At 38.6% G+C, this 144,179-nt stretch overlaps 2 protein-coding genes across 4 annotated transcripts; both read right to left on the bottom strand.

The window, feature by feature from the left end:
- Window positions 1–36,581: 36,581 nt before the first annotated feature.
- NTN4 (netrin 4) lies at window positions 36,582–143,897 on the bottom strand. Of its 3 annotated transcripts, none has more exons than XM_065886937.1 (10): window positions 143,432–143,897; window positions 140,061–140,590; window positions 104,369–104,647; window positions 78,792–78,918; window positions 76,625–76,813; window positions 52,921–53,134; window positions 52,454–52,566; window positions 45,944–46,012; window positions 43,005–43,175; window positions 36,582–37,998 (listed from the first exon to the last, which is right to left on the bottom strand). In XM_065886937.1, exons 1-10 carry the CDS (start codon window positions 143,484–143,486, stop codon window positions 37,862–37,864), a joined length of 1,884 nt encoding a protein of 627 aa, XP_065743009.1. In that variant the 5' UTR covers window positions 143,487–143,897; the 3' UTR covers window positions 36,582–37,861. The 3 variants fall into 3 exon arrangements, with proteins under 3 accessions (XP_065743009.1, XP_065743008.1, XP_065743010.1); XM_065886936.1 differs by having other exon boundaries at window positions 37,862–37,998; window positions 52,454–52,569; window positions 143,432–143,486; XM_065886938.1 differs by lacking the exon at window positions 45,944–46,012 and having other exon boundaries at window positions 37,862–37,998; window positions 52,454–52,569; window positions 143,432–143,486.
- LOC136130660 (small ribosomal subunit protein RACK1-like) lies at window positions 101,277–103,944 on the bottom strand. Its single transcript, XM_065887213.1, is given in 4 exon segments — window positions 101,277–101,662; window positions 101,665–102,152; window positions 103,731–103,818; window positions 103,938–103,944. Coding segments are annotated over 4 exon segments (969 nt in total).
- Window positions 143,898–144,179: the final 282 nt, after the last annotated feature.

Below are 144,179 nucleotides of genomic sequence, written 5' to 3'. Positions count from 1 at the left end.
TCGAGTCAATTTCTGTTGATTGGGGAAGGTCAAGAACCCTGGTCGGTATCAGGGTCACATATTCCCTCTCATAAAGGGATGGAATTCCCTTTAGACTAGGGTTTCTTAACCTTGATACCATTGGCATTTTAGGCTGGATAATTCTTTGTTATGGGGGACTGCCCTCTGCATTGTAGGTTGTTTAGCAGCATCCCTGGCCTTTACCCACTAGAGGCCAGGAGCAATCCCCAACCAGTTGCAACAACCAGAATGTCTCTAGACATTGTCAGATGTCCCCTAGGAGGCAAAATCACCCTGAATGAGAAACACTGGTTTAGATAGTTTAGGATTACTCCAGAAGCTGAGGGAGGATCAGCTTTGTGTAAGGCAGATGGGGTCATAGGTTTGAACTCATCAGGGTCTTATCAGGAAGGTAATGGATCTGTTTAGGTAACTGACTAACAATGTCCATTATGCTTTTTGAACACAGAGGCGTGGCAGGTTCAGTGTGCAACTTAAAATGTTAGTTTTCTTCCATCTCATATGTTCTCAAAACCAATTTCTGCACAGTTTGGTGAAATTAGAAGTGAAAAAATGAATTTGTGTTAGAGGGATTGGTTATTGTCTCTTACCAGTTTCTTACAAAAGTAAAACTGCGTCAGGCCACTTTAAGTTGGAAGTTACAGAAACGCAATCCCAACTGCTTATGCAAAAGTGGAACTCACTGGTTCATAATAATAATTGTAGCCAAATTTTATCAAGTGCTTCCCCCTTAACAGGAATTGTTCTAAATGCTTTCTGTGTGTTAACAGATCTAATTCTCATAACAATTCTGTGAGATCTTTACTATTATTTCCATAAGGAAACCAAAGCACAGGGAAGTTAAGTAACCAGTAACCAGCCAGTAAATGACGACAATTTGTAAGTGCTATTTGAGCCCCAAGGAGGAACTGATTAATTCTGACGTGGATATAATAAGGTCTCATAGAGAAGGGACATTTTTACTTTGCTTGGAAGGAAGGGTAAAATATTTATATAATTAGGATGGCATTGTGCTGAAGGTGGAATAGAGAGAAGGAGAAAATGTTCCCTCCTGCTGTGTAATGCTCACTCGGGGGTGGACTTCGGCAAAAGCCCTGGATCCCGAAAGGTAGAGCTCTACTCAATTTACGAGTCCCCACCTATTTCCCTCATAGGCACACTCACAGCTCTGATGTGGCTGGTTCTGGATGGATTCTGATATTAACTGCAAAGTACTTGGAAGCAGCACTCTGACTTTCAGCTCTTCTTGGGAAGCTTGGCTCATGAGTCTAGACTCCTTCTACCTTCACAGTGAGTGTCTTCTAAAGTAGGGGTCCCTAACCCCCAGGCCACAGACTGGTACAGTCCGTGGCCTGTTAGGAACCAGGCCGCACAGCAGGAGGTGAACAACAGGCGAGTGAGCAAAGCTTCATCTGCATTTACAGCCGCTCCCCATCTCTTGCATTACCACCTGAGCTCCGCTTCCTGTCAGCATTATGGTGAGTTGTATAATTATTTCATTATATATTACAATGTAATAATAATAGAAATAAAGTACACAATAAATGTAATGTGCTTGAATCGTCCCAAAACCATCCCCCTGCCCCCGGTCTGTGGAAAAATTGTCTTCCACAAAACCAGTCCCTGGTGCCAAAAAGGTTGGAGACTGCTGTTCTAAAAGGTCTCCTTGCCCTTTCCTGTAATCTGACCTCAATCAGGATTGGGGTCATCACAAATAGCCTGGCAGTTTGTGTACTATACAATTCCAGGTGCACCACTCACAGAAAACTTTTAAATGTCTGCAAGAAACCATAAACCTATAATTTTTCATCCCCAATACAACACCTGGAGCCCACACCAGCAGGAAACAGGCTGAGAAAATGTCAAATCTCCAAGAAGGCCATAGTCTCTAATACCAGCTTCAGATGTGGCCGTGGAGGATAATGGTGAAAGAGCCCCCATATAGCAGAATCGAGGGTGATCAGAAAGGCCAACCAAGGGGCTTACTCTCAGCCAGGGCAGGGAGTCTTTGCAGTTCTTGCTCATTAGGATTTGACAGTTGCTGTGGACTAGTGATTACTATGTATTTCCCATTCTTCCCTTTTCTGACTTGGAGTTTTTACTGTGGTTAGCTAGTCTTTGTCATACCACTGCACATTGGCTGTCTTATGAGTCACTACTCCAAAAAGGAGCCACATCCAAATATGATGGAAAGGACTGCTTAGCACTCAGAGATCTCGGACTCCAATAGATGTGGTAACTGGGTGGGACGTTGGATGGGTTTCCATGGGAAGGAGGTGAATTCGTTCTTATGTATCAGAAGGGTATGTATCAATACTTGGGTAGCCAGAGGTGGTCTGTAGAAGAGCCTACTAATTGGCCTCTGATATTCATTCTGTCAGTCTTTCTCTTACTAACAGAAGTGCCAGTTTTTAGCTGGGAACATGGCTCTCAAGCTAGAAACAGCATTTTCCGGGTTCCTCAGAATGTAGGCCATAGCTAAGTTCTGGCCAAAGAAAATACCTTTACTTATCTTTCTACCCTTTCACATAAGGTGCAGTGTGGTGGTGAACCAGATTTGACCGTGCAGTAGACAACTTCATTTAGTATATTTCTTTGCAGAGGTTGGCAAATTTTCTTAAAGGGCCTGATAGGAAATATTTTGACTTATAGGCCATAGGATCTCTGTCACAACTATTCAATTTTGCTGTCACAGCAGCCATAGACAATACTTACACAATTGGGCATGGCTGTGTTCTAATAAAACTTTTTTTTTTTTTTAAATAAAAACAAGCAATCACCCTACTGACAGTAGTTTCTCTACCCCTGCTCTAGTGGGACAATAACATAGGTGAAATCTGGGTCCTTGGACGACCTCATGGAAGAAAGTCACCCTACAGTCCACATCATCTACTAGCTCAGACTTTTATGTGAAGGAGAAATAATTCTTCAATCTTACTTAAGTCACTGTTATGTTGGATTCTGTTAAGGTGTTCAAACCAATGTCTTAATGCAACTATATCTTATTGTGAGAAATCCCCAAATATTTGTAGTCATGATCCACTAGAAATATTATTACTTTATTTTAATCATTAATCTATTTCTAGAAAAAAAGAGCAATGATTTGGAAAGTAACTTTCTCAAAATCCCATGGCAAATCTGTGATGGTATTGAGAAATGCTCCCATTTCCCTTGATTTTGAAGATGTCAGGAGTAACAACTAAAGTTTTTTGTTTTTGTTTTTAACCTGAAATCATTGTGAAAGTGCTAGGGAAATGTCAAATGACCTCTGAGCCATTTATTTACTGATAAGGATATAATGAATAACATTTCATTAAATGCACATTAGTTGCAGGTTCTTACCTGCAATCCTGGTTAAACATAAATATCCTAAAGGCAGCATGCCTGTAAAGGAAATTCCAATATGTTGCATAACATTTACATTTTACCCATCATTTAAGGCCGTGTATGCACTATTAACTTCTCTGGCCATCTTCTTTATTCATAATCAATATGAAATTGAGAAGAGCTTCCTTTCATGCTGCTGATAGCCCACTGTTTTCTGAAGAGCAAGATAATGACAACAAAAGAATTGGTCACTTTGAAAAAGAAAATTTACTAAATGAAGCAGGAGGATGGAGGGAGTGGGTTATAATTTTTTCTTTTTAGAAAATTTGCATCGATTGTTCATATTAAAAAGGTCTTCAGAGTATTCTTTTTATTTGCCCTCTCTTTTTAGTGAAGACATCAGTGTGTACTCTGTTTAATGTTCTCATCTCTGTTGTAAATAGCACATTTATTCATTTACTTAATTTCATCTTTTGGCTCTATAGTTTTAGAAATGCCAAGTGATATTTATATTACCAGTTTGGATTTTTGCGGTAGTAGGTGTGGTTGCCTTATAAAAATTCTTTCGGTATAGCAAATGTCATGTTCCTTATTTGTGTGTTATTTTCTAAACATATTCAAGGCAGCACCCCCTGAGACAGCTGTGACAATAATGCCCCACCATGACAACAGAGGAACAGTGCCAAAGCTCAGCAAAACAAAATTTACTTGGCAGGGGAGAGAGAATAGAGGCTTTTCACAGCTCTTTGGAAATGCTAATAAGGTCTCAACCTTGAACCATGCTTACTTTTTATCTGGGAAACCCTTTCCAGTTACGATACCATCTGTATAAGTAGAAGGAAAGAGATTCTAAGCTGGGAGTTTATACAGCAGCAGATTTATGAGAAGGGCTAGTCCCAAATCCAGGTGCTTCCTTTTCATCTGAGATAACAGTACATTTGGGGACATTTTAAAGTCCATAGTCAACTTCTTTGGGCCCTTAAACTTGACAGTCTCCAGCTTGGCAGGCATTGCCACCCAGGGGTGGTGTTGTGTTAAAGTGGATGAAATACATTTGCAATGTGTAAACAGTTGACTCAGAGCTCAGATTTTGTTCTGATGAATAGCTCTTTTAGCTTCCCTTCTCTTTTAGCTTCTTTTTGCTAATCTTTTAGCAAAATTTTGTCCTATGTTGCATAGTTGGAGAAAAATATTACTATTATTTGATGGCTCAATTTAACGATCCACACTAAACCAACTAAACTCAACCTTCACACTCACACCCTCCCTCCAATATGTGGCATTAATCTTTTAAATAAGTGGTCAGAGGAATACCGTTTTATGGGCATGTTAAAACTGGTCATGCTGTTATGTCCCAACAACCCATGAAGCCTTGAAGCTGGGTTGTTGGGTGGAAACTTTCCCTTTCCTTTCTCTGCCACATCCTCATTGGAATGATAAGATGGATGGTGCTTTCCTTCTGTGATTTATCTGTGGTTTCAATGGTGTAAATCCCATGAAGAGATGGTCTATTAAGAATTACAAAAGCCAACACTTTTAAATATCTGTTTGAAAACTCTATTCCTTTTTTACTGTTTCTAAAAGACTGAGAACCTCGAGGAATAAGCTGTAGCTCTCTTTTTGATCATTTTTAGTGTTAGTAATTTAAAGCCCCCCAATTATATAAGCTGACATTGTTTAATATAAAGACAGATAATACATGGGAATCATGGGAAACCCAAGCTGTTTCATTGCATAGCAGAAGTCATCTATTGGTTATGATTAACTGTCTTAAAGTTTATCTTTTCCTACAGAAGAAACAATATTATTATTAGCAGGCCCCTTTGAATGCTTATTGTTATTATTCTTTAGTACTGGATATCAGGTAATATTTTTCTGTATATTATTTTCATGCATAGTTAATAAGAAAAGCAGATGAGATAAAAACAACATAGGAATATTATTTATTATGTCTGTGTAAATGAATAAGGCTTAAATATTTTATGACAATTAAATTAGTAATATGAATAATAATATGTAATCACTGAGTGGTCTCCATAATAAAATGTTGAAAGTGATATTTACACTGATTTTCAAATTAAAGTGATTTAGGGAACAAAGCATACTTCCATAATAAAATCATTTTTCAGTGTTTCAACAAACCAAAATATATGTGTATATCTGTATGTAAGTAAAAGAATGCTTGTTGTAGAAAATTTGGAAAAATTTCACCTAAAATTTTATCAGAGATAAGAATAAATACTTTGTTACATCTTTCCAGTCTTTTTTTAAAAATGCACACAACCATTTTCTCTTTTACCTAATTGATATAAAAATCTATATAAATCCAACAGTGTTTTACTATCTGCTTTTGCTCTCACGATGTGATATTTTATACATTTTACTATTTCTTTCAGTATTATTTGGTAACATGATTTTAAAGCTTAATCAGACGAACATACCACAATTTATTTAACAAAATATCTATTGTTGGACATTTAGATTGGGTTCAATTTTTCCTTTTTATAGTAACATTCAGCAGAATACCACTGAACATAAATCTTTGGATGCATCTTGATTATTTTCTTAGGATAAGTTCCTAAGTCTAACATTAGTGAGTCCAAAGTTATAGTCACCTCGACTTTAATGGGTGAATAATTTAAAAATTTATTATTTTCGGGCTTCCCTGGTGGCGCAGTGGTTGAGAGTCCGCCTGCCGATGCAGGGGACACGGGTTGGTGCCCCGGTCCGGGAAGATCCCACATGCCACGGAGCGGCTGGGCCCGTGAGCCATGGCCGCTGAGCCTGCGCATCCGGAGCCTGTGCTCCGCAACGGGAGAGGCCACAACAGTGAGAGGCCCGCGTACCGCAAAAAAAAAAAAAAAAAAAAAAATATTATTTTCAAGTCAATAGTTTCAGTTTCTATATGTGAGAAATAAATTCTCTAACAAAATAACCTTTTTTCTTTTTTTTTTTTTTTTTTTTTTTATGCGTTACGCGGGCCTCTCACTGTCGTGGCCTCTCCCGTTGCGGAGGACAGGCTCCGGACGCGCAGGCTCAGCGGCCATGGCTCACGGGCCCAGCCGCTCCGCGGCACGTGGGATCCTCCCAGACCGGGGCACGAACCCGTGTCCCCTGCATCGGCAGGCGGACTCTCAACCACTGCGCCACCAGGGAAGCCCATCTTTTTTCTTTTTTAATGGTAAAGATAGTTTTGGCCTGTCCAACGAATGAAACTTTATATCAGTGACTCTGTGTATGTGATTTTGTAAGCGTCGCAAAATGTATTTGGGGAACAAATTGCCTTGGAGACCCCTTCTGTATGAGTGCCCCATTCCTTCATTCACAGCAATCCATTTGCAGCTACAGGCTTGACATTATCACTCCTGTCATTTGGGCAGGGTTTTGGAGGGTGGAGGTAGAGACAAAGACTGGTGACCAAAGATAGATTAATACCAAATCAGGCAAGAAGGACTTAAATAAATGGTGAGAACTGAGGCTGGTCAGAATGGGTCTGAGAACCAGAGTAGATAATTTAATCTATTTTAATGAATGCTAATCAGCTGGCTTAGTGACAGTCTTGTCCTAATGTGCCAAAATACAAAGGCTTATGCAAACATTTGAGTATTGGATACAGTTTAGTTATTAAGATGTAGGCCCTGGGAACAGATTGCACAGTTGTATTCCGCTTCAATTGTTTACCTCTCCCCAACGTGCCCAAAAATGCAGCCACGTGAATCAAAATAATTATTAAAAATATTCACTTCAGAAGTGGTAGTGTTTTGAGTGCAAATGTAACCCAAAGGTCATGGACAAGCAATAATTACTTTTTTTTTTTTTTTTTTTTTTTTTTTTTTTGCGGTACGCGGGCCTCTCACTGTTGTGGCCTCTCCCGTTGCGGAGCACAGGCTCCGGACGCGCAGGCTCAGCGGCCATGGCTCACGGGCCCAGCCGCTCCGCGGCATGTGGGATCTTCCCGGACCGGGGCACGAACCCGTGTCCCCTGCATCGGCAGGCGGACTCCCAACCACTGCGCCACCAGGGAAGCCCAATAATTACTTTTTAATAAATAATTTTTATGCATTGAGCAAAGCCAAAGATTTAAAAGCTATTTTGTGGGACTTCCCTGGTGGCACAGTGGTTAAGAATCCGCCTGCCAAGGCAGGGGACACAGGTTCAATCTCTGGTCCAGGAAGAGAAAGGTTTGTTGCAGGGCCATGCAAGGAGAACAGGTGGCTTGTGCCCAAAAAAACCCCCTAACTCCTTGAAGCGTTTCAGCAAAGCATTTTTAAAGGCCAGGTGAGGGGAGGGACATCCTAGGGTATGTGCTCAGCTTTGGATAGTATAGTCATTTTCACAATGTTGATTCTTCCCATCCAAGAACATGGTATATCTCTCCATCTATTTGTATCATCTTTAATTTCTTTCATCAGTGTCTTATAGTTTTCTGCGTACAGGTCTTTTGTCTCCTTAGGTAGGTTTATTCCTAGGTATTTTATTCTTTTTGTTGCAATGGTAAATGGGAGTGTTTCCTTAATTTCTCTTTCAGATTTTTCATCATTAGTGTATAGGACTGCAAGAGATTTCTGTGCATTAATTTTGTATCCTGCTACTTTACCAAATTCATTGATTAGCTCTAGTAGTTTTCTGGTAGCATCTTTAGGATTCTCTATGTATAGTATCATGTCATCTGCAAACAGTGACTGCTTTACTTCTTCTTTTCTGATTTGGATTTCTTTTATTTCTTTTTCTTCTTTGATTGCTGTGGCTAAAACTTGCAAAACTATGTTGAATAATAGTGGTGAGAGGAGACAACCTTGTCTTGTTCCTGATCTTAGAGGAAATGGTTTCAGTTTTTCACCATTGAGAACAATGTTGGCTGTGTGTTTGTCATATACAGCCTTTATTATGTTGAGGTAAGTTTCCTCTATGCCTATTTTCTGGAGGGTTTTTATCATAAAATGGGTGTTGAATTTTGTCGAAAGCTTTTTCTGCATCTATTGAGATGATCATACGGTTTTTCTCCTTCAATTTGTTAATATGATTTATCACATTGATTGATTTGCATATATTGAAGAATCTTTGCATTCCCGGGATAAATCCCACTTGATCATGGTGTATGATCCTTTTAAAGTGCTGTTGGATTCTGTTTGCTAGTATTTTGTTGAGGATTTCTGCATCTATGTTCATCAGTGATATTGGTCTGTAGTTTTCTTTCTTTGTGACATCTTTGTCTGGTTTTGGTATCAGGGTGATGGTGGCCTCGTGGAATGAGTTTGGGAGTGTTCCTCCCTCTGCTATATTTTGGAAGAGTTTGAGAAGGATAGGTGTTAGCTCTTCTCTAAATCTTTGATAGAATTCGCCTGTGAAGCTGACTGGTCCTGGGCTTTTGTTTATTGGAAGATTTTTAATCGCAGTCTCAACTTCACTGCTTGTGATTGGTCTGTTTATATTTTCTATTTCTTCCTGGTTCAGTCTCAGAAGGTTGTGCTTTTCTAAGAATTTGTCCATTTCTTCCAGGTTGTCCATTTTATTGGCATATAGTTGCTTGTAGTAATCTCTCATGATCCTTTGTATTTCTTCAGTGTCAGTTGTTACTTCTATTTCATTTCTAATTCTATTGATTTGAATCTTCTCCCTTTTTTTCTTGATGAGTCTGGCTAATGGTTTATCAATTTTGTTTATCTTATCAAAGAACTGGCTTCTGGTTTTCTGATCTTTGCTATTGTTTTCTTTGTTTCTGTTTCATTTATTTCTGCTCTCATCTTTATGATTTCTTTCTTTCTGCTAACTTTGGGTTTTGTTTGTTCTTCTTTCTCTAGTTCCTTTAGCTGTAAGGTTAGATTGTTTTTTGAGATTTTTCTTGTTTCTTGAGGTAGGCTTGTGTTGCTATAAACGTCCCTCTTAGAACTCCTTTTGCTGCATCCCATAGGTTTTGGGTCATCGTGTTTCCATTGTCATTTGTCTCTAGGTATTTTTTGATTTCCTCTTTGATTTCTTCAGTGATCTCTTGGTTATTTAGTAACGTATTGCTTAGCCTCCATGTGTTTGTGTTTTTTACGTTTTTTTCCCTGTAATTGATTTCTAATCTCATAACATTGTGGTCAGAAAAGATGCTTGATATGATTTCAGTTTTCTTAAATTTACTGAGGCTTGATTTGTGACCCAAGATGTGATCTATCCTGGAGGATGTTCTGTGCGCACTTGAGAAGAAAGTGTGGGAATGTCCTGTAAATATCAATTAAATCTATCTGGTCTATTGTGTCATTTAAAGGTTGTGTTTCCTTATTAACTTTCTGTTTGGATGATCTGTCCATTGGTGTAAGTGAGGTGTTAAAGTCCCCCACTATTACTGTGTTACTGTCGATTTCCTCTTCTATAGCTGTTAGCGGTTGCCTTATGTATTGAGGTGCTCCTATGTTAGGTGCATATATATTTGTAATTGTTATATCTTCTTCTTGGATTGATCCCTTGATCATTATGTAGTGTCCTTCCTTGTCTCTTGTAACATTCTTTATTTTAAAGTCTATTTTGGGCTTCCCTGGTGGTGCAGTGGTTGAGAGTCCGCCTGCCGATGCAGGGGACACGGGTTCGTGCCCCGGTCTGGGAAGATCCCACATGCCGTGGAGCGGCTAGGCCCGTGAGCCATGGCTGCTGAGCCTGCGCTTCTGAAGCCTGTGCTCCACAATGGGAGAGGCCACAACAGTGAGAGGCCCACATACCACAAAAAAAGAAAAAAAAAGTCTATTTTATCTGATATGAGTATTGCTACTCCAGCTTTCTTTTGATTTCCATTTTCATGGAATATCCTTTTCCATCCCCTCACTTTCAGTCTGTATGTGTCCCTAGGTCTGAAGTGGGTCTCTTGTAGACAGTATATATATGGGTTTTGTTTTTATATCCATTCAGAGAGCCTGTGTCTTTTGGTTGGAGCATTTCATCCATTCATGTTTAAGGTGATTATCGATATGTATGTTCCTATTACTGTTTTCTTAATTGTTTTGGGTTTGTTTTTGTAGGTCCTTTTCTACTCTGTGTTTCCCACTTAGAGAAATTCCTTTAGCATTTGCTGTAGAGTTGGTTTGGTGGTGCTGAATTCTCTTAGCTTTTGCTTGTCTGTAAAGCTTTTGATTTCTCCATCGAATTTGAATGAAATCCTTGCCAGGTAGTGTAATCTTGGTTGTAGTTTCTTCCCTTTCATCACTTTAAATATGTCATGCCACTCCCTTCTAGCTTGTAGAGTTTCTGCTGAGAAATCAGCCGTTAACCTTCTGGGAGTTCCCTTGTATGTTATTTGTCCTTTTTCCCTTGCTGCTTTCAGTAATTTTTCTTTGTCTTTAATTTTTTCCAATTTGATTACTATGTGTCTTGGGATGTTTCTCCTTGGGTTTATCCTGTATGGGACTCTCTGTGCTTCCTGGATTTGGGTGGCTATTTCCTTTCCCATGTTAGGGAAGTTTTTGACTATAATCTCTTCAAATATTTTCTCGGGTCCTTTCTCTCTCTCTTCTCCTTCTGGGACCCCTATAATGCCAATGTTGTTGCATTTAGTGTTGTCCCCGAGGTCTCTTAGGCTGTCTTCATTTCTTTTCATTCTTTTTTTCTTTATTCTGTTCCGCAGCAGCAAATTCCACCATTCTGTCTTCCAGGTCACTTATCCGTTCTTCTGCCTCAGTTGTTCTGCTATTGATTCCTTCTAGTGTATTTTTCATTTCGGTTATTGTATTGTTCATTTCTGTTTGTTTGTTCTTTAATTCTTCTATGTCTTTGTTAAACATTTCTTGCGTCTTCTTGATCTTTGCCTCCATTCTTTTTCCAAGGTCCTGGATCATGCTCACTGTCATTATTCTGAATTCTTTTTCTTGGAGGTTGCCTACCTCTACTTCATTTAGTTGTTTTTCTGGGGTTTTATCATTCCTTCATCTGGTACATAGCCCTCTGCCTTTTCATCTTGTCTATCTTACTGTGAATGTGGTTTTTGTTCCACAGGCTGTGGGATTGTAGTTCTTCTTGCTTCTGCTATCTGCCCTCTCCATCCTGGCATTCTTTAATTACTATGCTTTGAAATTATCTTGTTAATCCTAAAAGTGGTAAAGGGAATCAGCAAGTGTTAGGCCAAATGGCGATCAGTGTTTGATGTCACATATCATGCTGTTTGTAAGAAGTAATTTGGAAGTTTATAAATTAAAAAAGTCTCAAACTATGTAATATTGTATAATAAAGTAGAATAATTATATGCATAAATATATACTATTTGTCAATTAGTAAAACATTTTTGTGTACGTTTAGTATACTGTTCTATTTTCATGCCCTTTTAAATACACAACTTTTCAATGCTACATTAAAGTGTAATCTTGAAATTATTTTAAGTGACATTGAGGGACCCAAATTTAAATATTTATGATAGTATGCAAGTAACTGAAAAAAAAAACGGCATTATATTGATGTTCTGTCTGAGAATTGATGGCATTTTAGAATCAAAGAATTTGGAATGTCTCTTTTCCAGGTATGGATCAAGACTCCTCTGTCTGTTACCTCTTTTTCTTGGGAAGATCTGTTGTATTCTAGTTAAGCACGATTAATCACATAGTCCAAGCCAGGACCAAGAGAACTATAGGGAGGGGATATAGGCACTATCTTTATCTTAGAAGAGAGGCGGGATTCTAAAAAGAACTGGATTGAAATTGGTGAAGTCAGCTTGGACTGTTACGCCTGAGCTCTGGTGTTATTTGGGAAGGGAATGACCCAGGCTTTTGGAAGTGTATTGAAGTGATTATCCTTGAGATTCTCAGAGTAAGACCATACCTTTGTGGTTTGGGGTGGTGATTTCCATGATGCCAGTGGAAATTTGTCATGTTGGAAACTCAGTCATCTTGAAAGAAACAGTTCCTGGGACTGGAAATAAAGCAGCACTTGGATGAGCCTTAGACAGGATGAGGGGAGAACTCTTCTTTCACTGGACCTCTTGGTGTTTTGACTGGGTTTTGCTGCATGGACATGCCAGTACACTACCAGTGGTGGGGGGGAGCCAATGTTTGCCACATGGATGCAGGTTAAAAACTAGGAGGCATGGATGTGCCTTGAGGGTTCCCCCTGTTGGTTGCTGGTCCTGTGGGCTCTGAAAGAAGCCACATCCTATAGCAGTCATAAATTACTTCCCATGCCAGTGATTCAAATGTTGGTGTGCATATATATCTTCTGGGGAGCTTGTTATGAATGCAGATATCTCAGAGCCACTTGCAGAAATTCTAATTAAGTGTGAAGTGGGGCCCTTAATCTTGTTTGTAACAAACACTTCAGATAATTCTAATGCATTTAGTTCAGAATTTAGCAGATAATCTTAGGGTCTCTTCCAGTTGGTTACTTTTGATTCTTTGTTGAAGTCTTCTTACAGGTGGTAGTCTGCTGTAATGAATTACTAGAAAGGCCTGTTGCATGCTTAAACATGTATGGCCAAGAGGAGAATGATGCTGCATCCCCAAGGCCAGAGCAGTGGGAGCAGTGGTGGTGACCCAGCTGAAGAAAGCTATGCTTAATAGAGTAACTGTCTCATCAGGGGCATTGTGAGAGGCAGCAGCCTTAGGTCGCTGGGGAGGTGACAATGTTGAAGTCTGCAAGGGTTTTTCAGGGGAAGAAATAAGAGGAAATAATTTGGAGTCAAGGATCTAGCTAATTTAGGATAAATTTAGGGCTCAAGATCACAGAGTGGTTTCCAAAAGAAGGGAAGACCACCTTTTCTCATTCCCTATTCCATCCCCAGGTATATGTAGCCAGTAAAGACTGACTTCAGTTTCCCTCAAGGTTGACAAACAGGAAGAGAAGATAGAGCCCGACACTGCTATTCTTGGGAACCATTCTCATCAGCTGGGCTTTCTTGGCAGCTCCCAATGGTACTGCTGCTCTTGGGGACTTTCTCCAGTTTATGTGTTTGGTAACTACCCCCACCCCTTCCCAAACATTCTCAAGCCACACAGTGACTGGAAACCTCAGTGTCGCCTCTAGAGGGCGCCTGGGTCTCTATCAAAGCCCTCAGTGGTCTAGCTAGTTTGGGATTCCACTTCTAAGAAATTCCTTTTTTAAGGTTACACAAGAGAGGCAGCCCTGTGGGGTCTTAATCAATGTCCTGTGCTCTCTATCTTCTTCAGTGCCATGCTCAGGGCCAGGTTTCTTCTCTCGCCCCTGGCTCAGGAAACATTTTTGAATTTTCCATTAGGTACCCTCTTCCTGGTGCTCCCCCTGCACTGCAGGGTGTTGATGGTAGAGTCTATCACTTTCTCCTGCCAGACCCATTCTCAGGAGTCTTGTGGATTTGGCAACAGCCCTAATTACCTCTTTCTGTGTTGCCCCAAGTAGAGTACAGGAGGACTACAGAGGCAGACTGGGATCAGGTACTGCTGTAGAAATGGATCACAGAGAACCTTAAGGTAGATTTGCAAACTAAACCTTGAAAATCACCCCCAGGAAGCACCAATAATATCAATTTCCAACCAAGAATAAGGGAAAAAAAGTTCTTCTCTGTCAACCCCAAAGAAAGGCCATTTTGACCTTTCGTCCTCAATAGACTTTGCCTGAAATAAGAAATGTTCACATGGAATAGCTGCCATTAATATGGGTGACCTAAAGGTTAATATAGCCCAAGGAATGCTTTTCATTGTTCTGTATTGTTTGTTTCCCTTTTGTGAAATTCTGTGGCCAGGGAACTGCATAGTTCCAGTATGTGGTCCAGTAGCACATTACTAATTGCATTCTTTAAAATACAGATTTATGTTGGTTTGTTTGGCCATACCAGGAGAGAAACCAGTGTAGGAGGTTATAAAGCATCAAGGTTATAAACTTCATGGGGCTTTCAGGCAAAGAGGAATTTTTATTAATTCTTTGAATGCAAATGTCCAGTAAAGTCTCCACTTGTCACACCCCCTGCAGCGCTCCAGTTAGGAAAGGATTGCAACCTGCTCAGTTGGGGGCCAAGTGGAGGAAAAAAACAATCTGATTATTCAGGGGCTCTGCATTGTCAAAGTGTATAGCTGAATAAAAAAGACCCTCCTTCTCCCCTGACTCCTCTCCTAAAAAACCATGTGTCAAACACAGATACAAAACAGAGGAATCCCTCTCATTTGTAGCCCCTGGCAGAACACATTTTAGAATGAAATCAGCAGGTACCTTGGCAGACACCCAAGATATCAGGTAAATTGTTAACTCTCTGACCGTTCTTTTACAACACCAAAATTGAGTGTGATGTTAAAGCAAAACCTCTTTATTTTAAACTAGTTGTTCATAGTCCTATTTTAGATGCCCCTAAATAATCCTTCATAAGAACGTTAAAAAAGTGTGCTTTTCTTTTTTTAGCTTTCGTACTATAGCAACAAAAGTCCAAACTTAGAATAACAAATCAACATGTATCAATCACCTTCATATTCCTGTCAAGGGCATATTGGGTTACCATGAAAAAGATCCTAAATCTATCTTCTTGTGACCAAGTCAGCATGGGATGAACTTTTCACACTTTAACATATTACCTGTAGCCAAGTGTTGTTCCTGACCTGTGTTTTCATTTATAATGCATACAGTAGAGATTTGATGGTTAAAGAAGGAGGAGATTGCTTTATACCAGTAGTTCTCAAACTGTGAGCTGAGGACTCCTGAGATACTGGGGAATTAGAGACAGTGTTCTCTAATCAGCATGTGAAACAGCACTGTCTGTGGATCAATAAATAACAAGTCTTGCATATATATGTACTTTAGGAAGTCAGGTGCCATATTGGTTTTTACTCATTCTTGTATCTTTAGTGCCTCACTTGGTGCCTGGGATATATTATGCATTCCATACATAAATAAATAAAGGAAATAACATGTTTTTCCTAAAATATGTGTCATAAAAATACAAATTTATTTTAAAAGCATTACTAAATTCATATTTTGCCATCATGATTTTTTTTATTGTAGTAAACTATTCACAACATAAATTTACCATTTTAACCATTTTTAAGTGGATAGTTCTGTGGCATTAGTCATCACGGTTTCTTAATAGATACTAAGAGCACAAATACTAAACCTAAAAGGGGTCCTTATACCTACAAATGTTGGAAACCACTAGTATTCAATTTTCCTGATGGGAAGTCATCCCATCTTGACTGTTTCCAGTGTCATAGATCTCACCTCTTCAAGGGGTGGCATGTTTCATGATTGGGCCAATAAAAGTGTTAAAAAGTTCTTATGAGTATTGAGTTGAAATCTGTCTCCCCATATTTTCCCATTGGTCTTACTGATTCTAGTTGGAAGAAACAGAATCAATACATTATGCTTTCTTCCAAGGAAAAGCCCTTATTAGTTGTCAGCTTTTCATTTTTTTCTTTTAAAGCAACTTATTATCAAGTTGATTAAATCCAACCAAAATTCCTCCCATTGAAATTTAAAATTAAAGACTTAAAAAAAATTTTCTGCTTTTCGTCAATTCTGAGCTTTAAGAGAGATGAATAGTAGTATAAAAAGCATACATAGGTTGGATAGGCTGGTCATGTGTTCCCCATACCCCAGAGACCAAGCCCCGGTGGGACAGTTCAGGCCTTTGCTTGCACAGGGGAGGCCTTACCCAAGAAAGAGCCTCACTTGTTCCTCTTTTTTTAGTACTGATGAAGCACATACTAGGCTATGCTTGACCTCTCCTGCTCTTCCCCACAGCCAGCCCAGCACAGAAGAGACTAGACATTTCCCCCCAATAATCCTAGGTGTGCCAACTTTTAAAAACATCTTTGTACCCAAAGTTATCACTGTAATTTCTTTTCCCACATTTCCCCCCCATCTTATATTTTCCTTTTCATCAGATATTTGCGGTATATTTTTTAAAAATGTTCTTTCTTTCTCCTATCTATGTTCTTCTCCTGTCATTCTGTTTTCTCTCCACTATTCTGCCTTGTGTCCTGTAGACCAGGTGTCCCCAACCCCTGGGCCACAGACGGTACCAGTCCATGGCCTGTAGGAGCCAGGCAGCACAGCAGGAGGTGAGTGGCGCGAGCAAAGCTTCATCTGTATTTACAGCCGCTCCCCGTCGCTCGCATTACTGCCTGAGCTCCACCTCCTGTCCGATCAGCAGTGGCATTAGATTCTCATAGGAGTGCAAACCCTACTGTGAACTGTGCACGCGAGGGATCTAGGTTGTGTGCTCCTTACGAGAATGTAATGCCTGATGATCTGAGGTGGAGCTGAGGCGGTGATGCTAGCGCTGGGGAGTGGCTGCAAATACAGATTATCATTAGCAGAGAGGTTCGACTGCACAGAGACCATAATAAAATCAATTGCTTTCAGACTCATATCAAAACCCCATCAGTGAGTGGCAAGTGAAAACAAGGTCAGGGCTCCCACTGATTCTGCATTATGCTGGCTTGTATAATTATTTCATTATATATTACAATGTAATAATAACAGAAATAAAGTGCACAGTAAATGTAATGCGTGTGAATCATCCCAAAACCATCTCCCCGCTGCCACCCCAGTCCACGGAAAAATTGTCTTCCATGAAACTGGCAGCCCTGGTGCCAAAAAGGTTGAGGACCACTGCTGTAGACCACTAATTTCCTTCTGTGATTTGTTTGCCAACAGTAATCTCTTTCTGAATGATTCATCTTAATTAAGAGTGAGTGTCAGTGTTAAACCAGACTCCTGGCTTCATGTTTTGATGAAGAATTATTATACTCAGAACACAGTGGGCCTAGTGCTAGGTCATACTCCAGTGAATGCCGAAGGAAGGTTGACTATTGAGTGAAAGACAAAATAACAGAATAAGCTAGTCGGAGCTGCCAGTCCATACTTGGCTGCCTCTTGTGTTTCCCTGATTACCAGAGCCAGAATTAGCTATGAGTGGGAGACCATGCTTTCTTTTTCCAACTCCCACCTCATGTTGACTCACATGGACATTTCAAAGGATCCCCAAGTCCAAAATAATTTGCAATGAATACAAATACTTAATTTCTAATTCTGGCCTTTAATTGAGGTCTATAAAGGAATTTTGTACTTGATGGTTAAATAAAGTGTATGGGAACCAATATCTAAATTTAAGTTTTTGACTTCCTTCCAGAAGTCAGTTCCTGGACAAGATCTTGCCAGTTTAGCTCCTCAGTAGTTATTTCTACAACTGAGCCTTTGGCAAAACTTATTCATAACATGATATGGAATCAATAGAGGCTACCTTTACCTGGTTTTCTTTCCTCCCATCTCAAAAAAATCACTTATGCTCAATCAGAATTTATCAGTAGCCCTTTAATTCTTTTGGGTCTTGCTCTAAATAATTACCTGAAAGAACTAGTGAAACCCAACTAGCTCTAGCTATGACTTCAGAGTTGAATTTAGCTAAACCAACCCAAATGCATCATCAGTTCTAAGGGCAATATAGGCCTTCCATAGTAATAACTGACCCATCCGCTTTTCACTAGGACAGGAAGTAATCTTGTCTTTTCCTACCAACGAGGAAAATTTCTGATTGCTCTTTAACATAAAACAGGAATTGTGTTGGTCATTATCCCATGGTGATCATCTGAATACATATCTAATGATAGGTTTCAGAGGATTCTAGGACTGGAAGAAAGCCCTCAGGTAATATGGTCCATTTCCACAACAGTCCTTTATGTCCATGTTAAAGAGTCTAAGTCCACTCTTGGTCATTTCCTCACCATGTTAAGTGGCATTTTCTCTACAAGAGTTGCTAGTGTCAATCTCCTCTCTTAGAAAAATAAAACTTTCCTCTTATTCTCTGAAAACATTTGGAATGTGTCTACAGTACAATATGTAGGTTTCTTATCCTTTGCATATGGAGGGGGCATTATTAACCTGCCATTAAATGAGCTTATCCTTCAAATGACAGTTTCTTCAAAAACAGACATCCTGGGGGGAAAAGAAGAAGAAGGATGTACTGTTACAGATAAAAGGAGACTTGAGGGCCATATCAGCCAACCGAAATCTGTGGGCCTGGTTGAGATCCTGATTTGAGCAAAACAACTGTAAAAAGATACTTTTGATACAACTGAGAAATTTGATCATAGAATGGGTACTAGACGATATTAAGAAATGACTGTTTTTAAAAAAGGAAATGATTGGGCTTCCCTGGTGGCGCAGTGGTTGAGAGTCTGCCTGCCGATGCAGGGGACACGGATTCGTGCCCTGGTCCGGGAAGATCCCACATGCCACGGAGTGGCTGGGCCCGTGAGCCATGGCTGCTGAGCCTGCGCGTCTGGAGCCTGTGCTCCGCAACGGGAGAGGCCACAACAGTGAGAGGCCCTCATACCGCAAAAACAAAAACAAAAACAAAACAACAAAAAAAAGAAATGATTGTTAGTTTTGTTAGATATGATCATTGTGTTGAGGTTATGTTTAAAAAAAGTTATTTCCTGTTAGGGATACAAACTGAAGTATTTATAGGTGAAATGATAATATATTTTAGTTTTAAAACATTCCAGAAAAATAAGGTGAAATAAGATTGAATAAATGCTCATTATTGACACTGTGTACATGGAGATTCGTTAGATTACTTGCTTTAATTTTGTATACATTTGGAAATTTCCCCAAATACAAAGTTGTTTTTTAAGAAGGGAGAAAGAGTACTTCCTTTGTTTTTCCCATTAATTTGTTATTGTTATTATTCTCATAGCAGAGAAGAAATATAATTTAACCTGGGGCTTGCCTGTATTATTTGTAATAATGATAAAATAATCCAAAACTTAATTACTAAGTTAAATAACTACAATGGTTAGTTATTTTTATATTTTTAGTGCTGACTACTATATTTCAGGTGCTTTATAAATATCTCATTTAATTAATAGCTCTGTAGAGTAGGTTATGTTATTCTCCTTTTGCAGTTGAGGAAACTGAGGTTCAGAGAGTTTAAATAACTAGTGTAAAGTTAATAAAGCAGCAGATGATTGAGCCTAAGGTTTGGACCCAGACCTGTCTCATTCCAAAGCCCATGTTCTTTGTACTACCATCCTACTTCTCATTCTATGTGTAGTTTGGGGCCTTACTGACTAGAGGCAGCCAAGTCAATAGGCTAATTAACAGTGATTCTCCTAAAACATAACCCAGACTATGTCATTCCTCAGATGAAAACCTCCCAAAGACTTTCCATCTCATATATAGTAAGTCCCATACCTGCGAACGAGTTCCGTTCCAAGAGCACACTCGTAGGTCCAATTTGTTCCTAAGTCCAACAAAGTTAGCCTAGGTACTCAACTAACACAATCGGCTATATAGTACTGTACTGTAATAGGTTTATGATACTTTTCACACAAATAGTACATAAAAACAAACACAAAAAATAAAGAAAACATTTTTAATCTTACAGTACAGTACCTTGAAAAGTACAGTAGTACAGCACAACAGCTGGCATACGGGGGCTGGCATCAAGTGAACAGGCAAGAAGAGTTACTGACTGGAGGAGGGAGAGGAGGTGGGAGATGGTAGAGGTGAAGGATCATCAGCAATAGGAGGTGGAGGGCAAGCTGCAATTTCACTCACACCTGACATTAATGGAACACACGTTCTCATGTTTGAAAGTTCACAACCTGAAGGTTCGTATGTAGGGGACTTACTGTAGTGAAATTCAAAACATTTACAGAATCTGCAGGGTCCTTAATGATCTTCCCTCCCTGCCACCCATTCCACCTCATCTCTTTGAACTCTCCCGTTTGTTTACTCTGCTGCAGCCACACTGGCATCTTCAGGGCTTTCCCCTAAATGTACAGAGCACCCTCCTTAGGCTCTTCACTTGATGTTCCTTCTGCCTGGAATTCTCTTTCCATGGATATCACATGGTTCACTTTCTTCTCCCTCCCTTCATTTCCTTCACTCTTTGCTCAGAGGTCTTCTTATCCGAGAGGGTTTCCCTGACCATCTAAATTGAGTAGTACCCCCACTGAAGTTTTCTCTTTTCCTCCTTAACCTTCTTCATTTTTCTTCATAGTACTTATCCCTACCTGACATTATTTTGTACGTATTTGTTTGTCAGTTTCCCCTTACTAGAATGTAAACCCAGTGGGAACAGGGACTTTGTCCATTTATTCACTGTTGTATCTCTTGCACCTAGAACAGTACCTGGCACATGGTAGTTTCTCAATAATATTTGTTATGGGCCCCATAAACACTGTGATCCGAGTCACCAGTGATATACATCATGCCCAGTAACCAGGCAATGTGTAGGACTGAAATGGAATCACTGATAAAGACCAGCAGCACCCTCTGATATCCTCTTGTATGATGTGGACGTTGTGGAAAGGTTAGCATTCCAGATCCATCATTTCCCAGCTGCCTGACAATGAGTAAATTTCTTAACTCTTTTTAGTCTTATTTCCTCATAGGTAAAATGAGATAATAATTATTAGATAATTACATGATTATTAGATACTCATGTAGAATACTGAGCAAATTGTACAGTCCAAATCTTTTTATGGTAAATCAGAGTTCCTCCTTCATCTCCAAAAACTTCCTTTCTTTCATAATTCCAGACAAATGATCAGGCAGCCAAGAGCTCTGAAAGGCCTTTGGCTAGAAACTGAGGATTTATTAAAGCTCATGTGCTCTCCCTCTTGTTTGAGCATGTAGATGACATGGAATAACCCCTCTGATTTATTGAATTAGCTTTTCCAGTGTTGTTTATGCTGCCAGATGATCACTTCCCATTTTGATAAAAATCACTTCATAATGGGGATTAGATGGTACAAAAATGACAGTGGTCTCTGCTGGATCTGTCACAATCTTTTTTTTTTTTTAACCAAAAATCTCTAGCATGCCAAAAGTTTGCAAAAAAACTTACTGTTATAATTTTCCAGGACTTAATAAATTAGCCATTGTTATGAGATAATCTCAAAACATTAAAAGATCTTGGCTAGGAGGTAAAAAAATAATAATTAAAAAATGGAGCAAAAGTATAGATGCATTGGTAAAAAAATTTTTTCAAGTTTGAGTGGAAAGTAGTGTAACCATAGGAGGGTACATTAACAAAAGCAATAAGCTAAATGACACACAAATGTTGTATTGTCTGGTTATTAATGCTTGAAGGTTATGTCTTAGTTTACAATGGCAAAGGGAATTTATTAAGGGAGGATTATTTCACAGGAATCTTTTTGTCCTACAAGTTATGTGCAGGTTAAGATAATCAACAGTTCTTTTTAATTTCTTTTTTTCTATGAGTGGAACCATAAAGAAGAGAAGTCTCTGCAACATATACTTCTTGCTTGTTATATTATGGTGTTTGGTTCACAGGCCCTTGGGAAGAGAAGAGAAGTAAAAAGAAAAGAGAAGAGGAGAGGAGAAGAGAAAACTCTCTTTGGGCATAAAGCCGGGGGTTAGTGTTCTAGTCAGTTGGCCATAGTCAGGGAGAACGAGCCTTGCGCAGGTTTCTGGGATTTAATACCTAACAGAGCAGGAAGCAAATGAGCACTGAGCCATGTGGCACCTTTTTCCTGCCATCTCTAAATAAACATAGCACAAAGGTGGGTTTGGCACACGGAACTGGGTTTCCTGGTGACTTGATCTCTGTCTTGGCATTTGGTCTATGTTTACAGTCTAAGTAACAGATATGAAGTAATGAAACAAAGGAGGGAAGTACAAAATAATGACGGTAACATAGAGGTACTCTTTACTCGGAGTCTTTTGGAGGGTACAGGAGGGATGGAGGAGTCAGCCGTACTGCGTCTGTCTTTGGCCCATCTGTGGCCCAGGCTTTTGCTCCATTCAACAGTCAACAGTTACCCAGTATTGCACCATAGCTACTGGAGGGCAGTGAGGGCTATGAAAAGCATGTGATGTAATGACGCTTTCAGAGAAAGCTGTCGGGACTAGTGATGATAGCTGGGTGCCAAGAACGTTTTGGTATTGGGCATAAACAAGGTTCTCAGTAAATATTTGAAGTGAACTGACTCTGACACAGGCTCTAGTCATAGACTCCATTCCTTTACCAGTATAACCTAGGGTGATGTATGTCTCTGTTGGGGGAACTAAGAAATAATCAAGGCTTGTTTTGCACATGCATCACTTTTTCATCTGGGGGCGGTATTAGGGCTGGTAGTCATGCAGGAAGGGCCAAGAACACACTCAAAGACATGAGCTAAAAGAGAGTCAGTGGGCCCATGTCCTGCCTCAGAGACCCAAATGATAAAGTCAAACGGCAGCTTTGAGTGTGTCTGTGGTGTGTTCCTTTAGCTTCCCCACTTTAATTATTTTTAGGGTCTTACACAAGTTCAATTCAAAAAAGCCTTTTTGGGAAGAGCTATGAGATACTATCTATGCAAGCAATATGTATATTCAGTGGAGAAACTGCTATGAACCACCCTTTGACAAAGGTATTGCAGTGTCCCTCTAACAAGTGTAACCAACTCCTGAGGCAACAAGGGGCATCAGCGTGTATAAGAGCTTTGCCACTGGGGCGAGCCATGGCTGAAGGGAGCAACAGGGAGCCTGAGACTAAAGAGACTCTGGTCCCCACCAGGCAAAAGTAATTCAGTCTGGGTATCACAAACTTTCAAGTAAATCAAATAATGAAATAGCCTGAGAGCAGGGACCAAAGTTAAAGCTGTTTTTTGAAGATGCCTGAATTAACGTGAGCACAGGAAGCTCTGAGTGGCTCTGCCATCAGGTGGGCAGCATAGTTACTCTTTGCCTTATTTTCAGGGCAAATAATGAAGGAAGAGGCAGAGACCACAAAATGATTTTGTGGCAAGGAGGTATAACTAGAACCCAGGAGTGGTGAAATCTGAGAGAGTTTCACATGTTATTGGAAATTTCCCAGTGAGCACCGCAGCCAGATGAAGTACTGTTGAGTTTAGGGAAATAAATTTTTACTAAATGGCAGTGACCAAGCAGTTAGCAGTTTCCAGCTTTGCCAAATTCAATCCTTTGTTAACAGTGTGAACCAGAATTAAAGCAGAATAGCCAGCCCTCCCTATCTGCGGTTTCTGCAACCACAGATTCAACCGAGCAAGGATCAAAAATATTTGAAAAATAAATCCCAGAAAGTTTCAAAAAGCAAAACTTAAATTTGCCGTAAACTGGCAACTGTCCGCATAGCATTTACATTGTATTTATAACTACTTACATAGCATTTACATTGTATTAGGTATGTAAGTAATCTAGAGATGATTTAAAGTATACAGGAGGATGGGAGGATGTCTGTAGGTTTTATGCAGCTCATGCCATTTTATGTAAGGGGCTTGAGCATCTGTGGATTTCGGTGTCTGTGGGGGATCCTGGAACCAGTGCCCCACATGTACCAGGGAATAACTATTTGTTTCCATATTGTCTTTTGCGATCTGAAAGCTGATGTCATTATTTCCTAATTTCGTTTTATGATTTTCTCCATATCTCACTAGGACCAGTCAGCGAAAGAATATTTAGCTAACAGACAACAGGAAAATACCACGCATAGCAACTGAAGATGTATGAACTATAGATAAACATCATGGTCCCTTAAAATCAACAAGGAAAATCCTAGCATCCATCCAATAATGACTTCTTATTTTAAATTATAGCTCATTTCAAGTAATCCTTGTGTTCCAGGAAACAACACCTGTTCTGATGGAAGCCCTGGCATGAGAATGTAGGATAAATTCTCCAAGCCAAACTACTATATAATACCAACAATAATATTTCATTATGTGAGATATTTGTTGGTGCCTTTTAGGATTCTTGGAAAATGGTGTCGATTAAGCCATGTAGTAGACAGAATGGCTGCCTTTCAGGATCATTACTTGCTCACACCCTCTCCCCACCTCACCCCTGCTAAGAGTCCCTAGAGGGGCCAAGTGGGACTTCAAGTAGGAACAGCATTTGTACAAGGTGGAAAGATGTCAAGCCAGAGATGAGGAGGACTGGTGAAGAAGGAATAGAGCCTATGCTAGCACGGTGAGGGCTATCGCCATGTTCTGAACTCCGTGAATTTTCAGTGTGCGGTGAGCAGTCTGGGAGAACAGACAGGGCTGGGACCGGGGAAGGAGAGCAGCAGGGACTGGGGGGATAAGTCTGAACAGCAGCCTGGAATTGTGAACCTGGCCTAACCACCATTCTACTCTCTATTTTTACGAGTTTGGCATTTTTTTTGATTACAGAGGTAAATGATATAAAATATTTGTCTTCATCTGGCTTATCTCACTAAGCCTAAAACTCTCAAGGTCCGTCTATGTTGTGCAAATGGCAGGATGTCCTTCTTTCTCATGGCTGAATAATATTCCACTATATATAATAAAATATTATGTATATATGTGTATGCATACATACCACATCTTTCTTTATCCATTCATTCACTGATAGACACTTAGGTTGTTTCTGCATCTTGGCTACTGTGAATACTGCTATAGTAAACATGGGAGTGCAGATATCTTTTTCACATCCTGTTTTCATTTCCTAGGACTTTCTCAAGGCCTTGCATGTTTCCTCTTGTCCTCTTGAGCCTCTGCCATTGCCTTTGCCTTTGCCTGGCTGGCCTGATGGAGGATGAGAGACGTATAGAGTAGAGCCACCTGTCTAACCCATAGACCTGCAGATAGAAGCAGAGATGCCTAGATTAAACCCCAGACAATCTACAGATGTGAGCAAAAATAAATTGTTGTTGTTTTTTGCCACTGAGTGTTGGGAATGGTTACGTGGCAATAGCAACATCTATTTACCTATGACTCCCAAATAGAAATCTTTAGGCTTTGACGTCTCTTTTTTGTGCTCCAGACTTTTATATCCAGCTGACTACTTGACATCTCCACTGATGTCTAGTGGGTATCTCAAACCAAAAAAATCCAAGATGGACTCTTTATTTTCAACCCTAAATCTCCCTTTTGCCATCTCAGTACATACCATCATCCTTCCAGTTGTTCAAGCCAAAAAAACTAGGAGTCATTCCTGAGTCTTCTTTTCTTCACTTTCCTCATTTAATCCATTAGCAAGCCCTGTGGGGTTTCCTGCAGAATACTGCATATAAATACAGCCACTTTTCTTGTCTTCATCAACATACCATTGCCTGTTCGGAAAATTTCCACAACCTTTTAATTGGCCTTTCTGCCTTCACTTGTATCCTTTCTTTAATCTATTCCCCGCATATCAGCCAGAGGGATCTTTTAAAAGAATAAATCAGATCCTGCCTCTACCCTCCAGTTGCTACTCATCATTATCTAGAATAAAATCCAAACTGTTGCAAGGTTCTCATGCTCTGGCCCCTGCCTGCCTCTTCAGACCTCATTTTATACAACTCTCTGGCCTGGCTGGCTGTTTGAACTTTGAACACTCCTGACTTGTTCTGCCCTGGGGGACACTGTACTGGCTTTTTCCTTTAATAAGAATGCTTTCTCTGCTCTATTTATGTGGCTGCCACCTCCTCACTGTATAGTTACCAGCTTAAATATTACCTCCTCAGAGAGGCCTTCCATGACCACATTTTTTAGGTAGTGAACCACCCCCACCATCATATCTGCTGGGTGGAATGCATACTGCGTTGTGCTGCCCTATCTCCCTTCGATGGCAGCAGGCAGTGTTCAGCTGTCAGCCTCTTTAGGGACTGCTTCAGCTGCAGAGAGCAAGGTCATCACCCTTCCTAGGGTAGCCTACATCCAGAGAGGTATCTAAAGGTCTGGTCACCTCAGCCCCACTCGGGACAACCCCAAAGCGTCGTTCCACTCCAGCTCTCCTTGTAGCATGGGCTGGGGCTATCGTTGGGGCTGCTTTGCAGTGCAGCTTCTTCTTCTGCCTGCTTCTGGTTCCTTTTCCTTCCTTCCACAGAGGTTGATCCCTCCTTAGTAAAATTCTTAAAATTCCACCTCAGTGTTCATTTCTCAACACCAGGAAAGTGTCATTTCCTTCACAGTGTTTAAAACTATTTGAAATGGTTTCACTGATTCTTTGTAAGTTTATTGTTTGTTTCTCCCACTAGAATGTAAGTTACACGCACACAGGGACCTGTCTGATTTCTTCACTATTGTACCTCCAGTGCCCTGAAGCTTAGAACATCCTCATCTTCTTCATCCTTGTAAACACCTACTATTTATTATATGCCAGGTGCTGTTCTAAATACTTTATCTATGTGAATTCACTTCATCCTTATAACAGCCCTGTGAGGTTGGTACTATTACTTCCCCCATTTTACAGGTTGGGAATATAAAATACAGAAGGGTTAGTTGGCTCACCCAGGGTCACACAGCTGGTAAGTGACAGAACCAGTATTTGAATCCAGGAAATCAGAGTTTAGATTCTGTGTACTTAACCACACCAATAAGCTGTTTCTTTTTGTAGCTGCTGTTCAATAAATGTTGAATCATTGAATAAATAAGGAAAAGGGAATAGTTGAATATGCTTTGGGGGATATCACCTATTTATTCATTTGACAAATATTTTCTGAGTACCTGCTATTTGCCAGGCACTTTGGTATGCATAGGGGATAAAATATGAACAAAACAGATATGATCTCTGCCCTCAAAGAGCTTGTACAACCTAATGGAAGAAAATAGACTAAGTATGAAAATGAGTAATTATCTTATTATGATGTGTTATTTTCCATCCTTCTAAGGTGGTGGTCTAGAAGTAATTATCACTATCATTGCTATCCAAGATGTTTGGTTTCATTTTTAGGCAATCAGAGTACCACCCATACCAGTTCCATAGGGTATACTGTTAGGTAATGGGGCCATGATGGCACCATTCCCTACACTCAGTGATTTTTTTAAAAAAAAGATTGTAGGGAAGTCATCATTTCCCAGGCTTAATAGGGAGAAGAGAATGGAGATGCTGAAGCTCCTACTAATGATGGTGCCTAGCTGCAGGAAGAGTTACCAGTTCATTGTCTCAGGACTCAGTTCCTGAGTTCTTCCAGCAAATGGTGCAGAGGGCCAGAAGGAAGAGAGAGATTCAGGGAGAGTCAGAGCAGTTGGCTGCCTCTGCAGACTGAGAAAGCACATGTTAAAGAAGAAGGACTACAGTATAATGACTAAGGACACAGACTCTGGGGCTCAGAACTGGGCTTGTACTCTTGCTCTATCACTTACTGCCTGTGATACAAGGGCCTAGTTGCTCACTTGGGCTTCCTCTTCCTCAAGAGTAACATGGGAATAATAATAGCACCGGCCTCATTGTTGTGAAGATAATGCATATAAAGCAGATCTCAATGACAACAGTATCTGGATTTCAGGGGAGTCAGGACATTAGAGCCATCCCAGTGAAATTCACTTTGCCTAGTGAAATTCAAAAGCACAGAAGTTGCTGTTAGACACAGCCAAATCACCTTCTCTTTAATGTCTCCAAGTATCTCTCATTCAGGGCTTCCTCAGCATACATTTTTGTGGTTCATTAATAGCACTTATCCCAGTGTGACATACTGTTGCTTGTTTGTATTATCTTCTCAATCAGATTTCTATTTGCTAGTGTTTGAATTGCATTAGTTTTCTCCCCTCTTCCACCTCTCAATTATTAGAATAAGCGCATGTGTACTCTATGTTGGAGGAACTATATACTGAATCTGTGGCTCTGTAAAGAAATGGTTTCTGGGAATTCCCTGAAGGTCCAGTGGTTAGGACTCAGCGCTTTCACTGCTCTGGCCTGGGTTCGATCCCTGGCTGGGGAACTAAGATGCTGCAAGCCATGCAGTGTGGCCAAAAAAAAAGTTTCTCTTTGCAGAGTGTAATAATTATCCCCGCTGTGTTATCAAAGTCAGTGTTTTTGACTCCTAGTAACACTAGCCTAAGTTTGTATCAGTTGAAGCTCCTTCGGGACACTTCTTAATGACGGGATAATTTTTTTTCTTTGCATTAAGAAAAACTGGAGCAACTTCTCATATTTTTCTATTATTTTTCCTCCCTTTCTTTATAGAGGAAGAAATAGCAAAGAGGAGGTAAGCAGGAAGTGAGTCTCCTAAAAAGAATTCCCTGGTGGTCAAGTGGTTAGGACTCCAGGCTTTTGCTGCAGAGGGCCCTGATTCAATCCCTAGTTGGGGAACTAACATCCCACAAGCCCTGCGGTGCCCCCCCCTCCCCCACCACCCTGCAAAAGAATCACAAGTGAGAATGAAATTTGCAGGAGAAATTCAAACAAGGGTGATTTAGAGGATACAGTTGGACCTAGAAAAGGACACAGGAGCATTTGGTTTTCAGGACCCTGAAAGGAGTGAAGACTTCTTAGAACAGCCATCAGTAGTCATAGATGTAGATTTCTGAAGCTTAAGGAATAAACTGTTCTGCAAAATTTCCAGATCATGAACAATGGCTCTGCTCTGGAATAGCAATCCTTGAAGTTGAAAATCTTCGAACCTCTGAAAAGTCATTGCTCAAAACCTGAGGATAATTCACCAAATCCCAGACTGACCTCCCTATAGAATCAGCTTGTGGTTCATGATTTAAAAAAAGGCAGGGAGAGAATTTGTAGAGTTAATTACTAGACCTCGGTCTATTAAATGTACAAAGCATACAATGATAGTGCTGAAGCTTTGACATAAGTGGAGGAACTTGAATTCTTTTGCAGCTGGAATGTGCTGGAACTTCCCAATGGCTTGAAAGAATGCTTAGAATTTCTTTTTTTATTATGATCACTGTTATTTCTCACAGAGGCAAGTGAATCTTCCCGAGCTCTCGTGACTGGAGTAGATGAGCCCCCAGCAGGTTTGTGGGGAGCAAAGCTGGCCAGTGCACCACAGCTTGGGCACATGGGATCCCTGTGATTCTCATGCATGAGTGTCAGAGCTGTTGTAAATCTTTAAAGCCAACAGGAAAATTAATGAGCACCGCACAGAGCAGGACCTTGTCAGCTCCATAATGGGTGGCGGGAGGAGAATTCTGCTGCTTCCCCCCAGGCATTTAGTGTAACTCAGAAACGCCTGCTTTGTGTTCATTAGCCAATTTTAACAGCTTTCCACTCTGAAGAATTTAGTCATTTACTGCTTTCAGTTCATCTGGGGGAAAACAGTGTTCAGTGCAATCAAGAGGATAGGGTCTATTGCATTGAATTTTCCCTTTAGTGATGAAAAAAGAATATTTCTCTTAAATCATTTAGGGCATTGGGTGCTCCATAAATAATTCCTACAGTGTGGATATAGAGCAGGGATTATTATATCTATCTTCTGAACGGACTCCCCTACTAAAATGTAAGCTCTATGAGAGTAGGAATTTTGTTTTGTTCACCACGGTATCCCCAAGACCCAGAACAATGCCCACTGCATAGGAGGATCATAAGAAATATCTGTCTTCAAAACGTTGTTCTGAGGACTAATTGAGATGAGGATCGTGATGGTGTTTGGCACTCTGAAAATGCTGGTTCTACCCCTACCTTCCATAAACCATGTTGTCTTAGTGAGAATTTACATAATAGACGACCTGCTCAATGGGAGAGTAAGCTAGGCTAGCATCTACTTACTGCCGTAAAAATAGATTTTAAAGAACTCTTCAGGTTGCAGGGTACTTATTGTTCTGTTTTTATACATGTGTTATTTTTATTTTCTACTTAAAAAATGAAAACACATTTCATAAAGATATTGAATCAGAGTCCTGAAAAATCAACTGTGGCCTACATGAGGCTTTAAAACATCACTTCTCAAATAGCTTTTACCTAGTCCAAGTAGGATGACATTTGGGGGCAAGTGAAAACTTAGAGGAATCTTTCTTAAAGTTATAGCCTTCTTTCCTGAGCCATTTGGTGAGACTTGTGAAATTCTGGAGGATGCAAATTAAGTATACTTGTAAATACTGCATTAAAAATAATGTAATCACTGCGTTTTTGCTTCAAACTGCTTAGTGCAACATTTATCAAAGGCAGAGAACACGCTGATAAAAATATCCAGTTGTGTATTCTCAATTGTTATAAAAAGCTCTCAAGGCTGCTGAAGGTCACTTCTGGGCAAGTGTCCCTGTGTAAGAGGTTGGAGCGTGTGTTTATGTATAATGAGTATTACTGAGGTTAAGGAATTCTGTTCACTGTGATGCAAGTTGTGTACATTTCCTTGGTTTTTCTCCCCATACATATCAAGGGAAATGTTATCCTAGATTTTACTTCTCATTTACAGGAATGGGAAAGCAAAATGTGAAGTCTGTGTGGATTCATATTTTATTTGTGGCTTGAATCCTTATTTCTGAGAGAGGGTAAGTTAGATGGTCCCCAATGCTTTCCTTTCCCAATGTCACTGCTTTTTACCTTTCTCCTTACTTCTTAAGCTTCTGAGTGGGGTACAGTTGAGTGTGTGAGTAGGACTGGCACTGCCTAAAGGGTAATTAGGAAGCTGCCTAAGTGTCCTGATTTATGAGGCATTGAAAGGCACAGCTGACCAAAAATATCTCCTCCACTGGCCTGCCATCAGTGCCTGAAATTCCCATGATAAGAATCACCCATTAAAAGTTTTCTGCAGACACGTATGGTTTATTTGAGTTAATAAAACATTGTGTTTGGAAAAAAGGAAAGTGGGAAAACAGAAAGTATCTCATTAGAATGACTTATTTTATCTTATCAATCTACCAATCTCTCGGTCAAGAGTAGCATCTTGACAAGTAAGTATACTGTTTAAGGCTGGAGGGAATGTTGGGAGTTCAGAGTTTTGTGTAGCATCTTCGTGTAGACTCTGAGCAGTATGAAGCCAATAGGCACTTGGGAGGAGATTGCCCAAAATGGACCAAGGAGCTAAGATATCAAAGACAAATTCAGGCATTTCGTAATTCCGTTTCAGGCCAGGTTAAGAAGTAGGGTATATAAATAGTTGGAGGAATCTCCTTTCAATTCCCTTTTTCCACCATTTTAGTTCTTGGGTAACCATAACAGGACTAATGATTCGGTTATTCATAAAATAATATGTGTGATGAAGGCCAAGTAGATTTATGACCAGAGGGAGATACATTTGTAGAAGCAGAACTAATGATAATTCTGACTTTGTTGAGACTATTCTGTAAAAGTGTCTAGAGCAGTGTTTCTCAAAGTCTTTTCTATAGACCATCTGTATCTGAGTCACCACTGGTGCTTAGTAAATTGTCCCTCCCGGATCCCCACCCAGACCTTCTGAAACAGATGTTGTGAGATAGGGGCCTGGGACTCTGCACTTTAACAAACATGTCTGTTGATTTTTATGGACATTATTTGAGAATCATTGGTTTGGAGGCTTCAGTAGATCATAGGGGTTAAAAGTATGTATTCTAAAGCTAGGAAAATCAGGGTTCAGATCTCAGCTTTTCTGCTTGTTTGGTGACCTTGGACAAGTAACCCTCTGGCCCTCAGTTTCTGTCTAATAACAGTACCAACTTCACAAGATTGTTAACTGAGGTCTGAGGTAAGTCGTATAAAATTTAGCACAGCATCTGGCACTTAATAAGGGCAAAAGTGATAATCATTATTAAGATGAGTCTTAGGCAATGCTTACTGGTATTAAATATTTTGATGACTATGTACCTTGTAAAAGGTAAATTTAAAATTCTATTTCAATATATGGTAAAACCAATTGGTTTCCTAATTTCCTAATTACTATCACCTAAGGTTTCTCTGTTGCTTTATCTTTTTTAGCTTTTCTGACTCCTCAAACATAACTGATAGCAAAAGAGTTGGATGGAAAAATTTTGTAATAAATATTTGCAGTGATCTCATATAAATCATGATATGTATGTGAAGTATCTATGAACATACTTCAGTCAACCAATGGAAGAATTGGTTGACTGAGTATGTTCTACTTTAAAATATCTTGCATATTCTTACTAGAACAGATCACCTGGCTCCTTTTCCAGCTGTTGCTTTCCTTTATTCTCTTATATCTTTACCCCTTCTTTCTTGCCTCTTGCTCTCTCTCTCCTTGGTTGACAAGTGCCTACATTCTCTATTTTTTTCCGTTTCCTTGTGTCTTTCTGATGTAATTCCTTCTCATTTATCTTGCAAGCAGAATTGCTCTACACAGCAAAATTTAGAGCTGAGAGAACTGATTGAAATGCTGTTGAATTGTATAGTAGCTTATTCAGGGACATTACTGATAAATGCAAAAGTGGACCTTATACCTAAATAGATCTCAGAAAATCAGATCAAGAGGAAAAGAGCAAAGATAAAAATGGACTCATTATCTCAACTTAGTATAAATTATGGTAAACAGTTTTACTCTAATGGCAATGTAATAATGAGAAAGATAGTAGAAAATTATGTAATCGCAAGGTGGAATAATGGAATACATTATAATCTGGAGTATAGAGAAGGAAAACTGGGAGAAATGCTGACCTTCAGTGTTCTTCCCTCAACTATGATCTAAAAGAAACAGCCATGTGGAGTCTAAAATATAACACAAATGAACTTATCTATGAAACAGAAACAGACTCACAGACACAGAGAACAGACTTGTGGTTGCCAAGGAGGAGGGGGGCGGGCGAGGGTCGGATTGGGAGTATGGGACTAGCAGATGCAAACTATTATATATAGAATGGATAAACAACAAGGTCTTATTGTATAGCACAGGGAACTATATTCAATATCCTATAATAAACCATAGGGGAAAAGAATATGAAAAAGAATGTATATATATGTATAACTGAGTCACTTCACTGTACATCAGAAACTAACACAACTTTTTAAATCAACTATACTTCAATAAATAAATAAATAATAAATAAATAAATGAAATGGCCAATGGAGAAAATGGTGCAGTTGGCATCATCTCACGTGAATTCCTTTCTGAATGCTAGGATCCCCTTTTAGTGGTTGAAATACGGACTCTGGGAATTAGAATGCTTGGGTTTAAACCCAGGTGTCACAATTATTAGCTGAGTGTCCTTGGACAATTTAGTCTCTCTGTGCCTCAGTTTCCTTATCTGGGAAATGGAGGTAATAATATGTCCTTTACGTGTGCTTAGGAGGATCAAATAAGAATAACACATGTAAAACATTTTGAAAAGTGTCTTCTTAATTATTGATTTCTACTGATATATTATCTTTCTTATTTTTTATTCACCACGTTTGAAATCCTTGACGGTACCCTGGCTGAGGAGGGGGTGTCCAGGGTGTCTCTGGGTGGACCATGTTGTTCACACTGTGAAAATTTGCTGACAGTGGTTATTTTTCTTTCTGGGAAGCAAGTTTCCCTGCCTGGCTGCCATTCCTCTCTATTCAGATAAGTGCACTATGATTTGATCATCCCCAGTAAATCTTGGAGAGCTTTGGATTTCTAAATTGACTCATTATTAATGATCACACTTTGGAACACAGCCACCCACCTGTGACTACCTAGTAAGAAACTAGAGATGTGTTCAGCATTTACTAAAACTCTCTCTTAACAGAACATGCTTCTCAATTCTGGAACTATCTATTTGGCCCCGTGCATATTTCTTTCTCTCTCACTAGTATTTTGCTTTTTTGGGTCATTCACCCTATGTGAGTTGACTAATAATAAAGCTGAGAATTTGTCATTTAAAATATTGCAGGTCTCAAACACAGTCAGTAATGCTCAAGAAGTAGAGAAATGTTTAAATGCCTTTGGCGCAAGTGTAGGAAAGCAGGAACAAGGGCATCGGTTTTCAAAAAGTATTCTCAGACAAATCATTCTCTGAGGTTTAAAAAAATCCGTCATGCAAGGCACACACCCTTTTGCTTCTATTCCATTTTATCATACCAATCTCCCTTGCAAACTTGAGGTTATTCATAAATATTTTCCTTCCAAACTGTGGGAAATAAATCGTGAGTAATTTGGCTCTTTGATAAAGTTAGGTTAGGGGACTGCTTCTCATTGAAACAATGAACACAAAGGCGATTCAGTCCTGGGGCCTCTGACAAAACTCTCAACAGCCAAGGCGGTGTTCGTGCTCCTTGTTCTCAGGCATTCCAGAGCAGTGGCAAAGGGACAGCCAGCACAAGGAATTTTCAAGGGTTTTTTTTCCCACCCTTCAGAGTAGATAAGTCTCTAATCATTTAGAAAGGGACTCGTTCTGCAAGAACCCAAAGTATCCCAAAGAACTATGTTTACCCGCAACAGGCCTTGCTCTCTGTTTAATATAGCCAGATGCACACTGCTTTTTGGACTCGCCATCATATCCCTACAGATTTGACCTCACTATTAAAAGATTATCCTGCGATTGAGAATTTCCATTGCATCAAATACCAAATATTAGTAACATTCCTCTATGGGGAAAGTGATGTAATAAGAAGGCATAGACTGGGTTGACCTCAGACAAATTATGCACATAGGTATGTGGAGATTATGCAACTAATCTGCTGGCTAATAAAGCCCCACAGTACAGAGAATAAAGCTCTGGGGGCAGAGACTTTCCCACTAGCTCGTGAAGGAAGTATTCATGTTCATCTGAAGCCATAGATGGAAGTTTTATGTGATTCTGTTGCCTTGGTACTGTGATGGTTATTTTGAAAGATGCCAAGGGTGAGAAAGTATACAGAAGTGTGGCAGAATGATGGAATGATGGAATGGGAGTGGGGTCAGGGGGCGGCTTGCTCACATTTCATTTTGTTGTTTACTTTTACAAAGAGGAACATGAGGTTCCTTCTATTTTTCTTTCTCTTTCCTTTTTTTTTCACTTTGGAAGCCAATAATGCTCATAGGAAATTAAAACTGCAGTGAAAGGGCTGCAAATGATTTAAGAATCAAAAGATTAAAAAATGATTATAACAGTGACCTATGTTTTTGGAATGTTGCCAGAAAAGGTGTTGAAACAGCACCTAATGAAGATTCTAATCAAAAAGACTGGAAAACCATATAGGGGCCCAGCAATTTGGTAAACTATCTAATTAAACTTTCAGTTATGATTTTGCTTGAACATACTTTAAAAACAGTTGATTAAATTTTAAGTGTTTAGGGCTTCCCTGGTGGTGCAGTGGTTGAGAATCCGCCTGCCAACGCAGGGGACACGGGTTCAATCCCTGGTCCGGGAAGATCCCACATGCCGCGGAGCAACTAAGCCCGTGCGCCACAACTACTGAGCCTGTGCTCTAGAGCCCGTGAGCCAGAACTACTGAAGCCCACACGCCTAGAGCAACAAGAAAAGCCACCGCGATGAGAAGCCCGCACACCGCAACGAAGAGTAGCCCCCGCTCGCTGCAACAAGAGAAAAGCCCGTGTGCAGCAGCGAAGACCCAACACAGCCAAAAATAAATAAATAAAATAAATAAATTTTTTAAAAAATTTAAGTGTTTAAAAAATAAATTACAAAAGCAGTACGTGACCAATGAAAGAAAGTCAAGCAATGCAGACATATGCAAAATACGAGGTGAGAATTCTCTTTCCCCTGCAGGGGTAAATACTGCTATAATCTATCTGTCAGAACTTTTGAGATGCTATACTATTATAAATGTGTTTTGGGGGTGGGAGCTAATACTATAAGTATTGTTCTGTCATTTTCTTTCACTGAATAGTATATTGTGGGCATCTTTCTACTCTTTTAAAAAATAGACATTATTTATATTCTTTTTAATGTGTAGTAGCTATTTTATATAAAGTGAAATGGAAAAGAAGGCAACCTGGCAATTTTGAAACTTAAGAAAATCCTATATCTGACATACTTAAAGTATTTTTCTTGGTATGATGTACTTACCACCATGTTTTATAAGTTGCTTGTAAATGATGTCTACTAGTTAGCATTCCATCTATGAGGATAAGATAGGAATAGGTAAGAAACTAAGAGATATGCTACAGATTATAAAAGCAGACTTCATAAGAGTATGTATAGTATAATTCCAATTCTATAAGAAGTATGTATATGCATACAAAGTAGTCTAGCAGCATCTACACTAAACTGCTAACAGCTATTATCATGATTGTTGAAATATAGGCATTTTTTTTTCTCATTATGGTTTTCTGTATTTTCAACAGTGAACTTTTATTACTTTTTAAATTAGTTAAAAAGTAAATGTAAGGGCTTCCCTGGTAGTGCAGTGGTTGAGAGTCCGCCTGCCGATGCAGGGGACACGGGTTCATGCCCTGGTCCGGGAAGATCCCACATTCCGGCTGGGCCCGTGAGCCATGGCCGCTGAGCCTGCGCGTCCGGAGCCTGTGCTCCGCAACGGGAGAGGCCACAACGGTGAGAGGCCCAGGTACCGCAAAAAAAAAAAAAAAAAAAGTAAATGTAATATAAAAAAATGCAATGCATCTGATGAAAAAGTTCACGTCCAACAGCTACAGAAAGTAAACCCATCTGAATTAGCTTCCACTCCATCCCCAAACCCTAGAATATAAGAGTAGAAATACCAGGTCCTTATTTGATTTTCTTAGTTTAAGGAAATAGATTTGAGTTCCCTCATTAAGAGAAGGTAATCTTTAGCATCAGTGAAAGAGTTGATCAGGAAGTGAGGCAAAAATCAGGAGATCATATTCCTTTATTACATATATGAAATATAAAAAATTAACAGAGCAATATATATATATATTTTGCAAGTCCACAGGACCTCAGGAAAAATATGTTCTGTATGTGAAGTTAATCTTATGGCACTGTGGTTCAGGTTTTATATATTCAAGTACAGAAGAAATGATATGTATAGTGGTTATGCATGAGTACAGAAGAGAAATAATAATGAAAAACTGTAATTTGGTGAACTATCACATACATTGAGTCAAAAAATGAGTGAATAGAATGACCATATACTGTTAATAAAGACAAGGAGGAAACTGTTTCCATATTCAGGTTTAAATACTAAACACAAAAATAAAACAAATTGTGTCTACAATAATTTTTGAAGTGTGTACAAGTGCATTGAAAATAAATGGGCTTTTAAAATTTAAAGTCCATTTTCTCTTTATCCAAGCATTTTCTACACGTATGACTCCTTTCTCTTAGAGTCTCTTCTTGTTCAGTTTTTTTTAAAGTTTCATCATGGCTGGTATCTGTGGAATCTAACCTCTATCCCAAAGCTGAGACTTCATGCAAACATATTCTCCTTTCAGGTTGCGTCTTCACATAGTTACTCTCAAGTGTTCAAGTTTAAAGAGTACAACTTCCACATTTTTTCCACACGTAGTGATAGTGCTTCTGTTTCAGCAGGTTTTCTTACGTGCCCTTTTCTTCTTTTTTTTTCTGTCAACGGCAGTCTCCAAACTTTCACAACACAAGTGGTAGGTAGTAAAGTGCTTTATACAATGAAATACTATATACATGTGGAGAGGTTCCATTTAACACCCCACAGACCAAAGTTCACGCACATCACACAAGAGAAGGCTCTTTTTAAGAAACACCTTTTCTGATAGTAGGGTTGGGGATTCCTTAAAATCTCATTAATTACTCCAAGTAGCACAAATATAAGTAATATATCTGAAGATGGGAGGAGTCCTTGTTACGTGCATTGCCCTTAATGGATTACTGCTAAATATCTTACTGCTATTAAAATATTCTTAATAGTTATGAATTTCAGAATGAGTCCTATAGAACATAGGTATCGGTATTGGATTTTTCATTCCACTTTATGAAACAAACTGTATTTAAACATGGGCCCAAAAGAGATAGGGTAGACAAGGGCCATGCATTGGAACATTTCTATATATTTTGGCACTAAAAAAAATTTCCAGTTTCATCTTTGAGGTCTCCTTTCCATTAAGTTTGTGTTTTGTACATAGAGAATTGCCATTATGTGCTATACACCTTTTCTGCTACTTGCACTCTCTTTTCAAAATATCCATGACTTTTCTTCCAAGAGATGGTTTCCAGTGCTGGACAAAACTTTTCATATTCACGACTAGTTTGCCTGTTCTTACATCCTCATGTCCTGCTACAAGGTACTCCAAACCTGAAAGAGAACAAAATTAGGGACTATGTAGTATCATAGTTTATTGAAGGGAGAGATGTGACTTTAGCAGTTTTATATATACATGGTTCATGGTTTTGTAAATTCATAGTTGAAATAGGGAGTCATATGCAATAATAGCTGACACTTAGTAAATATTTATTATGTGCTAAGTGCTCTAAATGTATTATCTCATTTAATCTTGAAAATAACCCTATGAAGTAGGTATTACCTTTCTTCTTTCCTTGTTTTACAAATGAGGAAACAGAGGCTTGGCAAGATTGAGAAACAGTGTTTGCCAGTAAGCAGTGCACGCTGACTCAAGTTCAGGCCTGTCTGATTGTTGAACTTTTACTCTTTCCCTCTATGGTGAAGAAGTGAGGATTCTGTGGGTACTTAACATGCTGCCACAGTTCAATATATCTTGGAGACTCACTATGTATAGTAGTGTATATTAAGGAGGACTTTATAAAAGTGAAACAATTATTTGGGAAAACGTATTGGAAGAGAGCTATGGATTATACAAAATAACACATATCTCCTATATAAAGTCAGTGTGTTTTTGGAATATAGAATGTTTGTTTGTCATACTTAAAAAAAAGATGAGACTTGACTAGTGCTGACTTTATAATTCAAAATTCTTTTCAGGCTTCAAGTAAAAATTTTGGCTAACAAACATAAAAATCCAAAAGGACAATCTCATTATCCATACATTAATAAAAAGAAATGTGATAATCTCCCTCGGTACATGTCTGTAGTAATATCAATATTAGTATTTTGAAACAATTTTCTTTAATATTATAGGGTAGAGCAAATAAGTAATTACATTTATAAAATAGAACTTTCCTATATAAGATCAAGAGACATATACTTTAAAACTCAAGTTAAGGGAAAACACAAGATGTTAAAATTCAATTGAAAATATCAATTTAAACTCATGGTTTAGTATATACAGTCTTGTTCATTCACTAAAATGGCTTTAAAAATGTCATTCCAGTGGTAATGAACACCTGTAACAAACATAACGTCTCTAATAACAGGTCTCACTAAAGACAAAACAAAACTAAACAAGGCTTCTTGAAGAAATGCTTTTTTTAGGTCCAGGGCAGGAAGATACAAGGTAAGCATGGGATTTCTTATTGTGCTAAAAAATGCAAGGAAGCTTTCAAAGCTTAATGGGAATCATTTTAAAAGGATACAGGAACCAGCAAGGGAGGGTTATAACTCGCCAAAGTTGTGATAATTTGAGCACCAAGAATGTAATAAGTGTGTGTGTGTTAATATACTGAATCAACAAAAATCCATAATTCCAAAGTGATACTCAAAAAATAGAAATCCAGAGAAAAATTAACTTGTCATCTTGAGACAGTTGTTAAAACCATTCCTTACTTTGGAAATTGAAAATTAAAGGAAAGAATTTAGCATTTATCGTGCTTTTATAATAGGAACTATATTTCATGGTAACCTAATAGCCCAGCTTGGGAGAGAAAGTCCTCTTACAGAATAATGTTAATTGATAAATGAAGGGAATTAGGTGAAATTAGAAAAACATCATTTCTCAAATTCTAATGAAATTATTCATTGAGGAAGGGATTGCCAATTGAATTGGTGATAAAATCATTAAATTGAATAGTTAATGGGGAACTGGATGTTTGCTTAGTGACTAAGTAACTCATACTCATTGTTTTCTAGTCTCAAAAGGGAACCCAATGGAGAGATCAGACTGTAATCACTCCAACCCCGGAGTCAAGTTTAGCAACCCTGACGGTGGGTCATCCAGGTACTATATATCTTGTGATGTGATTTAACGTGATGTGATTTAACATGAAGCACACAACAATATCTATGATGAATTCTAGACAAAATGTTTATCTTGAGTCTATCAAGCTTTTCTTTATGATTACAAGAAATATAGGAAGTAGAGAGACAAGCTAAATGACACCACAAAGAACCAACCAGACAAATATGGAAGGCAGGATAATCTACAGGACACCTGGCCTGGTTTCTTCAACAATAATAATTTCTTCAATACTAAAAAGAAACTCTGCATGAATAAAAGATACTTGAGGGGCTTAAAAACTAGATACAATGTGTGATTCTGGATTGAATACTGGCAAGGACAAACCACGTCTAAAGAATATTTTGGGATCAATTGGGAAATTGGAATATGATCTGAGTATTAGAGTATATGAAAATTAAAACTGAAGGGAAAGATAATAACTGAATAAAGTAGGTTGCAGAATGAAGCATATACTTATGATTTCATTTTTGTTAAAATATATACATATATATGTACGTAAGATGGATTATAAGGTATTTAAATTCTTTAAAGGGTAACCTTAGCTTCTTCATGAAAAAGAATCCCAATATTTGATTAACAGACTAGTTAAAACATAATCGTCTTAAAAAAAAAAACCCAAAACATAATCGTCTTGATATTGTTTGCATCATCTCTAAAATAATAAAATCCTCATTTAAAAATACGATAAACAATTTTTAGGAAACTTTCAGTGTTAAGTCTAGTATTTTAAATGAATTTACTTTGAAACTATAAATAGAACAAATATTATAGGAGTTTGCCATTACTTTGAAGTATAAATATAAATTAAACTAATAAAAATGATGCTGAATAAATCCATAAATTATGGAACAGCATCATGCCAAAAGTTAGCATGGAAAACAATGTTACCTGTTGTATCACTTACTAGCATTACATTTTATTTTCCTATCTCTATGCTTTTGACATCTACCTTGCTCTAAGTTTTTATTTATTTATTTATTTTTATTTTTTGGCTGCGTTGGGTCTTCGTTGCTGTGCGCAGGCTTTCTCTAGTGGTGAGTGGGGCCTACTCTTTGTTGCGGTGCGCGGGTTTCTTATTGTGGTGCCTTCTCTTTGTTGCGGAGCACAGGCTCTAGGCATGTGGGCTGCAGTAGTTGTGGCACGCAGGCTCAGTAGTTGTGGCTCACAGGCTGTAGAGCGCAGGCTCAGTAGTTGTGGCACATGGGCTTAGTTGCTCTGCGGCTTGTGGGGAATCTTCCCAGCCCAGGGCTCAAACCCATGTCCCCTGCATTGGCAGGCAGATTCTTAACCACTGCGCCACCAGGGAAGTCCCAACCTTGCTATAAGTTTGAGGGTGCAAAGTTTACTTTGTATCCATAGAGAAAGAAAATATAATACTTTAGTGCTAGCCTTGGTATTCTAAAATATATGATTGATGAATGAGTAAATGTATGTATGAATGTAGGAATGAATGAATTTGCAGGGATGCCAATTAGATTACTCCTTTTCAAAAGTAGCAAAGGAAATGTTGGCGTGTAAAGTTTCAGAGTTTTCTTATCAGCTTTCTTTGGCCTTAGCTATTGAACTTGTAAAATGGAAAAACAAAGTGAAATGAAAGAGTGTCTGGTTTTGCTTTGGCAGGTTCTAGTCTTTTCATCGAAGTGAATAAACATGTTTTCAAGAATTCTTTGAATAATTGTGCTTATGTTTTCAGTTGTGATGAACTCAGTTGATTCTTTTACTCTATTTGGCAGAAATCTGATTAGGAAGTGTAATTCACTTCCTGGAGGGTGGCTCAGATTGTCAAAGCTTTTGTTTATAATGTCTTACTAAAAAACTGAGTGGATTTCTTTCTTTGTCTTTTGCCAAGACAGTAGAAAGTGCTTATAGAAAGAGCCCCGGGAAACAGAACTTAAATTGATGACTCCTAGTCTCCGGTATTCAAAATCCAAGATTCTGATTACTTCATTTGTTCTTTGTAAACATATTTATTTTAAAATGTCTTTAAAATTTTCCTTATTAAAATTTAGATTAATTTAAATAAAATATGAAGAGGTATAAAAGGGTGTGAGAGATTAGTCAATGGTCAAAAGTCAAGAGAAGGGTGTGAGAGATTAGTCAATGGTCAAAAGTCAAGAGTTTTATATCACTGTGTAGATCGTTTAGGTTGTGGGGATAAAATAAAAATTGATAGTTTTTCTCTCTCTTTCTCTCACTCAGTTATCTATTTCTCTCAGATTTATTAACCAAAACCCATAAATGACTTCTTAACATAACTGTGGTTTCCTGGACTTAAATTTGAAAAGAATTAGATCCAGAACACAGATTATGCACCTGTTTCAGCAGTGCCATTAAGACACAGCTGGCAACTTCGTAAACAAGGAAATACAGAAGATTAAAAAATATATTATTTGTTTTACTAGAACTTACTCTGTGGGTATTTTGTTACTGTTATTTGGGTACTAATGGTAGGCCCTGGAGATAGTATGGTCAAAAATCTAAATCCCATCCTCAAATTTAATGAGGGAGACAGAAATAAGCAGCTTATGACGCAGTATGAGTGTACTTGTAGAGTGAACAGATATGAATCCCATCCTTACTTGCTTGCCTCTATGTCTGCCACAATGTTTTAAAGTGCACATTTTCTTCCACTCCAAGTTTCTCTAAGATTCTGTAGTTTTGTTGTTGTTTGTTTGTTTTTGCTGTTTCTAATTTGAAACCAAAAGGTCATTTAATGAAAAAGAAGATGATGAGAACTTGAGAGTTGTTTTCTATCCAGGAGAAACAGATGCTTCTCATGCAACAGTAAAAATGAATTCGATATTATTTGCACAGATGGAATTTTGCATTTGAACTTCCTTTTGGGAGCAAGTTCTAACCAGGGCATCATAATAGGACCTAGCTTTCCAATACAGTATTATTGGCAGATAAATTCATGAAAGTGCTTTCCTTGCTACTGACACCTGGAACCAATCTGAGACTTCTCTTTCAGGACAGAAAATACTATATTGCTGGATTTTAAAATATTTTACTTTTATAGAGCATGTGAAAGAGAAAAAAATTTTTGATGTCAGTTCAAAGAATTCCATTTGGATTTTCCCTAGATCAGATGGTGAAAAGGAGAGATACTCTTGCTGAGTTTATTTAGGTTGTGGTTCAGAGAATGTAGGACAAGCAGCAAATCAGCAGAAACATGGTAGGTAACAAGCTAGAAGAGACTAATGCTCACCAGGGTTGAGGATTGGACAAGTGCAGCCTCTGTTAGTCCATGATTCTGGATATAATGTTCGTTTTCCTCGTAAAATTTTCAATTTGGTGGATTTTAAGACTTTTTTAATCTTCACATTGACCTCAGCATGAGATCCTTTATCATGAGCTGATAAAATCTTTATTTTTAGCACTGTAACAACACAATTCCAAAAGTCAAAATGCATAGAATTTCATACTATCCTTTGAACTTTGAACAACTTAAATATGCATTTCAGAGTATAATGGAAAAGTAAACCAATGATAATGTGGAAATTTGCTTTAAAAATCATTAGGGATTAAGAGGTACAAACTACTATGTATAAAATAGATAAGCTACAAGAATATATTGTATTGTACAACACAGGGAATATAGCCAATATTTTATAATAACTGTAAATGGAATATAACCTTTAAAAACCGTGAATCGTTAGTTGTACACCTGAAACATATAATATTGTACATTAACTGTATATACCTCAATAAAAAGAAAGAAAATCATAAGGCTCATTGATTTTGCACTGACTTCATCTCATTTATCTATATTAATTCCTGTTCTTTCTTAACATTTTTCAACTGCTACTTCTGTCCATATCACTATGCTAAGAGAATATCAGCCATTTGCCTACTGCAAATAAATCTTAAACACATTCAGCTATCAAATCTAAATAGAAAAAAGATGCACAGGAAGTAGAATTGTTATCCTGGTTTTTATTTAGATTCTGACTATATTATACTCTTATAGCTAGCTTTGTGTAATGTTATGACAAAAAGCAAAATGTTACTGCCAGGACATATTTTACGTATTCTAAAGAGATTAAATAATATTATTGATTACTTAATTTTCTTCCCTGGTGTAATGCAAGCTGACTGGGATTAGGAAGCTGTCCTACGTGATGGCAGAGCTCCAGTTTTCAATATGACTCCTGATTCTATTATGTTCTTCCATCTATGAAATGGATGTGGATAGGGATCAAGTAATGGGATAAATTGGGGTGGGGAAAAACATAGACCTAAGGAACACTGAATGCAACGTTCTGTATTATTAGGAGAGTTCTTACTGGCTCATCTATATCTTGGAAGATGATGGAAGATTGTGTGTAATAAAAGAACCCTATCTTGGCTGGTACCATATCCTGAGAATATGGCTGTCAGATGGCCATGTTTTCTTTATAGAGTCACCAAATGCACCAAATTATAGATTCACCAAATTTTAGACGTCTAAGGGCTCTTAAGAGCTCATCTAGTCTTGTTTTATGTATGAGGAAGCAAGTTTTAAGTGAACTGCTCAAACCTGTATGCCTGATTGATTAGAGGTAGACTTTGGACTAGAACTCTGATAAGGTAAATGCATGCAGGGTACATATTGTAGTAGCCCCTCGCACATGGCCAATGCTCAATAAATGTTCACTATTATTTTTCTAGCTCAAAGAGAGCAGGAACCTTATCAATTCATTATTATAACTCAATAAATATTTGCTAAAAGAATAAAAATGAATCGAGTATCTTTTCTATTAAGTCAGAGAATGGGGAGGGGGAGACCATTTTTCCCCAAGTCTGTAGGTGTATTGCACTTAATAAGACCAAGATACTTCATGACATCATTAAAAGCATTCAAGTTCTCTTAAGCAGAAAATAATACAGTTGTATTAAAAGATATCAATGTGGTTGTAAATTCAGTCAAAGAGCTACTGAATCTATGTGATAATGAAAACCAGTTGATATTTCTATTGAACTGAATGACTTTGGACTAAATTGTCATATTTTTTTGCTTTTAATAGTAAATACCTTTCCCTCTAAATTGACTTTTCTTTACTGGGCACTATGCATTTCAAAAGTTTGCTTCTATTATTTAACCAAGTTGGCAGGTGAAAGGAGGGAAATATGCACATAATTTTAGATAAGATTTATGAGGTTTTTAACATTTGTGTTTTTATCTTTTATGAGAATAAATACAATGTTATCAAGAACCTAAACATTTTGCTTCAGAAATCATGACTTAAAACTTTCTCTTCATTGTAATGCATAAATAATAAATAATGCTGTATACATTATGGAATAATAAAAAGATTCAGACACTAGTCAATGATATGTTGGCAAGATAAGGCATCTTTAATATACTTAATAATAAACATAAAGCCATTTAGAATTTGAAGATAGTAACAGTCTTTACTTAGGGCAATGGCATTTTCCTTTGTCCATACACTGTATTTTCCTGGCATTTGGAAGGTAGAGGAGTCTAGAGTATATAGAGAGGGCAGGGAAGAGACTCAGGCAGAGACCTTGTCTCAAGGCCTCCCCACTATATTTCCCCTTCCTTCCCTAACACTGACTGAGCATCTAGTATGTGCAAGGTAATGTGCTGTGTGCTTTTCAAAAATCTCATTTCATGGGGAAGGTGGCGTCATCCCTATTTTACAGAGGAGGAAGTCTGGAGACATTAAGTTACCCACCCAATAAACCACAAATAAAACCCATGTAGGTCTGAGCCCAAAGCCTGAGCTTTTAGTCACTGTGAAATATACTACTTTAAACTGATTTCTGCCTAGTAGTACTACAGGATAAACTGGCTGAGAAATCATTTAAGTGGCTAGAGACTTCCCTTTTAGATTACTAATACAAGAAGCATTTATAAGAAAGGATTACGTGTCATGATTTTTTTCTTTTTCTTGTTTGCCTCTTTTCCACATAGCAGGATAACCCTGCTTTTGCTCTAAAGCCTCCTGCTCTCACCATTACATTCAACACCATCTCTATTAGGAGAATCTAGGTCAAGGCCAGACTACTATGTTTACTATTATTATATAAGACTAGTGCTTTGATTTACTGTGAATGTGATAAACCAGGCCACCCATTTCCTTAAAAACTTTTCCTACTTAGTTTGAATAGATCCTTAGAAGCATTCAAGCACTTCAAACTCACCGTATGAATATTTCATTCCACAGAATGCCTTGGAGTTTCTTAACACCTGTTCCTTACACTCACATTTACCTACAGAAAGTGAATGAACATGGTGTTAGTTATTTAGAAAAAAAGTAAAACAAAAAACAATCGCAAGTAAATTCAAGAAATCTTTGGAAGACTTTCAAAATGCCTTTGTACATAGTCTATAATAGCATTCTTATACTTATTTATGTACCTGTTTCCTCTCTAGACTGTGATCCTTGAGGACAATGGTTATGTCTTATTCATCTTTATATTCTTTTTTTTTTTTTTTTTTTTTTTTTTTTGCGGTACGCGGGCCTCTCACTGTTGTGGCCTCTCCCGTTGCAGAGCACAGGCTCCGGAGGCGCAGGCTCAGCGGCCATGGCTCACGGGCCCAGCCGCTCCACGGCATGTGGGATCTTCCCGGACCGGGGCACGAACCCGCGTCCCCTGCATCGGCAGGCGGACTCTCAACCACTGCGCCACCAGGGAAGCCCTCATCTTTATATTCTTAAAGCCCAGAATGGATACGATTTTCATTCTTTTTTTTTTTTGGCCATGCCGCTCAGCTTGTGGGATTTTAGTACCCCGACCAGGGATCAAACGCAGGCCCTCGGCAGTGAGAGCACAGAGTCCTAACCACTGGACCACCAGGGAATTCCCCAGGATTTTCATTCTTACTGATTTAACAATTAGATATAATTCTACCTCTTCCCTAACCCCTCCCCTCCTACCCTCACACATTGCATTTTATAGGCACTGAGTGGCATAACAGCAGGTAACATTTACTGGGGAGCACTTACTACATGCCAGACACTATTTTAAGTCTTTTACATTTATTTACTAAGTATTTATTTATTTATTATTTATTTATTTATTTTTATTTATTTACTATTTACAATAGTCTAAGATTCTAACAAATAGAAATTTGACAGGAATACAGAGATAAAAGGATGAGCAAAGAAATGTAAGAGAAAGAGGAGAGAGTGTTCATGGAAGAACCAGTTGTTCTGTTTATCCTGGGTACAGATTGAGTTGAGAATAATAGAAGGTATCATGGAGGACCTTGACTGACATGCAGTTAGGGCCTGAATTTAATTTGTTAGATAAAGGGGAATTTTCAAAGCTATCAGCTTAAAGAAGTTACATGAATTTAAAAATATATATATGAAAATTAATCTGGCATTACTGTATCAAAACTGTTGGAATGGAGAAAATATGAAGGCAGGGACCAGTTAGAAACTCGTGAAATTGGTAACACACAACAGTAACTAAATTGAATATCAACTATAAGCCATAAACTTTATAAGGAATTTTATCCATATGATCTTATTTAATATTTACAGTTAGGTTATGAGATAGGTACTATTAACAAATGAAAAAAGGAAGGCTCAGAGAGGTTAATTAGCTTGTTCAAGGCAGCGTATAGCTAACAAGTAGAAAAGCCAGATTTTAAGCCTGGGTTGGGGAGAATCTGAAGCCCCCAATCTTTCCATTGTACTGTCTTTCTAAGGCAGATGGGATATGGGTCTGAGAGGTGGCCATGGGTGTAGATAGTAAGAAATATCAAAGGATGCTGCAGAGTTAGGGTCTACAGGTCTACAAATCCTGTCACTGCATTGGATGAGGACAAGCATCCAATTTTATGAGGAAGCATAAAAATGTACTTGAAATTTTCAGCCAAGGTGACAGAGAGGATTGTAGTTTCGCTAACAGAAATAGGGAAGTTAGGAGAAGGAGAGCATTTTAGGAGTGTATTACGTTTTTTTTTTTTGTAGTAATCAATAGTCTAACTTAATTATTGAAAGTTTATTGAGTAGCTCATAGAAAGGAGAAAAAGCCGAAGAACCAGAACTCTGAAAGGACAAGAAACAAGAGAGCGCCAGAGATCTATTGGGCAGTCTCTTTACAGCTTTGCCATTGGAATCATGAACTCTAATCATTTTCAGAATTTGCCACTTTCAGCTCAAGATTTAAACTCTAGGGACAGAACATCTGATTGACTTCTCTAAGACTGTATTAAATGGCGGAAGAGTGGTTCCCCAAAGAAAAACTGGGTTGAGCTACCACAGAAATAGCAAGAAAGAAGGGGAAAGGGATCTGGTCAGGCAAAAAACAACAGAGGTCTAGTACGAGGAGAATATAATGAATTAGAGATGCTGACAGACATACATGTGGAAATGAGAGTGTGATTCTGGTGAGACTAGGTAGGTAGATATGGAAAATGGAAAATATTGACATATCGGCTCTAGCTAAAGTTTCTTGAGAAACCAGAACGAGATCTGCAAGTAGAAAATCACAGTGGAATTAAATAGTGAGAAAGATTAAATCAAAGATGCTTAAAATGAGCTGTTGTGATTTGTTAAGTAATATTGCTTATCATCTAAACAAAGCAGAGGACTGCTCATTCAGAAACTGTAGTAACCTGAGTGGACAGCTCATTGCCTTTGATGATTCCACCAAAGCAAGAGAGTATGGTAACTACCATGCATATCTTACTCCTCAACATAATGCTCTTCCCTTTGTCCTTGAGCCTATAAGAACATGAGTAGGGAGGGACAATACTGGGGTGGGGGAGTGGGAGGTCCAAGCTATTGGGTATAAAATAGGCTCAAGGATGTATTGTACAACATGGGGAATATAGTGAATATTTATAGTGAATATAGTAATAACTGTAAATGGAAAGTAACCCTTAAAATTGTATAAAAAGAAAAAAAAATTTAATAAAAAGAACATGAATAAGTCTGTTACTTGAAGACCTTTCCTTGGCTGCTTTCCAGTACTCCCTTTTCATATGTTAAGAAATCAGACATTAAAATTTGCTTTTGAATAAATCTTTTTTTGATTAGGCTTCAGCCCAGATGTGTTTTCTTAAAAGAAATTTGGAAGAAGAGGAAAACCTATTTAGTTATACTGGGTTGTTAGAACGTTTCAAAAAAAAGTATTGCTTACAGTTCTCTGGTACTAGTTAAAGCCAGTTTTGTTGGACAGGAAGTGAAATTTTACATCTGATGCTCTCTACCCCACAAGAAGTGGTAGAAATCAAGAGTATCTTGGTATAGTGCATTATATTCCTAGTTATGGAAACTTATGGCAGGTAAATAGGTATGTAGGCACATAGATTTGAAAATGAACCACAGTGCTTAGAAAACTGATTATCATTTTTCTGTTGAAAAAGGTGCCCAGGGGCACTATTTTATACTCATTGGGAATATTGCTGTAGCAGGAGACTGAACAGTCTCTTCCTCAATCCGGAGCTCATCCAGATGAATTTCAGAGACTCTCTGGGGACATCATAGACCTAACAGCTGTTGTGGATGTGAGAGTCTGGAGTTAGTCTGATGCCAGCACCGTTATGTGCTTCATTAGTGTGCTGCCAGCTCCCTCCCTAGTAACATGATGATTGGCTTAACGAATGTCTTATGGCACTAGAACCTTGATTTTTACAGATTTGGCTTGGCAGACAAAGTTGGAGAATTCTGAAAACGATTGTGTTAGAAAAAGAGAAGAAATCTTTCAAAAGTGGTTATTAAAGTTAACATCATAGAATTCAGACTACGTAGCATTAAGGCACAAAATTAATGGGAAAGATTTTTCCTTTTCAAATGCTAAAAAAGATAAATATGACAACTTCATATTACCTTATCTTTCCCACCTTCTTTCCTGTTGTGAATTAAAATGAAACCAATTAGGAAAACGATCATAAGATTATGTTAAGTGAAAAAAAACCCATGATATGGAATTGCAGATACCAAGTGTTTCTATAACTTGAGTTCTTGATTCTTGAAAGGTCCATAAATTCTCTATGAGAAGGTATTAAAACTGTGGTTTCTTACTCTGCTTCAGCCACACTGGCCTCCTTGCTGTTCCCTAAATAAGTCAGGCCTAGTCTCACCTCAGGGTTTCTGTAATTGCTGTATCTTCTGCCGAAACTCTCTTTCCTCTGTTATCTATATAGCTCACTCCCTTACCTTCCTCAGGTTTTTTTCTCAAAAGTCCTTTCATAGGACTTTTCTGATCACCCCATTTAAAAGTATGTCCCTCTCAAGTATTTCTTATCCCACATCCCTGCTTTATTTGTCTATTATATTAAACATCATTAAATATTTTACTTGTTTATTAGCTGTCTTCCTCTGCATGAATGTGAACTCCTTGGAGACTGAGGTTTTTGTCTGTTCAATTACTAGATTTACAGCACTGGCACGTAGTATAAGTATTCAATAAATATTTGTCAAATGAATGAGTCTATAAAGCATTCCTACAAATTAGTAAGAAAATTACAAATAGGAAATTCACAGAAAAAGAAACCTGAAAGTCCAAGAAACCATGAAAAATTACTAATCAGGAAAATGCAATTAAAATGACAAGATCCCATTTCACACCCATCAGATTGGCAAAAATTTAGAGGTTTGATAACATCAGTTTTAGAAGTCCAATAAATATTGAATGAGTTAAACTGTGCCTGAGTTAACGAGTTAGAATACTGCTTGGCCCCTTGTATGTGCTATATAGACATTTGTTAAATAAGTACAAAGTACTTATTTGTGAGGATGTGGAACAACCGGGTGTCATACTTTGCTGGTGGAATGCAAATTTATGCAACCACTTGAGAGAGCTATTTGGCAATAAATGGTAAATTTGACAATAAGCACACTGTGACCCAACAGTGTCTAGATTGTACCCCAGAACAAGGGTCAGCAAACATTTTTTATAATGTAACAGATAATAAATATTTTAGGCTTTGTGGCCATGGGGAAAAATTAAAGATTTTATGTAGGTACTTATATAACCATTTAAAATAACCATTTAAACCTTAGAGCAGGCAGCTTAGCCTGGAGAAAAGTAGATGGCAGGCCACATTTGGCCTGAGGGCTGTAGTTTGCCAGCCCCTGATCTAGTGAAACTCCTTCTCAAGTACACAATATAACACATATAAGAGAACATTCATGGTAGCATTATATATAATAGTGGAAAATTGGAAATTGGAAATAACCTAAATGGCAAACAATGGGAGAATACAGAGTGTTGTATTCATATAATAGAATGGATAAATCTAAAAAAAGTACACATTTAACTAAAAAAAAAAAAAAATTTAAAGGGTAGGTAAGTTATCATGTACATGAGATTTTTAAAACATTACATAAATATATAAATATATTATATACTATTTAATATTATATATAGTAAAAATGTGAAAGTGGATGATGAACACCAAAATTCAGGTTAGTGGTTATTCTGTGGAGTAAGGAAGGCTAGTCAACTCGTAGATTGGTACATCAGGGGCTTCAAATGCATCTGTAGAATTTAAATGAAAATATGAGGCAATTATGGCAAAATCAAGATTTGATAACACTAGAAGGTGTTCACATGGGTGTTCATATCACATTTTTGGTGTTTGTCATGTTTAATAATAAAAAATATTTTAATGTTATTTTAAGTTTTATTTGGATGATTTGGTGAGCACTTTACAACCAAATGCTGACAAGATTTCTTGTCCACATTTGTATTTGTGACATGATTTAAGTTGATGCTATATAGAACCACTTGAGTTTCTATGAGAAAAGAATAGAGATAGGATGAACACAGAAATTATGTGTTCACGCCAGTATCACAGCCTGCTCCTCAAATGACAGAACAGGTAAACATCACAGGAAAATTAAATCAGAATAAAGAGGAGTATAGACTTGATAAACTCAAGGAATCATATTTATTTAGTAAACAGTGTTTTGGCTTCAGTAAAAATCATTTTTCATATTCAATTAATGTTAACTTGAATTTTATTAGTTTTATTTGGCTTATATTTAGTTTGTAAAATTATTTTTGTTTTATAGTTGGATAAAAGCTTTAAACATGAGGAGTTCACAGCTAGCTTTTGCTTTGTACTGAGTTACATACACTAGGTCTGTAAGAATGTTTTTCCTTTAAATGAATCTGTACATTTCCATTGAGTTAGCTCTCAACTGTGTAAAACAGTATGTTTTAGAGAGGGGAAGGGACTTCCCTGGCGGTCCAGTGGTTAAGATTTTGCCTTCCAATGCAGAGGGCGTGGGTTTAATCCCTGGTCAGGGAGCTAAGATCCCACATGCATCGTGGCCAAAAAACCAAAACATAAAACCGAAGCAATATTGTAACAAATTCAATAAAGACTTTAAAAATGGTCCACAGCAAAAAAAAAGAAAAATCTTAGAGAGAGGGAAACACACCAAAGTATTAACAGTGGGATAGTGAGATTTGGGGTTTTTTTTTTTACTGTGATATTCTGCATTTTCCAAATTTTCTGTACTAATTACACGTTATTGTAACAATCAGAAAATAAACAAAAGCTTGTTAAATACCATTTAGCTATGTTTAAGAGTTTTATAATTACGGGGGTCACTACTTTGTTAACCTTAGAACTAGAGTTCCCCTTGTAAGATCCAAAATCTGTTCTCTGGTTTGTCATGAATCACTGTTACTCAAGACCAGACCCGGAAATATGACTAGACGCAGTAATATCTATTGTCTCACCTGAATGTCGAAGTGCAGAAAATCCTTGCTCATCCTCCCACTCCCAGGCTGGTTCACTCTTATTGTGCATGGAATGGAAGTTAGGAATTTCATGATGCCAGTCTATGTCTGTGCTGCTAATAAAATAGAAAATGATGAAGAACTTATTAAGGAATTTCTTAGAACTTGAATGTATTTCTAGAGATTTAAACCTTATTAGCTACCTTCCCATCCTTTCACTTTTCAGAAATAGTGTTGTAAAGGGCTTATTGTTAAAAAGAATAATTTATTTTGCGGAATGAACCAGGCCATCTCTAGAATCTTGCAAGAACAAATTACTTGACTCTGCACTTTGACAAAAATTTTTTAAAGAGATGTGCAAATACATCTTTGTCCACTAGTGGCGTGCAACGTTTTCCCAATCACTACCAGATCTTCAAAAGAATCTGAAAGACACAGAGGTGAGAACAAGAGCCATGCACATTCACCTGCTGATGCAGTCTCCTGTGAGAGGGTCGCAGCTCCCTGCACAGTCACAAGGCCTGCAGCCATAGGCTCCGAAGCCCCAGTATCCCACCATACACCTGTCGCAATGTGGCCCTGCCACCCCAGGCTTGCAAGGGCAGTCACCGTTGCTGGGGTCACAGAAGGTCACTGAGCTGAAAGGAAGGACAGCTGATCCAACTGGATGACAGGAACACACTACAACAGAGAGGACACACAAGGACCAATGAGTGACCAGATTATCTGTGGAGATTAGGCCCAGCCATCCCAAACTGGCTTCCCTTCACCACACAGCATATCTCTGAGGCTCCTCCTTTACCCACTTGGTGTATGCTCAATGAATGAAAGCTAATTAAATGACAGATAAGATATCATCAGAAAAGCACATCTGCTGCTAAACCACCTAATTTATTCTAAAATTAAAGGCATTAAATATGAATGGCTTTTGTTTGGGGTGATGAGAATGAATCAGCAAAGAAAACAAAGAAGGAGCAGTTAGTGAGAAAGGAAAAAATTCATGAGCGCATGGTGTTCTGGAAGCCAAACAAAGGAGGTGGATGACATCAACTGTGTTAAATGCTGACAGGTCCAAGAAGAGGAGGAACAGGAATGGGTCACTGTACTTGACAGCATGAAGACCACCGGTGTCCTTGGCAGGAACGGTTTCAGTGTAACAGTGAGTGGCGAACCTCACTGAAGAAAACTCAGGAGAGAATGGGAATAGAGTAATCTGAGCAAGAGAACAGACAGCTCTGTTGTGAGCTTTTCTGTAAGGGCACAGAAATGTGGTGGTAGCTAATACCGAACAGATATATGAACTGAAGTGAAGGTTTGAGTTTTTGTCTGTTTTGATTGTTTTAAGATGGGGGAAATTACAGCATGTTTGATGTTGATGGAAATGATCCAGTAGAAAGGGAAAAATGGATGAGTAGAAGAGACATGGGAGAATTTTTAAAGGGATACTTGAGTGAGGAAAAAAAGGATGGGATTTGGTGTAGAAGAGGAGGTGTTGGACTTGGGTAGGAGCATGATTAGTTCATAGTAATAGGACAGAAGGCAGAGCATATGGATACAAATGCAGGGAAGTGAATAAATGCAGTGGTGGGAGCCGGTGGGATTTTTCTTCTGATTGCTTGCATTTCTTTTTTGGCTGTGCTGGGTCTTTGTTGCTGTGCCCGGGCTTTCTCTAATTGCAGCAAGTGGGGGCTACTCTTTGTTGCGGTGTGCGGACTTCTCATTGCAGTGGCTTCTCGTTGCGGAGCACGGGCTCAGTAGTTGCAGCATGAAGGCTCTAGAGCATGCAGCCTTCAGTAGTTGTGGCACGTGGGCTCAATAGTTGCAGTGAGTGGGCTCAGTAGTTGTGGCGCACGGGCTTAGTTGCCCTGCAGCAATGTGGGATCTTCCCGGACCAGGGATTGAACCCGTGTCCCCTGCATTGGCAGGCAGATTCTTAACCACTGTACCACCAGGGAAGTCCCCTGATTGCTTGTATTTTCTGGATGAAATAGAAAGCAAGGTCATCAGGTGAGAGAGATGATGAAGAATGGGAGTGGGAGAGTGAATGAGACACTTAGGAAGTGAAGTAAAATTGCCAGCAGCATAAAGGCCACCTTTTGAGGTTAGTAGTCATCAATTTATAGTGACCCCAGATAAAATGATAGGTTGTTTCTCCAACCCTATACAAGTGGGAGAGTTCAGGGTTGGTGTAGGAAGAAAGCTTAATTTGATTTGTTGAACGTTTGTGTCCCCCTGCTTCAAATTTGTATGTCGAAGCCTAATCCCCAATGTGACGGTATTTAGAGGTGGGGGGCCTTTAGGAGGTTTGGATACAATTTGGGGGAGATGAGATTGGTGCCCTTATAAGGGAATGAAGAATGCAGAGCTCTCTTCTTTGTGAAGGATGTGAGGCAACAACAGAGGTTGGCAGTCTGCAACCCAGAAGAGAGCTCTCACCAGAACTGGACCATGCTGGCACCCTATTGCGGACTTCAACCTCCAGTTACTTCTCCAACTGTGGGAAATAAACATTTATCTTTTAAACCACTTAGTCTATGGTATTTTGTTATACCAGCCTGTATGGGCTAAGACAGCTCCTCAGACTAGAATCTATAATCAGCCACTTCTGCAAGTCCTTTCTATTAATCAAAAGTTCTTCCCCTCAGCCCTCTCCCAACTCCTGCGATTGCCTACTGCTCAGTTTTACAATCCCCAACACTTTCTTTGTTCATGGGCTAGCAAGAGTAGCTGAACAAAGTAAAAAAAAATGTGCTTGTTGGGTTTATCACAAATGTGTGTACCCTAACCTCAGTAGGGTCCCCTAACTGATGCTCATTAGCCCTATTTATTCAATTGTCCCTGCCTATTTTTTTTTAATAAAATTCCTCACAGTGAGTGTCCCAGAATTTCTCCAGGCTTTTTAATTCACCCTCACCACTTGGTCTGAAGATTCTGATTCACTGATAAGGTCCTCAGGTAATCTTTTCTCCACCTCAAAATCTCTTTATCTTCAACTTGCCACGCTTTTCTCTAAGAATCAAATGAGAAAGCTGGAAGAGATCTTGCTTTATGGCCTTGTCTCTCACAAGCTCTGTGATTTGGGGCAAAAAATTTAACTTTTGTGAATGTCGGTTTCTTCATTTGGGTATCTACATTACACGGAGATTTGATGAGGATGAAACTGTTCTAAATGAGATTACTTCAGCAAGGTGCATAGCACAGTCTGACACCTGCCGGGCCGGCTCTTCCTTCTGAATCTTCTCAATTAACTTTCTAGATCCCACTCCCTCCTTTATCCCCTTGGAAACTTACTCTATTGATTACTTTCTTTGTCATTAAAAGCTCTGTTTGGCTTCAATCTGGCTTCATATCAACTACTAACTGTGTGACTTTTGGCAAGATACCTAGCCTCTCGTTTTCTCAGTTTTCTCTTCTATAAAATGGAAAAGAGAACAATATCTACCGTCATACAGTTGTAAGGGTGAAAGGAGATCACGTATATAAAGCACTTAGTATAGTGTATAGCATATGGTTAGTTAATAGTGAGTTAAATAACTAATGAATTCATTAGATAATTCTTGTAGAAGCGTAGAGTCTATGCCTGTGTAAGTTATGGTGACTCACGGATATGAGTCAAGGAGCTCATATCCGTGTGGGGGAAACAGAGGAATAAACAAAACATTTCCATAATCTGTGATTAGCACTCTGATAGAGCTCTATAAGAGCACAGAGGAGGGGTGCACAGGCTGAGGGTCTCACATAGGATCCACAAAGGAGGGGTCATTTAGACATCTGAGTTGATCCTAAAAGATGAGTAGGAGTTTGCAAGGTGAAAAGGAGGGGAAGATAGGCAGTTGCTTATTTCAGCCTGTCTTTAGATTCTCTCCCTGTTTGCATTTCTTTTAAATAATTAAAACAAAATTTTAATTGTGGTAAAAAACACATACCATAAAATTTACCATCGTAACCATTTTTAAGTGTATGGTTCATCCTCATTGCATTTTATGTTTCTGCATTATATGTGGAAGCTCTTCCTGCTTCCTGAAAACGTGAAACTCTTTCATGCCTCAGTGCCCCTGGCTGTGCCTGCATTGCTTTTACCTTTACCCTTCCTTGTCCCACGCCTTCCAGACAATTAACCACCCTCTCTTCTATGCTGCCTCTGTTCTTTGTATGTATTTCTATTTTGTGTGTATCACAGTGCATTATTATTTATGTGCCTGTCTCCCTTATTACTGGACTCTGAACTCATTGACAGAAGGATCTTTATCTTCTTATTTTTGCTTTCTATGCCCCAGAACAGAGCCTGGTACATAGTAGATGCCCAAATAAGAATTTACGGAATTGACCTGAAGGACATTCCAGGCTGTAGGAGTCATATGTGAAAGGGCCTATTTGGGGACTGTGAGAAGGTTACTGTGTCTAGAGTGTACATTGAGTGGAAAGCAGTTGGAGCTGATGAGCCTGAAGAAAAAGCTGTAGAGTTACGTTTGGAGCCAGACTGAGGCAGGGCCTAACCCAAGAAGTTGAATTTTGTCTTATGGGTATAAAGAATCATAGGAAGTAAAATGTTAAAAAAGCAGAATTACGACATGGTTATAATTTAATTTTGACAGTTACTTTGGCATCATTGTGTGAAATAGACTGCAGTAGGGGGAGACTGATGGCAGAGAAACCAAAGAAATGAGAGAGAACAAGGAACTTGACTAAGACAGCAAATGAAGGAATGGGAGAAAAGCTTGGATGTGACAAACGTTATTTTTTTTAATAGTGAATTGATAGGGTTCAGAGGCCCTCTGGATGAGGAGGAAGAATGCATTGTTGAGGGACAAACAGAAACTGAGGAAGATTTTAAGGTTTGTAGTTTATGAAAGTGAATGACTAGAGCAGGTTGGGATAGGTGAATCCATGTTGGGGTGGAGATAGGGAAGGGAGGGAGAAGAGGGTGAGTTCAGGGTTAGACATATTAAGTTTGAGATGTCTGAAGGATGCACCAATAAGTTATAATACGCAACTGGAAATAATAATCTGAAGTGTAGGAGAAGGTTGGGGTCACAAATACAGTGTTGAGAGTTGTCAGCAGATGGGGATTGTAACTAGGAGGGCTGGATGAGATTTCCCAGGGATAGTGTATAGAGTGAGAAGGCAACCAAGGGTGGAACACTGGTCCAGGCAGTTAGAGGAGCAGTAACTTGTAAAGCAGATAAGGACCAGATAGAGAGGGAAAAGAATCAAGTAGGTGTTGTTATAGAAACCAAAGGATGAGAAAGTTTCAAGTGATTAACAATGTAAGACAACACAGAATGAGTAAGTCACGTAAGATTTATAATAGGACAGTAATGCTGTCAAACAGGAAGGTGTTGGTGACTTGTGAGAACAGGAGCTGAAGAAATGCAGGTATTGATGGTGTAGTACTCTGTTTAGATCTCTTTAATTTTGTTAAGCCTATAATCATTAGTGCAGTGGTTCCCAAACCAGCAGGAATGTGAGAAGTCTGCAAAAGTTCTTTACATCTTACATATGTGAAACACACCCTTCCTCTCCTCCCTTATGCTCTCCTTGGTTGAGAACCACTACAGTAAGGGCATGGAATATTGCCTTTTTTTTTTTAAACAAAAGGTATAAATTATCTTCTTGAGAATATTCATTTATTTGCTTACTCAACCAACATGTGTTAGTTGATAATTCTAATGTTTATGAAGCATTTGTAGTCTACAAAACACAACTGCCCCTTAATCAAACATTTAAGATCCTTCATACTATGGCCCTAGCCCACTTTTCTGGTCTTACTTTTCATTACTCTCTTGCCTATAGCCCTTATTCTAATCGAATGGGATGAATTCTTGCAGATAGCCTTTATTCTAATTAAATGAACCCCCAACCTTTCCTGTTTCTGTACCTTTATTAATTTCAATAGGGAAATCTTTTCTCCTATATCTATCTTCCAAAATTCTACACGTCCTTTAAGATCTATTCAAGTGTCACCCCTAAAGTTGTTGCTGGAAGGGTATGGTCAAAGCGATTCAACCATTTGGAGCAGTGGAAGTGCTCAAGGTAGCAGCTCTGTTTGCACCTTTCTTGTAAAGACAGAACTTCAAAACTCATATTCAGTGATATTCAGAAAAGAGATGCAGTACCCTTCCCTCTGCTACCCTCTCCCATCTCACCAAGTATGAAGCCCAAAGCAGCCATTCCAGTTACCCATCTAATGGACAAGTTTACCTTCTTTGAGAAGTCATTCCTTATTTCAGCACAGTTGAATATGATTTCATCCTTTCTTTGAAACCCTCTAGTGCTTTAAAAATAACACTTCTTCTTATAGCTCTGGTCTCTTCTACTTTGCATTTCAGACAGTCAGAGGTTTACTTTTCTCTGTCAAACCGGTATGTAAATTCCTTAAAGGTGAGCATGGGTCTCACTCACCTATCCCCTGAAGGGTTTAGTGGAGGTAGACTTGGGTTCAACTCCTAGCTAAATTTTTACCTTTATGAGCCCCGCATTTCTATTTTACCAGGTGGTACCGAGAGTTAAATGAGCCATAATGTATGTCCCTAGCACTTAACAGGCAATTAGCAGATAGCAAATTATGGCTGCTCAAAAAAAGACTGTTTTTGTTTGTTTTTATTCTTATTCCTCTTCTGTGAAGTCTGTCTTCTTGATCTTTCCCTATTTTCTATTGGATTATTGTTCTAAAACAGACTGTTTAATTGAATTAAAAGGCAGTGATAAAAGAAAACTATTTACAAAGGACAGAGGAGGAAAACACCATAATAGATTTTGTTCCAAAGGATAACAATGTGTGTGTTTGTTTAAGGCAGCATTTATTTATCTGTTCACTTACTCAACAGATATCTAATGAGCATCTACTATGTGCTAAATACTGAACAAACTCCTAGGGATAAGACAGTCTTGGCCCTTAAAGAGATTCATAATTTAGAAGAATAATTATTACAAGATTAAAAAAAAACTTACCTAACACAAGAGAGAAGTAAACATTTTGCTTCTAAAACGTTGAATTTCTCAGGAGACCAGTTTTATTTTAATTCATACAGTTACGGTGATCACTATTTCCACATTAAATCCCCAGATATTTTTTCTTTTGGTTGGGCCTCATTATGAAAACATTAGGCATTTTCTCTTAAGATAGCAAAGCACTTTTGATTTTTCATTTGTTTTTAATTAAATAATTTGGAGGTATTATATAATATGTAACATGAATGTATCAAAATGCTATGACTTTAAATTAAATCCCATAATCCAGTATAAACATTTCATCATTTTGAGGTGACTAAACCAATAGTTACTGTATGATTCAGTTAAGTCAACTTGGTTCTTGACAGCAGACAGGGAGCCAGAAGAAAGACAATGTAGGACTCTCATCTATTATTATATGGTATTCCACCACCACCACCATTATGTTTTACTCTAATAGAAGATCCAATCCTTTCTAGGATTTGACCTCTCTGTACTGCCATGTATTTTATTTTATTTATTTAATTTTTAAATAAATTTATTTATTTTATTTTTGGCTGCGTTGGGTCTTCATTGCTGCGAGCAGGCTTTCTCTAGCTGCGGTGAGCAGGGGCCACTCTTCGTTGTGGTGTGGCGGGCTTCTCATTGTGGTGGCTTCTCTTGTTGCGGAGCACAGGCTCTAGGTGCACAGGCTTCAGTAGTTGTAGCTCGCGGGTTCTAGAGCGCAGGCTCAGTAGTTGTGGCGCACGGGCTTAGTTGCTCCGTGGCATGTGGGATCTTCCTGGACCAGGGCTCGAACCCGTTTCCCCTGTGTTGGCAGGTGGATTCTCAACCACTGCGTCACAAGGGAAGCCCTGCCATATATTTTAAAACCTATACACATTTCAGGAATGGCCAGAGAAGAATGTGATTCTATCACATGTGCTAGTGGATTTCTGTCAATGTGACCTTTCACATAATTACAAGATAAAAATACCATTCGGAAACTATGCAGAACTAGCTTCAGGCAGAAGGCCCTGACACCGTTCATGGCATACTTTTTTGGACTGCACACGGAGGCTTGCCTTGCATACCTATCTCTTGAAGTTTGTATAGCAGGCAATATCTGACACACATAATCTACATTTCTTATTTTCTTCCAAAATGCAAATATATTTTCTTCTTGCTTGGGGGGAAAAAAAAGGTTCTTCTTAGATTCTGGTTCAGGTTCTGATCCTCCAACATATATTTCTTTTTTTTTTTTTAGTTTATTTATTTTATTAATGTATTACTTTTGGCTACAAGTCTTCGTTGTTGTGCACAGACTTTCTCTAGTTGTGGCGAGCAGGGGCTACTCTTTGTTGCGGTGCGCAGGCTTCTCATTGCGGTGGCTCCTCTTGTTGCGGAGCATGGGCTTTGGACACGTGGGCTTCAGTAGTTGTGGCTCGCGGGCTCTAGAGTGCAGGCTCAGTAGTTGTGGCACATGGGCTTAGTTGCTCCATGGCATGTGGGATCTTCCCGGACCAGGGCTCGAACCCGTGTCCCCTGCATTGGCAGGTGGATTCTTAACCACTGCACCACCAGGGAAGCCCCAACATATATTTCTTACCAATTGTTGATTCTAAAATGCAACCTAAGCACTTACTTTTTATGCATTCATTATGATGAACGTCAAATTAGAACCCAGTTGCAGTGACATAAATCCTTGACTTCAGCTTTCTCCTTGTTAGACATAAAACCCAATAGTAAAGATTGAACTAACATCATATACTATTATTCTAAACTTAATTATTTGTTTCATTACCACTTTTGGTGTATTCAGCTGTGGTAAATTGTTCTTGACAGCTGAAAATTGCCTGGTAACCAGATATGTTTAGAAACTATGTGGTCTACCTAGGTAGCAAATCATTACTGGAGTAATTATTACCACTACCCCCCAAAAGAAAATTTGCCCTAGGCTGCTCTCACATAATCATAATGGCAAAGCAAAATTATTAAAAATGTCATTTTAATTCCTCACTATTGTCACAAGAGTTCTTTAATAATGAAAACATCTTATTTTAAACAATATGTTCTATATTGGTATGTCCTGTTATAAGAAAACATGACATAGTAATACAAAACTTCCAGAAGAGATGAGATAGAGGAAATGGGTACTTTACAAAAGATTTCACAACAATCTTCCTTCAAATAATGAATTTAGATAATTGCTAAATGTTGTACAAATTTTACAAATATATATTACAGATATATATTTGTAATTACATCTATTTTGTGAAGTATTGTCCCTCCATAGAGCATGCACAGAAAAGAGGACATGAGCTGCTTTTCTCCTAGGAAACATAACTATTAATGAAACAATGGATGAACACGTTTTTAAATAACCTTGTGTATCTGTAAGGCTCTAAACTAATAATTGTTTCAATCGCAAAGGCTGACAATAAATACAGCTGTCTGGAAAGTACCTGTAATATCTCAGGAAGACATAAAATAAAACAAAGGCAATGAAATAGAGTTGGTAAGGGCACAAACTTAGGAGTCAGACTAGAAGAGTTCAAATTCTGGTTATGAGGCTTACTCCTTATATGACTGTGAAATTAACCCCCTCAAGTCTCAGTTTTCTCATTCATGAAGGAAGAGTAAAAATACCTAGGCTATAGAGTTGTTTGTGTGAGGACTAAATGAGATAGTGTATATGTGTAGCAATGTTTCAGGCATTTAGTGGTACCATATGCTTAGATAATAACTATTATTGTTATCTGGATGAAACATATTGGTTTTAAAATGTCCATCATTCATTCATTCATTATACCTTTACCAAAGAGTTCTTGAGCTTTAGTGTTAACGTGAATTATGCTAGGGGCTGAAGATACAAAGACAAATACAGTCATATCTCTTCAGAGAGGGAAGAGAGATACGCAAATAAATAATTACAGGGCAGTAAATGTTAAAACAGAGGTAGACCAGGGTGCATGGAAACACAGAGGAAAGAATAATAACTGCCTCATTATAGATATGGGTTGTTTTTTAAGGAAATTAATGATCTAACTGGCTTTCAAAATAGGCTGAAATTCCTTGCTTTGCACCTGTGAGGAACTGGTGGCAAACAGATTTCTTGACTAATCTAAATCGTATAGAATTAGGTTACTCTCTTGTTACATGTTCCTTTCTTTGCTTAAAAGAAAAATTAATCAGCTATTAGTCTCATTTTTTGGATCACAGTATGTTGAGAAAAAGTAGGGTATTATCTATGATCCTGCTGCTTATAGGGAGATACCCTGCATTGGATTGTAGGACAAAAGTCACAGCTGTCAATCTACATGAACGTAATAAGCATGTAAACATGGGTACAAAATGGCCAGGAACATAATGGAAGAGTTATGGCTTCCTTTATTTTGATGGGGTTGCTAAAGCATTTGGTGGTAGAGTCGCAGGAGACCACTGCTGCCTTTTCATCTTTATTCCCACCTTCACTTGAGCTCTATGAGTCTTCACATCTCTCACTCAGAGAGTGAGCCACAGTGCCGAGTGTGCGGCAGAAACAGCCTGCTGCGTTTAGCGTCTCACCTTTGTGAAATTGCCCGAACTCCTTAGTATTACCTGATGGCTCTAGCTTTTGCCATTGTATTAGTAAAAGCTACACTTGGAGCAAAATACCCTGAACGTATTTGCTCCTGATTTAGCTTTTCTAAAAACAGAACTCAAAGTTCAAGGCCCTCAGCTGGGAAAGAAACTGCTCGTCAAGCCCTTTCACCACTGCTCAGTGGCCAGTTCTTCAGCTGTGCCTCCCAGCCTCCCAACATTGTTTTCTCCTGCAAAGGCCAAGGCCCTACAGAATTTCTGATGGAGAATTTTTAATATCAAAGCCATTTTGAAAGCTGTCCAGCTTCCTGCTGAGGTTCTTAGAAGGAACAGAAGATGACTTTGAGATGTAGCTCCAGACAGAAGGAGACAGTATGAACTGTCATTACTATATTAAGTGTGAAGTTAAATGTTAGAGAAAATGAAGTCTTCTACATTTTTTTGGCATTATTTTCTCCTTCTACTATCAACTGTTCTTTGGGGTTTTTTTTGCTAGTGGATGGATAGCTACAAATAATAAAGAAAAAACTAAATGAACTTTACTCAAAGACAATATGGTTTACCCCTTTACTCTCCTAAGGAGCGTCTTTCTATTCATCCTTTAAATGTTATATACATTGTATTCAAAGATAGCTAGTTCCGCAATATTCAAGGTATATGTTAATTTCAAAAAAAAAGAAAAGAAAAATTACACTAGAATAAATTTAATAAGAAAATAATCTAAATTAGGATTTGCCTATCAGTTACTGAAATGCAATGTCTCCTGAACTGTACATCCCACACAAAAGAAAGAGATCCATTTATGCATGAGATCTATTCATTCTTGCCTCTATTAAATGCTTTTTAAAAATAAATATAAGGTATTTAAGTGTATTTCCTATCTGTCTTCTATAAGCTTTTAAATGGGCAATGCAAATAAATACAAAAGTCATGCCCTTTAAAAATTTTTTTTTAATTCAATTGTTTGAATATATTCCCACTGAATTTTTATTTTATTTATTTACTTATTTTTGGCCACACCATGCAGCATGCAGAATCTTAGTTCCCCTACCAGGGATGAAACCGTACCCTCTGCAGTGGAAGCACACAGTCTTAAGCACTGGACAGCCAGGGAAGTCCCAATGCCCTTTATTTTTAATGCTTTACTATGTGACCACTGCTCAGACCCTCAGTTTGATTTCTGTATCATTCCTTTCCTGTTTACTAGTTGTAACTGAGCCAGTTCCTATTTATTTCTGAGTATATCTAAGAGATCTTAGCAAGCTAAATAGCCGATTTTATATTCCTGGGTTGCTACTTTAGTTAAAATTGAAGAAAGTACTTTTGAGTGTACAGACAAATTTTACTATGGGAAAACTTTTAGTATAATTTTGGACAATGTATTTTGCTTTGGAGAATTTGGTTTGATCATACGCCATTATCTTTTTTGTTGAAGACAGTCTTCTATATTCCCAGGCCACTCAGGTACCACTCAGGTGCCTAGTTCCTAGCTAGGCATCTAGTGAGAAACTGGCGTCATCTCTAACTCCTTTTTCCTTTGGAGAAAGAATCCCTATTGACTCCATTTATCACCATGGAACTGATGGGTTAGCCTCTGCTAGATTCTGTCATGGTACCCTTTTCTTCTTAATACTTAATGCAGTTTTTAATTTTCATATTCACTTGGGTAAATTTATTTATAGTTTGTTCCCATGGGGTTAGGGACTGTTTTGTTGTATATACCATGAATAGGATAGGGCTGCCACATGATAGGCACTGAGTAAATCCTTGTTGAGTTTTTAAAAAATGGATTAATTATAGCCAGTTAATAGATATTTCTTAATGACTGATGGTCTTCTGGCCTCCAATGTAATTTTGTTATGATTTTTCGCCTCATTGCTGTCTCCATAGTACATTGTGAAGGTCTAGAAGGTAGGGGCCGTGTCTTTTCATCTCTGTATCCCCAAAACCTAGGACCATGACTGACCCATTTTAAGAACTAATCTCTGTTGAATGAATGTGCCTCTCAATGAGCAACAACCAGGAAATGATTTTATGTTTTGATGAACCTTCTAAAAGGCTCATACTATTTCTTTTACAGGTTTTTAGTATCTTAGCATCATAGCATTGCAACACTAAGATATTAGAAACAGAACAAACACAGCAAATTCATAAAGAACTGAGATGGTTAAACAGAACAGAATATTCTGAATCTTCCCAGTGCAAGACTGTTCCCTGCATGAGTGCAAGACTGCTTCCTACATTTAATGCTACACTCAGTCAAGTATTATTATTTATTATTTGTAAGAAAAGTTCTTTATTCTAACTCTGTGGGAGACATTCCCCACGCATAAATGCCTCTCACTGGCAGCAAAACATTTTTTTTTCACATTAATCAATCTGAAATTCCTTTCCTCACTTTCATCCAATTATATCTAATTATGACTCTTTGTTCTAGGTAAGTTAAATTATTCTTTGCCCCTCCCTATGTCCCCTTATACCATTCAAGTATATGTAAAAAGTTGTTGTATTCTCCCTGAGCAGTTTACTAGTTGATCTGAGAATATTTATCTTCTTTCATATTTATTCATTAGTATCTCTCTTTTCCTGATTGTTTTGTTGGTCTATTTGAAGCACTCTCCATTTACCTCCACCTTTCTTATACTAAGATTCCTTAAGATAAATACAGCTCTTAAGATTCAAGAATGCAAGTGTGTGTGTGTATATATATATATATATATAAATAAATTTTCCGATTATTTCTGCCTTTGTTTACTCATTTTGTTTTCATCAGTTAGGTCACAGTATGGAATCAAGTTCTTTGGATCTTTATAGGTCTTTGGATCAAAGTCTTTAGGGTCAGACAAATCTGGGTTCAAATCTCTGCCTCTGACCAGCTGTGTGAACTTGGACAAATTATGTAATCAATTTAAGCCTTGGTGTCCTCATTTATAAAATACAAAAGATACCACCTAACTCGTAAAGATTGCTAAATGAGAAAACTTATGTAAATTGCCCAGCACAGTGTCTGACCTATAATAGCCACTCAACAAATGCTAGTTCTCTTCTTTATACCCCATCTAGTTTTGTCTAGGCTTTCTGAGAGTTTAGATATTTTATAATTATTTGCTTGATTATTTAATGCTTCTTCTCATCAAATGCAGAATAGCATATTATTTATTTATTCAGTGAACTGTTCTGGAGACATTTTAGAGAATTCCATGACCTCTCCCACTTCTCTTCCAAAACTTGACTGACTTTTATTATTCATCAGTTCATAAAATGTCTCCTTTTTGTGGTGAATTTTAATGTTATTTAATCTTTTTAAAGGATAGTCCTAGTATGATTATTACATAATGATATATGTATTTTACCTAGCTCTTTCACTTCTTAACCTTCTGGTTTTACATCCTAGATTTTTTTAAAACTGAGATTAAAGTTTCCCAACTCTTATTGCCAAGTCACTGTTCTATTTAAAGTTTGCTTTTCAAAAACAGTTACTTCATATTGGTTCTATGCTGGAATCATTCACAGTTGCTTCCAAAATAAAACAAAGATGTCTATGTTGTTTATATGACATAAGATGACTTCATGTGGATTTGCTAAAACTACAATTTGAAAGAAAAAGCCCACTGAGCTACTACTGGAAGAAATGTGAATGACCCTTGGGGAACAATTCTTTTCTGAGATGGACTGGAATACAGGCACAAAAATGAAAAATGGAAGGTGATATTGTGATAAAGTATTCTGGATTTGATTAATTTAACAATTATACTTCAAAGACAATTTGAAGGTAAAGAATAACCATGCTAAAGGTAGAATGAAATTATTGTTAAATAGAGGTACAAGCAGAGAGAGACAGTGATTCTTCTTGGGACCATGTTGAGAAGGTGATATCTGAGTAGACTGTGAAGGATGGAAAGATGGTCTGCAGCAAGATAGTCACCCACTCAAGGCACTTGTATTTCCATCAGTTGAACAGTTTTCATCTAAGCCAGAAAGAAGAAAGAAGAAATAAAAAGCAAGAAGGAACACAAGAGAGATTTGAATGGATGATAGAACTCATTATTTACAGAGATAGCTTGCTACTTAGGGTAATGGTAACCAAGTAACCACACAGTATCTTGGTAAACATTTGGTTTAGGTTTTAGGGCAGAGGGACTAAGTTTATTTTTATTCACTCTCTGCTAAAAGGCAGTTGAATACATTTATTTTGTCCCACCAGGGAAGAAGGAAGGGCATGTCAGTTCTTCAAGAGGTTGTTTACTCTGACAGAGAATGAATGATACTTTCTTTTCCATTTGCTGATTTTTCTTTAGATGTAGAAAGAGACTATGCAATAGTCAAAAATATGTCTTGACAAAAAAGTCAATTCATTTGTTGTAAAGTAACTAACTGGCTATTTCCCAAAAAGAGAACTAATTCTGTTCTATAAAGCATTTCTTCTGTTCTATAAAACATCTGTTTCAATCCACGTGTCCCACTAAAGGAAGGGAAATTTTCTATAGAAAAATGTCATGGACTAGCTGTCAATATTCCATACCCAATCAATTTCCCACCCGTTGAACATTTAACATATCCTTTGGTGTTAAAAGAATAGGGAAGCGGGGGAGGATGGGACTTCATGAAGTACTGGCTTCAATATTTATTTCAATACCAACATAACATACTTATACTAGTTTAATGCTGTGTTCTGGAATATGTAAACATGGAAGTAAAAGTAAATTGTCAATGTAGTGATAAGCTAATTTTATTATAAATTCCAGTCTCATTATAATAATTCACTTTAAAGTATGAGGTATCTTTGGTAAATAAACCTGTACACTATGAGTAAGGGAGTCCTGTGAATGGAATTGCTTGGTATTTATTTTGAAACTGTTACATGAAAAACAGACATCCTAGAATTCTTCCAGAAATTTTCTTGGAGAAAGGCAGAGGTTCTGAGTTAGACAGTCTTATGTGGGAGAAGATAATTGAATGAATGCTTACCAGCATTTATATCTATCATTGAGTCAGGAAAAACATGTCTAGCCAGAGTTTTAGTAATCCTTTAGGATTTTCCACCAGAGATATGGCTAATTCAGGGAGTGGATTAAGTTATAGACGATAATTAGCTCAAAATCTTTGATCCAAGAATGAAAGTGAACAGAGTTCACACTAGAAACAGGAATAGTATGTGTAGTGGTTCTCACATGCTAGCCTGGAGACCAAAAGGCTGACTCAGAATCACCAATGATGCTTTTTAAAATAAAATACAAATTTCTGTCTCCATCCCTGTTGGAGATTCTGATTCAGCAGATCTAGGGCAGGGCTCTGAAATTTCATATTTCAGCAACTTTTCCCAAGCGATTCTGGTCCACATACAGGTTTGGGAACCAGTTACTAGATAGCAACAGTGCTTGAGATCAGATAAGGGGGCTGTGAAAGTGGAAGCCAGACTTTGTTCAAAGGAGAGAAACCATCCCACTTTTGGTTTAGAGTCTGAGTTCCTGATATTAAAAATATATATATGGTAGCTTGAAATAGGCCATGGTGGGAATATTTATTTATAATATTTATTTATTATTTATTTATTTGGCTGCGCCGGGTCTTAGTTGCGGCACATGGGATCTTCATTGCCACGTGTGGGGTCTTTGTTGCGGCATGCAGGATCTTTTAGTTGTGGCACGCGGGATCTTTAGTTGCAGCCTGCGAACTCTTAGTTGTGACATGCATGTAGGACCTAGTTCCCTGACCAGGGATCGAACCTGGGTCCCCTGCATTGGGAGTGTGGAGTCTTAACCATGGACCACCAGGGAAATCCCCATGGTGGGAATATTTAAACCATAGAAATTGACCAGTGCTACAAATCAGGGCTTTCTCCCCGCTAGAAAGCCAGCATGCCACTCTCCAGTAGGATTATTCTATTTTTAATATGCTTGCCATAGGAAAATCTACTTAGGTTATAGGCTACTAAAGGCACATAAGTGACTTTAAAGGTTTCAAGTGAGCTACTCTAGAAGAAGCTTCTCTTTATTTATTTTTTTACACAGTAGGTTCTTATTAGTTTTCCATTTTATACACATTAGTGTATATATGTCGATCCCAATCTCCCAGTTCATCACACACACACACACACATACACACACACACACACACACACACACTTTCCCCCCTTGGTGTCCCTACTTTTGTCTCTACATCTGTGTAGAAGAGACTTCTCTTTTAGAACAAAGAGACAGTATTCCTCCAAGTGTCTCAGTACACAGTGATAGTTATATTTCTCATGTATCTTAACAACCAGTTTGCGCCTCCATTCTGCTCTCAGCCCTAGATTCAGCTGGAGAGATTCACGTTGTCTCCTGTTTTATAGACGTTAAATGCACTGTCTTTAAAAAAAAATTTTTTTTTTTGAGTTGTAGAAATAAATTCAGTTTCAGTGATCTCCACTAGTCTTAAAAAAGAACAAACAACATCTCTAAAATCCTCAGAAGTAATTTCTTGACTATGAAAATGTGTAGTTGATTGTTTGGGTCCCACAGTTGACTCTAGTTAAGGTTAAAATAAAGAGGAATTGAGAACAAAGATGATTTAATTTCTCACAGGAATAAATCTATTGGCTAGTAGATTTGGTTCAGGGCCCTGTTTATTCAGCTTTGGTGAACTTATGGCCATTAACTACAAGTGTACACGTAAGGACCATAGTATTTAGCATGATGTTTGTCAGGAGGAAAAAAATAGCCTAGAACAGCCATGGGGCCAGTAAGTCCTGAGTATTCTATGCAATGTATAGTATATAGATTCTGTGAGGAAGAATAAACATCAATTCATTCCCTTTTCTAGATTATCTCGTTAAAGGCAACAAAGGCAATCATCGATTAGAAAGTAGGACAAACTTTGTATTTCAGCACTTTAAAAGGAAAAAATAAAAACAGCCACCAAGGAAGTATGGAAGGCATCTTTTTAAGGAAGCCTCCCCTTAATTGCCCTCACACCACCCCCAAACTCTCCTTGAGGCACTTCATATATCACTTTCATTGCATTTTCCTCATATGATGGGGGGACGTTAATACTTTTGTGCTTCTGTGAAAGTTAAGTGAGTTACTAAATATACAGCCCTTTGAACAGTGAACAGAAAAGAGTAGGCACTCAATAAATGTCAGCTATTACTAATATCATTACCATCACCACAGTGTATTGAAATGATCCGTTACTATAAATTTCTCCCCATCTAGAATATAAGATCCTTTAGGGAAGACCTTTTCATCTTTTTCAGAGCTAGTGCTTACTGCAGTGCCTGCCATAGAGGAGATGTTTTTCCAATAAGTGCTTCTTTGGCTAAATTGAGCTATGATTTATAAACTTTGACCTGCTGTTTCAGGTTTTCAATAGTTCCAACTCCTGAGAAGACATAAACTAGGAAATAAGGGTGAGAAGAGTTTTGATGCATCGTCACTGATATTCCAGTAGTAAACTTTGACCTGCTGTTTCAGGTTTTCAATAGTTCCAACTCCTGAGAAGACATAAACTAGGAAATAAGGGTGAGCAGGGTTTTGATACATCGTCACTGATAGTCCAAAAGACGGTAATTGTCCAGGCCTATTTAACATTATGTTTGTAATTATTTCACTAATAGAAATATAAATTTTATTATTTCCTTGATATACAGTTGTAGGCTCTAGCACTTGGAAATGAGGAACAAACATACAGAAGGAATCTTCTAGGATATGTCTTTGTAAGTGACCCTTCATATAGATATGGCCACAAGACAATAGCAGTATTTCCCGTGCATTCTGTAGAATGCTGGTCCTAAAAGATGCTCTGTAAGAAAAGCATTCTCTGATTAGATTTGGGAGACAGACTTCAGAGCTCTATAGGAGGTTTATCATGAACACTAGCATATTAAAAGCTCTGAGAAATCCTGAAGAAAAGAAACCTTTGACTAATTCACCACTTCCTGAATTTGAAGGCTGTAGAAAAATTTCCCCGAATCTAGTTCCTATTAACACCTTTCGGAGTTAGTGTTCCACGAATCAAACTTTGGAAAATGCTATATCATAGAAACACATTTATCCAGATTTCCATTTATTTCCTCAATAAAACTCTATGTAATTCATAAAAAAAATCTAAGTCTATGTACATACAAACAGAGATGCAAACTCTGGTTAATTTGGATGGTAAGGGAATAGTGGGATATTCTGTCTGGCTAACTAATTTTTAAAAATTAACTGTAGAGTAAATGCTAACTGCATTTAACCCTTGATGAAAAGTACTCTGCAGCATTCTCAAACTTGAATATAACACAACCACCTGAGAATTTTGGTAAAGCGCAGGTTTGATTCAGTAGGTCTGCGCTGGGATCAGAGGTTCTGCAGCTTCTAATCAGCAGCCGCGTGATGCCAGTGCAGCTGGCCTTTGGACCACGCACTGAGTATCAGGTTACTTTTCTGCCTTGGTAAGCACAGCAGAGTAAATATAATAAAATTGTTACTTTGAATAACATTGTACATGCTGTTGATGGAGCCACACACTGAGATAGTTTAAATTTTTAGAGATATCCACTTGTTTTCTTGATACTACCTTCCTCATAAAAGTAAAGTGGGACCCAATGGGCAGAAAAGTTGTAGCTCTAGCGATATTTCTATCAGCACTTAGCGTGAAATGTGGTGTACTGTAGGTACTTAATAACTGTTAAGTACCTTAACCTATTTGTCATAAACTTTATTATCAGCCTTGGTAACTCTAAAGGTGATATAGAGACACATCTGCTAAGGAGGGAGTTAATGATAAGAAAATATTACTAAACAAAAATGAAAATGTTGCCAAACATTGCCAATCAAACAGTATAGTATGGAAAATACTTGAAAGAGAAAAAAATTGAATGTGCTAATAAGTGGTGGAATTTACCCCTGGCTCAGAAAAGGGAAGGGAAGAACCAGAATAATGTTCTGGAAGAAGATGCCAGTAAGAAAACCCATGCTAGGGAAGTGGACACAGGCATCTCTGCCCCAAACATATGCTGGAATAGTCATAAAGTGAATGGAGATACGCCTTCCTCAGGCAGCCTACCCAGGATCAAGGGTATGTCTAGAAAACGAAAAAAGGAAATACAGATCTTCCCTACTAATCCATCCTCCACCTACAAATTATGCTAAAAGGACTAAATTGGTACCAGTTATTTTCATAATCCCCCTACCTGGTTCAAGTATTGTGTAAATATTTTTAATTAGGAGTGATTAGCAATATGAATTATTGGTAGTAGTTTCTAGCTTGAAGTCTTTCAGTACCCCAGATGCAGGGGAATTCTATGATAATTTAAGGGGTTGAGAAACTAATCCAGACAAGTATGTTACAATTGTCTTATAATGTTTTCTTCCTTCCTTCCCTTCCTTCCTCCCTCCCTCCCTTCCCTTCTCTTTCTTTCTTCTTTCTTTCTTTCTTTCTTTCTCTCTTTCTTTCTTTCCTTCTTTCTTTTAAATATATTAATGTGCTCTTCATGCAGTTTTCATTAAAATAGCTTTGATACCTTTGGTCTTCTGACACTTGGATATTGCCTATAAATATCAATTGGCAGGGTCCAGGTAATTATACTAAAGGTACCTATTAACTGATTATCATCTACTTGTGGATAGTTCAATCCACACCATCTCACTGACTGAGGCGTCCAAGATGAGGGCACCTCTAGCCAACCACCCATCTTCTCTATTTCTCTCATCCTCATACTCCTTTATTGTCTTCCCCCTCTTTTTTTGCCTCTATAACCATTCTGAAATTTTTTCAGTTCTTTGAACATGCTATAGTCTTTCTTCCTTCTGCTCCTTTTTAGCACTGGTTGTTCTCTCTGCTGGGAATATTCCTACCCATGTTATGTTGATTCCTATTAAACTTCAGGTCTCCTTAATCAAAAAATTAACTCTTGTTCATTGCCCCTCCTATGAGCTGCCCTGTACACTCTCTAAACAACACTGGTCATACTTGTGTGATCTAACACACACACGTATATACCACTAGTTGCCTATACACACACACACACACACACATGTGTATATATATATATATATATATATATATATATACACATTTATATGCACATACACACACACTCATAAGCTCTTTAAAAAGACTGTGTCTCTTGCTCACTGTTATAATTCCCAAGAATTAGCACACAGTAGTGTTCAATAAGAATTTGTAGAATGAAAGAATAAGTTTTTTAAATGTCCTAATTTTGCTCAAGTCTATTGACCTTGGAAATCAAACACTATAATATGGAAAATATTGTCTCTATTGACATTTTCACAGGCTAAAAAATAATAAAAAGTTATGTGTTTTGTTAGTTTTAGCTACCTTCTCAAATTTTGCTTATGTTTTTATAGAACTGTAGTTTGGGGACCAAAAACCTATAAAGCCTTTTCGGCACAAGTCCCTAGAAGAGCTATATAAGTAGTGGGGTAACTTTTAAAATAATCTCCTCCTTCATGCTCTTTTTATAAAACTCTGAAGGCATGAGCCCTCTAGGATTTACACAGTTAGAGCTGGCAACCTTTTTACGTTTTGTAAGAATATGAGCAGTAGCTTGAACATAGAACAGTAACAAAACAAAACAAAACACAAGGTATTTATCTTGGCTCCAAGTCTGCCAATAAACCTTTCTATTTCTCTTTTTATTGGTAAGACACAGACATTTTTAAAAAAAGTCACTGTTTTAATATTTTGTACATTTACTCATCTTACAATTTTATAAAGCTGCAGAATTTAAAGTTTGATTAGTAAAGTAAAATGCAGTGCATAATATGCAATGCTTTCAAATTAATCTGAACATTATGTCAGTAAAATATATTGGAAATATATGAAACGTTCCTAATTAAATCACTACAATGGCCCCCAGTACCCTAGGGAATAAATACTAAAATTTTTAGGATAGCATACAAGACTCTCTAAAATCTAGCCCTAAACAATGTTTCAAAGTTTTCTTTCACTATTCTTGTAGATCTTCTACTTGTTACTCTAATGAAAGTGACCAGCCATTTGCTATACCAGAACATAGGAGATACTTGAATGTTAGTTAGATATTAGAAACTGGGTTTGTTTTAACCAATGTAAGTAAAATTTGGGGACCTTCAACTAGACCAGTGTTTCTCAAACTTTAGCTTGCATCAGAAACACCTGGAGGGCTTGGAAAACTCAGATTTCTGGGCTCCACCCAAAGAATTTTTGATTCAGTTGGTCTGGGCTGGAGTCTGAGAATTTGTATTTCTAACACATTTCCCACGTGATGCTGTTGCTGATGGCCCTGCAACCACACTTTGAGAATCACTGGTTTGCTTGTTAACTTCAACTAAGTTAAAAAAAACAGAAACCCCCACAAACTTCCAGTTACAAGATAAATAAGTTTTGGGGTTGTAATGTACAACATGATAACTATAGTTAATACCGTACTGTATATGTGAAAATTGCTAAGAGAGTACATCATAAAAGTTCTCATCACAAGGAAAAAAACTGTAACTATGTGAGGTGATGGATGTTAATCAACCTTACTGTGGTGATCATTTCACCATTATACATATACTAAATGATTATGTTGTACACCTTAAACTTATACAATGCTATATGCCAATTATTTCTCAATAAAACTGGGGGAAAATAAAAAAAAAATACTGCATCTTGTCACTCCTCATTCCAAATCTCTGGCACCTTGGATCCTTCTTAACTTGTTTTGGTGATAAAAGCACTTATCACCTTCTAACATACTATATATTTCACTTATTACTTATATTTATTGTGTATCTTCTCTGCTAGAATATAAGCTCCTTGAGTGCAGGGGTCTTTGTTTTGTTCCTGAACACATCCTAAGCCCTTGGCACATAGTAGGCACTCAATGTATATCCATTGAATGAATGAAGGAAGGAAGGAAGGAAGGAATACGTTAGGTACATTGTACAACATACTGTTTCAAGTTAGTGCCATATAACAGTATCTTTTTGAAAATGTTGCCTGTTGCTATACAAGACAGTTACAAGTATCTAAGTTACTCAATGACAAATTAATTTCCTTTCTTGTTTCATCTGCTTGTTAGTCCATACATTCTTATTTTTAGACATTTCTACTAGTGGTCTGAGGATGTGGAATACACACATACACATATCTATTTAAATATATCCTGTACAAATGGTGTTAGGGCTGAATATATTCTAGATTGAAACAATTTCATAAGCAGACCCTTCAATCAGCACATGGAGTTAAGGAAACTACATTTTAGTCCCTAAGGTACTGTGGATTTTAAAGAAGTAATTATCTTTGACATAAGGTATATTTAGTCAATAAAGAGTGGAAACTCTATAGTATTATTTCCCACTGTCTATCTTATAGGACAACAGTTATTACAATACTAGTTTTCATTTCTTGGGGGCTTACTATATGACAAGCAACGTGTTAAACACTCCACATACTTTAGCTTATGTAGTTCTCATTACAACCCTGTTGGGAGAAGGAAATCGAAGTGCAAAGAGCTTCAACAGCTGGCGTAGGATGACACGGCCATAAGGGGCAGGGAAAGCTTCTACTCTAGTTCTGTTTGAAACCTATTAAAATGAAAGTCTGAGTACAACAAGGAGCAGGAGTAAAACAGAATTCTTGGAGAAATATTATGACGTAAATCCAAATTTGGGGCTCAAGGTTGAAAGGGAACTGTTGCACATTCTATCTTCCACAGTCTAAGAGAGAAAGCTTGTAACAAGGAAGACCACTCATATTTCATGTAGGTATCTCCTGCCTGAGGTTAAAACTGTATTTTCAAGAGGAATAGAATTTTTCCTTTAAATTAAAAATGAACCCAAGATTTTAAATGATGGTTTCCCATTGTACTGCTCCTTTCCTGTCACTGTTTTTGATCTAGAACGTGGAGTCCTTGGCGGGGAAAGGAAGAGCGTGATCATTCATCTCCATTAACAGTCTTGAGTGGTTTCTGTTATCTAATAATTTCTGAGTTGAAAGACGTGGAAATGCTCATGTAGTTAAATGACTATTCATCCACACTGGACTTCTACTTAAGCTCTGCATATATCTTTCACAGTCGTGTTTCAGGTGATGTCTCATTAATTGAGCAGATCTTTGAAGATTCTACACTTTTTTCAAATAAACCTCTTCTTGGAGTTATACCAACAAAAAAGCAGAACCATTCTGTAACAGTTTAGTATTTGGGGGGAGAGTAGGGAATTATTGTTATGTTCTAAATTCATTGCTACATTAGAGCAGAGTCAACCAAACTGCGTTCACAATGAAACCAAAACCTGTCACTTTTCAGGTGTTCAAATTCACCGCAGAGATGAACACTAGAATGACCCAAGTGCAGTAACCACTCTTTCTTTCATCTATTTGAGTCCATTATTGTCTGCATCCTACTCATATGTTTGGTCTTAAGATGATCTTAAATATATCTCCCTCTTCATCATTCTTTTTTCTCTTTTATTAGACATCTTGTTTTCCAAAATGTGGTGCTATAGGAAACAATTGAATATTATACTGTTTCCACCTAACAGATTGAAAATTCTTACCACTGATCAATGAAGTTAACTGATGTGTGTGAGTGGATTGTCTGAGAATTTCATGACCTCTCTCCCATGCGTGAGCAAATGAAGGATGGAGAGTCATCTCTTTTGTACAAATCGACCTTTTTTTTTTTCCAGTAACCATTAATTCACTTACATTTGCAAGCATCTGGGGCAGAGAAAGGTCTTCGGAGGTCCCGGTAGAAGCCTGGCTTACATCGTTGGCAATGCTGACCTTCTGTGTTGTGCTGACAGTCATTGCAGACGCCACCACTACGATTCCCTGATGCCTCCCACACATTAATGTCAAAGTGACAGGCATCAGCATGTCCATTGCACTTGCAAGCTGAGAAAAAGAAGCATGGGAGGAAAACAAAGAATTAAAAATAAAATGACAGGTTCTCTAATATTCAAGCAGTTAAAAGTAGGGTAAGCTGATTCCTAATTTTTAAAAATTTAGTTTTTTCACACTCAGAGACATAGAGAACAGACTTGTGGTTGCCAAGGGGGGGGGAGATGGGGAAGGGATGGAGTGGCAGTTCGGGGTTAGCAGATGCAAACAATTATATATAGAATGGATAAACAACAAGGTCTTACTGTACAGCACAGGGAACTATATTCAATATCCTGTGATAAACCGTGATGGAAAAGATTTTTAAAAGAATGTATATATATGTACATACATCTATCTGTATGTATAACTGAATCACTTTGCTGTACAGCAGAAATTAACACAACATTGTAAATCAACTATACTTCCATTAAAATTAATTTAGTTTTTTGAATAGTATACATTTTCACAGTACAATATTCAAAACAGTATAAAAACATTTATACATTAAGAACTCTTTCACCCTGTTTCCTCTGGCCTTCAGTAGCTGCTTTCCTTCCTTCCTTCCTTCCTTCTCTTTCTCCCCTCCTTCCCTCCCTCCTTCCTCCGAGCCTAGAAGGAACCTTCTGGTGGACAGGGGTTAGTAACTTGGCAGATAGATTGATTTACCTTTCATGAAGTACTATTCCTCAGCTATTGCTGTACTGGTGAGTACGAGGTAGTCTCCTATAGAAGCCTTAATTTTCTTATAGAAGAGGCTTGCAGAGTTTCTCATATAACAATTTCTCAAAGGCATTTCTAAGGTTATCAGTCAATAGTGCCAAGTGACAAGTCTCTGTGTTCTATATGTATTTAGATATGCAGCTGGTTTCGGTGGAAAGGGCCAGAATGGCACTCTAGGAATTTAGGAGAAATTCTTTAGATTCTCTTGATGAGTGATTTGAATAAGGATCCAGACTTTTTTCTGGAGGTCAACTGCATTTGAAAATGTTTGTGCTATTGTTTTTCATTGTTTCCTTGATGTGTTATGATATTTTGACCAGACTCATAGTCTTTAAAAAGCATATTGTAAGATAATTTAAGAGTTATGCTTAGAGGAAATCCTTTACATTTCCTAGAAACTAAAATAAATCAGTTATGATTCCAAATTGTGTAAGGGAAGAAACTTCTCACAATTTTACCCACTGTACTTGCCTTTAAATCCTAGTAAAACTGAAGTCTGTGAGTGTAAACGTTGTTACGGGCATGTGTATTTCTCTGTGTATGTGTATTTCTATTTCAGGTATATTTCATTTTGAATTGCAAAGAAAAAAAATGATTCATGTTCCCATATTTTTTACCCTTCTATCTAATCTCCAACCTCAAACCCGAAGTTAGCCATGGCAATGTTAATCTCATTCTTGATGAACTGGCTTAGTTTTAAATCTAATTTGTCACTACAAGTATCATAAGTGAAAAGAAAGGCATATGGTATTACAGAAAAAAAGCATTTAATTTGGAGTCTGAAGAGCAGGGATCAAGTCCTGACTCTATCATTTACTAACTTTGGCAAGTTACTTAATCTTATTGAGCCTCAGTTTCCTGATCTCTAAAATGGGATTAACACCACCTACTTTTTAGGGTTGTTTTGAGAACTGAATTCAAGATAGCTATTTTCATGATTATAATTCAATATCTCAGCTATGATGGTAACTGCACATTCTAATCCTCAGTTGCTCTTGCATCTAGCCATGTTTTATTATGTCAAAGTCTCAGGGAGGGTGCTTAGGTCCCACATAGTGTCCCAGCAAATGGCCAATACATTATTGGCAAAATAGTATATCGGTGATTTCGCAAGCAGTAATTGTTTCCAAATGGCTGAAGTTACAGTGGGCAGTGATATGGTTTATGTTTGATATGGGCTACTACTTTATATTGTGTTTCTAGAGACAACAAGGGGTCCATAGATGTTTACTTTACAAAGAAGGCTTTGAGTCTGTGGTTTGGTACTTACTTCTGCACTCTTTTGGAGACCCTGTTTTGCCATCAGCTGCCTCCCAGGGGCGGTCATTGTATAAAGGTGCACAGTGTTGGCAGTGGGTGCCTGCTGTGTTGTGCTTACACATACACTTTCCATGGACCTGCAAACAAAAATAAGTAAGTGCTATGAGCACAAATAGTGCTAGGAAAGAACACTCTTCCCACAACCTCATCTCATTGGTTGGCTTTAGCCATATGACATTCATTCATTTTTGCTTAAAAGTTAGTCATCAAGATGAAAGATCCTTTCTTTAGTTTGTCTTGTTGTTAATTCATATCCTTGGCTGTAGGATATGTGACCCTAATGAGCAATTCTGAGATACTGGCTAGGCGTTTACTTAAATTTTTGTTTTGTTTTGTTTTTTGTATTTTGTTTTTGGTTATTTATTATTTATTTATTTTTGGCTGCGTTGGGTCTTTGTTGTGGTGTGTGGGCTTCTCATTGTGGTGGCTCCTCTTGTTTTGGAGCACGGGCTCTAGGCGCACAGGCTTCAGTAGTTGTGGCACACGGGCTCAGTAGTTGTAGCTCGCAGGCTCTAGAGCGCAGGCTTAGTAGTTGTGGTGCATGGGCTTAGTTGCTCCGTGGCACGTGGGATATTCCCGGTCCAGGGCTCAAAGCTGTGTCCCCTGCATTGGCAGGCGGATTCTTAACCACTGCACCACCAGGGAAGCCCTACTTAAATTTTTAATACCTTTAAATTATTTTATTCTTTACACAGAAGTAATACATCTTCAATATAGAAAACTTAGAAATCTGTAATCCCATCACAAAGTGACATCATTATCAACATTTGAAGCATATATTTGAGGTACTTTAAAAATAAAATTATATTTAATAAAATTTAAAAAAACACAATTATATTAAAAAACCACAATTATATTTAAAACTTCTTTTTTGGATTGAGATCATCATTTCATGTCATTAAATATTCTTGTACAACACACATTTTAATGGCTCCCCTGTATGATGTAAAATTTATTTGACCAATCACCTATTTTTTGTCATTTAGGCTTTAAAATATTTTTACATACTATATTTTAATTCTATAATGAATATCCTTGTAGCTAACAATTTGTGTACATCTTTATTAGGAATGTGTTTTCTAGAGGTAAAATTGAACAGTCAACATTTGTATATTTTTAAGGCTTTGAACACATTTTGTCATAATGACTGGGCATTTTCTTTTAATCCCACAATTCAGAGTAGTTGAGGGTTTTTAAAATAGTATTTCTCACAGGGAGGAATACTTTAGTGGAATTATCTGGGATCTGAGAGTTTTATGAGAATTTTAATATTTTTTGTATTATCTCACCAATAATTTCTTTTTTAAAAATTTTATTTATTTATTTATTTGGCTGCGTTGGGTCTTCATTGCTGCATACGGGCTTTCTCTAGTTGCGGCGAGTGGGGGCTACTCTTCATTACAGTACTCAGGCTTCTCATTGTAGTGGCTTCTCTTGTTGCAGAACACAGGCTCTAGGTGCGCGGGCTTCAGTAGTTGTGGCTCGCGGGCTCAGTAGTTGTGGCTCGCCAGTTCTAGAGCGCAGGCTCAGTAGCTGTGGTGCATGGGCTTAGTTGCTCTGTGGCATGTGGGATCCTCCCAGACCAGGGATAGAACCCGTGTCCCCTGCATTGGCAGGCGGATTCTTAACCACTGCGCCACCAGGGAAGCCCCCACACATTCACAGATTTCCCCTAGCCTCCTAGCACCGCAGCTTGGTTAGTTTTGTTTCCTCTTCCTGGGAAGTCTCTTCCCTTCTGCCTGTCAGAAATACTGCCCAACTTCAAGAACCATCTCAAAACCCAGTCCCTCTCATGGTCCTCAACAACTGCTAATCTATGGTGATTTCTGCATTCTTTGAATTCCAACATCATTTTGTTTCTTAGGTATTTATTTATTGTCTTGTTTATCTGTAATTTTTTTCTATGTAAATTTTTTTTTTCTCCAGCTACATCATACTTTGCTTAGACAGAAAAAATGTTTTGTAATGCTTTGTGTACCAAACATTGCCTAACATAGCAACTCTCTCTTGTAGATATTCATTAAATAATTGTTGACGGGTTGATATAATTTTTTACCTTTATGCTGATTTACCTCTTATACTGTTTCTCAAGAAAACAACAACAATACCTCATAGATCCAAATTTGGGAATCCCATTCTGAGCTGCTTTAAAAAACGTTCATTTGTACAGTCATGACATCATGTGTCAATAAATGCATTTTGCTACTGGAATTCAGGGCAATACTTAGTTATTAGGAAGTATTCCAGATGATCCCAAATATTAATTTTTAGAAATTTATTCTATCAAATAAATAGTTATTCTATAAAATAACTTCTGCATGGTAAGATTCTTTTTTAATTGAAATATAGTTGATTTACAATGTTGTGTTAATTTCTACTGTACAGCAAAGTGATTCAGTCGTGTGTGTGTATATATATATATATATATATATATTCTTTTTCATATTTTCCATTATGGGTTTTTTTTTTGCGGTACGCAGGCCTCTCACTGTTGTGGCCTCTCCCGTTGCGGAGCACAGGCTCCGGACGCACAGGGTCAGCAGCCATGGCTCACGGGCCCAGCCGCTCTGCGGCATGTGGGATCTTCCCAGACGAGGGCATGAACCCGTGTCCCCTGCATCAGCAGGCAGACTCTCAACCACTGCACCACCAGGGAAGCCCTTCATTATGATTTATCACAGGATATTGAATATAGTTCACTGTGCTATACAGTAAGACCTTGTTTATCCATTCTATATCTAATAGTTTGCATCTGCTAACCCCAAACTCCAACTTCTTCCCTCTTCAACCCCCTCCCCCTTGCTAATCACAAGTCTGTTCTCTATGTCTGTGAGTCTGTTTCTGTTTCGTAGATAAGTTCATTTGTGTCATATTCTAGATTTGAATGGTAAGATTCTTTAAAGGCTCTAAAAAGATGGATGATCCTTTGTTTACTTGTACTAGATCCTGATTTCAAACAAAATGGAGTCTTTTGAAAATATGAACAAGAAAAATCTTCCAAAGTTGAAGAATTTAGTGAAGCGAAGGCATACTTATGTAGCTGGCACAAGTGAGTAGCGTAATGAAGATTAGCAGAAAAAGCAGTTTTGTAACTGTCTAAATTCTATAATAACCTGTGAAAAAACAAACCACTACATACAAAACACCCAGGATACAAATATTTGATAGAATTAGAGTCCAAATTCCTAGAATAAACCATCCCTAATTCATCATTGCTGTTAAGGAGATTATATGGAATACTATCTGAGGAGGGCATTTGAAACAATGTTAAGAAGTCCAAAGTAAATATAGTAGAGACCAAGGTCAATAATTGCTATCTGTATAAAACTCTAAGTGCGGTCCCTGAGGTTGTGTCTTGAAGAGTACATAGGATTTTCCTTAGGGAGCAAAGACAAGAAGATAACCCCAAAGGAATATTCTGAATAGTCAGTAAGTAAACCAGAGGACATGTGTTGAATAAGTAGGTTCTATCTAGACCACGGAATACATTATAGAGCTTAAGAATGATGAATTTATCCTGTAATACTGAAGATCCCTTGAAGATTTTTGAGTAGGAAGTGATTGAAAGGTATATCAAATATACTTTATTTTCCTCTCTTTTAAAAGATTTCCTTTTATCTCCTATCTTGTCTGTTATGTTGTTTCTTCCCCCTCCTTTATTATTTCTTTTCCAAAATTTTTACCCCAGCTTATACCTTCCAACAGCCAATGGCAGTCAAATGTATTTTCTGATAATGTTTGGAATTTTAAAAGGTTGTTAATTTTTATTTTATTGCTTTTTTGTATCCTTCCTACTTTTAAAACAACCATTTATTGAATACTGTATAAACATAGATGCTGCAAATTATTGCTACTTTTCTTTAGAGGAACTAAACTATCATCATAAGTCAGTTTATCTGGTGTGGTCTTGGAATGCCCAAGGCCTATATGTAATTTCACCCAACTCATAGGTTAGTCCTGACCCACAAATTCCAGACCTCAGGAGGCCACAGACATTTAGGGAAACCTCATCAAACATTCACATGTATCACAAGATAATGTGGATAGGTCAGTTCCCTCTGGAGTAAAGATTTCAGAGCATTCCCTCATTCCTGCATGCCAAGGATTGGGATGAACCTCCCAGGGTCTGAAAGATGCCAGCCCAGCAAATATTTCTGCTCACAGAAAAATTCAAGGAGCTGTCATTTTGAGAATTACCAAAAATAGCTGTAAATCATTACCTAGACCATTTGAAACAAGAAATCCTTCCTCAGCAATACAACTGTTACAGTTCAAGCTTGAAAGAGCACCCACTATTTGATGCTCGTGAAAAATGTGCAAGTAAAACTAGGTCTTCACTGAAAAAAACAAAACAAAACAGAAAAAGGAAAATTTAGTAACAAGTTAAACATAGCTCTTATTTGGTACACAAACATAAGCTAGACAAAGAGCAGGAAAATGGGATTATGTATGTAAGGCTTAGTTGAAGAGTGGTGTCTGGCTTTATAATTGGAAAATGAGAAATCTATTTCAACAAAAAAATCTACAACTCCTAATTATCTAAGAGGTATACCTCTTAGATAATACCTTGGCATTTTGGATATTCTATGAATTTCATAAACTCCTTTGCTATGCTGAGAGTATATTTTTTCTGTTGATGTCAAAAGTTTTCCTACCTATATCTGAAACCAAGCAAGACCCTGTGGGACTCCTGGGCATGAAAGCCTTTCTGTGTCCCCTGTTTTTTGTTTGCAGGGAATAGTCTTCAGGCTCCATGACCTTCCCTGAGTTCCAAAGGGCAGGTCCAAACAGTTGCTAATCAAGGAATGGAGGTGGTGCAAAGATAAGGGAGGAGCAGCCAAGAAACAGTAGTGCAGCCTTGGGGCAGGGTCCTGCTTCTGCCTCAAGGGACACACATAACAATATCTTTAAGCTCTTTACAGAACTAAAATTCCCAACAAATGGAAGATGTTAGCATTCTTCATTCCAGAGAAGACCACCTGAGGCCAGATTAAAGGAGTGCAGGCCCTGCACACACCCTGACCCTTATCAACAATTCCGCCCTTGAACCATTGCTATAAAACTCCTCACCAAATCCTCCCAGGCTGGGACACACACTTTTGAGAGGCACGAGCCCGCTGTGTCCCCCTTTGCCTGGCAAAGCAATAAAGCTATTCTTTTCTACTTCACCCAAAACTCTGTCTCCAAGATTTGATTCAGCACTGGTGCACAGAGGCCAAGTTTTCAGCCTCATGTCTAATAGTATTTATTTGTTACTAATATTAACCTACTTGCAAGTCATTTTTAGCATATTTATCGTACAGGGAGGGAATCATACAAACTTTGAACCAGTAATTTAAGGAATTACTGGAACAGCTTGCTCATTAATACCTGTGCACTTTGACAAATATTATATATTAGAGGCAAATAGACATGGAAGAGAAAATACCACTCCTTCATATGTAAGGCTATAGAAGTAAGAATCTAGGTGGGTGCAAAATGAGGAAATGATTCTTTCAAATCCGTCATTGGAAGATACACATCTTGCTTAGAAAAGCTGCTTTCTTCTTTATTATTTTTATTTATTTATTTATTTATTTATTCCTGGCTGTGTTGGGTCTTTGTTGCTGCGCACAAGCTTTCTCTAGTTGTGGGAGCAGGGGCTACTCTTCGTTGAGGTGTGAAGACTTCTCATTGCGGTGGCTTCTCTTGTTGCGTAGCACAGGCTCTAGGCACGTGGTCTTCAGTAGTTGTGGCTCATGGGTTCTAGAGTGCAGGCTCAGTAGTTGTGGCACACAGGCTTAGTTGCTCCGCAGTATGTGGGATCTTCCTGGACCAGGACTCAAACCCGTGTCCCCTGCATTGGCAGGCAGATTCTTAACCACTGTGCCACCAGGGAAGCCTGAAAAGCTGCTTTTTAATTGTTCTCTTTGGGGCAGTAGGCCTTCTAGTAGTCAGCAAACACAGAGTTGAGGAAATTGGCCATGGCAGGAGGTTGTGAGAATCTGGTTGTTTGCCATGTCAAGCATATGGGTTGGACAATCACTTATCAAGATGTTGTAGAATATTTAAACATTAGATGGAAGATTGGCTTTGACAACTTGTAAGGTCCTTCTAGTCTTAAGGTTCTATGATTCTAAGCCCTGCTGTTCTGTATTGTGAATACTGCCTGGTTGTAGGCAACTACCCATAATCCTTTCTGAGCTACGAGATAAGACTTAAATGTCATATGGCTGGGTCCTGTTGGCATCTCTCCAATGCAGCATGTTTCCAAATGATGTGAAAGTCAAACAAGGGAGAGCTAGGAGAATATCTCTTCTTTTTTGCAGGTACTACCTGATGTGGCACAAATGAAAAATAAATGTTAATAGTCTCTGAAGATGGATTTGCATTTGTCAATAATGACTATACCTAAACTAAATTGTATTCTTTCTGATTTTTCTTCTACTGTTTTCCTCCTTCTGAGCTGCATTTTCCCCATTGCTTGTGACTAAAGTAATTGTAGACTGTCATTCTAGCACCTGCCTTCCAAATAAAGGTATATTTCATCATCTAGTGATGCTCACCACAGACATTCACCATAATGGAATTACCAAAGCGAATAATCAATCTGGTTAAAGCTTTGAAGGACTCAAATTAACTGAATTGTTTTGTGAATGTCTGATAAAATTTACTTCCCAACTGCTTTCCAAGAAAGAAAGGACCAACTATTGTTCATGTCCTACTAAACTTTATAATGAAAGCTAGTGGGAAAAAAAGATTTTACAGCTAAATATTCAGAAATTCCTGAATTTCATTAATTGACTAATTTCCCTGAGCTCTTGTGCCATTATTGTTTACATATACATGATTTTATTTTCATTCTTTGAATTCCAATGGGAAATGAATATTCTTTCATACCATCATTGGAACTTTAAAAAATGTTTGTGAAGAAAGGATACAAACAGTGCCTATTCTATGAACCTAAGAAAAATGCCCACTTAAAGGCAGCTGTGGCAATTCATGGACCTCCATTTAGCTCTGACAAATGATTTAGAAAGTGGAACAATGCTTTGTAGCACCTTAAGACAAAATGTAAAGGCAAAAAACTGATTTAATTTCTAAAGAGATAGTATGTCCCTTTTAGAGAAAAGGATTAACTTCTAAAAGAATGAACTTCTTATGCATGAAAAGAGATAAATTCTAATAACGGCCAGCCTGTTAGAACCTGCTTCTCTTAAGCAGGGCAAAAACAGGCACAACAATGCTACAGCATAAACCTTTGAATAGAAAGCATTGTGAGGAAAACACGTCTTTTCATTAACAAAATATTCCTCTACCCCTATTAAAGGTTTGCATGTTTTAATTTAACAGAAGAAGTGGGAGTTCTATGGTGAATATAAAACATAGTAATTCAGTTTGGTAAAAGGGGGCTTGAAACATACTGTCAGAATAGGATAAAATAGGCTGAAGCCCGAGTATTCCAAACCCTTGCCCAGTAATATATATAGCAAGAATGTAAGAAGTTGAAAAGCTCTACAGTCTATTCCTTGGTCTATACTTTAACACTAGAGAAAACGGGTCTTGTAAGAAAGCATGGGCAAAAAAATAGAGGTATAGAGCAGAAACAATTATGAGTAAAGAATGAAAATCAGCCATGAGAGGCTTCCCTGTCAGCCTGTTGCCTGAAATTCTTCCTATTGGGACTCATTCCTGTAGCTTCTGAATGGTGCTTTAGGTTCAAGAGCTCCCTACAAAAATGTACTTAAGCTCAGAAGGCGTAAATCCTTAAATTATTAGCAACAAACATATCAGCAGGGATTATAACCATCTGTTTTCAATCCTAAAACTGTACTCAGAGTTGCTTAAAGGAGGAAGAAGTTTCCTGGTGGAAGGAAAGGGAATGTCTAAAGGGGAGAGGGAAGGAGCCAAAGACAAACTGTGCCTACTTCACTATTTTGCCAAGAACCTTGCTCTGGCTGACAAACCTGGAAAAAAAAACAAAAACAAAAAACATGCATGGAGCCAATACAAATTTCATAGGAAAACTGCATGTAAGTACACTGTATGGTAATCGTGTTTATATACCTCTCTCCACTAAACTCTTGCAGGGAAGAAACTGTGGCTTAAATTTCTTTGAATCCCCAGTAACTGGCATATAATAGGTTTTCAATCAATATGTGTTAATTTTTTTTTTTTTATTCAGCCAATGTATATTCAAATGAGCATTGAGAACCTTAGTTATTGAGTTTAGTTCCATTTTTAAAACTTCCCAAGAAAGCAGGGTGCTAATTATTCATTTGAAGTGGGAGTAGGATACTTTTGTTTGTCACAGAGCAGGATTTCCGGCAGACTAGGATTGAAGGACATTCAGCTTTGTCCAGAGAGCTTCTGGTCAAGGAATATTGGTAAATATGATGTTACATAGAGTGGTCGTCTATAGTTGATCTGGGAGAACTACTGTAGGCCCAAGGAACATGGATTAGTCAGGGAGGGAAATGGGAACAGTAAAGATGAAGAAGAAGATGATGATAATGATGATAAATAATAACAATTAACAGTAGTAGTTAATATTGATTAACATTTACTATGTACCAGGCACTGTTCTAGGCATTGTATAAATATTCATTGGATTTACACAAGAATAAGGTAGGTATATTACTTCCATTTCATAAATGAGGAAACTGAAGCCCAAAAAGTTTAAGTAATTTGCCCAAGGTCACAAAGCCAGTAAGTGGTGGAGCTATTTGAATTCTAGCAGTCTGACTCCAGAGCCACCATCTTAACCCTTAAACTATACTATTTTGAAGACGCTGGGGAGTAGGATTTTTGAGGGATCTACTTTGGCCAGATCTCTTCAGTGTGTTACTTAAATAATATTGGTATGTTTCAAACCAGTTTGTCCTTGGAGAGCTCCTTGGGACAAAGGCTGGTTTGGACTCAAAGTCAGCCATTTCAAGGGTATTAAGTTCTTGAATGGATTATTTTTCCTATTCCTCTGGGAGGAACCTAGCAGTTTTCAAGATGGGTGAATATAGGAAGATTGGCCCCCATTTCCCATACCTGGCATGAATAAGTTCAGGGCATGTAGTGGTAGAGAATACTTTTAGATTTTCGTTGGTTCAGTGTAAAATCTGTCTGTACACTGAAAATTCTGATGCCTCCTAGGGGCATTTCTGGGCCACTGCAAGTATTAACAACTCTTTAACTTATCAGAAACTCCCCTGAATAAATTTGCAAATGGAGATAATAGGAATGTAAATGAATTCTAATTAAAGATTTGCTCTTTGTGAATAGCCTCCCTTTTGTTATGTGCTCTCCCTATTAGATATGATTTGGTAGGGATAGATAGTAATATTATGTAGTGTGATGGCTTTTAAACAGTTTTAATTTATAAAGAATGGCAAGTGAGAGCACTGTGCACAGCCTAATGATTCAGGTTAATTTTTAGATTCAGGTTGCTGGCTTATTTCCATTTTTTCATGTACAAAACTTTGTATGCCCCAAAGCTTTTATTTATATATCTAAATGGCAGTTTTTCTGTGCCATTGTGCATGCTATTTATCATATGAAATCAGGAGTTGAAGTAGTATTCAGAAGCGTGAATCCACACACACAAAATTTCCAAATGCTACTAAATCTGTGTACTCCAAATTGTGGACATTAATTTTAAGATTTCGTAAAGATGTGTTTCAGCAGACCTCTGTTTTGTAGTATTACAGCTAGAACTAAGAACTAAAATCAAGTTTTGTGGTTTATCTTTCAACATGCATCATGGCGCTTTCTGTGAAATTAGATGATTGGTCAAAACCAAAAACAAAACAAAGCCCAAACAAACTTTCCAAACCAACTTCCCTGCAGAAAGGAAGGCAGAAACTGCTCCAGGACAGAGAAAAGCATTTTGGGCTTTCCAAATAAATTTCAAAACACTTTTGAGTTAAAAAATATGGTTAATAACGTAACCTTATTTAAAAGCCACATGAAAGAAGGTTTTAAAATATTCCCATTGTTTTAAAATGTACTATTAGCTCAACAATGGTTTTAAAGTGAGCACTTTAGTTTAAATTTGGGGTTCTTCAGTAAATTTTAGGTAGGATTCTCTCTTACCCTTCAGAGTGATGATTTCCTAGAATAAAGAAAATCTCTCTCTCTTTGTGAGTCCAGGTATAGGGACTACTTTTATTCATAACAATGGGCTTAAAAGGTTCAAATGTAGCAAGTTTTGGAAACCACATTATCAACATTATCAGAATAATTTTCTTTGCATATTTCCCTAATTAACAAATAATGTTCTTTTCGTTTGGTAAAATTCAGATGAACTTTGAAATGCTGCCCCCCCACCCCGGCCCCCCACCCCAACCCCACGCCAAAAAAAAAGACTAAGTGTTCTGGCTAGCATACTTTTGTGGGTTATCTCTGCCTTTTTTTTTTTAACATCTTTATTGGAGTATAATTGCTTTACAGTGGTGTGTTAGTTTCTGCTTTATACCAAAGTGAATCAGTTATACATATACACATGTTCCCATATCTCTTCCCTCCTGTGTCTCCCTCCCTCCCACCCCTCTAGGCGGTCACAAAGCACCGAGCTGATCTCGCTGTGCTATGCGGCTGCTTCCCACTAGCTATCTATTTTACATTTGGTAGTGTATATATGTCCATGCCACTCTCTCACCTCGTCACAGCCTACCCCTGCCCCCCCATATCCTCAAGTCCATGCTCTAGTAGGTCTGTGTCTTTATTCCCATCTTACCCCTAGGTTCTTCATGATCTTTTTTTTTTTTTCTTAGATTTCATATATATGTGTTAGCATACGGTATTTGTTTTTCTCTTTCTGACTTACTTCACTCTCTATGACAGACTCTAGGTCCATCCACCTCACCACAAATAACTCAATTTCTTTTCTTTTTATGGCTGAGTAATATTCCATTGTGTATATGTGCCACATCTTCTTTATCCATTCATCTGTTGATGGACACTTAGGTTGCTTCCATGTCCTGGCTATTGTAAATAGAGCTGCAATGAACATTGTGGTACATGACTCTTTGAATTATGGTTTTCTCAGGGTATATGCCCAGTAGTGGGATTGCTGGGTCGTATGGTAGTTCTGTTTTTAGTTTTTTAAGGAGCCGTCATACTGTTCTCCATAGTGGCTGTATCAATTTACATTCCCACCAACAGTGCAAGAGGGTTCCCTTTTCTCCACACCCTCTCCAGCATTTATTATTTGTAGAATTTTTAATGATGGCCATTCTGACTGGTGTGAGGTGATAACTCATGGTAGTTTTGATTTGCATTTCTCTAATAATTAGTGATGCTGAGCATCTTTTCACATGCCTGTTGGCCACCTGTATGTCTTCTTTGGAGAATGTCTACTTAGGTCTTCTGCCCATCTCTGCATTTTATTATCATATCACTGAACCATTTTACAACTCTGTAAGTTGTAGAAAATGAATAATAATTCAAATAACTCTTGTCCATAGAAATGCAAATCAGTTGTGTCTGACAATGCAATTGATCATCGCCCTTCATATTGACTTATTTTGCACCTCCTTGTATATTTCTTCACTTACCAGTGTATGTGTGGTTCTTCGAATTTTCCTTTGAAGCAGTTATAAGGTCTTACTGGTACCTCATTAATTACTGGGTTAAGTAAAATGGTTGACACATGTTTATTTTATATCTGTGTGACAGTCATGGCTTTACTCTTTAAAAATGTATCCTTGGGACTTCTCTGGTGGTGCAGTGGTTAAGAATCCGCCTGCCAATGCAGGGGACATGGGTTCAAGTCCTGGTCTGGGAAGATCCCATGTGTTGCAGAGCGGCTGGGCCCGTGAGCCATGGCCGCTGAGCCTGCGCGTCCGGAGCCTGTGCTCCACAACAGGAGAGGCCACAACAGTGAGAGGCCCGTGTACCACAAAAAAAAAAAAAAAAAAAAGTGAAAATAGCATTAAACTAAAAATTGTGATGCTCAGGAAGCTTATGGAGATTACATTTAGATAAGATCATACTATTACCAATTTATGTGATGTTTTTTCTATCATTACTTCCTTACATAAAACTATTTCATATTTGCTTTTTGTTTCCAGTGGGTTTTAAAAATTATTTCTGACTACTGGGCTTTTAAAAATGATGTCTGTCCAACAGGTATATTTATTTGGATAAATCCTACAAATGAATAGTTAGGTTACACACATAATTTGGTTTCAGATTTGCATGTGTACAATGGCAATAAAGTAGGTACTCTGATTTTAAGACATTTATTTCAGTGTATCTAAGGAATTGCCTCATACTATCAAATTAGCTCCTTTTCTCCTCTATAACAGCTACAATTTCTTCAAGATACAGAACAAGAGAAAATTGACAAATATCATTAGAGTCTTGCTGCAGTTCTTTTTTATAGGCAGACTTTGACTTTCCTAAAATACTATATAAGAAACTATCTTAGTATACAGCTAAGGCATCTGAAATTTCTTTCAAGCCCGATTACTGCCTGCGTTACTGTGTTGAGTCACTGGGACAGTTGCTATCATACATAGCTGTGTGACCCATTCCATCTCTGCTCTTCGTTTGATCTCAGTTAAGTCTTGTTTTCATAAGTTCACTTTGCACTTGTCTTTTTATATTTAAACTTTTCCAAGGTCACAACACAAATCAGTGGCAAAACAGGGAACAGAACTCCCAAGAGAGTTCTAAAATATTAGAGGCTTCCATCTTAGAACAGTGATGTCATCAGGAAGATTTTTTTTTTTTCCTTCCCACAAACACCTAAAATAACTTCTTATGATAAAATCTCTGGAGGGAAAAAGGGATCATATCAATTTCAATTTTTTAGTATCTATTTAATTTGAATAATCTTAGAAAGAAATAGCAAAAGTAGAATTAACAATATATAACTTCTCCTACGCTGTTAAAACTATCAGACAAGAACTTAAGAAACTACGTGAAGGGAAAAACTAGAACTCATTTTGTAAGCAACTTATCTGTCAAGCAGCATTTGATGCAAGAAAGAAGGAAGGTCTCGTGGGGTTTTGTTCAATGTCTTTGAGGATTTAGATGGGTTTTTATAATTAGTTGGGGACCAGGTAAATTCTATTAGAAATGCTGTGGGGGATTATTAAGTACGTTTCACCACATTGACATTCGCTTGCTCAATGTATTCACATAGCTTTTGGTTATTTTAAAGGAAAATTCCTTGTCACGGACTATTTTGCATTCATATACAAAGTTTTTTCTTTCTTTTTCTTCTTTTTTTTTTTTTTAATTCATTCTAGTTCACATTTCCCACTGTTTTCCTTTTTTCTTGACAGTTCTGTTTAACTGTCACTCAGTATTCTATACAATGCAGAGGGTGTTACAAAAGTTGACTTAAGATAAATGAGCCCCTGATTATAGTACAAGAAGCCAGTTGCTAGGGCATGGTTTCTTCCATAGTCTTTTGTTGTTGAATTAATTCATTCAGGTGCTTCTTTTCATATTGGAAAATTGCTTGTTTCCAGGTGAATCTTGTAAAATATAGTCTTCATTATTGAGTATGCTTATATGAAAGATTAAGGTGGAAGTACTGATATTAAAAACTTATGCTTGTTTGGCAACTCTATCAGAAAGCAGTCATTACCACATCTGTGATCATTTGAATATGTCCAGAAACAACAACCACAGATACTGAAAGAATTGGTTTTCTTCAATACCCATCCATCCAAAGCTACTGCTTTGGATGGACAGTCGGCTTAATGACTGGGACTTGAAAAGAAATATATTCATTTTGTAAAGTTCCTTTATAACCAGCCATGGGTTGGTTGGTTTGTTTCTTAGCTTTTGATTTTTTCTTATTGAGATTATATTCACATAGCATAAAATTCATCATTTTAACAATTGTAAAGCATGCAATTCAGTGGTTTTTAGAATATCCAAAAAATTGTGCAATCATTGCCATCACCTAATTCCAGAGAATTTCCATCACCCCAAAAAGAAAACTTGTGCCCATTAAGCAGTCACTCCCCATTCCTCCCTGAGCTCCAACTCCTGGCAACCACTAACCCACTTTGTCTTTATGGATTTGCTTTTTCTGGACATTTCATAGAAAAGGAATAATACAATATGTGGCCTTTTGTGTCTGGCTTCTCTCACTTAGCATACTGTTTTCAAGGTTCATTTTCGTTGTAGCATGTATCAGTACTGCATTCCTTTTTATGGTTGGATAATACTCCATTATATGGATATACCACATTTTGTTTATTCATTCATCAGTTGATGGACACTGGGTTGTTTCCACTTTTTGGCTCCTATGAATAATGCTGGTGTGAACATTCATGTAAAAGGTTTTGTGTAGACATATGTTTTCAATTCACTTGGGCAGATACTGAGGAGTAGAATCGCTGGATCATATAATAACTCTATGTTAAACTTTTTGAGGACCTGCCGTACAGCAGCAGCACCATTTTACATTCCTGCCAGCAATGTATGAGGGTTCCAATTTCTCTACATCCTCATTAACACTTGTTATTATCTGTCTTTTTGGTTATAGTCATTCTAGTGGATGTGAAGCAGTATCTCATTGTGGTTTTGATTTGCATTTCCCTAATGCCTACGAATGTCAAGCATCTTTTCATGGGCTTATTGGACATTTGCATGTCTTCTTTGGAAAAATACCTATTTAAACCTTTGCCCATTTTTAAATTGGGTTCTTTTCTTAGCATTATGTGGATAAATGTGACATAAAGAGAATAAATTTTGGAATTAGATACATGGGGTTTCCAATCCCTGCTCTCAATAATCTTGGGTAAATTCCTTAATAACAAGACATAGTTTCCTACCTATAAAATAAGGATAATAGTACTGGCTCCATGTATTTGAGGATTAAAAGAGAAAATATATGTAGATGTGTGACACAATCAAGAACAGTCATTATGGGCTTCCCCATAATGACATAATGGCGCAGTGGTTGAGAGTCCGCCTGCCGATACAGGGGACACGGGTTCGTGCCCCGGTCCGGGAGGATCCCACATGTCATGGAGCGGCTGGGCCCGTGAGCCATGGCTGCTGAGCCTGCGCGTACGGAGCCTGTGCTCCGCAACGGGGGAGGCCACAACAGTGAGAGGCCCGCGTACCACAAAAAAAAAAAAAAAAAAAAAGAACAGTCATTATTATTGATATTTTTAACATTATTATCTGAAATGAATCTCTTATTTTTTCAATGCCATTGATTAATTCATTCATATATTGACTGGGGATTTTTCAAACCCACTATATGCTAGACATTGTGACTATCCCAGTATCTGCCATTAAAAAATCAGATAGTTTAGCAGATAGGGAAAGCTGGATATGTAAGCAAATAACAGAGTGAAGTAAATATTTTAATCGTGATAAGTACAGCGGACTCTTGGAGGTCTGAAGAATGATTGGGGCTTTGTGTCAAGGCCACTAATAACCTACTTGTTTGATAAAATAGACTGTCATTCTTTGCTTTGCCTGTTAGTGAAGTTAGGTGCCTAAGTGTAATTCTCTTTTTATTACATATGAGAATTGAAGTAAATTACAAATGAGAATTAGAAGATAAATATACTACAATTATGATCTTTAGCCTCTATTCAGCATATGGAAATACTACAATTCCATGTTTCCTTTAATTTTAATGCCTGCTAGGGGCTTATCTGAAACAATGAAACCATTGCCCTTCAGGAATTCTGAGAGCTGACTGAGCCAGCTAAGTTACATGCCTGGTACTGGTGCCCTTAGAGATGCAAAAATTGAAGGACAAAGACACTTGATCAGTGTTTACTTTTACAAATTTCATAATTGTTTGTATATATAACATTTAATAGTAGGAAAAAGTAATCATTTTCCATTTCCATATACAATATACGGTAGTTTTTGAAACCATAATTTTCTCTGCTTTTTCTATCTAAAGAGCTCGAGAGTTAAAAAAGTATCAGAATTCCATATGATTAAAAAAATCTTATTAAGAATTAACAAATACCATACTACTTCTGTATCCCCACACATGTACTATTTTATTCCATTAAATATTTACATTGCTAAGATGACTCTAGCTCCAATTATAGCATTAAGGTTTTGAATGCCAAGATTAAGAGACCTTGTCTTCCTCACTATTTGAAATGGCGGTGAGGTTCCTCCATCTTGTGGAATAATTATTATATATATCTATATACTTGTCTGTATGTGTGTGCGTGTGTGTATTTTAACCTTTAACTAAAATTCGCCTCATAAGAGGGAACAGGACTTAAATTACAACTTATCTTCTACTGAATGTAATTGTTTTAAGACAAATTGAAGTACATTTCCAGCTCTTACAAAATTGGCAAGACACAAATGAAATACCACAGAGATATGAGACCTGGGGTTGTGAACCAGAAGTCAGATATCTGTAACCTCAGCTTTTCTCTTTCCATGTAGCTTCACCCTCCACTCACTCCATTATCTTAGCAATTAAACAGGGAGACTAGGCTTTCCAGATCCAGAGATCTGACTCTAGGCCCCCAGCTATCCACAGGATGGACCCCCAAATGCTACTGGACTGAAAAGGAAATATTCATAAGAAAATTGGCAAAGTGAGATATGCCTTGAGTATCTGAGGAGTATTTTACAGTAGGAAAAGTGTCAAATTTAAGTTGTTGTTTCCCAATCTATAGAACTAGCAGCTTAAACCTGTTAAAGAAACTCATTTTGTATCCTTACTGTGCCCAAATTTTGACCTAAAAATACACGTGATTCACTTTCTGTAAAGTATGTTCATGAAAAGTTGAATGTACAAATATTATACTATTTGGAGAATCAACCTTACTTTCCTATTGGCTTATATTTTACTTTCAGAGATGTCAGCTCTCACACTAACATTTTAGCTTTCTGGTATTTTTATCCTTCAACCTCTCTGTGAAGTAGTCAAAAGCCTATAAACAAATACTTAAATGTTCTGGGGGAACCCTTGAAAGGAACCCCACAGGGAATTCCTTTCCTGAGTGCAAAAATTATTTTGTAATGCCTCTAGGTTTAAAGTCTTCTGGTTTCCTAATCATCAAATAAAAAGAGTAATCTCAGGCAACTTTTGCCATTAAAAGAGAGTGTGTCTTACTGTTTAGAGGGAAAATAAGGCTAGATTCATTTGCAATCTTATAGTCAAAACACTAACAATTTGCAGCCATGAACATGTTTTACTGACTTGCCCTGCTACTAGGAAACACGAGGTAGTAAATGAAGTATAAAGAACACTCTGTACACCTTCTATGTAGTTATTCACTGCCAAGGGACGACTGGCAAAGTTATACTATACTAACGTAGGGATATTGAAAGAAGAACTCTGAGACCTTGAAATGAATTGAGAATAGTCTCACACTAACTGCATCAAGCTGACAGTTTCTCTTTTGTTCATATTAGGAATACAACATTGCACGCCCCTTGGTGATAGGATTACCCATTCCTCCTGGTCTAATGTGACAAGTGAACTGCTTGGGATTGCTGCTGCCTTTCATTAGCAGTGAAAATGATTTATGGCTAGAGATGGGAGTAAAGAATGGTAGATCCCGAAATCCCTCTTCCTAATAAAACCAAATATACTGATCAAAGATGATTCATACCCCCCAAAAGATAGTCACTTCTGAATTATTTTCTTTGTAGATTTTCCAAACTTATTGTTTTTACTCTTTCTTTTTTCCCTTTGGGCCATTTCTGTAATGAATAGAAGAGAAGAGAGAATCAATGATAATTTCTGGTTCAACAGAAATTAGATGACTTGGATAGATTACCTATTCCTATAAAAATAGTCTTTTTAATGAGAGTTTTTTTCTTGGTACCATATTGGTGGTGGAGGTAGGGTATGGTAGTAAGAACTCTGAATGTGAGAAATTGCTCTCTATCACTGTGACTACAAGCAGGTAAATTAATCTCTCTGTACCTCAGTTCCCCTTATCTGCAGAATAGAAACAAAAATGCTTATCTTCTAGGATTGTAGTAAGGATCAAGTGAAATAATGCATGGGAAAGGGCTTTATAAAATATAAAACAAGGAAACTTTGGTTGTGGGACTAGTGTTTGCTCTCTTGTGTCCTCACTTCCCTCTTTGCTCAGTTTACTATTTATTTATTTTTTGGCTGGGCCACACAGACCCATGCCCTCGGCAGTGAAAGCTAACCACTGGACCACCAGGGAATTCCCTTTGCTCAGTGTAGATTCCATGATCCGTGATGATAATCAATCGCTTAAACCCTCCCCTACCACACTTGCCCTCCTGTGCTTTCTCCCCTCTTTTTTACTCTGTTCTTGGCATAATATCAAGTACAGATTAAGTTTTTAGCAGCACAACAACAAAAAGAGAATGGGTGGTGAATTTAACCTGAGCTCTACTTTTTATTAACTTTTGGGAAATCAGTTAGCATTCCCAAGCCTCAGGCCTCAGTTCCTCATCTATGAAAGAAAGTGATGATGATACTTCATGCAGTTGTTGTGAAGATTAAATTCAATAACATTTGTAACATGACAGCACGAGACCTGGCACACTATAAGCATTTAAAAAGTTGTAACTATTATCAGCAGTATTTATAATCCATGATAATTATTTTTTCTCTGCTGAGAAGACCTGACACTAATTTATAGATGTTCATTTCCAAATATACATGCATGTTTGCTCTATGAAAATATTTTAAAATTCTGATTTAATATTCTCATTTAATAACTTTACTGATTATTTTTAAACCCTCTGCTCTTTTCCTTAATACCTTGAAGAGCCAAGAGCTTTCTAATTATTATTGTCCATTTGGCTTATTCACAGTACAATAAAGAATTTTTAAAAAGAAAACTATGGTCTTAAATCTGTCCTGAATTTATAAAACATGACATATAAGATGTGCAAATATAAATACATGAATAAATGTATTCAGATTCAGATGAGGAAAATTTTTGTAATGAAACTATGTGAATGATTCTGAAACTTGCCTTACACAGCTAGGTAGGCTAAGTAATATTTTCCTCAAAACCCACATTATGGTTCCATAGGTTTTAATGTTTTCTTTTAGATTTAGAACACATTAGTCAAAATGTTGACACTCTTTTATAAATGAGTTTCTGGTTACAAAAGAAAAATCCACTTTAACCTTAGTGTAACTCAAGGCATTTAAACAATTCTCCACGGCATTCTATGGCCTCTTGTTATCCAATGAACGATATTTTAGTAAAACAATGAGACGTTCCATGTTCCTTTTTATTACCATCCATCATCCAACAGCTGTACAATCACCAGCTGCTGGGAAAAAGAGAACCACATCAGTTCTCCCCAGCTGCAAGGAGAAAAAGCTTAAGATCTTCTCTTCACATAATTTCTGGGATCCCAGCAGGCTGGAATCAAAGTACAGTTTTCCTTGACACAAAAACTCTAGCCTTGTAAACATGTCAAAAAGCACATACACTATGATTTATTCCTGTCGCTACTGGGGAGAAAGTGTCTGTGAGAAATGTGGTAGAAAAGGCTGAGATAATATAAGATAACAACAGCAATGTAGATAGAGGCTACCATACGCCAGGCACTGGCTATCATATTTTTAAGCCTCACAATAACTATATAAGGTAGACATTGTTCTCATTTTCTTAGGGAACTGAGGTTCAGTGAGACATTAATTTAGTAAATGCTGTGGGGAGTCAAATCCAGATCTATTTGACTCCAATGCTAGGGTCTTAAACACTGTGCTGTTCTGCCTTCCAGTGACATGAACAGATAAGGAAAAACTGAACTGGTGAAGGCTAAATGGAATGGATTGGGAAGAAGGGGAAACATGGAAAAGGTGGTACTACTTTAAAAGACACAGGAGGAGTGTTTAAAGGTAAATGAGGCTGCGAACTGGTACCCCACTTCATGCCTTTTCCTACCCCCCTCTTCCAAAGAGGGAAAATGGCCCTAAAATCTTATATAGCTTAAGAAACAGACTAAGTATCATTTCCATTAACTTCCCTAGTTCTCTGTCATCAGCCATCAAAAATTCTAGCCCGTAAAACCAGATTTCATTAACTAATTACTCATCCTCACAACATTGGCTGCAGGGGATTTGGCATCGCCTATAAAGCAGCAGCTCTCAAACTTTAGCAAGCACTGGAATCACCTGAGGGCTTGTTAAACACAGATTCCTGAGCCCCATTTTTAGAATTTCTGATTCAGTAGGACTGGATATATATTTGCAATTATAACAAGTTCTCAGGTAATCCTGCTGCTGCTGGTGCAGAGACCACACGTTGAGAATGACTGATATAAAGAAAAACTGTGCTAAAGAAAGTCAGATTTATACACACATACCTATGACAAGCTGACTAGTAAAAGAATGCTCTCTTAAGAGGCTACTTTCTGTTCTGCAGGCACAGTTTATGAATCTGGTTATTTACAGCTGCATATGTATAATGAATGGTGTCCACAGATACACAAATATGGGAGGACAATTGACCTTATGACCATGCTCTTAATAAAGCAAAAGACTATGCTTTTAATGTGCAATTTGCTCAGCTAAGCAATCATAGGGATAAGAATATCACATTCAAACCAGGCAACTATGTCCCAATTTAATACCAGCTCTTTATAATCCAGAAAAAATATATACACGAAAATAAAATGCACCTAAGCTTAGGGATGGGAAAAATCTGAAACCAGAACCATTCACATTTCCAGTCATAAGCCTCTGCTGGTCCAATTGTTTATGGCTTTTTTTTTTTTTTTTTTTTTAAAGAGAGTCGAGACAGCAGGAATTCTTCTGGAACCAGATCCCTGCAAGCCATCATGGCCTTGGCCACTTACCTGTTTCTAACCCCTTACCTGGCCCTAGCTCCACGTGTGACTTGGTCTTGCCTGGTTTTGGTACATACTGTAGTTACAGCACTGGGGGCTACCAGCATTGTTGCAGAAGTTGAAATCAGTACGTAAGCTGGGGAGTAGGATGTCACAAGATGAGTATTATTTTAAGAAGATATGGCTTCCAATTTCAAAGGAGCCTGAGATGAGTAAGGAAATGAGGTTTCCATCCCATAGGGTCTTCTAGGATGGAGACTTCCCATTCTAATATCCTTTTGAAATGGAAAAAACCACTTACTATTCAATCCCCTTTTCTTGGTTATCCAGATCCTCTTTTTAGGTTGATAGTTATCTATTTGGGTGGCGGGGGGCAGGGTCTACAGTAACTTTAGTGTAGCAGAGAAACCAAGCTGCAATAAGTCTACATGATTAGAGCAGATGAAGGTTACCTTTCCAAAGGGTAAAGCCTAAGCCTAGCTGGCAGCACACAAAGATTAACACCAAAGCCCAGGGAATTCTCTTGTCTGGTACAACACTGCATTGGCCTATTCATGATATGAAATGAGTGACTGCACAACCACGTTGAATGAAAGTATGAGGTCCAACTGGCCAGAGGCAACATCCCGACAGGAGATAATCACTGAAGAGGTTGCTGAAATAAAGTGCAGTTACCTACTCTCCACTACTTCTTGCTGAGAGAGGTGAGGGTATGGGATGAGCAGTAAATGATGTTCTTCATTCTTCAAGTAAGTAAATCCTGATAGGATGGGGTTGACGGTCAATCAAGTAGTAGAACAGGATGAAAATCTAGGCTAGTTCTAGATCTTTCTAAGGAAAAGAACAGCAGTGATAAGGGAAAAGAGACGAACATTAAAAATGCCTGCAAGTATTAAAAAGGAGAGCCTTCTTTCTTTTCACTTATATAAGACAGGAGACGGCATCTTTTCTTTTTCTTGTGGCAGTGGCAGCAGACTTGCTGGTTTTCACAGAATACGATTTCTGTAATATGGTCTGTTGACAAGGCTCCTCAACCACTGGAGAACAAACAGGCTGACCATTAATGTCAGAGCTAGGTCTTCTCACGAGGCCTTGGACAGGGGCTATTTCACATGCTGGATCCACAGAGGAACTGTGGCTGCAGGGCGCTTCAGTTAAAGCTTCTGAAATATTACAATGGAGTGATTGGCAGGTTTGGGGGGGCTCTGACTTCCTTGCACATGTAAATTCTTACAGAAAAGCTGGAAATATAAGGATGGGGGAGATTTCGTTTAGAGCCACAAAGTTCCAGACACCAGCCATGGATGTTTCTGCCCCATTTCACTACATGTTCTTTTCTGAGAAACACATTGCTGAGTGTTAAGCACTGTGGTTGAAAAAAATGATTCACCCTCCCTCATCCTCCGTGTGAATCTCACAACTGCAGAGGCTGAAGACAGGAAGGTTGTCTCTGTTCCCTCTCATCAGGGAACTCACTTGGTGACCTGGTGGATGTCATGAGCAAGGTAGCCCAGTTGTCTGTGTCCCCTGCCACAGAGATGTGGCTGACCTTTGTCATGCAGATGGAGAATTCCTTGGTCAGCCACTCCGCCTGTTCAGGCATTAGCCCTGTGAAATAAAACATGCCAATTTGGTTAGCGATGTGCTGCCCATTGCGGGAGAAGCCCTCTTTCTTGAGGCTGGAGACAAGCTGAATCCGAATCTAATGACACAGTCGGCCATGCCTTTCACTTCTTGCAACCGTTGTTTTTGCAAATCCAGGCTGGTCACAATGGTTAAGGCAGTCAGGGCTCCATTGAGAATACATGGGATGGATCGAGATCTTCAAATGTGACTCCACCCTTTTGGCTTCATCAGCATCTTTGTAGGACCACAGTGAAGGCTCCCACATACTCACCATGTAAGCCCATGTTCTTGGCATAGGATCGGCAGAGACAAACACTAATGCCCTCTTGAATGAAGTGGTGCACAGCCCAGACATCCGTTTTACCATCACCACTGTCCAAGCCTTGGTAGGCTGACAGATGATTGTAGAGAACAGTTGTATTTTAAGACTTTTGCCATCAGCAGACCAGGTCAGAGAGGTGTACTGGGTGGCTCTGCTTTGCTGCTGGTACTGATAACTTCTTGCTTCAGTTCATTTACAATGACCTTGCCCTCCAAGTCCCAGAGCTGGGTGTTGGGGCCCATGGTGGCACAGAGCCAGCAGTGGTTGAGGCTGAAGCACAGGGAATTGATGATGTCCCCACCATCTGGCATATAAAGGTGCTTGCTTTTACTGAGGTGCCACAGCATGACCTGGCCACCCTTGCCTTCAGAAGCACAGAGGGATCCATCTGGAGAGACAGTCACAGTGTTCAGGTGGCCCGGGGGGCTGATATGGTTGGATTTCAGTTTGCAGTATTCCAGGTTCCATACGTTGACCAGCTTGTCCCAGGCACAGGAGATGATGATGGAATTGCTGCTATTGGGTGAGAAGCAAATGCAAGATACCCACTCCCAGTGGCTCTCACCCTGGACAGTCTCTTTGCATATACCCAGAGTATATAATAAAAACTTCCAGAATTTTCTCTTCAGCCTAAGAAAGTGTTGCTAACTCTTTGAAAGTTTACATTCAGAGGATTTACTTTAAAAAAAGAAACCACTGCTTTTTTTTTTTTTTTTTGGCCATGTGGCATGCAGGATCTTATTTCCCCAACCAGGGATCGAAACCATGCCCCCTGCAGTGGAAGCGTGGAGTCTTAACCACTGGACTACCAGGGAAGTCTCAAAACTATTGCTTTTAAATGCATACTCATGAATGCTTTATAAGGCTCTTGAGAACTCTGGTAATTTAGTTTGGTTGACCAGAGCCATTCAGGTTGTCTCATAGGTCATGAGACAAATCAGATATGGCCTATCCTGGGCCATGTTTTGGGGGCCTCTAAGCTTGTATCTGTCCTTTTGCTCAGGACTCTACCCTGAAATAATCCTATAAGGCTTGGATTACAAAGATAGTTGAGGAAACAAAAGGCCAGTGTCATGGTCCGTTTGGGCTGCTAGAACAAAGTTCCATAGACTGGGCGGATGATAAATAACAGAAATGTATTTCTCACAGTTTTGGAGGCTAGAAGTCTGAGATCAGGGTGTCAGCATGGTCAGGTACTGGTAAAAGCATTCTTCCAGGTTGTAGACTGCAGACTTCTCACTGTGTCCTCACATGGCAGAAACAGAGTTAGCTAGCTGTCTGGCCTCTTCTTTTAAGAGCACTGATCCCATTCATGAGGGCTCCCCTCTCATGACCTAATTACTTCCCAAAGGCTCCACCTCCATATACCATCGCATTGGGATTAGGGTCTCAACATACAAATTTGGGGGTGGGGACAAAAACATTCAGAACATTGCAGCCAGCCGGCTCTCCTTCGCTAATGCACTTAAATATAATAGCAGAAATTTATTAGCATCTTACCTCATGCAAATTTTCCTGTTTCAGTCTAGTTGGTTGACATGTATCTAGAATATCTAGGTTATTTTCTATTTGAATAATACCTGAACCCAATTAACTTAGGTATAACAAATTATTCCATCCTTTATTTGAAACAATATTGGTTCAAAAGTCCATTAATGAGTAGAAACTAGTAGATGTTTGTTGAATGAGTATTGCACTCCCTTCAACTTGGAAGCCCCAGCTTCACTTCTAGAAGTAACAGCATTGTTTCTATTTTTGTAACTTCCTGGCTACTGTCCTAGTCATTTCAGTTACCCCAATGCTATTCTGCACCCCAGCAACTCAGCCCAGCTAACACAGACTGTCCTGCTGGCTAACTGGTTCATGGTCCCTCACGGCTGTACCTATATCAGGGCTGGGAGAAAGAAGACAAATGTGTAAGTCTACTCTTTAGGTAATGAAGTAAGGATATTCTGAGGCCTTTTAAGTTTTATTTATTTATTTTTGGTTTGGTTTGATTAGAAGTATCAGAGCAAAACATAAAAAGAAAGAATTAGAGTGCTCTCCTACTTGCCTAATCCTCATTCACAGCTCTGGATGCATCCCAACAAGGTACTTGCTGTCTGAGCCACTCTGTATCTTTTTTGGAAGAAGATGAGGTGAAGACAATGACAGTAATTTTCATCATCTCCCTGTTCCTATGTTGCTATCATTCAACCAAACACCTACTGAACACCTTCTTCTGGCTCAGGTAATACACTCGGTCCTGAGGATATGAAGATCACACAGTCCCTGTCCTCAGGAAGTTCGTGATCTCCTGGGAGATGCAAACAAGTAAAAGTTCAGAGGAAAGCGCAATGAGAAGTGTGAGCCTAGAGGAGAGAGCATTTAAGTCTGCCTTGGGGTGAGAGGCTACTCTTTACAGAGGAAAATTACTGTTCATTCTACTGGCTGGCCAGCAAAAGATACTGGGCATTAAATTGAAGTTCTTATTTTTTACACTCTAAAAATCTCCTTAACAATGGCACCCATTTACTGTCAAAGCTGGTTTCTATGTGATAATGCCACAAATATGATTATGCCAACCTCTCCTACTGCTCGCCTTACAATTTATATCTGGAAGTCATGGTACTAAAAACTGGCATGGATGTTATCCAAGGAATCTGGTTATCATACTTGACTATTTATAATTCTAAAATGGAAGATTAAAAAACAAGTTAATAGGCACTTTATAGGATGGGCATGGAGTCAGAGGAGTGAATCAGCAGAGGAAGAAAGAAGAAGAACCATGTAAGCACAGACGCACTCTAAGGGAACTTAGACTACCAAATGATTTTTTTTCGTAAGTGAGGACTTGTTTTACATACCACGTGGAATGCTCCAGGGGCCTTGACAGGTCTGAAGCCATCAACAGGTATACACTGATCAGCGTGGCCATTACAGAAGCAGCTGCCCTTGACAATGAAATCATAGATTGCATAGTGCGTAAAATGTTGAGGCTTTGCATTCAGGTTGTTTCTCTGACAGGGACAAGACTGTCGTTTTAGCAGCTGCACACGGAGGTTGGTGATCTTTAGCTGCTCCTGCACTTTGGCACTGTAAGGGTTCTCCACATCATACGGTGGTGACAAAGCTCTGAAAATAACCTGTAAAGAAAAAGAAAATGCTGTGCATATACAGGACTGTGTGCAAACCCTGAACTATTTGCCCCGTGTAGTCCTGGTTTGATTTATACCTTTTATTATCTGCAAGTGATAAGATAACAAGAGGTTTTCAGACCTTGATCACCCCTGGGGAAGAGCTGCCCTGTTATTCTAAGGAACAGATGTGCTGCCTGTTGGGATGCAGAAGAAGTATAAATTGAGTAATCAGCAGAAATCTGACTCTTGGGATGAAGGTAGCCATACAAAGATCTCGGGGGAAGAGCATTCTGGGCAGAAGGAACAGCCAGTTTGAAGGCCTTGAAGTGGAATCAAGCTTGGCTTATCCAAGGAAGAACAAGACCAGTGTGACTAGAGTTCAGGGGACAAGGGGGCAGTGGAGAGGAGGACAGAGGCCACGTATGACAGATCATGAATAGAGAGCCCTTTACAGGCCGTGGTGGAGTTATCCTAACTGTAGTGGGAAGCCACTGGAAGGTAATAGGCAGAGAAGTGATCTGATTTGCATTTTTAAAAAAGGTAACTCTCTCTTGTTTCTGCGAGGAGAATGGATTATAAAGGGTAAAGGATAGAAGCAGGAAGACCAGTTAGGAAGTGACTGCAAAATAAAGATCCAGGCACTTATATTTCTAAATGAGGTATGACCCTTTCAAAGACTCATCATTTATTAATTGGGACCACTTTCGCTGTGGGTATTTTTGATTCTCCTTTTCTGGATCTGCCTTGCAACTTGTGGCATATATTTGGAATATTTTTACTGGAAGTAAATATACAACCCTTTGAGGGTGGATTTGATTTCTAAAATGAGTCAGAAGTCACTTGAATCCAAGGCAGTGAGTAATGTACCTGATCAAGTTAGTTAACAGCACTTTTGGTTAAATGCAAGGTGTAACTAAGTAATGAGACTTTTTATTGTGCAGGTTATAGACAGACTCCACAGGCAACTTAAGGCTTTAGTTCTGAGGAGGAAACCAGAGGGAGGAAGGCTCAGAAGGGACAGACTTTGGACATGTCTGTGAGTCTATACATTATACAGGGGCAATAAAGTGGGCCTTGGGGTGGGGTGGTGCAAATTCTCTAGTGGACCTGTTACTTTGGAGGAGTAGAGGTTAGTGGAAAGGGAAATCACTGCCCATGGAAACCAATGAATATAAATATAATGTAACATGAAGCATTATTATAAGGAGGGCAACACTGTTACACCTCATTATGCAGTTAAAAAAAACACCTCAATCAATCTTGTTGATTTATATAGTAAGAAATACAAAGCTCCTCTGAAAAATTCTTAAGCATCTCTTGACTTTTTAAAAATATGTCAAAAAAACCCTATTTACAAAAAAACAGAAATATTTTGATAACCACATAACGGTCGTCCCTTGGTATCCGTGGGGAATCGGTTCCAGGCCCCCCTGGATACCAAATTTTGCGAATGCTCAAGTCCCTTAGTTGGCCCTCCATATCTGCAGATGTGGAGCCTGTGGATACAGAGGGCTGACTGTAGTATGAAAGTAAAGTAATTATTAAAAAGTAAGCTTTGGATAAACTTCCATTTAGAGAGAATGTACCTAAAAGTAACTTTCCAGAAAAAATTTTTTTTTCTTTAAGGAATACTTTGGATAGAAAAATTTCATTTTATAAATTGCTTTTGCACAGAAAGTATGAAAAGGCAAGAATCTACTCTGTACAGAACTGTCCTCAATGAAATATAACTTAAGGGAAGGTGATAATCAGCACTAGGCCTCCTATAGCCAATTCTCCATCCAGCAGCCAGAGTGATTCTCTATTAACAGAAATTGGACCATGTCCTTGCTTAGATCTACATGCACCTAAAGACCTCCCATGTCTCTCAGAATAAAATACAAAGTCCTTATAATGGCCCTGCTTTATTTTTTTTTCTTAGTGCTATTACCACCTGCACATTTTAGTTGTAGTTGCTTAATGTTTTACTGTCTTCCCCGTCTAGAATGTAAACTTGTTTTTTTTTTTTTTGGCCACGTGGCATGCAGAATTTTAGTTTCCAGACCACGGATAGAACCGGTGCCCCCTGCAATGGAAGCACAGTTTTAACCACTGCACCACCAGGGAAGTCCCTAGAATGTAAACTTCTTGAGCGGAGTCACTGGTGTATCCCAGAACAGTGCCTGGCACAGAATAGGTATTCAATAAATTTTTGGTAAATGAATTGATTAACTATAACATTGTTCTTGGCACTCAAATAATAGGTGAGAATTTCAGATAACTTCCTTTTACAGGGTCCTAAACAGATTGACATACTGAATTCATGTCATAGCACCAGAAGGGGACAGGTAAGAAGTTGTATTAAAGCAATAGTTACCAATAATGAATTATTAACCAGTATCTGCATATGTAGCTAATTTTGAACTTGCAAACCTAAAAGTATCTTAAACCATATTCTGCACCATTTATTCACATGGAAAGTGGTAGAAAGCAACATAGTATGGAATAAAATTTTCCAATAAACAATATGTCACCTATTTGAAAGTCAATATAGAATTAATGTCTTTTTCTTTTAACAACAGCCTAAATCAGAACATGATTTCATATTTTGAATCATTAAAAAATTTTTTTAAAAAGCATTGAATCCATTGTGAGCTTTACATGGGGTTTATTTTCCATATGACTCCCAAACACTGGCATTATGTTAGACATTTGTGAAGAACTCTTGCTCTAAATAAGATCAGTGATGTGGCTGCCTCCCAATTTATCAACCACAGTGGTGCAAGGACATGCAAAAAGGTACCCAGTGCTAACTAAATAAGTATTCCACTGAAAAGTCTATTGCATACTACACTGTCACCCACCCATCCTTTTCCTGAACATTGGTGGCAACTGTTTGCTGTCTCTGCTCCTGGCACATATTTACCCTTGACATTTACCCTAGTTCCCTCTGTCTCCCTCCCCGTGAGAATTGTTCAGCACATGCAGGACTACAGGAAGATCTGTCAAGGTCTGTAGGAACTTAGAAGCTCTTTTGCTTCCTGGACCCAGACTGTGGAAGCTGAATGGCGGCTCTGTGCTTGGTGTGCATGACACCACAGTTGGCACGCTGATATCAGCAGGGAACGGACATCGTGACCCCTGAGGCTGCGTGCTGGAAAGGAGACAGCGGAGTGCCACAGACACAAAAGTGGATGGGAATTTAAACCATGAAATCTTTTTTCCAGAAAGGAGACGCCTTAATCTGATACCCTGGGAAATGGATCTACCCTGTGTCAGGAAACAAAGAGTGTGCCAATCCAGATGCTTCAAACTTCTGGCAGGTCGCCTTTTGGGTCCCACCCAGTTTTTCTTCAAATATCCCCAGAAGAAGCCTGTATGGCATTACTTAAATGAAGGAAGAAAAAGTGTAGAAGCCCTCCATATAATATCAGCCTCTTCTGTTTTTGTCCCCATCAGGAACTGGATGTACCTATGGGCCCATCACTGTTCCTCTGCCTGTGATTGCTTCTGAGGATGCACTCCTAACAAGACATAGTTAAAAAGCCAGGGCTTCCCTGGTGGCGCAGTGGTTGAGAGTCCGCCTGCCGATGCAGGGGATGCGGGTTCTTGCCCCGGTCCGGGAAGATCCCACATGCCGCGGAGCGGCTGGGCCCGTGAGTCATGGCCGCTGAGCCTGCGCGTCCGGAGCCTGTGCTCCGCAACGGGAAAGGCCACAACAGAGAGAGGCCCACGTACGGCAAAAAAAAAAAAAAAAAAAAGCCAGAGGGGGATTAGGATCAAGCCCACTTTGATGCTTCCAGCTTGTTAGTGCCATTGGCCAGGATTTCATGATCTTATTTTTTTAACTAAGAAATTTGATTATGTTTTAGTGATTAATACTATGCTCATTACAGAAAAATCTGTCACTCAAAATGTAGAAGACATTAAAAAACTACAATTCAGTCCATCCTAAAGGCAACCAGGGATACCAGCTTGATAATATTTTTCCATCTAAACTTCTATATGTATAAATACAGAATATAATGTAAACAACTTTGTTTCAACTTAGCAATACTTTGTGAATATTCTTCCAAATCGTTAAAAATAACTCTACATACATCAGTAGTTCTCAAAGTGTGGCCCCCAGACTAATATCATCAGTATCAACCTGGAAACTTGTTAGATATGTAAATTCTTGGGCCATACACCAGACTGACAAATCAAAAATTCTGGAGGTGGGGCCCAGAAATCTGTGCTTCAACAAGCCTTCCAAGTGATTCTGATGCACAATAAATTTTGAGAAACACTGCTACATAATTTAAAACCTGGTTAGAATTCCGTTGTGTGGATATGACATAGTTTATTCAGCCAGACTGCTACTGTTAGTCATCTAAGTTGTTTCCAACTTTTCAGTATAACATTACAATGTACAGTCTTGTAGCTAGAATATGGAAGTTTATAATAATATCCTGACACATTTCCAAATGAGAAAATCAAGAGTTAAAGGAATGCATAGTTGTTGTTATTTTAATTTTTTTTAAAATATTAATTGATTAATTTATTTTTTTTTTTTTTTTTTTTTTGTGGTACACGGGCCTCTCACTGTTGTGGTCTCTCCTGTTGCGGAGCACAGGCTCCGGACGCGCAGGCTCAGTGGCCATGGCTCACAGGCCCAGCCGCTCCGCGGCATGTGGGATCTTCCCGGACCGGGGCACGAACCCGCGTCCCCTGCATCGGCAGGCGGACTCTCAACCACTGCGCCACCAGGGAAGCCCTTAATTTACTTTTTGGCTGTGTTGGGTCTTCGTTTCTGTGCGAGGGCTTTCTCTAGTTGCAGCAAGCGGGGGCCACTCTTCATCACGGTGTGCGGGCCCCTCACTATCGCGGCCTCTCTTGTTGCGGAGCACAGGCTCCAGACGCGCAGGCTCAGTAGTTTGTGGCTCACGAGCCTAGTTGCTCCGTGGCATGTGGGGTCTTCCCAGACCAGGGCTCGAACCCAGGGCTCGAACCCGTGTCCCCTGCATTGGCAGGCAGATTCTCAACCACTGCGCCACCAGGGAAGCCCCGGAAGGCATAGTTTTAAAAGCTATCTGAGTTTCTTGAATGAATCATGGACCCTTTCCTACATAATCTTTGGAATCTTCACATTTCTCTGGTCTTGCCTCACTTCTCTAATCCTGGAATCCCTCAAACTTTGCCTAAGGATCTGGATTCTTGGCTTAGGTTCTGCCATTTCTTATGCCCCACTAAAACAAAGAGATCTTTAAGAAGTTCTGAACAGGTTAGAATCACCTATATGTTCTTTCTTTTCTAGAATACTTACAAAAAACTCTCAATAATACTGAAAGTTAGTAAAAATTGTATTCTTTATGTCTTATTTATACTCTGAGATAGAAATTTCAACAGAGTATTAACACAGTGTGAACAGAATAAGAAGTCGAGGAAGTATTTGGTACATAATAATCAAGGAATTCTTTCAGTATTGAACTCATACCTGACATATTGCTTTGTACCTAAAGTTTTATTGCCTGTGTTGAATCATAATAATTTGAGAAACTTAGTTATCACATTAAAAAAAGCTTTTCAGCTGCTAGCTTGAGGAATATTTCAGGTCCAAGTTGATTACCCATCCCACAGACTCCTCTGGCACTTGCTTTCCATGACAGCATTTTTACACTAGTACATTGTTATTGCCTATTTACTTGTCTGTATCTCACATTAGACTCTGCTCAGTGGGCAGGCATCTTGTTTGTCTGGTTAACAGCTGTGTCCCCCAGCATGTCCCACAGTCTTTGGCATATTGTAGCATTTCCTAATTATGTTGAACGAATAAATGAATGAATGATTTCTCCAAATAGCATTTTTTAAAAGGAGAAGCCAAATAGGGAATAGGGTTTAGAAAAATAAAGAAAGCAAGATGGTCTTACCACCAGTTCTGCACTCTTGATGAGGAGCGTGTGAACACACACATTTGCATAAATACCTATGTAAAAATAGGTAATACATTTCAAACGGCTTTATGGATTCTTTCTCTTCAGTAGCACACAAGATCTTTCATGTTCTTCAGAAAGCAAATCAGGCAGGCATGAGCAAGCACCCAAACACATACAAATACTAGATATTTCCCATGGTTTCTGGTCTAGTTACCAAAAATAGAAGCTTCAGGATCATAACTGCAACTGTTATTTAATGGTTTTTGAAACCCTAGACATCTTCATATTCTCAAAAGAGCAGCTTTTGGTTTCATTGATTTTCTCTATTTTTCTATTTCATTTTTGCTTTTATCTTTATTACTTTCTTCTGCTTCCTTTGGGTTTAATTTTCTTTTCTTTTACTAGTTTCTTAAAATGGAACTGTAGATCATTGATTTGAGACCTTCTTTTCCCCTAAGTGCTTCTTTAGCTGCAGCTCATAAATTTTTCTATGTTGTGTTTTCATTTTTAATTCAGTTCAAATGCTTTCTAATTTTCCTTTTGATGTCTTCTTTGACCCATGGGTTATCCAAAAATATGTCATTTAACTTCCAAATATTTGGGGATTTCCCAGATACCTTCCTATTATTGATTTCTAAGTAATTCCTTTGTGGTCAGGGAATATACTTTGTATAATTTGAATCCTTTTACATCTATTGGTACTTGTTTTATGGCCCAGAATATGGTCTATCTTGATAAATGCTCCCATGCCCTTGAAAAGATTGTATATACCACTGTTGCTGGTGAAGTGTTATATAAATGTTAATCAGATCAAGCTGGTTGACAGTGTTATTCAAATCATCTGTGTCCTCACTGATTTTCTCTACTTGTTCTGTCAACTTCAGAGAGAAAGTTGTTGAAATCTCCAACTATAATTATCAATTTATCTATTCCTTCTTGCAGTTCTTGCTTCATGCAATTTGAAGCCTTGTTATTAGGTGCATAAACATGTAAGGTTGTTATATTCTCTTGACTAATTGGCTCTTGATCAGTATGAAATGTCCCTCTTTATCCCTGGTAATATTCTCTTATCTGAAATCTACTTTGTCTGATAATAATATAGCCACTATCAAAAGCTTTTGATTAGTGTTAGCATGGTATATCTTTTTCCATTCTTCTCCTTTTAACTTACTTATGTCTTAATATTTAAAGTGGATTTCTTATAAGCATCATAATTGTGTCTTTTAAAATTTTTTATTCAATTTGATAATCTCTGCCTTTAATTGGAGTGTTTAGACCTTTTAAATTTAATGTGATTGTTGATATGGTTGTGTTTAATCTACCATCTTGCTTTTTGCTTTATATTCTGTCCCCTTCTTTTTCTCTCTTCTGTTGGATTGAACATTTAGGGTCCTTTTTACTTCTGTTTTTGTTTATTAGTCATAACTCTTTTAGAAAAAATAGTGATTGCTTTAGGGTTTATAGTATACATCTTTAACTTAGCACAGTCTATCTTTAACTAATGTTTATCACTTCACATATACTTTAAGACACTTACAGCAGTGTACTCCCATTTCCTCCCCTCAATCTGTGTTTTCATGCATTTGACTTCTATATGTATTATAAAGTCCATAACACATTGTTAATATTTTTTCTCTAAAAAGTCAATTATCTTTTAAAGAGATTTTAAAAATAAGAAAACAATTATTTTACATATAGCCACCTATTTTCCCTTTTTGATGATCTTCATGCCTTTGCAGAGATCTAGATATCCATCTGGTATCATTTTTCTTCTGCCTAAAGGACTTTTTTTTTAACATTTCCTGTAGTGCAGCTCTGCTGGTTTTTTGTTTTTTGCTTTTTATGCCTGAAAAATTCTTTATTTCTTCATTTAAAAAATATTTATGCATTTATTTATTTTTGGCTGCATTGGGTCTTCGTTGCTGCTGCGCACAGGCTTTCTCTAGTCGCGGTGAGCGGGGGCTACTCTTTGTTGCAGTGCACGGGCTTCTCATTGCAGTGGCTTCTCTTGTTGCGGAGCACAGGCTCTAGGCGCACGGGCTTCAGTAGTGGTGGCGTGTGGGCTCAGTAGCTGTGGCGCATGGCCTTAGTTGCTCCATGGCATGTGGGATCTTCCCAGACCAGGACTCGAACCCGTGTTCCCTGCATTGGCAGGCAGATTCTCAACCACTGTGCCACCAGGGAAGTCCCTTCTTCTTCATTTTTGAAAGCTATTTTTGCCAGGTATAGAAGTCTAGGTTAACAATTTTTTTTGCTTTCAGGATTCTGCCCCACTGTCTTTTGGCTTGCATTGTTTTTGTACAAAAGCTGCCATTCTTGTATTTGTTCTTTTGTACATAATGTGTTATTTTTCCCCCCTCTTGCTGCCTCAAGGTTTTCTCTTCACTATTGGTTGTTAAACTATTTGATTATGATGTGCCTTGGGGTATTTTTCTTCCTGTTTCATGTGTTTAAGGTTTGTTGTACTTCTTGGATCTGTGGATTTATAGTTACAGTCAAATTTAGAAAAATTTCAGCCATTATTTCTTAAATTTTCTGTTCCCCTCCTCTCTCTTCTCTCCTTCATGGACTCCAAGTACACATATATTAGATTGCTTGAAGGTGTTCCACAGTTCACTGATTTATTTATTTAAATTGCTGATTTATTTATTTATTTTTCTGCATTTTTTTCTCCCTGTGTTTCATATTGGATCATATTTCTATTGCTCTATATGGAACTTCACAAATCTTCGCTTCTGTAGTGTCTAACCTACTAATCCCATTCCATGTTTTTTTTTTTTTTTTTTCTCTGTGCCACGCAGCTTGTGGGATCTTAGTTCCCTGACCAGGGATCAGACCCAGGCCACCACCAGGGAAGCCTGTGAATTTTACCTTGTTGATTGCTGGGATATTTTTGTATTCTTGAGTTCTTTTCTGGGGTGCAGTTACTTGGAGATAGCTCGCTCCTTTTGAGGCTTGCTTTTAAGTTTTGTTAGGTGGGGCCGATGCATTCATTAGTATTGGGCTGGCTCTGCACTTTTACTCAGGCAGTACCCTTCTAGTTACTCTACTGATGCATCACAAGGTTGAATTATAAGGTTTTCCACTCTGGCTGACTAGTCCTGGTCCTATATAACCTCTGAGGATTTTCTCCCTCTGTCCTTTAGGGTGGTTCTTTCTCTGGCCACAGGTAGTTTTCTTAAACACATGTGTTGATCAGTACTCAGTTGCAGACTTGAGGGGGACCATCTGTAGATCTCTGGAAGCCTCTTCCAGTGCAGCTCTTTCTTCTCTGGTACTCTGCCCTGCAAACTCTAGCCACCTTGGCCTTCCCAGACTCTCAGCTCTTTAATTCAGGAAATCCATTAGGCTCCTCCTAGGTTCCTCCTCCCTGTACTCCAGCCTGGAAACTCCAGGCAATAAGCTGGGGCAATCATAGGGTTCACCTCATTTGCTTTTGCTCTCCCAGGGATCACTGTCCTCTGCTGCCTGATGTGCAACACCTGAAAACATGGTTCATATATATTTTGTCCATTTTTTTTTTTCAAGTTGTTTCAGGCAGTAGGGTTAGTCTGGTTCTCGTTATTGCATCTTGGCTGAGAGCTGAAGTCTAAAGAACCAAGAGAGCTTAATTGTATAAAATACAATTTATAAAACTGTAATTGGACTAAGCCCTTATTTTTGTATAAAAATATCATAGAAATGACATATTGAAAATTTCATAATAAAGCTAGAAGTGTGGTTCCATTCCGCAGATAAAAAGGCTTGAAGAACAAATGAGTTTTCTTATGGGGCTTATCAAACTAAGAAATAGGAAAAATAATTGAAAACATAAGCATTTAAACTTTATAAGTTTATTCGATAATTCAATTTTGGTAATTTGTATATTTTAATAGACAGGTAAACCTTCACTATAACTTTCTTTATAATTTATGATACTTATTATAATCTTCTACTTTATATTTTTATGTTTATGCTATGCTGTGATTCATCTTTGTATTCCCATGTACTACTGTCTGATAGATTCTCAACAATACATATTGAAAGACTGAGTCAATAGAGAATCATGTTAAGACAGATTTATTTTTATTTTCTGATACAAGAATAATAATATGGGAATTCCCTTGCGGTCTGGTGTAGGAATCTGCGCTTCCACTGCAGAGGGCACGGGTTTGATCTCTGGCCAGGGAACTGAAATCCCACACGCTGCATGGTGTGGCCACCCTCCAAAATAATAATAATATAAATATAATAAAATTTTATTTATATAATGTGAATTTTATTCATAAGAGAATATACTAGGCACATAGTACTTCACAAGAAACTTTATCATCTTAAAGGTATCTTAGTTGTTTGCTAATCTTATACCACTTAAAAGTTTTACTTAAAAATTTTACTTTAGGGCTTCCCTGGTGGCGCAGTGGTTGAGAGTCCGCCTGCCGATGCAGGGGACGCGGGTTCGTGCCCCGGTCTGGGAAGATCCCACGTGCCACGGAGCGGCTGGGCCCCTGAGCCATGGCTGCTGAGCCTGCGCGTCCAGAGCCTGTGCTCCACAACGGGAGAGGCCACAACAGTGAGAGGCCCGCGTACCGCAAAAAAAAAAAAAAAAAAAAAAAATTTACTTTATTGAAAAAAATGGATTTACTATTAGTCAATATTAAAATACTTTTTGAGTACCAAATCTGAATAATGTATTTTCAGTAATAAATTTACACCAACTGCCAGGATGACAACCCATTTAGAGAGGAATCCCTGGTACTTTTGCCTAATATAATCTACAGTAATAACTAACTCTAAATTAGAAAAATAATCATACTTCTTCCCTACTCTACTTAAGCCTGGTTAGAGTAACATCTGTATTAAGAAATATTTCCTTTACAGATGCCTTTTTTCTTCTTGATTTCATTTTTTTAAAATATGTAAAACATTTTTGCTTCCATAGGCAAAACTATAATATAGAGTCTATCTAGAAAAGTCTTATATTATTGATGGCCTCTCCCTCCTCTGAAGGCAGTGCCTTTTATTTGTTCTTAGTTTTCCTTCCAGTGTTTCTTTTGGAAATATATATATATATATATGTTTTATTCCCTTTTAAAAATTATGTTAAATATAAAAATATATTTACCTCTTTTTCAATGGAAAAAGAAAAAAAAAGAAATATTTCCAATTACATTATAAAGCCATCATTTGTTTTATGTGGTTGTTCACTAGTTGTTTACAAATAGCATCTGATAAATTCATTTGAATCTCATAACTACTACACATTGACAACTGTTCTGTATATTGTTAGGTTGATGACACACCTAAGACCTAAACATAGAAACTGATATATTTGTCTTCATTTCTGCTGTTTATCAAGCTATCTCAAAACTGCAAATTCCCATACTTAAAAAGTTCCTAAAATTTAGTGCGATTCACACACTCTAGTTTTATATTGTCACCACGCAAACAAGGATGGCTTTATGTCCCTTGACTTCTGAAGTTAGTTGCTGGCACCATTTAAGTTGAGGTTTTAGGAATCTGAGACGAAAAGCTCAAAGAGCACAGATTCTTTGAGTACATGTACCCTAATATGTTTTTGAAACCAGCTTTCTGCTTTCCTGGGTAGGTAACCTTTGGGAAAGTATGTGAAGTTTCAGGCTTTTTAAGGGTTGCTGTGAGTGGAGAGTTCCGGTTTCATGGAGAGAGAAGGCTGGACAAGGAAAAGATAGCATAATTAACAGGTGGGCATCTGTGGCGGAGCAGCTGGTTGGTTTAATTTTAGAACATTTGTCCTTGTCTGTGCCACTTTAAGTGGAGCACCTACTTGTCTTAGAGAAGTGTGTCTGTCTTTGGGCAGTGCCAAAATCCTTTTGCTTATACTCTAGAGCATTAAGCACCCTTTTTCATCAGATAGCCCACCTTTTAAAGTGGGAGAGTCTTATCTACTCAACTAGTTCTTCTAAGATAGGACAATATAAGCTAATAAAGCTCTCAATGGAGCAAGCTGAGGAATGCAGTGCACTCAAGTGACTTACTTGTACTATAATAACCTCGATTTGTAAGTACACAAAAGCCTCTTTGCATGTTTCAAGGGCATATTTACAGTTTTAAAATGATGAAAAGGCAGCTTCTTAAATATCTTCAGGGGGAAGGGAAACGACAGAACTGCAAGGAGGAACAAGAAACAAGACAGAAGACCAAAATAAAAATAAAGATCGGGGCTAAAAATAAATTTTAAAACATTTTTCAATACATTTGGAATCCTAGCTTTTCCTTTGCCCTCAGTACTTGGAGTCATAGGATTTGAGTGTCAACAGAGTCCTTAGCAATTGATGATCTAGTCCGACTAGTGGAAACTGAGACGCAGAGCGCTCAAAGTGATTTGCCAAAGGTCAATCCATAGGCTTGTGACAGAGCTAAGACTAGTACCCAGTTTCCTGACCTCCAATCTAATGATTTTTCCATTATATCCCACTTTATACTTGTTTGGCAGCTAGCCATTCCTGAATTAAAGTTACATTTAAAGTGGAGGATTAAGGAAAATATTATATATGATTTATCCCATTTCCACTTGTCATGTTAATAATGGATGGGACTAACTGTGCCTGCCACCTTTATTTTATTAATGGATGTGAATAACTGTACCCTTCATAAAAGTAACGATACCTACTCTTGTTTGGCTCACAGGGATACAGTGAAGATTTTTAAAAAGATATCAGATATAGAAACACCTTGAAAAATTACTGCTCTTTATAAATAAAATTGATTGGTGAATAGCTTTTTATTAGGGACCTGCCTTGTTTTTGCCAGTCTCTCTTCTTTGGGACTGAGCCCTATCAGTAAAAGCAGCCCAGTGGCTAGGATTCATTGACGGGCCCTTCAGATGTAGATTGTATGTCAACCTGAGTAACTTCTCAGCATTTACCTTCTGTTTTCTAGAACCATGTTCAGCCTACAGTCTGTAATACACTCTGCTTCATCTTGGATCCCTGATACCTTCTGTTTGCCTCACCAATGCTGGAAATTGCATGCATGATCTCTCTGCTTTTGCTGCCTGTGAAAATTCCAATTCTTGCTCCCTCTCTGTGTACTCAACTTTATATACTCCAAGTCATACTGAACACTTTCTGTTCCTAGAAAGCACCATGGTCTCTCTCCCTTCCCTTCCCAGCCTATGCCCATAAAATTCTACTGCCTGGAATACTTTTCACACCTCTTTGCCACTGTCACCCACTGCTTGACCCCCTTACTTGGCCAACTCATTACCTATCTTTTAGGTGTCATCCTAGATGTCACTTTCTTCACCATTCCTCTCCACTGCACGCCTAGACAAGATGTTCTTTCAACGTGCTACTTCAAGCACCTGTTATTTCTTTCAGACTTAAAACTTAACCATGTCTATTTTAATTGCTTATATTCCTCTCTAGACTGTGAGCCCCATTAGTGCAGAGGGCCTTGTTTGCTTGCCTACCAGTGTACAGCGAACGCTTGGCACATAGAAGAGTTAACACATATTTGTGGAAATATGATACTCATGCTTGATAAGGATTTACATGTCACAAACTGCGTTCACCTTTATTTATCTCATTTCATCCTTACAGTAAACCTATGGTGTGGTTATTATTCATTTCCATTTTTCAGATATAGAAACCCTGAGAAGGTGTTAGTTGACATGTCCAAACTTACCTACCTAGTAAGTGACAGAGCTAGTACTTGAACCCAGGTTGTTGGAGTCCAAGTTCAGTGTTATTACCATTACATCACAACTAATTTTGTTTGGTTATAGAATAATTAAAAGTCTAAAGCAAGTGATCAGGGGATATAAATAATTGGAGCAGGAGAATAAATCTGGCAAAGAGAAGAGCTTGAACCATGGTGGAGGCAGTGGGGGAAGGGTGGGGCAGAACACCCATAGGTGAGAGGCAAAAAAAATGAATATTAGAACAAAAACTAAGAACTAAAGGCTAAGTTTTAGGGGCCACTCATAGTTAGAGGCCAGAAGAAAGGAGATGAGCCAGAAATAATACAAAAGAAGGATCAGTGAGCAATGTAGGAAAATAGTGAAAATTCATTTTCCTAAAAGCCAAAGGAAGTGAGAATGCAAAGAAAGAAAATGTAGTTATTAATGGCAAATTCAATTCAGGAGGCAAGGAAGAAGATTGAGAAAAAAAATGGGGGAGGGGTTGGCTGGCTCACAGAAGACTTTTGAGAGCCTAGATGGAATAAGGAACGGTTTGTAAAGGTTTCAAGAAAGAATAAGGGACAAAGTAAAGGAAGCAAGAAAGAAGCAATTGAAGAATTTTGGCAGTTTGTTTATTCATTCATCCATTGATAGACATTTGGGTTGTTTACAGATTTTGGCTATTATGAATAAAAGTGCTAAGGTCATTCACATAGAAGTCATTGTGAGAACCTAAGTTATTTTTCATGGGTACTTAGAGGAATTTCTAGGTGGTTTGATAAGAGCGTGTTTAACTTTATTGGGAATTGCAAGTCTGTTTTCTAAGGTAATTGTACTATTTTGCATTTCTCCTAGCAATGTATGGTGAAAATTTTAGTTGCTACACGTTCTCACCAGCACTTGGTATTGTCAGTCTTCTTAATTTTAGCCTTGATAGTGAATGTGAACAGTCTCTCATTGTGGTTTTAATGTGCATTTCCCTGTTGACTAATGGTGTTGAGCATCTTTTCATGTGTTTATTTGATATACGTCTTCTTTGGTAAAGTATCTGTTCATATCTTTTGCCATTTTTATTCTTGTTGTTTTTCTTCTTGTTGAGTTATGAGTTGTGATATGTAAATATATATTCAGATATGTGATTGGCAAATACTTTCTTCCAGTCTGAGGTTTGTCTTTTTCATTTTCTTAATGGTGTCTTAAAAGCAAAAGTTTTTAAATTTTATGAAATTCAATTATAAATATTTTCCTTTTATGATTTGTGCTGTTTGTGTCCCAGATAAGAAATTTTTGCCTAACTCAAGGTTATAAATATTTTCTCCTAGAAGTTTTATTGTTTTACCTCTTACATTTAGATATACAGTCCATTTCAAGTTAATTTTTCTATATGGTGTGAACTAAGTGCTGAGAACTAAGTTTTTTTTTTTCTTTCTTCTTCTTCTTCTTTTTTCTTTTTTTGCATGTGGATATCCAATTATTCCAGCACTGTTTGTTGGAAAGACTAGCTTTTCTTCATTGAATTACCTTGACGGCTTTGTTTGGTATAGTTTTCTTCATGTTTCTTTTGTTTGAAGTTTATTGATCTTATTAGATCTGTGGATTTATACTTTCCATCAAGTTTAGAAAAGATTTGCCTCTCATTTCTTAAAAAAAATTTTTTTTGTCCTCTGCTTCTCCTTTTAGATTCCAACTACATGAATGTCAGATCACTCAATATTGTCCCACAGTTCACTAATACTCTTTTCATTTAATTCTCTTTTCTCTATGTACTTCATTAATGTATAGTTTTCATTGTTATGTTGTCGGGTTCACCAGTTTTTTCTTCTGCACTATCTAATCTGCTGTTAATCCCTTGCAGTATATTTTCATTTCAGATATTGATTTTTTCATCTTTAGAAGCTCCATTTGGATCTTTTTTTATATCTTCTATTTCTATCTTCAATGTGTTTGTGTTTTCTTCAACATATGGAGCATATTTATAATAGCTGCTTTAATTGCCTTTGTTTGCCCATTCTATCAGCTGTGTCATTTCTGATTATGTTTCTATTAATTGATTTTTCTTCTGATCAGGAGTCATATTCTCATGGTTGTTTTTTTTTTTTTTTTGATCTTTTATGTTATTTTATTTTTATTGGAGTACAGTTGATTTACAGTGTTGTGTTAGTTTCTGCTGTACAGCAAAGTGAATCAGTTATACACATACATATATCCAATTTTTTTTAGATTGTTTTCCCATTTGGTCATTACAGAGTATTGAGAAGAGTTCCCTGTGCTATACAGTAGGTCCTTATTAGTTACCTATTTTGTATATAGTAGTGTGTCATGGTTGTTAATTTTGATTAAACATTAAACATTTGTAAATATTATGTTGCTGGTTGCTGGATTTTGATGCATTTCTCTAAGTTGGGTTAGACTTTGTTCTGCAGTTAATTTACTTGGGGTCAAATTGTTTTGAGCATTGTTTTTAATTTTCGTTAGGGTGAATCCAGTTTAGTCTTTATTCTAGAGCTAATTTAACCCCACTAGTAAGGCCATCTGAGGACCCTTCTGAGAACCCTTCCCAGTGCCTGTGAGTTATGAGGTCTCTCCACTTTGGGTGGTAGGAACATGAACTATTCTCAGCCTTCTGGGAATACTAGGAATTGTTCAGCTAGCCTCTGCATTCTATCAGTTCTTTTCCCCCTCTCATAGAGTTTTAGCTCACACATAAGCAGCTCAGTATTCAGCCAAAGATTTGAGGGGACCTTTGGACAGATCTTTGGACTTCTCTCTTTCTGCAGCTTCCTCTTTTCCAGTATTCTTCCCCACAAATTCTAGCTGCCTTGGCCTCCTTGAGCACTGATCTCCTCAAGTCAGTGAGATCACTGGACTCTGGGTTCCCCTTCCTATGCCATGCCTTAGAAATGCCCCATCAATAAGCTGGACAGTCACAGGGCTTGTCATATTTGTTTCCCCTCTCAGAGATCAGTCTTGTGCTGCCTGTTGGCCAGCCTGAAATAATTGTATCACATATTTTTTCCTCGTCTTCTAGTTTTTTAATGTGGAAAGGTAATTCCTACAGCAGTTAATCCTTCACAAGCAGAAGCAGAAATCCCATTTCAAATTGCTAACTTTTAATATGTTGCAACTTCTTGAGTGTCAGAAATGAGACAAAAGGGAAAACCTAACTGATTTTAAGGAGATCACTTTGAATACTTAAATGTAATTATTCTTTCTTTCTTATTCCTTCCCTATCCATCTCCCTTTCCTCCCTAAAGGGTAGAGGATTCTACCTGAGATCTTTCCCTTGAGCAAATGAAACTTGCAAATGAAACTGCTTTCTATAATTTGTTGTATTTTGAGGTGTACTCAGTATTTAAGGAGCAGAAACCACAGTGTTGCAGATATCCCCCCCTTTTTTTTTTCAAAGTAGATGATATTACAATAGCTCTGAGTAGCTATTTCATTTACTGAATTAAAAGTTCCTAGGGTTTCACTTTGGCCCTGCTGTCATTCAACACGATCAGAACAAAGCTCTTTACCCTCTTCTGTGCCTCAGCTGCTTAACTGTAGTATCAAGGTACTTTCATGCGGAATGTGTAAAATTGTGCACATGGAAAAGTGAATTTTCCTGAAGCACAGCAATTGAGATATTCCTTTAAATGATGTGCACTAAAAGCGTCAGCCTTGGATCTCCAGTTTACTTACAAAACCTACCCACACTGAAAAAAGATAAACCATGAACACTCAGTTGTTAAGACCCAGAAGAATTCTCTAAGTCTACTATATCTACATTTCCATAAATACGTAGTTCTTTTCTTTTATCCTCCTCTTTAAGAGTAAGACAACTCAAAAAAAAAAAAAAAAAAAAGAGTAAGACAACTCTTAAACGCTAACAAGACTGAATGCCAGGAAAATTGTCCATTGTGGCAAAAATTTTCAGCCATTTTTTCATGTTAAAGGCTTTAAAATTTTTATTCCCCTCTGTTTATCTCCTCCATTAATCTTCCTTATAAAAATGCATATATACATATAAGTTAAAAACAAACACTTTCCCTAACTATGTACCATAGAAAACCACAGATGGCAATTGGCTTGACTTTATTTTATTTTATTATTTTTTACTATAAATTTATTTACTTATTTATCTGTCTGCGTTGGGTCTTTGTTGCTGCACGCAGGCTTTCCTCTAGTTGCGGCATGCAGGGGCTACTCTTCATTGCAGTGCATAGGCTTCTCATTGCAGTGGCTTCTCTTGTTGCAGAGCACAGGCTCTAGGCACCCGGGCTTCAGTAGTTGTGGCATGTGGGCTCAGCAGTTGTGGCTCTTGGGTTCTAGAGTGCAGGTTCAGTAGTTGTGGCGCATGGGCTTAGCTGCTCCACAGCATGTGGGATCTTCCTGGACTAGGGCTCGAACCCGTGTCCCCTGCATTGGCAGGAGGATTCTTAACCACTGTGCCACCAGGGAAGTCCCAATTAGTTTGACTTTAAAACTAGCTTTCTTATTGAACATTTGTGTGCCTATTGGAGGATTTCCATAATGCAAACCTCCACTAGAATGTGCTTTCAACTTTTCATTCAGGAGACTTAATCAGGAGCAACCAAAATGTACTGCTTAAGGTTTAAAAAATATATCAAACTTTAAACACTGTTACCCTGGAGGGGAGATCCTGGCTACAAAACAAATAGACTTCAAAGGGACCTCCTGACTTTCTCTAAACCACAGATAAATATTTGCTATTACTATGGTAATAGGTAGCATAGGGCCACTTTGTCCTTCACTTGTAGGAGACCTTGAAGATAGGTGTTGATCGCCACCATGAAAAGTTTTCCCAGTAGAGATAAATCTCATACACCTTTTCCCATTAAGTTCTAGTCTGACATACAAGGATTAATTGCAAGAGATTAATTAAAGAAGAGAGCTGAAAGCTAATTAGAAGGAGAAACTTGCAGAAATAAAAGCCAATAAACTGGCTTAAAAGATAAAAAGTAGATATTATTTTCTCTACTTTGACCTACATGTAATGAAGTACAATCAGTTCAACTGAAAGACTGGTATCCCTAATTTATATGTTTGTAGAGATAGAAAACAAGGGACTTCCCTGGTGGCGCAGTGGTTAAGAATCCGCCTGCCAGGCTTCCCTGGTGGCTCAGTGGTAGAGAATCCGCCTGCCAATGCAGGGGACACAGGTTCGAGCCCTGGTCTGGGAGGATCCCACATGCCGCGGAGCGGCTGGGCCCGTGAGCTACAACTACTGAGCCTGCGCGTCTGGAGCCTGTGCTCCGCAACAAGAGAGGCCGCGATAGTGAGAGGCCCGCGCACCGCGATGTAGAGTGGCCCCCGCTCGCCACAACTAGAGAAAGCCCTCACACAGAAACGAAGACCCAACACAGCAAAAATAAATAAATTAATTAAACTCCTACCCCAAACATCTGAAAAAAAAAAAAAAAAACACCATGTTCCTTCAATGAGCCAAGTTCTTTCACAATATTATTATTTATAAAAAAAAAAAAAAAAAGAATCCGCCTGCCAATGCAGGGAACACGGGTTCGAGCCCTGGTCTGGGAAGATCCCACATGCTGCAGAGCAACTAAACCCGTACGCCACAACTACTGAGCCTGCGAGCCACAACTACTGAAGCCCGCATGCCTAGAACCCGTGCTCCACAAGAGAAGCCACTGCAATGAGAAGCCCGTGCACCGAAACGAAGAGTAGCCTCCACTCGCCACAACTAGAGAAAGCCCGTGCAACAAAGACCTAACGCAGCCAAAAATAAATAAATAAAATAAATTTATTTAAAAAAAAAAAATCCGCCTGCAAATCCAGGGGACACGGGTTCAAGCCCTGGTCCGGGAAGATCCCACATGCCGCAGAGCAACTAAGCCCATGCGCCACAACTACTGAGCCTGTGCTCTAGAGCCCACGAGCCACAACTACTGAGTCTGCACGCCTAGAGCCCATGCTCCACAACAAGAGAAGCCACTGCAATGAGAAGCCCACACACTGCAAGGAAGAGTAGCCCCCACTCTCCACAACTAGAGAAAGTCTGCACAGAGCAATGAAGACTCAACATAGCCAAAAATAAATAAATAAAAAATTTTTTAAAAGATGGAAAACAATAAATACTATAAAATTAGTCTATGTTTCCTTCCACTCCAGAGTAGAGATTTATAGAGAAGAACTGGAAGTACAGAATTTTCAGGATGTTTAAGCCATTGAGCTTACAGAGCATGAAAGCCCATAACAAAAATCCTGACCTCCAAAGAGAAACAAATTAAATCTCACTTCAGTTTCTAAAAATGTTTTTTTCTCATACTTTAGATAAGAAAAAGACATTTCCAACCTGGATAGATTGCAAGCTTGGCTAATATAAATCCTAATTGTGTCTCTTATCAGCAGTGTCATTTCTGAGTGATGACAGAGCTGTGATTAAAGATAAAATTCCAGGTCTATGTGACATTAAGCCTTTTAATCAAAGAAGCATTTATTCATTCAACCATTATTTATTGAGGAGATACTTTGTATCAGGCACTGTGCTAGGTACTCTGGATACAAAACTGAATAAGAAAAATCAGTCATGTGTAGGATTTCAGTTGTTCCCTAATTCTTGAAAATTGAGCGAGCTCTGTTAAAAGTGGTGTAAGAAAACAGCCCAAAATATTATTTTTTTAAATCAGAAGAGCACGTAAGGCCGTTTAACCAAATTTCTCAATGCTGGAAGTTCCTCTAGAATGGCTGATACCCATCTGTTCTCTATTAGATCCCACACCCTCATCAGGCAGCATATTTCATTTTTTGATGATTCTAATTATCAAAAAGTTCCTCTGTGTTAAGCTAGATCTGTCCTCTGTAACTCTAATACTGATCTTGAAGCTACACAAAATAAGTCTATTTTACTTTCAACAAGCAAGTCCTTCAAACATTTAATGGCAGCCACCAACTTCACTTTCATTTTCCAGGTTAAATATCTACAGTGTCTCATATCATGTAGTTTTTAGGCCATTTACCACTCTGGCTAGGTAGCAAGTGACCTCTGTTTTATTTATATATGTAAGCAACCGATGACACTATTTTCCTCACATTTCCCCCTCTAAGATGTCAAACAAATTCTAAACTCTACTGCTGAACATTTTTTTCTAATTCTTTTTCAATCCAAATGCATTTCAAAGGTTTTTCTGTAACCTAAGGAATATTCAGATTTTAAAACACCTATAGTATTTCAATACAGCTATTTGGGAAGAAATGGAGTTGATGAGTAGGGACAGTGGTATGAAAGTAAAAAAAAAAAATGAATTCACCATGAGAATATTATTTATGTAGCCTACTGAACACCCACCTACAATCACGGTAAAACAGGGAGGCAAGATTGCCATTCCAGTGTCATTATTTTGGGAGGTAGGGAAGGGAAGAGTCACTTCTATATCTGAATAGAATGTCGTAACATTATCTGCATATTTCCATAGTATCTGTCATTGTATTATTTAGTTCATGAGAAAATAATATTCCTGGTTACACACCAACTAAACTGACAGGCAAACTGGCAGGTAAGGCTGATGTAACGCAGCGGGGTTGGGGGTGGCCACAGCAGTCTAAATATTCAGTAGGTACATATGAACAGAATTGGTTCCCCCTGTCTCCATAAGCAGCTGAAGGGATGAAGGTGACTGGTTGAAACTGACCAGGAGATTAAAATGGCCTCTGAGGATGAAAGTACCAGCAGCCAGCTCCACAAGTAACATATCCTTCTGGTTACACTTAAGGCACCTGCTAGAACGTCCATAAGTAGCTAAATGCTTTCTCAAGTGGGCTTTTTAAAAAGGAGAACTAAAAAGGAACAGCAATAATACATCACTGAACTCTTGGCCCATGAATTTCCACGTGCGCCTGGTGCATATTTTATAAAGTTCTTGGAAAACAGGTGTTTCCCACCTGTTCTGGTTACAGTATTTCAAACTGATAATCTTTTAAACATGTTATAACTCCCTGACTAACTTGAACAGGACTTCAAGAGAGACTTTTTCAAGCATATTGTTTTAAAAGACCATTTATTTTAACAACAAACCTACCATACAAAGTCATGAAGAGTATCTATTCTTAACAAAAGAATAAAGACAAGTCCAAATAGGGAATCCAGACCAGGGTCAGGAACTGAACTTTGCTCACTCACTCTGAGTTCCCTACAGAGCAACCTCTTACTAGGATCACTTGGAGATTCCTCCTTGAGTCCGAAATACCAACAAGGTGTAGATGGATACATTTTTTTTCAGTTTTGATAAGAAGTTTTACTTTAAGCTCATACTTATCTCTTAACATAACTTTGCCATCTAAAAATATCTTTTAAAACTTAGTTCTTTATCTTGTACTTGACATTCATAATATAGTTTTAAAAGAATTTGTAGAGTCACAATAGATATGAAGAGACATGAATTGTTCTTTGTACATCTGATTTGTTCATTTTTCTCTAAATCTAACTCCTTCTAGTCTATTTTTGCCTGTTTGTGAAGATGACTGGGCTACTGCTTTAATAAACAAAGTATATAATTCTTTATATTCACTCTACTATGAAATGACCGAGACTGATGTGTTCTCTAATTAAACATCTGTCCAAAAGCACTAAGCAAAAATGTAGACCCTTGATGCTCTTGAAAAACATTGACAGTTAACCAATGTTAGTACAGGATGTCCCTAACTTACAAGTGGTTTGTGTTCTAAAAATTTATTTGTAAGTCAGTTGCCTGGCCTTTAGAATGCATTTTATGTCTATTTTTGTTTACTACTGTATCCCCAGAGCCTGAGATAGTGCTAGACACATAGTGGGCATCCAAATATTTGCTGATTGACTGGATGAAGTGACCTAGAAGTGCACTTCACTAATAACGTAATTGAACTATATTATTGTTAATAATAATTAGCATTTATAGAGCACTTAGCCATTTATAAAACACATTTATATGTGCCTTATTTTGTCCTTTCTCACATTGATTCAATTTACAAATGAAGAGTCTAAGACCCCTAAATTAAAGAGAGAGCCACTGAAACTACTTGAGAGGATTGGGTGTGAGATGCGGAACTTGAATTAAAGTGGTAACAGTGGAGGTGAGAACCAATTAGAGATAGAACCACCAGAACCTGGTGATGGACCTGATATGGGCCTCCAACTCCTACACTTATGCTATCACATTGCATGTAGAAATACAAGCTATAGATAAAATATCATCTATACATACAAAATAGAGACTCAGAGAGAGTAGGGACTCATTTCTTTTTCTGCTGACACCCTTTTCTTTAGCAGTTAAGTGACTTCCTTATGTTCAGTGGTTAAGAAGAAGGACCCATTCACCTTGCAAGAAATGAGATCTCCCCAAAAAGATTACACCAAAATTGAGGGCTCCTGCCTAGCTAGCAGGAAGACTGATGTGACTAGCTAAGCAGTATCCAGCCCAAGACCCCTGCTATTGGAGTAGTTTGGATGTAAAGAATTTTCTTAAGTCATTTACTTACTCTATGGCATAACCCATGTATTCAGAGGTGGATGAGACATTAAGGGGTCCTGAGACAAATCTTCAAATCTGTACACAAATCCTTTCTGTAACATCTCTCATAGAGGCTCACTCAGCCTTTGCTGAAACATTTCATGGGATGAGAAACTCAACGGATCTCACTTTTGTCTTTTGGATACATCCGTTTTTTAAAAAAGTCTTTCTTTGGTCAAACTCTTGCTTTCTGAAAGCATCAGAGTCCATTTAATCCCTCTTCAAACATCTGAAGAATGCTAGCAATTCCTGAACATCCATAAATCCTCTCTCACAGGCGAAATATCCCAAGTTAATTGTTCATGATATAATGAGGTTTCTAACTGATCTCACCAATTCTGCTCAGCTTTCTCTAAATAGGAATATCTTGACCTGAACATAATATTCTAGCTGTGCTTTGACTAGAGAACACAACAAAAGGACTATTCTCTTTTTGTTTGGAGCATTATTTTTCTATTAATGCAGCCTAAGACTGCATTAGCTTTTTTGGCAGTCATGATGTATTGTTGACTCACATTGAGATTACAGTCAAACGAAACCCTCAGGTCTTTTTCACATGAATGGCTGATAAGTCACACCTCTTTGGTGGTATTACAGCTGATTTTTGAAAAGAGGAATTTATCACTATTAAGTTTAATCTCATAAGTTTTGCTCAAGAATCTTTCACAACGTTCCCTGAGTTGTCTTTCTTAAACAGTTCTGATTATGTTATCCTTACCCAGAGCTACTGATTGATCTCCACTACCCACGGGACCCAAGTCCAAAATACTTTGCACACTAGACCCTGCATAATCTGAACTGAGCCTTCAGGGTTAGCCTCCTCTTCCCTTATCCCTCTCTCTTCTCCATTCCCCACCATTCCATACTCTTCAACCATTCTGAGCATTGACTTCTTCACACATGTGCACTTTTCCATGGAATTTCCTTCTCCACCTTTCAATTATTTTTTTATACTTTAAGAGACAGCAATTGAAAAGTACCGATCAGACTGTGAGCTCCCTGAAGGCAGGAATATACTACAGTGATGTTCAGATAATAAGAAAGAGACATAACTTACAAGTTTTATATTTTTAAGTTTTTTTGGTTCGATTTTTCAAAGAAAAGAATATTTAAACCTCTTTCTTCAAAGCTAGTTTCTCCTCCCAGCTCTAGAAATGCAGGTGAGTGGGGTTTGGCTTACTTGAAATAACATTTCTTAGGGATAGGGAGTAACAACTTTGGCAGTTTATCTGAGTGAACCAGATAGCTGCACAGGTTTGTCCAGAGGCCATGTCATAAGGTGATTGTTTTCCAGAAGCACAAAAAAACCCCACCTTTGCACCCAACACAGCACTGTGAAAAGAAGCCCAGCTGGAAGCACTGCAGGAGCAGAAGCATGAGGCCCTCTATTCAATCATTTCCAATGATTTCAATGAAAAACTAAACAAAATCCCCCAGTTAACCTTTACATGCACCTTCTGCTGTTTTCCAACAGGTGTTGATAGATTTGTACCTTTCCATCTAAACTGCAACCCTTTGTACCAGGCCTTTGCAGATTAGAAATAGAGCCTATGGTTTGGGTTTGCAAAGGGATGGAGGCTACGACATTGTTCTTGTTGAGAAATTGTACTAATTAACTATCTGCCTTAGGATCTGTCATCCTAAATGGCTAACTTAACAGACATTTAGCAAGTCATCTCTCAAACAGACTGTTTAGCGTGCCTGCAGACCAGGTGCTCTGCCATAGAGATGAACAACAAAAGGTAACAAATAGTTATTATAGATAATCTTAACAATAATAATGCCTCAGAGTTCATATATTTGATAAACAGCTATTTAGCAGGCAACATGTTAGATGCAAGTCTAGTGTTTCTCGAAGTGTGGTCTGGACTGCCTTAAGGAGCTCACAGAACAATGTGATAAACGCCATGACAGAGGTGAGCGTGTGATAAGGGTGCACAGGTGTAAGGCACATACATAGTGCACCTAACCCAGGATTTTGGAAAGAGGTGAAGTTTTAAGGAAAGTCCTTAAGGGTCAATAGCAATTATCTATCCTTTCATCCATCCATCCAAAAATATCTGAGTGACAACTTAGCTAAGTGGATGAGAGGTAGGACTTGGGGAGAGGAGCATCTCAGGAAAAGAAAGCATGTGTGCAAGGGTCAGAGGATAAGAAAGAGCATGGCACCTTGGGGTAATATGATGGTTCAATAGATAGAGCTGGAGGCTGGGGTATAAGCGGCAGTGAAGCGGCTGAGGCAGCAGGTATTAGAAAGGACCTAGCGTGCCCCATTAAACAACGTGGACTACGTTATGAGGAAACTGGAGAGTCAGTGAAGGGTTTTAAGCAGAGAAGTGACATTTTAGATTTCATAAAGATCCTTCAGAGTGTGGTATAGAGAATAGATTGGGAAGCAAGCAAGACAGAGTAGAGAGAACCTTCAGGAGAACATTGCAATAATACATAGAAATGATTTGCACCACCATTTGTAGCTGTGGGGATGGAGAGAAGCATACGTACTCAACAGACACTGCAGTAGCAGAATGGGACAGGCCCTGGGGACTGACTGAGGCTGGGTGAAGGAGAGAAAAGAATCGAGAATGAATCTCAGTTTTCGCCTTGATGGGTCTTTCTGGGTTAGACAGTGATGCTATTTGTTTAGGTTTTTATTTTCTCAGTGAGGTAAGAGGCAAACTCTTTGGCTGAGAGCAAGCAATGGGTGTGAGAAGGGGTTTTAGGGAGAGGAGAAGACACTTTGAAAGAGTCATTGCCGGAATGAAAGGGAGCTGATGGAAAAAGGATTTCCAGGGAAGTTTGAGGGCCAAATTCAGGCTGGAAAACAAATCTGTAGAGGTATCTCTCAGCACAATTGTGCTATTATTTTTCCCATTAGAGTTCAGCTATTTAGCTGAAGGAGCGAGAAGGTGAACAGTAGAATTGATCTAGAATGGGGATGTGATGGACAGACAAGGGGGCAATGGAGTTGAGAGAACTGACAGAAGATTCCAGAGAGAAAATCATGGGAGCAGGCTAGGTACCATGTCCATTTTTGCAGACAAATAGATATTTGGGGGCTAAAGAAGAGATAAAAGAAGTGGTCTAATGTGACATAACTAAATTGTTAAAGAGAAGAAATAAAAATTAGAAAGAAAAATGGCCAAAAGTAACAAACAGGATTGATAGAGCGTGTGGGCAGGAGTTGACGATTACCTTTCTGTTGTTGCAAACTATACCTCTTCACTACGTCCCCTGCCCCAGAAAGGATTCCCCAGTGGGCCTATGTTCTTCTGAACTTTGGTAATCATCAGAGAGAGAGCTATTGTTACAACAGGCTGAGTGTAGTGTCCTACCCCTTTGGGTGTGTTGGGATGGTGAACATGGGTTGTTGGAGAGTGAGGTGCCTAGTTCTTCTGACAGAGAAGTGGTTGATGTGGCCTCCATTTACTTTTGCTTTTTATTTGGAGGTGGGAGTGGAGTCAGAGGGTTATTCATTGGGACACAGAATATGAGAAAAATGTAGGCATCAATTACAAAAGGAACTGATGGAAAGCCTCAAAGACCTCAGCAAGGTCAGGTTGGCTGAAATAAAAAGAAACACAAATTCTTAATGGAGATTAAACAGTATAAGGGAGTGATTACATTTTCTCTCTTTGATTTAATTTGAAAACACTGAAACCTTTTTCAGTAGCTGCCGAAAGACAGAGTGTTAGCACAAATGATGTCACGCAGAAGGCATTTGAATGTTTTTCATACTTTTTTTGTTTTGTTTTAGGAACTGTGATTATGAAGTGTAAAGTAACATCGGCAAACATAGCTGATGCCTTGAAAGACTTCTGCTCCTGTCAGTGACAGGAAAGTTAGGAAGACAAGTGAAATAGGACATAGAAAGAGGGTTGGTGTTGTGTTTTTGTTTGTTTGTTAACAAGACAAACTATCCAGGAAAAGAGCTTGTTTCTTAGAGATAAAGTGAGATGTATACAAAATGCCCAACATAATAGAAACTGGCACATTATACTGTGATCTCTAAATGATGCTTTTCTCTTCTCCTCCTTAATAGAACAACTAAACATTAATACATAAGCATTAATAAAAACATTAATATTTTTCAAGATTGTGAAAATGTAAATACTTCTACATAAATGGGATTAACTGCACAGCACCCTTGCCTTAGGTAGATGTTCTCCATCACATTTTGCAAATTAAATTTCACAACCCACTAAGCAGAAAAAATGTGTACAATGCTATATTTTAATTTCATTTCCAATACTGTAATAGCTCAGGGGCATTTAAAAAATGCCTTTAAAAAAAAGTCATTCCAAAAAATTGCTCCTATAGCTGGAATTGTGGGTCAAAAAAAGATTAAAAGTTGGATGAGTCAAGATAAAATGGAATGTGAGGCCCTTAAAATCTGAAAGCACCTAAAATCAACATTTCTCTTTCAGCATGATATTTTCAAGGGTTATCATTCTCCTTCAATACTGTTCCCTCTCCCTTTTCTATCATCATTCATTACCTGCTCAGTGCTTTCCCTTCTCCTTATTTGTTTCGATTCATCTTTTGAAAACCTAAAGTTGCAGTTCTCAGGCCTTCCCTCTGACTTTTCATTTTAGATTTGTACCCTCTGTTTCGACTGTAGCAAGTCAATGTTATTCGAATTCATGTTGTTGCTTAATTAAACAACCATTTAATTACCAACCCGCAGATTGGTAAGACTGGTTCTTGTATAAGCCTGGGCAGTTCCAAGCGTTTATGGTAATGGCAGCGTCAGTGGACTAACTTTGATCCTCTCCTGGGCTCAGTTCTTGGACTTTCCTCTTTTCTATCCACACCCACTCCCTTGATGATCTCATCCAGTTTCGTGGCTTTAAACATCATCTCTGCACTGATGACTCCCAAGTTTATATATTTAGTCCAGGACCCTCCTCTGAACTTTAAACTCACAGATCCAACTGCCTACTCGGTATTTCCACTTGGATGTCTCACAGGCAACTCATACCTAACGTGTCCGCATATAAGCTCCTGGTATTCCTCTCCAAATCTGTCCCCTCTAGAGTCTTCTTCATCTCAGTAATTGGCTATCCCATTCTTCCAGGTGCTCAGGCTAAAAACATGCTTACTTCTCTCTTTCTCTCATACCCTGCATCCAGCCTGTCAGCAAATGCTGTTGGCTTTTATCCATAAAACCGATCCAGAACTCAACAGCTTTTTACCATTTCCACTGCTACCTTCTGTCCAGGCACCATCAGATCTAGCCTGAATTACTGCAACAGCGTTCTAGCTGGTCTCCCTGCTTCCCCCTTTGGTCTTTCCTTAACACACAAACCAGAGAAATCCTATTAAAAATAAATTGATCATATTGCCCCTCTGCTCAAGACTCCACTGGTTTCCAGTATCATTCAGAGTAAAACTCAATGACTATAATAACTTATTGTCCAAACTGGGATCTCTTTGAGAGTGAAAGGGGATGCTACAAATAATGAACAGGATTTAAGTGATCTAGGTGTAAATTTGGGCCATCCTGGGCACCTATTTATCAGGCTCCACATAATCTCCCACACCTCCCCGTTATCCCTCTGACCTCTGACCTCACCTGTTATACTACACCTCAACCCCTCTGCTTCAGCACCAGCATCTTCACAGTCCTATCAGTAGGAGGCAGACTTCCTCAGGGCCTTTGCTCTTCCCCTAGACATGCCCATGACTCATTTCTGCTTCCCTTCAGGTCCTAATTTAAAAGTCACAGTGAGGCTTTCCCTGGGAGCTCTGTCTAAACATTTAAAACCCCCTTCCTACTTCCTAGCCCCCTTCCCTGCTTTTTTTTTTTCTTTCTTAATTTACACTGATTATTGATACTATCTAACATTCCATATATTTTACTTACTTAACTTGTTTAGCACCTTCCATTTTGAATGTAATCTCAGGGGCGGCAGTTTTTGACTTTTTGCTGTGTGTCCGCAACTCCTAAAATAGCTGGCACATAGGAGACACTATATAAATATTTGTAAGAAGAATCAACGAATCATGACTAGTTTGAAAGGATACTTAGGAGTTGTGTAACATCCAACACAATTAGTAAACAGTATTATCATTTTACAGTTATTTTCATATAATTCAATTCAGCACCAGCCCCCTCACTGTCCTGAAGTATTCTCCAAATGTACTCTGGACATTCATGCCTTGTGGGGATCTGTGCTAGGTTCAGAGGTTGGGGGCCTGGGAGCCACAGAGTGAATACAAGGAGAGAGGAGACAAAGTTCCTCACGAAGTGACCACTGTAGGAATAGAAGAGATGGGGGACATGATGTTATAGTTACATGTGACTGACCAGAGTGCATGGGAGTGCAGACCAGAGAGAGATTGCGTTCAGTGACTTTTCAGACAATTCTGATTACTGATCAGAAGCAACAACTTCCATATTCTCTGGCATGATTCATTTTCCTCATCTTCCAGAGCCCCCAACCTCTAATACTCCCATCCTGGTTTGTGTTCTCCGCTCCTTGGTAGGAAGTTACCTTGTATGCCCAGATATACCTGACCTCCAGGTGTCTGTTCCTCATTGGCCTTAATTTTTCAATATGAATCATCAGTTACTAACTCAGCACTTTGCAATCTGATCTCTCAAAGTTTCCAGAAAATTACAACCAAATACTGGCAAAGTTAAACCATCAAGTAGAACAAATACGAAGCAAGCAGATGCTAAACAGATTTTTTTAATAGCTAGAAAGAAGGTATTTGGTGGGGGGGTATTCACCCATTGAAATCAATAAGTCAGAGTTTATTGATTTAATTTCTGGGTTTGTTCGAATTTTTAATGTAGCTCTTTTGAATAATTTTATTTGATAACCATCCTGTGGGTTTTCCTTAAACTAAAGCCATTTTTTAAAATGTGCTGTTGTAAGTCTCTAGCCTCACCCCTACAGGAAGGGAGTAGCCCCAGGGTGTGGATAATTGAAACACTCTAAACAAATATAGACAACATTTTATTTTCAAAAAAGTTCAACAAAATTGTAGCTGAGAATATGCTTCAAAGCATAACATTAATAACTTAGAAGAATTACTTAAAGCGGTTACCAACTAGATAAAAAGTATTCCCCTTCCACCCAACACACAAATCAATCAAATAAAAAGTATGCTAAATGGTACTGAAGAATTGTAATACTCATTCCCATATAGTTTATTTTGAATGATCTTGGGTAACATTAAGTGCAAAGAATCTTTACTTGTTATTTTTCTATCTAATGTAAAAAAAATTAACTTTATTATGCAAAGTTCACAAACCCATATTACAAATTACCAATTAAACTGTAAGTTTTACAGTTTCATAATTACCAGAGCAATGTAGTTTTAGTTTTGTTTTGTTTTTAATTTTGGAGTTATAATAAAACCTAATCATATAAATAATTTTAAAGCAAGCTAATCATCCCAGCTCTGGCACAGCTTAGCTCATTACTTACTTACTCTGACCAAGTTACTCTGACTCACTAAGTCTCAGGTACTTTGTCTGTAAAATGGGGTCAATACTTGTACCCAACTAACAGGGTTCTTGTGAAAATAAGGGATGCAGAGGACTCTACAGAGTGCCTGGCAGATGGGAAAGCTTCAGTAGATAAGAGCTGCCACTATGACTCATGACTGATGCTGCTGAAAAAATAGGCATGAGCACATTCCAATGATTGAAGAAAACAAGTAGCTAACCAAAGAGTAGTGTTTAGAAAGCATTTCTACTCATGTATTACTTTGTTTTATCTTTTCAGTTTAAAAATCCTAAATATTGTCTAGGACATTATACATATAAATACCTGTAAAAACCTGATAAATTTATCATTTTCTGCACATTTGTGCCATACTGACTTTATCACAAGGTATTGAAATATAATCCTTTTCAATGGCCTAAAGAGACAAACAGATACTCAGATCTTGCAAAGCACATTATTTTCACAACATACTTGGGGAATTAATCATGCACTACCTCATATTATTTAATCAATCAGTCCATAAATTATCACATTTAATCTCTTACCCACTGGACTGTAAGGATTACGAAGGAAAGGGATGTATATCGTTTTTGTATCTTTCACACTGCACAGCTTGGTACAAAGGAATTTCAAACTAGTATAATGGAAACAGCACTGGGCTAGAAGTCAGGAAATACGAATTTCAGTTGAGTAATTGTAGACAAGTCACTTAACTCTCTTCAGGCTTCAGATTACTCATCAGTCATGTGCTTTTCCATCAATGACATTCAGGTTCCTTTTCAAATGCTCTCATTTTAAGAAACACTAGCAAGAGGGATTTTTACCAATGTTTGTCATTTTAATACACAACTTCATTTTTCCATATCAACAGGTTGAAAGAATGGGACCCTTAAGTACAGATTTTGTTCACTCATGAAAACTTGCCAGGAACTCAGAGTTCTTGTCACCGTCTGTTCCATCAAACACAAATCCTTCAACCTGTTTTAAAAACAGCAAGCCCTCCCCTGCCAGCATTCCCTATCCCCTACCCTGTTTTATTTTCTCCTTACTACCTATCACACTCTGGCATACTGTATATTTTACTTAGTTATTTGTTCTCTATTTCCCCCTTCCCCACCCCCATTCCCAGTACAATGCCAAGCACTACATCTGCCTGTGCCTTTTTTTAAAAAAAAAAATGGAGGTATATTTGAAAATTAAGAATTGCATGTATTTAAGGTGTACAATTTGATGATTTGATATACATAAATATTGTGAAATAACCACCACTTTCAGGTTAACATTTCCATCACCTCAGATAGTCACCACTTTTCGGTATGTGTGGTGAGAATACTCCAGATCCACCCTCCTAGCAAATTTCAAGTACACAATAAAGTATTGTTAACTATAGTCATACTGTTGTACATTAGATCTCCAGAACTTGTTCATCTTGCATAACTGAAACTTCGTACCCCTTGAACAACACCTTCCCCATCTGTGCCTTTTACCAGGATTTTGGGAGCACTTAATACCTCCACCCCAGCATTTCCCAAGTTGTGCTCTGAGGATCTCTAGAGTTCTGAAAGATAGTCATCGGAGTTCTGCAAAAAGAGGGTTGCATGGGCAAATAAGTTTGGGAATGTCCCATCCTATACTTCCCACTTGGAGACAGAGGACACATAATGAGAATATTTATATACTTATAAATGTCTAATTTTGTTAAACCCAGTCAGGGTTTCCCAGTCTGGTTTTGCCATGGAAACTTTCATTCCCAGAACACCACTGACATCTCAGAGGACATTCCTCCTCAGGAGAAAGCCATCTGGCAAATTCTTTTTTACCTTCATGTCACATCCAAATGAATAGCAAATGTGAGAGAGTGAGCGAGGAGAAAGGCAGATATAGCTCTTTGCTAGCAATTCTTAGAGGTAATGGAGAGAGAACATGCTTTTATGAAACAAATACTACACTAAAAGTCAGAAGACTTGTGATTTAGTCCTAGCGCTGCCACATAACTAACTAACTGTATGTCGCTGGGCAAATCACCCTACCTCTGAGCCTATCTCCTCTCCTGTAAAGGAGACACATTTTAGGATAACCATATCCTATTCTTTGAAACTGCTGACCAGTTTAGAAAGTTTCTGTGTAGTAGATTTGACTTGGATTTTAAAAGTATTTAAATTTAAAAATTATTCTTGGATTTAAAAAGTATTCTTCTGGGTGGATTTTTCGGGCCTATATTTTTAAAGTCCTTTTTCAGATGACTGGTGCCTTCCACTCTGAAGATGGGCATATCTGATTTCTTAGACATGAAACTACAGGACTCTCTAGGGCCCTAAAAGCCCAAAGAAATATTTTAGAATGAATAATGGAAACAAATTAAGTCTGGGATATATTTATGTTAGTCTGAGTAGTAGGATAATACCTAGAGAAAGCCTGAGAAGTCTTATATAGAACGGAGGAAGATACAGGTCTATAGTATTATAAATAAGGAGTAAATGAAATTTGAGACTACTTATTTGATGCTAGATTAATTGGCTTATTTTTCTGATCACTCAGTTTTCAAAGAGAGTGATTGAGGATACAGGGTTGTACTGAAAAATTAATTTGTAGCTCAGCACTAATTTATATTCCAAAGCAACATGCGAGAGGTAGATAATAATCATTTCCTAGGGGGCTTCCTCTGGTCCTTACCTTCGAGGAAGACTCTCTTCTACTCTCTAACTCAGGAGGGGAAGATTCATTCTCAAACCTGTCTCTGAAGGGAAGAAATTCTATGACGGTTTAATGTACACTTGCAAATAATGCTCTAGAGAGAACTAGGTGGCCCTTGATGTTTTTCTTGCCGTTGAGATATGTCTGCTGAAATAACAACTACAGTAAAAAAAGATTTTTTTAACTGGATATAAAAGGTGACTGCACATTGAAAGATCTATCTAACGTAAATTTTAGTCTATGCTTGAAATTTGATGTCAGCATTAATGACAATAAGTAGTCTGGCTTTAAAGAAGACAAGATTTTGCTCTGCTATAGGTTAAATAAATGTTCCTTTAGTCATCTCTAAGTAATTGCTGGGCCATTGTAATACATTCAATATGATATTTGCTAAGCAAGCATGCCTGCCATCTGGTTACTGAAACTCTATTTTTGCTACTTCATAGGTACACATGGCCCAGTAGCACTGAGATGCAGGGAACTGATAGGAGCCTGTGGATCGATTCCAAAGCAATTTGAGAGTTCAAGCCATTCACTTGTTTGCAACACAAAGTGTTCTCCACGGAAGAAAACAATGAGTCTAACTTATCTGTCTCTTTCCTGTCCTGGTATCTTTAAAAATGTCCATCGTGACAGGGTGCATGCAGGTTTACAATATTAAGCCAACTTTAGAGAAGAATGGAAAGAAGACTAAGAATGGAAAATAGTCTGTGTGCTGCTTGTACCACATCCTGCTCGGCTCTGGTGCCAGCAACTCTGTTCCTGGTCTGGGGAGTGTCCACAGAAGAAGAAGTAGCTGGGTAACATGGCAAAAGTCCATATGGGTCTGTGGTAGGAGGGAGAAGTTTCCAAACCAGTCCTTCCATCAAGTCCCTGGCAAGCACCCCTGTCCCCCAAACCAAAGACAGAATTAGCAGCACTGAGTACAATGCCTGACACATATAGTAGGGGCTCAATGAATGTTTACTAAATATAATCATCTGGGAAGCCTGTGAATAGTAATATAAATGACTGCTAGAAGAATGATTATGTTAGTCTCTGAAGCCATTGTAATACATGCACTGGATATATGCTTAACACCTGGTCCAGGCTTTCTCGACTTTATTGACATTCTGAGCTAATAATTCTTTGTTGGGAACAGGAGTGGGAGGGATGCTATCTTGCCCACTGTAGGAGGCTTAGTGGCATCCCTGGCCTCCATCCACTAGATGCCAACAGTGTCCCTCTCCCCAGCAAAAATGTCCCCCTCGTGATGGGGGGTAACAAAATCACTCCTTGTTGAGAACCACTTATCTACTCTGTGTGTTTGTGTCATGTACTAGAATTAGAAATACTGTACTCTCTCTTCTCTTTTTTTCTGCATTGATATTTCTTGATCTACACGTTGAAGGTATTTTATTCTTTTAATCTGCTTTCTCTCAATTGCCTCTAAATTCCATGTTTTCACATATCTCAGTGGGGGAGGGCTTTCTAGGTACATCTGTACAAGTTAAAAAAGACATGTTTCCCCCTTAGGAGAGGGGAAATATGAAACAAAGGGTAAACATTCCATACAGAAATTGGACTAGTAGCTAAGGAGGCTGTTTTGCAGAATGATATTGAGATGGTCTTGCGCCCAGGATAGACCCCAGACTCTAAGCTGCAACTGATGTGTGTGTGTGTGTCCAAAAAGAGTTTCTGCATCTTAAAAGAAACTACCTTCATTTGTTTGCTATGCAGTCTTGCAATCTTACCAGTAAAACTCCTCTGTTATATAAAAGTATCCTTCTGACAAACATATTTTTTTCTCCCTTGGTTTTGTTTTTATTTACTTTCTATTTATGCAAACAGTTTCAGGAAGATACCAGCATGGGCTCCAGGAACAGGCTGTCTCAGTAACTCTTGCCTCTTCAGAAGCACAGTAATCAGTCCTGCTAACTGAAGGAATCAGTAGCCTTTTAAACCTCTAAGGTAAAATGATAATGTTGCATATTTCCTATTTCTTAAAATGAAAAATATTAAAATCTTAGAAATCTGACTTAAACCTAGCCAGTGGGCCACCTGCTTAAAAATGACTACACATCCATGTCTAAGGGTGAGAAATAATTTATGACAAATAAAGCTCATGAAAAATTCTAATTTCACTCATGTTGCTACAAGTATACCTTCATGCTTTAAAAAAAATGTGGGCTGGTAACATTTTTCTACCTTACTTACAGTGTAGAGTTAAACATGGGCCCTTACCTCTCCTCCAGTGCACGGGAAAGGATTGGAGTATCTAGAAGTGCAAATAGCTCCCTTCTTGACAACATCATCTTCCAGGCCAAATGTAGCCGGGCAGTTAGTTGCAAAGTACTTGTAAGGCTTCCATGTTTTCCCAAAGTCCTGGGACCGGTCCAGCACCATGGCTGCCGGCCTAGGGGACTTGAACACCATAATCAGATGAGTGAAGTAGAATTCAGCTTCCAGGTCTAACTGGATCTTTTCTCTGTGCACATCCTCAGCAGACTGCCACCACGTGCGAGGAAACCTGAAGGATGAGTCTGCCATGGCAGCTGGCAGGTGAGCCAGGTGAGGCTGGGCAGCACTGCATTTGTCACATTTGGGCTGCTGACAAGTCAGATCAGTGTTCTCACTATAGAAGCAGTACAGTTCAGTGGCGTTCTGACCACAGGTGGTGTCTGCCCAGAGTTTTCTTCCTAAAGCCAAATTTCCCATGCGAGGGTTACAGGCTTTTTCACAGCGGGAACTCAGTCCAGCCACTCCACTCAGTCCTAGAGATGGGAGAGCATATGTTATTCAAGACAAACCCATCTGGAAACCTCTTTTGTCCACCTAGTCCATCTTCAACAGTCGAGTTATCCCCATATTGCCCCAAGGCTTTCGGTAAAGAGGAAATGCTACCGAATTTCAGCATGAATACTGCTCTGCATTTATACTGTTTGCATATGCAAGTGTGTGAACGTGCATGTGTGTGTGTGAGTGTGTGCCTGCGTGCCCGTTTCATGTAAAATTCCCATAGAAGAAAATAAAGTTACTTTGGGTAAAGGGCAAGAGGAAGGAAAGTGGGAACATTGGGTAAAGATAATGGGACTGCTTTCTAACAGTCTCTATTTTTGAAATACACTCATTTGCTTTTGAAGTCATGACATAAATAATACCCCAAAACCAACAATGTTTTTAAGATCACTCAATTTAGTCTTTCAAATATAATTTGAGTCTTTAGCATTATCTAACATGTTTATGAGAATGCATTAAGGAGGAAATGTAGAATTCTACTATATTTTTAAGACGAAAACATGAAAGGACCAATTCCCTAAGAAAATCAATATGAGGTATTGGTATACAATGGGATCTCATTTAGGGATACAAAGCTAGAGACCACTGGAGCCAAGATGTGCAATATCTATTTTTAATATTAAGTAAATGTAAGTAAGAAAAAACCCTCTAAACTGCCAAATGACAGAAGAGCTTATTTGACACACTCTCTGCCTCTTGAGTGCTTCTACCTGTGACAGGTTCTACAGTAGTTACCTGTTTGCTTAACAGGAGAATGTTTACAGTCTGGCAGCCACTAACAGGACCTTTAAACATAATCTGTGAACTAAAACACCTTCCTAAAGAAACATGCGCTTCCACCCAAACAAAGGTCCAACAGACTTTAATGTTTCAAAATTACTTAAAATGATAAACATTATACACCTACTAACATCCTGACTACATAATATAATCCTTAATTTGGGCTTGTCATTTTAATTATGAATACCTGAAGCAAAATTATCTATTTTAAAAGTTAAAACAGAGAGGGAAAAAAAAGGAAAAAGAAGTCAAACCGCAAATTCCGGCTAATTGAACGTTTCTGCTTCTTAAGAGGGAGCATCTCTGAATTGTTATCACTATACTGTTGGAGAAGCCAAATGACAGCTTAGACCAAAAGAGAGACATTTCACACACTCAACTGACGATCACGAGCCTCACGAGCCTTATGGTTCTTTGCAACCATAAGAAAGGGCTTCCTTAGGCATATTTTTTAAATGTCAAATTCAAGTGTGCATTATGCCTGGACTCTGTTTGCCACTTTTCTGATTAGCTGGGGCAACAGTTGCCTGTGGCCAGGATCACCCAAACACACAGTGTGCTATGACTCACCTGTAAAGCATTTCAGGGAAAATCATATACTGCCCGTACAAGTGTTTTTGACTTGAAACACTTGCCTTGTGATATTTATTTACAACCTCTTGATTGCTTGCATGTTTTTGCCATAACACGGTTTGAAAAAGAAAAGGTTTATTAAAGTTCACCTTGTGGCTGGGGGAGCATGCATAACAGCATGCAGGGGTGCATAAGTAGCAAGAATTAAAGTAAAAGCTTAGAATTTAAAGGCTCCTTGGGAAAAGTACTGAATAATTTTAGATGTCCCCACCCCAAACTAGGAAGAAATCCAGAAAAGACTGGAGCCAGATAAATAATCGGTGGACACAATACTTAGAGATCCCTAAAGAAGTGACCATCCAAGTATAGCAAGGATGCTCCTAAGAGTCCGACGCGTATGGGATGCAGACTCTAAAGCCTGGCTTTTACTTCATGCTAGCGTCTCTGGGGGCTGAGTGGATGAAACCGAAGGGAAGGGAGAAGTGTGCCAATGCTCTCTCTCCACCAGTCCGTCCCTCCAGCCCACACTCCCCTTTCTGGAGCAAGCGAGATGCGTTTGAGAGACCAAGTGGCCAAAGAGTCCCTCACTTTCTTTCCCCCTTACACCGTGAACCGCACTTACGCCTAGCCGGAAACCAGGTGACCTGCAAGAGGAGGGAGAGGAGCAAAAGGGGTTCCCAAATTTAGAAACGGCAAGCTAGGAACGGGTGGCCAAGGGCAACCCAAGGCAGCCGGGATGGGAGTGGGAGGGAGAGCGCATCTGACGACGCCTCTACCGGTCGTCCAGTTACCGAGACAGGAAGCAGACCCGCCTCCGACCTCCCGCGGAGCCTCGGCCAGGGTACCAATTCCCCAAGGGCGGCAGGCCCGCTCCGTGCAACCCTGGGCGATCACTACCTATCGTCCCAGCCCGGGGTCTCACTGAGTTCTAGCCACTGCCCAGGGAGAGGCCACTCACCCCGCCCCAGGTGTCCCTACCTGGCTCCCTAGTACCCAGCATGAGGTCGGGGACAACGGCGATCGCTCTCAACAAGAGAGCGGCCCCGGCCCACGCGCGCCCAGGGTCGCCGGGCCACCCCTCCCCATCATTCCTCAGGCCATGAAGTGCCGGGGGATGGCGAGCTTGGTCCTTTGTTCCCTCACAAAATGGAAAGGCAGTTTTTTACAAGTCCAAACCGAGAAAAAAACCAAGGTCGCACTGTTTCCGGCAGGGCGCACCCAGGATATCGGGTTATCCAAAGGCATGTGTATCGCCGTTGCAAAAAAAAAAAAAAAAAAAAAAATCAGTAGTATTTTAAACTGCTGAGACCCGGGGAAAGGAGGCGGAACATGGCCACTCATTTCATCCTTGGGAGCTGAGCTCTGCGCTCTCAACCTGCACTCGCCTGCACCCCCGAGTTCCGAGGTGGGGCACACAAGGGGCGAAGGAAGGAGGTTGGGGGCCCGGCAGCGTCACCACCCACCTGCGGCCACCGCGGAGCAGCCCCAGAGCAGCAGCAGCCGCGCGCAGCTCCCCATGGCCGGGAGGAGCCGGGAGGACCCGGGCCGGGCGGGTGCGGGAGGGAGTCGAGCCCTCGCGGCCGCGGGATGAAGCGCCAGCAGTCCTCGGGAGGAACCGGGCTCTTTATTTCTTCCTCCTCCTAGGGCGCCAGGCTCGGTCAGTGGGCGCCGGGGGCGGGGAGCTGCGGGCTGGGGCCGCGCCGGGCGGTGGGGTGACCCTCGCGCACCGGCCTGGAGGGGCGCGGGCACCTCGGGGGCGGCGGGAGCCCCGGCACCATAGCCCGCCTGGCCACGCTGCCCCGCGGAGCGGTCCTGCGGGCTCCTCCGCCGCTAGCCCGGGGCTCGGCGCCCGCAGCAGCCGCTGAACTTTGCGAGACCTTTCACTTCCCGGCCGCCGCCGCCGCCGCCGCCACCGCCTCCTGGGCGTCCTCCTCCGCTTTTACCACGTCCTCTTGCTGTTGGGTCTCGGTCCCGTCCTTCTCCATGGGCAGTTCCATGGGATGCATTTTTATTGCACCGACACCGCGGCGCTCCGGTGCCAGCCCTCCTCCCCTCGCACCTCCACCCCTTCCTCCCGCCCGCCCCCCGCGCTCGCTTGACAGCCCGGGCGCAGTAGCCCTCGCGGTCGGGTCGCCGCCGCCGCCCGGGGAGGGATCCTCTCGCCCGACCAGCCGCCCCCGCTGCCTCGCTGCCAGCTCCACCCGCCCGCCT

Source organism: Phocoena phocoena, chromosome 11 (assembly GCF_963924675.1).
Source record: "Phocoena phocoena chromosome 11, mPhoPho1.1, whole genome shotgun sequence".
Classification (NCBI taxonomy): Eukaryota; Metazoa; Chordata; class Mammalia; order Artiodactyla; family Phocoenidae; genus Phocoena; species Phocoena phocoena.
This window is presented reverse-complemented; position numbering and strand designations above follow the sequence as displayed.

Coding starts and splice junctions, on each gene's coding strand:
- NTN4 (XM_065886936.1), bottom strand. CDS start 143,486: ATGGGGAGCTGCGCGCGGCTGCTGCTGCTCTGGGGCTGCTCCGCGGTG. Junction 52,570..52,920: donor ACAGGAGACTGCATCAGCAG/GTGAATGTGCAT, acceptor CTATTTTATTAG/CAGCACAGACATAGACTGGC. Junction 46,013..52,453: donor TTCTGCACTTCGACATTCAG/GTGAGACAATAG, acceptor CACTTTCTGTAG/GTAAATGTGAGTGTAAGGAA.